At 47.1% G+C, this 142,492-nt stretch overlaps 2 protein-coding genes, 20 non-coding genes and 1 pseudogene across 22 annotated transcripts; 22 read left to right on the forward strand and 1 right to left on the reverse strand.

Annotated features, from left to right (window-relative positions):
• The first annotated feature begins 16,246 nt into the window (after positions 1-16,246).
• Positions 16,247-16,318, forward strand: trnae-cuc (transfer RNA glutamic acid (anticodon CUC)). Its single transcript has one exon. It is a non-coding gene; the product is annotated as a tRNA-Glu (tRNA).
• An 885-nt stretch (positions 16,319-17,203) lies between these two features.
• On the forward strand, positions 17,204-17,275 carry trnae-uuc (transfer RNA glutamic acid (anticodon UUC)). The gene has a single exon. It is a non-coding gene; the product is annotated as a tRNA-Glu (tRNA).
• A 1,794-nt stretch (positions 17,276-19,069) lies between these two features.
• On the forward strand, positions 19,070-19,141 carry trnae-uuc (transfer RNA glutamic acid (anticodon UUC)). Its single transcript has one exon. It is a non-coding gene; the product is annotated as a tRNA-Glu (tRNA).
• Positions 19,142-20,938: 1,797 nt separating this feature from the next.
• trnae-cuc (transfer RNA glutamic acid (anticodon CUC)) lies at positions 20,939-21,010 on the forward strand. Its single transcript has one exon. It is a non-coding gene; the product is annotated as a tRNA-Glu (tRNA).
• An 885-nt stretch (positions 21,011-21,895) lies between these two features.
• Positions 21,896-21,967, forward strand: trnae-uuc (transfer RNA glutamic acid (anticodon UUC)). The gene has a single exon. It is a non-coding gene; the product is annotated as a tRNA-Glu (tRNA).
• Positions 21,968-23,792: 1,825 nt separating this feature from the next.
• On the forward strand, positions 23,793-23,864 carry trnae-uuc (transfer RNA glutamic acid (anticodon UUC)). The gene has a single exon. It is a non-coding gene; the product is annotated as a tRNA-Glu (tRNA).
• An 868-nt stretch (positions 23,865-24,732) lies between these two features.
• trnae-cuc (transfer RNA glutamic acid (anticodon CUC)) lies at positions 24,733-24,804 on the forward strand. Its single transcript has one exon. It is a non-coding gene; the product is annotated as a tRNA-Glu (tRNA).
• Positions 24,805-25,689: 885 nt separating this feature from the next.
• On the forward strand, positions 25,690-25,761 carry trnae-uuc (transfer RNA glutamic acid (anticodon UUC)). Its single transcript has one exon. It is a non-coding gene; the product is annotated as a tRNA-Glu (tRNA).
• An 869-nt stretch (positions 25,762-26,630) lies between these two features.
• On the forward strand, positions 26,631-26,702 carry trnae-cuc (transfer RNA glutamic acid (anticodon CUC)). The gene has a single exon. It is a non-coding gene; the product is annotated as a tRNA-Glu (tRNA).
• An 885-nt stretch (positions 26,703-27,587) lies between these two features.
• Positions 27,588-27,659, forward strand: trnae-uuc (transfer RNA glutamic acid (anticodon UUC)). Its single transcript has one exon. It is a non-coding gene; the product is annotated as a tRNA-Glu (tRNA).
• Positions 27,660-28,524: 865 nt separating this feature from the next.
• trnae-uuc (transfer RNA glutamic acid (anticodon UUC)) lies at positions 28,525-28,596 on the forward strand. Its single transcript has one exon. It is a non-coding gene; the product is annotated as a tRNA-Glu (tRNA).
• An 865-nt stretch (positions 28,597-29,461) lies between these two features.
• Positions 29,462-29,533, forward strand: trnae-cuc (transfer RNA glutamic acid (anticodon CUC)). The gene has a single exon. It is a non-coding gene; the product is annotated as a tRNA-Glu (tRNA).
• Positions 29,534-30,418: 885 nt separating this feature from the next.
• On the forward strand, positions 30,419-30,490 carry trnae-uuc (transfer RNA glutamic acid (anticodon UUC)). Its single transcript has one exon. It is a non-coding gene; the product is annotated as a tRNA-Glu (tRNA).
• An 867-nt stretch (positions 30,491-31,357) lies between these two features.
• trnae-cuc (transfer RNA glutamic acid (anticodon CUC)) lies at positions 31,358-31,429 on the forward strand. Its single transcript has one exon. It is a non-coding gene; the product is annotated as a tRNA-Glu (tRNA).
• Positions 31,430-32,299: 870 nt separating this feature from the next.
• Positions 32,300-32,371, forward strand: trnae-uuc (transfer RNA glutamic acid (anticodon UUC)). The gene has a single exon. It is a non-coding gene; the product is annotated as a tRNA-Glu (tRNA).
• Positions 32,372-33,240: 869 nt separating this feature from the next.
• trnae-cuc (transfer RNA glutamic acid (anticodon CUC)) lies at positions 33,241-33,312 on the forward strand. Its single transcript has one exon. It is a non-coding gene; the product is annotated as a tRNA-Glu (tRNA).
• An 885-nt stretch (positions 33,313-34,197) lies between these two features.
• On the forward strand, positions 34,198-34,269 carry trnae-uuc (transfer RNA glutamic acid (anticodon UUC)). The gene has a single exon. It is a non-coding gene; the product is annotated as a tRNA-Glu (tRNA).
• Positions 34,270-35,138: 869 nt separating this feature from the next.
• Positions 35,139-35,210, forward strand: trnae-cuc (transfer RNA glutamic acid (anticodon CUC)). The gene has a single exon. It is a non-coding gene; the product is annotated as a tRNA-Glu (tRNA).
• Positions 35,211-36,095: 885 nt separating this feature from the next.
• Positions 36,096-36,167, forward strand: trnae-uuc (transfer RNA glutamic acid (anticodon UUC)). The gene has a single exon. It is a non-coding gene; the product is annotated as a tRNA-Glu (tRNA).
• A 1,826-nt stretch (positions 36,168-37,993) lies between these two features.
• On the forward strand, positions 37,994-38,065 carry trnae-uuc (transfer RNA glutamic acid (anticodon UUC)). The gene has a single exon. It is a non-coding gene; the product is annotated as a tRNA-Glu (tRNA).
• Positions 38,066-42,768: 4,703 nt separating this feature from the next.
• On the forward strand, positions 42,769-70,698 carry LOC137331651 (probable G-protein coupled receptor 139). The gene is made up of 3 exons (XM_067995592.1): positions 42,769-42,865; positions 64,453-64,560; positions 69,797-70,698. The coding sequence occupies exons 1-3, from the start codon at positions 42,769-42,771 to the stop codon at positions 70,696-70,698; spliced, it is 1,107 nt and encodes a 368-aa protein (XP_067851693.1).
• A 59,502-nt stretch (positions 70,699-130,200) lies between these two features.
• Positions 130,201-131,185, forward strand: LOC137332860 (histone H2A.J-like). The gene has a single exon (XM_067996836.1). The coding sequence runs from the start codon at positions 130,660-130,662 to the stop codon at positions 131,047-131,049; it is 390 nt and encodes a 129-aa protein (XP_067852937.1). The 5' UTR covers positions 130,201-130,659; the 3' UTR covers positions 131,050-131,185.
• A 6,252-nt stretch (positions 131,186-137,437) lies between these two features.
• Positions 137,438-137,933, reverse strand: LOC137331659 (histone H1-like; annotated as a pseudogene).
• Positions 137,934-142,492: the final 4,559 nt, after the last annotated feature.

Here is a 142,492-nt window from a genome sequence, read left to right on the forward strand (position 1 = left end):
CTCAGTGTGGGCTGCAGTGGGAATCTGGGTAAAATCACAGACAGTGAGGTCCCAGGGTGGGGCTCAGTGTGGGCTGCAGTGGGAATCTGGGTAAAATCACAGACAGTGAGGTCCCAGGGTGGGGCTCAGTGTGGGCTGCAGTGGGAATCTGGGTAAACGCACAGACAGTAAGGTCCCAGGGTGGGGCTCAGTGTGGGCTGCAGTGGGAATCTGGGTAAACGCACAGACAGTAAGGTCCCAGGGTGGGGCTCAGTCTGGGCTGCAGTGGGAATCTGGGTAAACGCACAGACAGTAAGGTCCCAGGGTGGAGCTCAGTCTGGGCTGCAGTGGGACTCTGGGTAAAATCACAGACAGGAAGGTCCCAGGGTGGGGCTCAGTCTGGGCTGCAGTTGGAATCTGGGTAAACGCACAGACAGTGAGGTCCCAGGGTGGGGCTCAGTCTGGGCTGCAGTGGGACTCTGGGTAAACGCACAGACAGTGAGGTCCCAGGGTGGGGCTCAGTCTGGGCTGCAGTGGGAATCTGGGTAAACGCACAGACAGGAAGGTCCCAGGGTGGGGCTCAGTCTGGGCTGCAGTGGGAATCTGGGTAAAATCACAGACAGGAAGGTCCCAGGGTGGGGCTCAGTCTGGGCTGCAGTGGGACTCTGGGTAAAATCACAGACAGGAAGGTCCCAGGGTGGGGCTCAGTCTGGGCTGCAGTGGGAATCTGGGTAAAATCACAGACAGTAAGGTCCCAGGGTGGGGCTCAGTCTGGGCTGCAGTGGGAATCTGGGTAAACGCACAGACAGAAAGGTCCCAGGGTGGGGCTCAGTCTGGGCTGCAGTGGGAATCTGGGTAAAATCACAGACAGGAAGGTCCCAGGGTGGGGCTCAGTCTGGGCTGCAGTGGGAATCTGGGTAAAATCACAGACAGGAAGGTCCCAGGGTGGGGCTCAGTCTGGGCTGCAGTGGGAATCTGGGTAAACGCACAGACAGTAAGGTCCCAGGGTGGGGCTCAGTCTGGGCTGCAGTGGGAATCTGGGTAAACGCACAGACAGTGAGGTCCCAGGGTGGGGCTCAGTCTGGGCTGCAGTGGGAATCTGGGTAAACGCACAGACAGTGAGGTCCCAGGGTGGGGCTCAGTCTGGGCTGCAGTGGGAATCTGGGTAAACGCACAGACAGTAAGGTCCCAGGGTGGGGCTCAGTCTGGGCTGCAGTGGGAATCTGGGTAAACGCACAGACAGTAAGGTCCCAGGGTGGGGCTCAGTCTGGGCTGCAGTGGGAATCTGGGTAAAATCACAGACAGTAAGGTCCCAGGGTGGGGCTCAGTCTGGGCTGCAGTGGGAATCTGGGTAAAATCACAGACAGTGAGGTCCCAGGGTGGGGCTCAGTGTGGGCTGCAGTGGGAATCTGGGTAAACGCACAGACAGTGAGGTCCCAGGGTGGGGCTCAGTGTGGGCTGCAGTGGGAATCTGGGTAAACGCACAGACAGTAAGGTCCCAGGGTGGGGCTCAGTGTGGGCTGCAGTGGGAATCTGGGTAAACGCACAGACAGTAAGGTCCCAGGGTGGGGCTCAGTGTGGGCTGCAGTGGGAATCTGGGTAAAATCACAGACAGTGAGGTCCCAGGGTGGGGCTCAGTGTGGGCTGCAGTGGGAATCTGGGTAAAATCACAGACAGTGAGGTCCCAGGGTGGGGCTCAGTGTGGGCTGCAGTGGGAATCTGGGTAAACGCACAGACAGTAAGGTCCCAGGGTGGGGCTCAGTGTGGGCTGCAGTGGGAATCTGGGTAAACGCACAGACAGTAAGGTCCCAGGGTGGGGCTCAGTCTGGGCTGCAGTGGGAATCTGGGTAAACGCACAGACAGTAAGGTCCCAGGGTGGAGCTCAGTCTGGGCTGCAGTGGGACTCTGGGTAAAATCACAGACAGGAAGGTCCCAGTGTGGGGCTCAGTCTGGGCTGCAGTTGGAATCTGGGTAAACGCACAGACAGTGAGGTCCCAGGGTGGGGCTCAGTCTGGGCTGCAGTGGGACTCTGGGTAAACGCACAGACAGTGAGGTCCCAGGGTGGGGCTCAGTCTGGGCTGCAGTGGGAATCTGGGTAAACGCACAGACAGGAAGGTCCCAGGGTGGGGCTCAGTCTGGGCTGCAGTGGGAATCTGGGTAAAATCACAGACAGGAAGGTCCCAGGGTGGGGCTCAGTCTGGGCTGCAGTGGGACTCTGGGTAAAATCACAGACAGGAAGGTCCCAGGGTGGGGCTCAGTCTGGGCTGCAGTGGGAATCTGGGTAAAATCACAGACAGTAAGGTCCCAGGGTGGGGCTCAGTCTGGGCTGCAGTGGGAATCTGGGTAAACGCACAGACAGAAAGGTCCCAGGGTGGGGCTCAGTCTGGGCTGCAGTGGGAATCTGGGTAAAATCACAGACAGGAAGGTCCCAGGGTGGGGCTCAGTCTGGGCTGCAGTGGGAATCTGGGTAAAATCACAGACAGGAAGGTCCCAGGGTGGGGCTCAGTCTGGGCTGCAGTGGGAATCTGGGTAAACGCACAGACAGTAAGGTCCCAGGGTGGGGCTCAGTCTGGGCTGCAGTGGGAATCTGGGTAAACGCACAGACAGTGAGGTCCCAGGGTGGGGCTCAGTCTGGGCTGCAGTGGGAATCTGGGTAAACGCACAGACAGTGAGGTCCCAGGGTGGGGCTCAGTCTGGGCTGCAGTGGGAATCTGGGTAAACGCACAGACAGTAAGGTCCCAGGGTGGGGCTCAGTCTGGGCTGCAGTGGGAATCTGGGTAAACGCACAGACAGTAAGGTCCCAGGGTGGGGCTCAGTCTGGGCTGCAGTGGGAATCTGGGTAAAATCACAGACAGTAAGGTCCCAGGGTGGGGCTCAGTCTGGGCTGCAGTGGGAATCTGGGTAAAATCAGAGACAGGAAGGTCCCAGGGTGGGGCTCAGTCTGGGCTGCAGTGGGAATCTGGGTAAAATCACAGACAGTAAGCTCCCAGGGTGGGGCTCAGTCTGGGCTGCAGTGGGAATCTGGGTAAAATCACAGACAGGAAGGTCCCAGGGTGGGGCTCAGTCTGGGCTGCAGTGGGAATCTGGGTAAAATCAGAGACAGGAAGGTCCCAGGGTGGGGCTCAGTCTGGGCTGCAGTGGGAATCTGGGTAAACGCACAGACAGTAAGGTCCCAGGGTGGGGCTCAGTCTGGGCTGCAGTGGGAAACTGGGTAAACGCACAGACAGTCAGGTCCCAGGGTGGGGCTCAGTCTGGGCTGCAGTGGGAATCTCGGTAAACGCACAGACAGTGAGGTCCCAGGGTGGGGCTCAGTCTGGGCTGCAGTGGGAATCTCGGTAAACGCACAGACAGTAAGGTCCCAGGGTGGGGCTCAGTCTGGGCTGCAGTGGAAACTGGGTAAACGCACAGACAGTAAGGTCCCAGGGTGGGGCTCAGTCTGGGCTGCAGTGGGACTCTGGGTAAACGCACAGACAGTAAGGTCCCAGGGTGGGGCTCAGTGTGGGTTGCAGTGGGAATCTGGGTAAACGCACAGACAGTAAGGTCCCAGGGTGGGGCTCAGTCTGGGCTGCAGTGGAAACTGGGTAAACGCACAGACAGTAAGCTCCCAGGGTGGGGCTCAGTCTGGGCTGCAGTGGGAATCTCGCTAAACGCACAGACAGTAAGGTCCCAGGGTGGGGCTCAGTCTGGGCTGCAGTGGGAATCTGGGTAAAATCACAGACTGTAAGGTCCCAGGGTGGGGCTCAGTCTGGGCTGCAGTGGGACTCTGGGTAAACGCACAGACAGTAAGGTCCCAGGGTGGGGCTCAGTCTGGGCTGCAGTGGGAATCTGGGTAAACGCACAGACAGTATGGTCCCAGGGTGGGGCTCAGTCTGGGCTGCAGTGGGAATCTGGGTAAAATCACAGACAGTAAGGTCCCAGGGTGGGGCTCAGTCTGGGCTGCAGTGGGAATCTGGGTAAAATCACAGACAGTGAGGTCCCAGGGTGGGGCTCAGTCTGGGCTGCAGTGGGAATCTGGGTAAAATCACAGTCAGTGAGGTCCCAGGGTGGGGCTCAGTCTGGGCTGCAGTGGGAATCTGGGTAAACGCACAGACAGTAAGGTCCCAGGGTGGGGCTCAGTCTGGGCTGCAGTGGGACTCTGGGTAAACGCACAGACAGTGAGGTCCCAGGGTGGGGCTCAGTCTGGGCTGCAGTGGGAATCTGGGTAAACGCACAGACAGTGAGGTCCCAGGGTGGGGCTCAGTCTGGGCTGCAGTGGGAATCTGGGTAAACGCACAGACAGTAAGGTCCCAGGGTGGGGCTCAGTCTGGGCTGCAATGGAAACTGGGTAAATTATCAATACTTTCCTGCCTTCCCAAAATGAGAAAACAATCGTTGCTGAAACAATTTCTTTAGTGCAGATTCCTTTCATTTACACACTGAAGGGTGAATTTTTAAACAGCTGGAACTACACAAGGGGACTGGAGAGAGTGAAATTGAAGAACTTGTAATGATAAATTCACCCACCCGCTCATAAAGTAAAACGTTGTGAAAGTTTATTCAACCAGTGGAAATTATACTGCAGCAAGTGGGCAGGACCCATGTCAGGCCCTCCATTCTGAACTACTCTGGGCCTAAAAAATAAGCAGAAGATGGTCTAAATACACAGCTGGTTCGTCAGCATTTGAGCGGAAAGAAGATAGTTTGATGTTTCTGGTCATGTTGCTTATGATGTAACTTTTTGTGATGAAACTATTTTTCAGGTACTGACGGATCTGCTGTATATTTATATTATTTTCTGTTTTCTTTTAAGTTCACCACCATAAGCAGTTTCTCTCCCCTCTCCACTCTGGGATAACAAAATACCAACATTTCTCACTGTCTTCATCATACGTCAAAAATCAAGAGATGGGACTCAATAATCCATTGTACTGAGCAATGGTCAGATTAGAACAAACACATACAAGGAATATGAACCGATCTACAGACTGACCGATCGAGGGGGCGGGAGACTAGACTATGGTTTAATGCCAAATATCACAAGACAGACATGTCATAATAATCACTATACACGAAGCAATAATATATATATAGTGGGTTGAACAAGTAATCGGAAGAAGAAAAGAAAATACTTGCATTTTCTAACACCTTTCATGTACTTTTGAGCTGAGTAACTGTGGTAATGTAGGCACACCAGGCAACCAATTCTCTCTCATATCCCAACAAATTGCAATGAGATATCAGGCCATTTAATGGACTAGCTTCCAACTATCACGATACGGTAGTGTAGTGATTATATTACTGGACTGATAATCCAGAAACGGTGTTAATAACCCAGCGAACTTGAGTTAAAATGGCAGTTTGAGAATTCGAATTCAGTTGAAAAGAAATTGGATCTTTTAAAAAGTGATATCACAGACCATTAAACTGTCCCAGTTTCATTTAAAAACAGGTTTATCAATGATTTTTGGGAAGGAAACCAGCCGTCTTTACCCGGTCTGACCTATATATGCCTCCAATCCCTCAGCAATGTGTTCGACTGTTAGGTTACCTGCTCTCAGAAGTGCCCGAGTGAGCCATTCAGTTGTCTGAAACAGCGACGTCAACCGTTGAAGAAGGCCCACCAGCAACTTCTCAGGGTAATTGAAGTGAGCAATTAATGTGGCCTTACCAGCGACGCCCACAGCTCAAGAATGAACAAACAAAAACTTAACACTCGGGCGTAGAACTGGTGTTTCTGATGATTGAAATGAAAATCGAACAACTTCTGTGAATCCGCTGATTTCTACCGCCAGTTTCACACCCGAGCAGAAAGTTGGGGGATAAATGTTCATTGGAACATCGGGGGACTCTCCTACTCTTCACGCCTTAGTGCTGTCGGATCTGTTCCGTCCACTGAAACAGATAGAGGGGGCCCTGGTTCAACATCTCATCGGGAAAAGCAACAGTCAATGGAAAAGGAAATCGGACCGAGCACAAAACAGGGCTGCCTAATCGCTATCGCCCGTTTTGCTCCAACGTCCGAGGCGAAATTATTCTGTGATCTGTTCAGGAGACAGGCGAGCTAATGCTGTTAAAATGTCAGATATCTAAATAGTTAATCTTGGGGGAGGGGAATGTGTCAGATTTTTGGGGGAGGGAACTATGTCAAATTTTGTGGGATGGGAATGTGTCATATTTTAGGGGGAGGGGACTGTGTCAGATTTTGGAGGAGGGGACTGTTTCAGATTTTTGGGGGAGGGGAATGTGTCAGATTTTGGAGGAGGGGAATGTGTCTGATTTTTGGAGGAGGAGACTGTGTCTGATTTTTGGGGGAGGGGACTGTGTCTGATTTTTGGGGGAGGGGACTGTGTCTGATTTTTGGAGGAGGGGACTGTGTCTGATTTTTGGAGGAGGGGACTGTGTCTGATTTTGGGGGAGGGGACTGTGTCTGATTTTTGGAGGGAGGGGACTGTGTCTGATTTTTGGGGGAGGGGACTGTGTCAGATTTTTGGAGGAGGGGACTGTGTCTGATTTTTGGAGGAGGGGACTGTGTCTGATTTTTGGAGGGAGGGGACTGTGTCTGATTTTTGGAGGGAGGGGACTGTGTCTGATTTTTGGAGGAGGGGACTGTGTCTGATTTTTGGAGGGAGGGGACTGTGTCTGATTTTTGGGGGGAGGGGACTGTGTCTGATTTTTGGAGGGAGGGGACTGTGTCTGATTTTTGGAGGAGGGGACTGTGTCTGATTTTTGGAGGGAGGGGACTGTGTCTGATTTTTGGGGGGAGGGGACTGTGTCTGATTTTTGGAGGGAGGGGGCTGTGTCTGATTTTTGGAGGAGGGGACTGTGTCTGATTTTTGGAGGGAGGGGACTGTGTCTGATTTTTGGGGGGAGGGGACTGTGTCTGATTTTTGGGGGAGGGGACTGTGTCTGATTTTTGGGGGAGGGGACAGTGTCTGATTGTGGGGGGAGGGGACTGTGTCTGATTTTTGGAGGAGGGGACTGTGTCTGATTTTTGGAGGAGGGGACTGTGTCTGATTTTTGGAGGAGGGGACTGTGTCAGATTTTTGGGGGAGGGGACTGTGTCTGATTTTTGGAGGAGGGGACTGTGTCAGATTTTTGGGGGAGGGGACTGTGTCAGATTTTTGGAGGAGGGGACTGTGTCTGATTTTTGGGGGAGGGGACTGTGTCTGATTTTTGGGGGAGGGGACTGTGTCTGATTTTTGGGGGAGGAGACTGTGTCTGATTTTTGGGGGAGGGGACTGTGTCAGATTTTTGGAGGAGGGGACTGTGTCTGATTTTTGGGGGAGGGGACTGTGTCAGATTTTTGGAGGAGGGGACTGTGTCTGATTTTTGGGGGAGGGGACTGTGTCTGATTTTTGGGGGAGGGGACTGTGTCTGATTTTTGGGGGAGGGGACTGTGTCAGATTGTGGGGGGAGGGGACTGTGTCTGATTTTTGGGGGAGGGGACTGTGTCTGATTTTTGGGGGAGGGGACTGTGTCTGATTTTTGGGGGAGGAGACTGTGTCTGATTTTTGAGGGAGGGGACTGTGTCTGATTTTTGGGGGAGGGGACTGTGTCTGATTTTTGGGGGAGGGGACTGTGTCTGATTTTTGGGGGAGGGGACTGTGTCTGATTTTTGGAGGAGGGGACTGTGTCTGATTTTTGGGGGAGGGGACTGTGTCTGATTTTTGGAGGAGGGGACTGTGTCTGATTTTTGGGGGAGGGGACTGTGTCTGATTTTTGGAGGAGGGGACTGTGTCTGATTTTTGGAGGAGGGGACTGTGTCTGATTTTTGGGGGAGGGGACTGTGTCAGATTGTGGGGGGAGGGGACTGTGTCTGATTTTGGGGGAGGGGACTGTGTCTGATTTTTGGGGGAGGGGACTGTGTCAGATTGTGGGGGGAGGGGACTGTGTCTGATTTTTGGGGGAGGGGACTGTGTCTGATTGTGGGGGGAGGGGACTGTGTCTGATCCTATTCATTCAATTCGGTGGGATCTGATAATATGCGTTTAATTCGCTGGGATCTGATCCCATGCCTTTAATTCGATGTGATTTGATCCCATTCAATTAATTCTCTGGGATATGATCCCATGCCTTTAATTAACTGGAATCTGATCCCATTCATTTAATTTGCTGAGATCTGATTCCAACCATCTAATTGGCTGCGATCTCATCCCATGCTTTTAATTCGCTGGGATCTGATCCCATGTTTTTAACTCACTGGGTTTTGATCCCATTCCATAATTTTCTGCGATCTGATCACATTCCTTTAATTCTCTGGAATCTGATCACATTCCTTCAATTCACTGGGATCTGATCCCATTCCATAATTCTCTGCGATCTGATCACATTGCTTTAATTCTCAGCGATCTGATCACATTCCTTTAATTCATTGGGATCTAATCACATTTCTTTAATTCCATGGGATCCGATCCCATGCCTTTAATCCACTGGATCTGATCCCATTCCTTTAATTCACTGGGATCTGATCCCATGCATTTAATCCATTGGATCTGATCCCATTCCTTTAATTCACTGGGATCTGATCCCATGCATTTAATCCATTGGATCTGATCCCATTCCTTTAATTCACTGGGAGCTGATCCCATGCATTTAATCCATTGGATCTGATCCCATTCCTTTAATTCACTGGGAGCTGATCCCATTCCTTTAATTCACTGGGATCTGATCCCATTCCTTTCGGCCGTCCTGTGCTCAGTGGATTGGAATACAGTTACTGAGCCAGCAGTAACTGGAGGAAACACCAGTTCCAAAACATTGATGGGACGAATGGGCTAGAATGTAAATCTAATTATCACGATGTAAGGGAAAATCACTGATAACGTGACCTCCTCTTCAAGACATTTTATAAGCATCCTGACTTTGCAGGGCACAACACAGGTTTTCCCCTCCCTCACCGGCTCCCGAGCAACGTTAACTTTTAGCACACCACAAAACTCAGTTTGTTGATATAAGAACATAAGAACATCAGAAATAGGAGCAGGAGTAGGCCATATGGCCCCTCGAACCTGCTTCACCATTCAATCAGATCATGGCTCAGCTTCGACCTCAACTCCACTTTCCCGCCCGATTCTCATATCGCTTGATTCCACTGGAGTCCAAAATCTATTCATCTCAGCCGTGAAAATATTCAATAATCTGCACCCAAAGGCAAATCAGGACAAGGAAAAGAAACGGACCAAACACTTCCCACAAGGCCCAAGAGACAAGCTGGCGGGTGGAAAGTGACGAGTTATTTGAAGAATGAAGAGGCGCTTAAAAGAGATCAACTTACAAGGTGGTAGTTTACAAGGGGGCAGTTTACACGAGAGCAGGTTACAAGGGATCAGTTTACAAGGGGGCAGTTTACACGAGAGCAGCTTGCAAGGGATCAGTTTACAAGGGGGCAGTTTACACGAGAGCAGCTTGCAAGGGGGCAGTTTACAAGGGGCTGTTTAAAAGAGAGCAGTTTAAAAGGGATCAGTTTACAGGGATCAGTTTACAATGGATCAGTTTACAAAGGGTCAGTTTACAATGGGGCAGTTTACGAGTGATCAGTTTACAAGGGGGCAATTTACAAGGAGGCAGTTTACAACGGGGCAGTTTAAAAGGGGACAGTTTACAAGGGAACAGTTTACAAGACGCAGTTTACAAGGGATCTGTTTACAAGAGATCAGCTTACAAGGCATCATTTTACAAGGAGGCAGTTTTTAAGGCACCAGTTTATAAGGGAATAGTTTACAAGGGAACAGTTTATAAGGGATCAGTTTACAAGGGAACAGTTTATAAGGGATCAGTTTACAAGGGATCAGTTTACAAGGGAACAATTTAGAAGGGGAAAGTTTACAAGGGATCAGTTGACAAGGGAACGGTTTATAAGGGATCAGTTTACAAGGGAACAGTTTATAAGGGGACAGTTTACAAGGGATCAGTTTACAAGGGAACAATTTATAAGGGAACAATTTATAAGGGGACAGTTTACAAGGGATCAGTTTACAAGGGGGTAATTTACAAGGGAGCAGTTTACAAGGGAGCATTATACAAGGGATCAAGTTACAAGTGGGCAGTTTACAAGGGACCAATTTACAAGGGATCAGTTTACAAGGGACCAGTTTATAAGGGAGCAGTTTACAACGGATCCATTTACAAAGGGGCGGTTTGCAAGGGATCATTTTACAAGGGGACAGTTTACAAGGGAGCAGCTGCCAAGAGGGCAGTTTAAAAGGGAGCAGTTTACAAGGGTTGAGTTTAAAAGGGACGTTATCATAAGTGACCAGGACACTTATGATAAAGTGAGCATTACCCACGAATGCCAACCTGAGCAGTGATACCTGGTAAAGATAGGAGGGTGGCTCCATGTTAGAGGTGTGTTTGGGAAACAAGTACTGTGTCCACCACGGTCAGTACCATACTGCTAATCTACCCTAATCTGATAGACATTCCATCTCAAAAGCCAGGCCATCAATCAAAAGCTAGCAGGATCCTGATCCTGAAGGTTCACCTTACTGTTTGGATCTAGCAGCCGTGAATAACAATCAATTAGATCTGTTTGTGCTGGAAGCCAGAGTGTGTTCCCTTGCAGTGCCCACCCTTCTCGCCCTGAGTACCACTCGGACTGTGTCCAGCAGTGTGTGGAGTACGTCCGAATGAAGAATGAAGATTCCATAAGAAAGGTAGAGTCATAGAACCACAGAAAGTTACGGCATAGAAGGACGTCATTCGGCCCATTGCGTCCGTGCCGGCAGAAAAAGAGCTCTCCAGCTTAATCCCACTTTCCAGCACATGGTCCGTAGCCCTGTAGGTTACGGCATTTCAAGTGTGCATCCAATTACTTTGCCAATGATTTGAGGGTTTCTGCCTCCACCACTCTTTCAGGCAGTGAGTTCCAGACCTCCACCACCCTCTGGGTAAAAAAAAAATTCTCCTCAGCTGCCGTCTAATCCGCAGACCAATTACTTTAAAGCTATGCCCCCTGATCACTGACCCCTCTACTAAGGGAAAAAGGTCCTCCCTATCCACTCTATCTAGTCCCATCATAATTTTACATACCTAAATTAAATCTCCCAATTAGCCTCCTTTGTTCCAAAGAAAACAGCCCCAGCCTATCCAATCTTTTCTCATAGCTAAAATTCTCAAGCCCTGGCAACATCCTCGTAAATCTTCTCTGTAGCCTCTCTAGTGCAATCACATATTTCCTGTAATGTAGTGACGAGAACTGTACGCAGTACTCAAGCTGTGGACTAACCAATGTTTTATACATTTCCAGCATAACCTCCCTGCTCTAATATTCTATGCCACGGCTAATAAAGGGAAGTATTCCGTATGCCTTTTTAACCAGCTTATCGACTTGTCCTGCTACTTTCAGGATCTGTGGACATGCACTCCAAGGTCCCTTTTGTTTCTCAATATCCTACCATTTATTGTGTACTCCCTTACCTTGTTTGACCTCCCCAAATGCATTACCTCACACTTCCCTGGATTGAATTCTATTTGCCACTTTTCTGCCCACCTGACCAGTCCATCGATATCGTCTTGCAGACTATAGCTTTCCTCCTCACTACCAAACTCACAGCCAATTTTTATATCGTCTGCAAACTTCTTGATCAAGCCCCCCACATTCAAGTCCAAATCATTAATATATACCACAAAAAGCAAGGGACCTAGTACTGAGCCTTGTGGTAACCCACTGGAAACAGCCTTCCAATCACGAAAAAAACCATCAACCATTACCCTTTGTTCTTACCACTGAGCCAATTCTGGAGCAACTAGCCCCTTTCCCTTGGATTCCATGGGCTTTTACTTTGTTAACCAGTCTGCCATGTGGGACCTTGTCAAAAGCCTTGCAAAAATCCATGTACACTACATCGTATATGTTACCCTGATCAACCCTCCTTGTTAAGTGCACAAAAAATTGAATCAAATTATTTAGACACAAACTTCCCTTAACAAATCCATGCTGAATGTCCTTGATTAACCTGTGCCTTTCTAAATGACGATTATGCTGTCCCTCAGAATCGATTCCAATTATTTGCCCACCATCGAGGTTACACTCACTGGTTTTTAATTACTCGGTCTTTCTGTTTCTCGCTTTTTAAACAACCGTACAACATTAGCATTCCTGCAATCCTCTGGCCGAGCCAGTGAGGATTGGAAAGTGATAGTCAAAGCCTCAGTTATTTCCTCCCTTGCTTCTCTTAACAGCCTGAAATGCATTCCATCCGGGCCTGGCGGTTTATCTACTTTCATAAATGCTAAACCCCTTAATACTTCCTCTCTCACTATGTTAATCCCATCCATTATTTCACACTCATTCTTAATTTCAATCTCTGCATCATTCCCTGTTATTGTGAAGAAAGATGCAAAGTATTAATTGAGAACCATACCCATATCTTCCATCTCCACACATATGTTAACTTTTCGATCTCTAATAGACCTTATAGGGTCTTCAAAAGACTTGGTGTTCTCCCGTGGACTCCTCAAGTCAGACTGGCAGCATTCAAAACCGGAGTGCCTGAGAAGCACGGTTTGTGAGGCCAGGAAAGGTTTAACGAGAATCACGTTCTGCTGTAATTTTCTACAGCATTCTGGAGATCAGGCAATCCTGAACAACATAATCTAAAAACAAAAGAATGAGAGACTATCCCAGTCTCCACCCTGACTGCCTGAGGTCCTTTAGCAGATTGGTGATTGTCCAGTAATGTGAGCAAGTTGATTGATTTGTTAACTCCCCAACTCCTGATGATATTCTGGACTACCTACGTGTGGATCATCCACTCGTCAGGGTGGATTACAAGTTAGCTGAGTGTGCCGACTGTTTTATTGTCCATCCCGACCAAAATTGGCACCAAGAATATCAACCCATGCTTCAAGCACCAATGGGAAGTAACGTGTCATGTTGACAGAGGTACCGGGTCTGGGCCCCTCCCTGTTTGTAGGCGCTCCGGACTACTGTCAAATTGTGTGTCTGGAGGCGCAGTGACTTACGCCGCATCAAGTCTGAAGGTATATAATGTCTTATTGTAGCATTCAAACCTTGAGCCTGTTGAAATGCCAAGTGAACTCATCCATATCGATTGGCCTAGAAGTCCATTGATCCTGAATGTAGCCTCCCACCCATATCGAAGCTGAACAGCCTGATGGCTGCAGCACCAATACCTGGAGAACACTGTGATCTCAGGACCAGCAGCTCTAGTTCAGATGCTGTGACAAAGGAGGCCTGTGGAAACTTAATTGATGGAGCAAGGCTTAACTGGTGAAATATCCCCAACAGTTCGTCCTTCTGGAGGAAGAAGATGACTATGACTATCACTCACTCGCTCTCAGTGTGGATGGTCGAAGATACTGATCTCAACTGCCAGTTTGCCCATTAGTAGCTGGTTGCTTTGATGGTCAAACCAAACTACATTATGAAAACATGAAGGCTCAAGGAGCTAATGCATTGGATGCTCACTAATTCTGGTCTCCGAGGCCCAAGTGTCCCGAGTGATCCATTTCCACATGGAAGTAGTAGAAATGGCTCATCCATCCACATCTGTGGTGGGCAATCAAAGGCAGGAATCACTGCTTGGAGAGGGAGAGCTGGAGAGGGCCTTGAAGGTTACTTGTTGCGTGCTCCCTGCTTTCCAGGTCCTAATCTGGAAAAACGGGCTAACATGACACAAAGACATTGCAGTCCGGCGAAAGCTTTGAAAAGACTGCTGTCCCTGAAAGGGCCTGTGGATGGGGTGGGCTCAGCTGCAAAGTGAGACAGTGTCTCCTTGCATGCCAATCCGGGAATGCCTGAAAGTTCTGCTGGAGATGCTTGTACCCTGAAGCAGCTCCTCCACTCGCTCGCCACAGAAGCCCTCAGCATCTAAGGGCATCTGCAGTGGTTGTTGCTGCAGTTACTGAAGGAACTCCAAGATGCGCAGCCAAGCTAAGTGGTGATACAAGATCCACTGGACGATAGACCCTGCTCCTTTATTAATGGCAGCCACACAACCTGCTGCTGCAGTGATGCTCTCTGAAAGTGGTCCTCACTCTGTGGCAGGGATTGCTCCCTCAATTCACCTGTGAGGCATTATCCTGCAATAAGTAAAGCTGGCCACTATGGATTTGGTGGTGGAGAACACGAATATGCGTCAAACACTGAAGGAAGCTCCGCCAAACCCACATGTCCCACTATTTGGATTGTGGTGGGTGGAACAGGACTAGTTTCCTGAGCGATGACTTTCCCTCTGATGCTTTCACGACTGAAGTTCAGCAGTTGGATCAGTGAACTGAAAAGTGTGAAGCAGGTTGGCGGAGGCACTATAGACGCTGTCTACATTGGCCACAACTGGAGGGTGCTGATCAAGACCGACCAAACGGCCCTGGAGTTTGGTAGATCGCATCCAGCAAAGGTCGATGGCTGAGACCTTTGCAAGACCCCAATAAAGACTCAATTCTCCAGGTGCAGGGACTTCCAGAACCTCCAGTTTCAGACTCTGCGTCACACATGTGTTGAATACATGAATAAGCCTCAGTGACTGGAGGTTGTGGTCGGACTCAGGCTCCCAACTGGACTTCCGAAGGTGGGAAGCCGCCAAGCAGCTTCTGTGGGCTGAACCGACAGAGAAGGTTCATAACGGGATGCAACCAACAGAGTACCCTTTGTCGTCCAGTACTTCCCCGGAGCGGAGAAACTACGCCATGTTCTCCGCAGCCTTCAACATGTCATCAATGACGACGAACACCTCGCTATGGCCATCCCCACACCTCCAATACTCGCCTTCAAACAGCCACCCAACCTCAAACAGACCATCGTTCGCAGCAAATTACCTAGCTTTCAAGAGAACAGCGTCCACGACACCACACAACCCTGCCACGGTAACCTCTGCAAGACATGCCAGATCATCGACACAGATACCACCATCACACGAGAGGACACCACCCACCAGGTGCATGGTTCATACTCCTGTGACTCGGCCAACGTTGTCTACCTCATACGTTTCAGGAAAGGATGACCCAGAGCATGGTACATTGGCGAGACCATGCAGACGCTGCGACAACGGATGAACGGACACCGCGCAACAATCGCCAAACAGGAGGGTTCCCTCCCAGTCGGGGAACACTTCAGCAGTCATGGACATTCATCCACCGACCTTCGGGCAAGCGTACTCCAAGGCGGCCTTCGAGACACACGACAACGCAAAATCGTCGAGCAGAAATTGATAGCCAAGTTCCGCACCCATGAGGACGGCCTCAACCGGGATCTTGGGTTCATGTCACGCGACACGTTACCCCACCAGCGAACAAATGTTATCTGTTTTTAATATAACGGGTCAGTTGCTGTCTTTTCTATGTTTCTACCTCTCTATCTCTGTTTATTTTATTTTTTTTTTTTTTTGGTGATTTGCATATTCTGAGACCTTGCAGGTAACAACTGTCTGTCTGCACACTGATTGCCTTGGCAACGGGCAGTTGAAAAAACTGTCTGTAATCATCAAGCAATGTTCTGTGAATTATAAATGCGATTTCATTTCGAGGATTTCATTTCGTTCACCTGAGGAAGGAGGAAGCCTCCGAAAGCTTGCGAATTTAAAATAAAATTGTTGGACTATAACTTGGTGTTGTAAAATTGTTTACATTTCTTTAAAATGTGTTGACACTGATCAAAGTTTGTGGGAAGATTTTTTTTGCCATTTCTCCCAAGATTCAGAAAAGACCTGTTGCTTGTCACTTTAATTGTCGCCAACCTTTAAATGTAGCTCACAGTGTCAGAACAGTCACTGTTTTTTTAGACTTTTATGTCTCTTCTGCCACTACATCTCCTTAACAACACCAGCTGATCACAGCACCGCTTTCTTCAAAATGAGGCCCAGTGTAAAATAAAATGCACGGTTTCAAAGCGAAGGGAGGTGTGCAAGATTGGAAGGAGTGTGCGACTGGATATAATGGGCCTGAGGCAGTGAGAACATCTCTTGAGCATAAAGACATTCAGTATCTGAAAGAAGCAGGCTGATGAGCTCTTTCAGTTTATTTATCCTGGCATCTGCAAAACCCATCGTCTCTCAAAGTCCATCATCTTTCATCCATTTTGTGTGCATGCCTACCCGAACTTGGTGCTGTCATTGTCTGAACCAGTGTTTTATGTTGTTCGATGACCGTCACAAACACGATGGGCCGAATGGCCTCCCACTGTGCCGTGAATGTTCTGTGTTCCAATGTGCTAAAAGAAAATGCCATTTTGGGCGAGCAGCTTTTTTTGGATCGAAAGAGACCTGAATTTCAAAGGGACAATTAGGAAAGAAAAGGTTGGACTCCTCTCTCGCATGCATCAGCCGTAGCTTCCCTGGTGGTCTAGTGGTTAGGATTCGGCGCTCTCAGCGCCGCGGCCCGGGTTCGATTCCCGGTCAGGGAAGATTGCTTTCTTGGTGCTCGTCGTTCTGGTGCCAACGAATGTCCCATCACTGAGCCCAATGCTTGCTCCTGATCAACATTAGCTTTTTCGCCAACATAAATGCTAATCGAGCAGCGGGCAGCCGATCATTCTTTAATCTAACAAGCCATTGGAGCGACATACAATGCACTTTCATGCCTTCTGTAAAATGCCTACATTTCTTTAAAATGTGTTGACGCTGATCAAAGTTTGTGGGAAGATTTTTTTTGCCATTTCTCCCAAGATTCGGAAAAGACCTGTTGCTTGTCACTTTAATTGTCGCCAACCTTTAACTGTAGCTCACAGTGTCAGAACAGTAACTGTTCTCATTAGCCATTTATGTCTCTCCTGGCACGACATCTCCTTAACAAGACCAACTAATCACAGCACCTCTTTCTTCAAATTGAATTCCAGTGTAAAAAATGAGCGTTTTCAAAGCTAAGGAAGATGTGCAAGATTGGAAGGAGTGTGCGACTGGAGATAATGGGCCTGAGGCAGTGAGAACATCTCTTGAACATTATCAGTACCTGAAAGGAGGGAGATGAGATCTTTGAGTTTATTTCTCCTGGCATCAGCAAAACCCATCGTCCCTCAATGCCCAACATCTTTCATCCATTTCGAGTGCATGCCGACCCGAACTTGGTGCTGTCATTGTCTGAACAAGTGTTTCATGTTCTTCGATGACCGTCGCAGACACGATGGGCCGAATGGCCTCCTTCTGTGCCCTGAATGTTCTGTGTTTCTATGTACGAAAAGAAAATGCCATTTTGGCCGAGCAGCTTGTTTGGGGAGAAAGGGACGTGAATTGCAGAGACAAATAGGAAAAAGAGGCTTGGACTGATGGCCTGCAAGATCATGCCATGTGCTTCCCTGGTGGTCTAGTGGTTAGGATTCGGCGCTTTCACCGCCGCAGCCCGGGTTCGATTCCCGGTCAGGGAACGTTATTTGCAAAGTGCTGTTTGTTCTGATGCCAGTGATTGCTCCTGATCGCTATCAGTTTTACACTGCTGTGGTTGCAACAAGGGGCTGCCCATCATTCCTTTATCTCACAACCCATTAGAGTGACACACAATGTACTTTCTTGCCTTCTGTAAAATGCCAGTATTTATTTTTAAAGAGTCGTGACGCTGATCAAAGTTTGTGGGAAGGTTTTTGTTGCCATTTCTAACAGATTTGGAAAAGATCTGCTGCCTGACACTCTAATTGTCGCCAACCTTTAACTATAGCTCACAGTGTCAGCACAGTCACTGTTTTTTTAGACTTTTATGTCTCTTCTGCCACTACATCTCCTTAACAACACCAGCTGATCACAGCACCGCTTTCTTCAAAATGAGGCCCAGTGTAAAAAAAAATGCACGGTTTCAAAGCGAAGGGAGGTGTGCAAGATTGGAAGGAGTGTGCGACTGGATATAATGGGCCTGAGGCAGTGAGAACATCTCTTGAGCATAAAGACATTCAGTATCTGAAAGAAGCAGGCTGATGAGCTCTTTCAGTTTATTTATCCTGGCATCTGCAAAACCCATCGTCTCTCAAAGTCCATCATCTTTCATCCATTTTGTGTGCATGCCTACCCGAACTTGGTGCTGTCATTGTCTGAACCAGTGTTTCATGTTCTTCGATGACCGTCGCAAACACGATGGGCCGAATGGCCTCCTTCTGTGCCCTGAATGTTCTGTGTTTCTATGTACGAAAAGAAAATGCCATTTTGGCCGAGCAGCTTGTTTGGGGAGAAAGGGACGTGAAATGCAGAGAGAAATAGAAAAAAGAGGCTTGGACTGATGGCCTGCAAGATCGTGCCATGTGCTTCCCTGGTGGTCTGGTGGTTAGGATTCGGCGCTTTCACTGCCGCGGCACCGGTTCGATTCCCGGTCAGGGAACGTTATTTGCAAAGTGCTGTTCGTTCTGATGCCAGTGATTGCTCCTGATCGCTATCAGTTTTACACTGCTGTGGTTGCAACAAGGGGCTGCCCATCATTCCTTTATCTCACAACCCATTAGAGTGACACACAATGTACTTTCTTGCCTTCTGTAAAATGCCAGTATTTATTTTTAAAGAGTCGTGACGCTGATCAAAGTTTGTGGGAAGGTTTTTGTTGCCATTTCTCCCAAGATTCGGAAAAGACCTGTTGCTTGTCACTTTAATTGTCGCCAACCTTTAACTGTAGCTCACAGTGTCAGAACAGTAACTGTTCTCATTAGCCATTTATGTCTCTCCTGGCACGACATCTCCTTAACAACACCAACTAATCACAGCACCTCTTTCTTCAAATTGAATTCCAGTGTAAAAAATGAGCGTTTTCAAAGCTAAGGAAGATGTGCAAGATTGGAAGGAGTGTGCGACTGGAGATAATGGGCCTGAGGCAGTGAGAACATCTCTTGAACATTATCAGTACCTGAAAGGAGGGAGATGAGATCTTTGAGTTTATTTCTCCTGGCATCAGCAAAACCCATCGTCCCTCAATGCCCAACATCTTTCATCCATTTCGAGTGCATGCCGACCCGAACTTGGTGCTGTCATTGTCTGAACAAGTGTTTCATGTTCTTCGATGACCGTCGCAGACACGATGGGCCGAATGGCCTCCTTCTGTGCCCTGAATGTTCTGTGTTTCGATGTACGAAAAGAAAATGCCACTTTGGCCGAGCAGCTTGTTTGGGGAGAAAGGGACGTGAAATGCAGAGACAAATAGGAAAAAGAGGCTTGGACTGATGGCCTGCAAGATCGTGCCATGTGCTTCCCTGGTGGTCTAGTGGTTAGGATTCTGCGCTTTCACCGCTGCGGCCCGGGTTCGATCCCCGGTCAGGGAACGTTATTTGCAAAGTGCTGTTCGTTCTGATGCCAGTGATTGCTATCAGTTTTACACTGCTGTGGTTGCAACAAGGGGCTGCCCATCATTCCTTTATCTCACAACCCATTAGAGTGACACACAATGTACTTTCTTGCCTTCTGTAAAATGCCAGTATTTATTTTTAAAGAGTCGTGACGCTGATCAAAGTTTGTGGGAAGGTTTTTGTTGCCATTTCTAACAGATTTGGAAAAGATCTGCTGCCTGACACTCTAATTGTCGCCAACCTTTAACTATAGCTCACAGTGTCAGCACAGTCACTGTTTTTTTAGACTTTTATGTCTCTTCTGCCACTACATCTCCTTAACAACACCAGCTGATCACAGCACCGCTTTCTTCAAAATGAGGCCCAGTGTAAAAAAAAATGCACGGTTTCAAAGCGAAGGGAGGTGTGCAAGATTGGAAGGAGTGTGCGACTGGATATAATGGGCCTGAGGCAGTGAGAACATCTCTTGAGCATAAAGACATTCAGTATCTGAAAGAAGCAGGCTGATGAGCTCTTTCAGTTTATTTATCCTGGCATCTGCAAAACCCATCGTCTCTCAAAGTCCATCATCTTTCATCCATTTTGTGTGCATGCCTACCCGAACTTGGTGCTGTCATTGTCTGAACCAGTGTTTCATGTTCTTCGATGACCGTCGCAAACACGATGGGCCGAATGGCCTCCTTCTGTGCCCTGAATGTTCTGTGTTTCTATGTACGAAAAGAAAATGCCATTTTGGCCGAGCAGCTTGTTTGGGGAGAAAGGGACGTGAAATGCAGAGAGAAATAGAAAAAAGAGGCTTGGACTGATGGCCTGCAAGATCGTGCCATGTGCTTCCCTGGTGGTCTGGTGGTTAGGATTCGGCGCTTTCACTGCCGCGGCACCGGTTCGATTCCCGGTCAGGGAACGTTATTTGCAAAGTGCTGTTCGTTCTGATGCCAGTGATTGCTCCTGATCGCTATCAGTTTTACACTGCTGTGGTTGCAACAAGGGGCTGCCCATCATTCCTTTATCTCACAACCCATTAGAGTGACACACAATGTACTTTCTTGCCTTCTGTCAAATGCCAGTATTTATTTTTAAAGAGTCGTGATGCTGATCAAAGTTTGTGGGAAGGTTTTTGTTGCCATTTCCAGCAGATTTGGAAAAGATCTGCTGCCTGACACTCTAATTGTCGCCAACCTTTAACTATAGCTCACAGTGTCAGCACAGTCACTGTTTTTTTAGAATTTTATGTCTCTTCTGCCACTACATCTCCTTAACAACACCAGCTGATCACAGCACCGCTTTCTTCAAAATGAGGCCCAGTGTAAAAAAAAATGCACGGTTTCAAAGCGAAGGGAGGTGTGCAAGATTGGAAGGAGTGTGCGATTGGATATAATGGGCCTGAGGCAGTGAGAACATCTCTTGAGCATAAAGACATTCAGTATCTGAAAGAAGCAGGCTGATGAGCTCTTTCAGTTTATTTATCCTGGCATCTGCAAAACCCATCGTCTCTCAAAGTCCATCATCTTTCATCCATTTTGTGTGCATGCCTACCCGAACTTGGTGCTGTCATTGTCTGAACCAGTGTTTTATGTTGTTCGATGACCGTCACAAACACGATGGGCCGAATGGCCTCCCACTGTGCCGTGAATGTTCTATGTTCCAATGTGCTAAAAGAAAATGCCATTTTGGGCGAGCAGCTTTTTTTTGAATCGAAAGAGACCTGAATTTCAAAGGGACAATTAAGAAAGAAAAGGTTGGACTCCTCTCTCGCATGTGTCAGCCGTATCTTCCCTGGTGGTCTAGTGGTTAGGATTCGGCGCTCTCACCGCCGCGGCCCGGGTTCGATTCCCGGTCAGGGAAGATTGCTTTCTTGGTGCTCGTCGTTCTGGTGCCAACGAATGTCCCATCACTGAGCCCAATGCTTGCTCCTGATCAACATTCGCTTTTTCGCCAACATAAATGCTCATCGAGCAGCGGGCAGCCGATCATTCTTTAATCTAACAAGCCATTAGAGCGACATACAATGCACTTTCATGCCTTCTGTAAAATGCCTACATTTCTTTAAAATGTGTTGACGCTGATCAAAGTTTGTGGGAAGATTTTTGTTGCCATTTCTCCCAAGATTCGGAAAAGACCTGTTGCTTGTCACTTTAATTGTCGCCAACCTTTAACTGTAGCTCACAGTGTCAGAACAGTAACTGTTCTCATTAGCCATTTATGTCTCTCCTGGCACGACATCTCCTTAACAACACCAACTAATCACAGCACCTCTTTCTTCAAATTGAATTCCAGTGTAAAAAATGAGCGTTTTCAAAGCTAAGGAAGATGTGCAAGATTGGAAGGAGTGTGCGACTGGAGATAATGGGCCTGAGGCAGTGAGAACATCTCTTGAACATTATCAGTACCTGAAAGGAGGGAGATGAGATCTTTGAGTTTATTTCTCCTGGCATCAGCAAAACCCATCGTCCCTCAATGCCCAACATCTTTCATCCATTTCGAGTGCATGCCGACCCGAACTTGGTGCTGTCATTGTCTGAACAAGTGTTTCATGTTCTTCGATGACCGTCGCAGACACGATGGGCCGAATGGCCTCCTTCTGTGCCCTGAATGTTCTGTGTTTCTATGTACGAAAAGAAAATGCCATTTTGGCCGAGCAGCTTGTTTGGGGAGAAAGGGACGTGAAATGCAGAGACAAATAGGAAAAAGAGGCTTGGACTGATGGCCTGCAAGATCGTGCCATGTGCTTCCCTGGTGGTCTAGTGGTTAGGATTCGGCGCTTTCACCGCCGCGGCCCGGGTTCGATCCCCGGTCAGGGAACGTTATTTGCAAAGTGCTGTTCGTTCTGATGCCAGTGATTGCTCCTGATCGCTATCAGTTTTACACTGCTGTGGTTGCAACAAGGGGCTGCCCATCATTCCTTTATCTCACAACCCATTAGAGTGACACACAATGTACTTTCTTGCCTTCTGTAAAATGCCAGTATTTATTTTTAAAGAGTCGTGACGCTGATCAAAGTTTGTGGGAAGGTTTTTGTTGCCATTTCTAACAGATTTGGAAAAGATCTGCTGCCTGACACTCTAATTGTCGCCAACCTTTAACTATAGCTCACAGTGTCAGAACAGTCAGTGTTTTTTAGACTTTTATGTCTCTTCTGCCACTACATCTCCTTAACAACACCAGCTGATCACAGCACCGCTTTCTTCAAAATGAGGCCCAGTGTAAAAAAAAATGCACGGTTTCAAAGCGAAGGGAGGTGTGCAAGATTGGAAGGAGTGTGCGACTGGATATAATGGGCCTGAGGCAGTGAGAACATCTCTTGAGCATAAAGATATTCAGTATCTGAAAGAAGCAGGCTGATGAGCTCTTTCAGTTTATTTATCCTGGCATCTGCAAAACCCATCGTCTCTCAAAGTCCATCATCTTTCATCCATTTTGTGTGCATGCCTACCCGAACTTGGTGCTGTCATTGTCTGAACCAGTGTTTTATGTTGTTCGATGACCGTCACAAACACGATGGGCCGAATGGCCTCCCACTGTGCCGTGAATGTTCTATGTTCCAATGTGCTAAAAGAAAATGCCATTTTGGGCGAGCAGCTTTTTTTTGGATCGAAAGAGACCTGAATTTCAAAGGGACAATTAGGAAAGAAAAGGTTGGACTCCTCTCTCGCATGCATCAGCCGTAGCTTCCCTGGTGGTCTAGTGGTTAGGATTCGGCGCTCTCACCGCCGCGGCCCGACTTTGATTCCAGGTCAGGGAAGATTGCTTTCTTGGTGCTCGTCGTTCTGGTGCCAACGAATGTCCCATCACTGAGCCCAATCCTTGCTCCTGATCAACATTAGCTTTTTCGCCAACATAAATGCTAATCGAGCAGCGGGCAGCCGATCATTCTTTAATCTGACAAGCCATTAGAGCGACATACAATGCACTTTCATGCCTTCTGTAAAATGCCTACATTTCTTTAAAATGTGTTGACGCTGATCAAAGTTTGTGGGCAGATTTTTTTTGCCATTTCTCCCAAGATTCGGAAAAGACCTGTTGCTTGTCACTTTAATTGTCGCCAACCTTTAACTGTAGCTCACAGTGTCAGAACAGTAACTGTTCTCATTAGCCATTTATGTCTCTCCTGGCACGACATCTCCTTAACAACACCAACTAATCACAGCACCTCTTTCTTCAAATTGAATTCCAGTGTAAAAAATGAGCGTTTTCAAAGCTAAGGAAGATGTGCAAGATTGGAAGGAGTGTGCGACTGGAGATAATGGGCCTGAGGCAGTGAGAACATCTCTTGAACATTATCAGTATCTGAAAGGAGGGAGATGAGATCTTTGAGTTTATTTCTCCTGGCTTCAGCAAAACCCATCGTCCCTCAATGCCCAACATCTTTCATCCATTTCGAGTGCATGCCGACCCGAACTTGGTGCTGTCATTGTCTGAACAAGTGTTTCATGTTCTTCGATGACCGTCGCAGACACGATGGGCCGAATGGCCTCCTTCTGTGCCCTGAATGTTCTGTGTTTCTATGTACGAAAAGAAAATGCCATTTTGGCCGAGCAGCTTGTTTGGGGAGAAAGGGACGTGAAATGCAGAGACAAATAGGAAAAAGAGGCTTGGACTGATGGCCTGCAAGATCGTGCCATGTGCTTCCCTGGTGGTCCAGTGGTTAGGATTCGGCGCTTTCGCTGCCGCTGCCCGGGTTCGATTCCCGGGCAGGGAACGTTATTTGCAAAGTGCTGTTCGTTCTGATGCCAGTGATTGCTCCTGATCGCTATCAGTTTTGCACTGCTGTGGTTGCAACAAGGGGCTGCCCATCATTCCTTTATCTCACAACCCATTAGAGTGACACACAATGTACTTTCTTGCCTTCTGTAAAATGCCAGTATTTATTTTTAAAGAGTCGTGACGCTGATCAAAGTTTGTGGGAAGGTTTTTGTTGCCATTTCCAGCAGATTTGGAAAAGATCTGCTGCCTGACACTCTAATTGTCGCCAACCTTTAACTATAGCTCACAGTGTCAGAACAGTCACTGTTTTTTAGACTTTTATGCCTCTTCTGCCACTACATCTCCTTAACAACACCAGCTGATCACAGCACCGCTTTCTTCAAAATGAGGCCCAGTGTAAAAAAAAATGCACGGTTTCAAAGCGAAGGGAGGTGTGCAAGATTGGAAGGAGTGTGCGACTGGATATAATGGGCCTGAGGCAGTGAGAACATCTCTTGAGCATAAAGACATTCAGTATCTGAAAGAAGCAGGCTGATGAGCTCTTTCAGTTTATTTATCCTGGCATCTGCAAAACCCATCGTCTCTCAAAGTCCATCATCTTTCATCCATTTTGTGTGCATGCCTCCCCGAACTTGGTGCTGTCATTGTCTGAACCAGTGTTTTATGTTGTTCGATGACCGTCACAAACACGATGGGCCGAATGGCCTCCCACTGTGCCGTGAATGTTCTATGTTCCAATGTGCTAAAAGAAAATGCCATTTTGGGCGAGCAGCTTTTTTTTGGATCGAAAGAGACCTGAATTTCAAAGGGACAATTAGGAAAGAAAAGGTTGGACTCCTCTCTCGCATGCATCAGCCGTAGCTTCCCTGGTGGTCTAGTGGTTAGGATTCGGCGCTCTCATCGCCGCGGCCTGGGTTCGATTCCCGGTCAGGGAAGATTGCTTTCTTGGTGCTCGTCGTTCTGGTGCCAACGAATGTCCCATCACTGAGCCCAATGCTTGCTCCTGATCAACATGAGCTTTTTCGCCAACATAAATGCTAATCGAGCAGCGGGCAGCCGATCATTCTTTAATCTAACAAGCCATTAGAGCGACATACAATGCACTTTCATGCCTTCTGTAAAATGCCTACATTTCTTTAAAATGTGTTGACGCTGATCAAAGTTTGTGGGAAGATTTTTGTTGCCATTTCTCCCAAGATTCGGAAAAGACCTGTTGCTTGTCACTTTAATTGTCGCCAACCTTTAACTGTAGCTCACAGTGTCAGAACAGTAACTGTTCTCATTAGCCATTTATGTCTCTCCTGGCACGACATCTCCTTAACAAGACCAACTAATCACAGCACCTCTTTCTTCAAATTGAATTCCAGTGTAAAAAATGAGCGTTTTCAAAGCTAAGGAAGATGTGCAAGATTGGAAGGAGTGTGCGACTGGAGATAATGGGCCTGAGGCAGTGAGAACATCTCTTGAACATTATCAGTACCTGAAAGGAGGGAGATGAGATCTTTGAGTTTATTTCTCCTGGCATCAGCAAAACCCATCGTCCCTCAATGCCCAACATCTTTCATCCATTTCGAGTGCATGCCGACCCGAACTTGGTGCTGTCATTGTCTGAACAAGTGTTTCATGTTCTTCGATGACCGTCGCAGACACGATGGGCCGAATGGCCTCCTTCTGTGCCCTGAATGTTCTGTGTTTCTATGTACGAAAGGAAAATGCCATTTTGGCCGAGCAGCTTGTTTGGGGAGAAAGGGACGTGAAATGCAGAGACAAATAGGAAAAAGAGGCTTGGACTGATGGCCTGCAAGATTGTGCCATGTGCTTCCCTGGTGGTCTAGTGGTTAGGATTTGGCGCTTTCACCGCCGCGGCCTGGGCTCGATTCCCGGTCAGGGAACGTTATTTGCAAAGTGCTGTTTGTTCTGATGCCAGTGATTGCTCCTGATCGCTATCAGTTTTACACTGCTGTGGTTGCAACAAGGGGCTGCCCATCATTCCTTTATCTCACAACCCATTGGAGTGACACACAATGTACTTTCTTGCCTTCTGTAAAATGCCAGTATTTATTTTTAAAGAGTCGTGATGCTGATCAAAGTTTGTGGGAAGGTTTTTGTTGCCATTTCCAGCAGATTTGGAAAAGATCTGCTGCCTGACACTCTAATTGTCGCCAACCTTTAACTATAGCTCACAGTGTCAGCACAGTCACTGTTTTTTTAGACTTTTATGTCTCTTCTGCCACTACATCTCCTTAACAACACCAGCTGATCACAGCACCGCTTTCTTCAAAATGAGGCCCAGTGTAAAAAAAAATGCACGGTTTCAAAGCGAAGGGAGGTGTGCAAGATTGGAAGGAGTGTGCGACTGGATATAATGGGCCTGAGGCAGTGAGAACATCTCTTGAGCATAAAGACATTCAGTATCTGAAAGAAGCAGGCTGATGAGCTCTTTCAGTTTATTTATCCTGGCATCTGCAAAACCCATCGTCTCTCAAAGTCCATCATCTTTCATCCATTTTGTGTGCATGCCTACCCGAACTTGGTGCTGTCATTGTCTGAACCAGTGTTTTATGTTGTTCGATGACCGTCACAAACACGATGGGCCGAATGGCCTCCCACTGTGCCGTGAATGTTCTCTGTTCCAATGTGCTAAAAGAAAATGCCATTTTGGGCGAGCAGCTTTTTTTTGGATCGAAAGAGACCTGAATTTCAAAGGGACAATTAGGAAAGAAAAGGTTGGACTCCTCTCTCGCATGCATCAGCCGTAGCTTCCCTGGTGGTCTAGTGGTTAGGATTCGGCGCTCTCACCGCCGCGGCCCGGGTTCGATTCCCGGTCAGGGAAGATTGCTTTCTTGGTGCTCGTCGTTCTGGTGCCAACGAATGTCCCATCACTGAGCCCAATGCTTGCTCCTGATCAACATTAGCTTTTTCGCCAACATAAATGCTAATCGAGCAGCGGGCAGCCGATCATTCTTTAATCTGACAAGCCATTAGAGCGACATACAATGCACTTTCATGCCTTCTGTAAAATGCCTACATTTCTTTAAAATGTGTTGACGCTGATCAAAGTTTGTGGGAAGATTTTTGTTGCCATTTCTCCCAAGATTCGGAAAAGACCTGTTGCTTGTCACTTTAATTGTCGCCAACCTTTAACTGTAGCTCACAGTGTCAGAACAGTAACTGTTCTCATTAGCCATTTATGTCTCTCCTGGCACGACATCTCCTTAACAACACCAACTAATCACAGCACCTCTTTCTTCAAATTGAATTCCAGTGTAAAAAATGAGCGTTTTCAAAGCTAAGGAAGATGTGCAAGATTGGAAGGAGTGTGCGACTGGAGATAATGGGCCTGAGGCAGTGAGAACATCTCTTGAACATTATCAGTACCTGAAAGGAGGGAGATGAGATCTTTGAGTTTATTTCTCCTGGCATCAGCAAAACCCATCGTCCCTCAATGCCCAACATCTTTCATCCATTTCGAGTGCATGCCGACCCGAACTTGGTGCTGTCATTGTCTGAACAAGTGTTTCATGTTCTTCGATGACCGTCGCAGACACGATGGGCCGAATGGCCTCCTTCTGTGCCCTGAATGTTCTGTGTTTCTATGTACGAAAAGAAAATGCCATTTTGGCCGAGCAGCTTGTTTGGGGAGAAAGGGACGTGAAATGCAGAGACAAATAGGAAAAAGAGGCTTGGACTGATGGCCTGCAAGATAGTGCCATGTGCTTCCCTGGTGGTCTAGTGGTTAGGATTCGGCGCTTTCACCGCTGTGGCCCGGGTTCGATTCCCGGTCAGGGAACGTTATTTGCAAAGTGCTGTTCGTTCTGATGCCAGTGATTGCTCCTGATCGCTATCAGTTTTACACTGCTGTGGTTGCAACAAGGGGCTGCCCATCATTCCTTTGTCTCACAACCCATTAGAGTGACACACAATGTACTTTCTTGCCTTCTGTAAAATGCCAGTATTTATTTTTAAAGAGTCGTGATGCTGATCAAAGTTTGTGGGAAGGTTTTTGTTGCCATTTCCAGCAGATTTGGAAAAGATCTGCTGCCTGACACTCTAATTGTCGCCAACCTTTAACTATAGCTCACAGTGTCAGCACAGTCACTGTTTTTTTAGACTTTTATGTCTCTTCTGCCACTACATCTCCTTAACAACACCAGCTGATCACAGCACCGCTTCTTCAAAATGAGGCCCAGTGTAAAAAAAAATGCACGGTTTCAAAGCGAAGGGAGGTGTGCAAGATTGGAAGGAGTGTGCGACTGGATATAATGGGCCTGAGGCAGTGAGAACATCTCTTGAGCATAAAGACATTCAGTATCTGAAAGAAGCAGGCTGATGAGCTCTTTCAGTTTATTTATCCTGGCATCTGCAAAACCCATCGTCCCTCAATGCCCAACTTCTTTCATCCATTTCGAGTGCATGCCGACCCGAACTTGGTGCTGTCATTGTCTGAACAAGTGTTTCATGTTCTTCGATGACCGTCGCAGACACGATGGGCCGAATGGCCTCCTTCTGTGCCCTGAATGTTCTGTGTTTCTATGTACGAAAAGAAAATGCCATTTTGGCCGAGCAGCTTGTTTGGGGAGAAAGGGACGTGAAATGCAGAGACAAATAGGAAAAAGAGGCTTGGACTGATGGCCTGCAAGATCATGCCATGTGCTTCCCTGGTGGTCTAGTGGTTAGGATTCGGCGCTTTCACCGCCGTGGCCCGGGTTCGATTCCCGGTCAGGGAACGTTATTTGCAAAGTGCTGTTCGTTCTGATGCTAGTGATTGCTCCTGATCGCTATCAGTTTTACACTGCTGTGGTTGCAACAAGGGGCTGCCCATCATTCCTTTATCTCACAACCCATTGGAGTGACACACAATGTCCTTTCTTGCCTTCTGTAAAATGCCAGTATTTATTTTTAAAGAGTCGTGACGCTGATCAAAGTTTGTGGGAAGGTTTTTGTTGCCATTTCTAACAGATTTGGAAAAGATCTGCTGCCTGACACTCTAATTGTCGCCAACCTTTAACTATAGCTCACAGTGTCAGAACAGTCACTGTTTTTTAGACTTTTATGTCTCTTCTGCCACTACATCTCCTTAACAACACCAGCTGATCACAGCACCGCTTTCTTCAAAATGAGGCCCAGTGTAAAAAAAAATGCACGGTTTCAAAGCGAAGGGAGGTGTGCAAGATTGGAATGAGTGTGCGACTGGATATAATGGGCCTGAGGCAGTGAGAACATCTCTTGAGCATAAAGACATTCAGTATCTGAAAGAAGCAGGCTGATGAGCTCTTTCAGTTTATTTATCCTGGCATCTGCAAAACCCATCGTCCCTCAATGCCCAACTTCTTTCATCCATTTCGAGTGCATGCCGACCCGAACTTGGTGCTGTCATTGTCTGAACAAGTGTTTCATGTTCTTCGATGACCGTCGCAGACACGATGGGCCGAATGGCCTCCTTCTGTGCCCTGAATGTTCTGTGTTTCTATGTACGAAAAGAAAATGCCATTTTGGCCGAGCAGCTTGTTTGGGGAGAAAGGGACGTGAAATGCAGAGACAAATAGGAAAAAGAGGCTTGGACTGATGGCCTGCAAGATCGTGCCATGTGCTTCCCTGGTGGTCTAGTGGTTAGGATTCGGCGCTCTCACCGCCGCGGCCCGGGTTCGATTCCCGGTCAGGGAAGATTGCTTTCTTGGTGCTCGTCGTTCTGGTGCCAACGAATGTCCCATCACTGAGCCCAATGCTTGCTCCTGATCAACTTTAGCTTTTTCGCCAACATAAATGCTAATCGAGCAGCGGGCAGCCGATCATTCTTTAATCTAACAAGCCATTAGAGCGACATACAATGCACTTTCATGCCTTCTGTAAAATGCCTACATTTCTTTAAAATGTGTTGACGCTGATCAAAGTTTGTGGGAAGATTTTTGTTGCCATTTCTCCCAAGATTCGGAAAAGACCTGTTGCTTGTCACTTTAATTGTCGCCAACCTTTAACTGTAGCTCACAGTGTCAGAACAGTAACTGTTCTCATTAGCCATTTATGTCTCTCCTGGCACGACATCTCCTTAACAACACCAACTAATCACAGCACCTCTTTCTTCAAATTGAATTCCAGTGTAAAAAATGAGCGTTTTCAAAGCTAAGGAAGATGTGCAAGATTGGAAGGAGTGTGCGACTGGAGATAATGGGCCTGAGGCAGTGAGAACATCTCCTGAACATTATCAGTACCTGAAAGGAGGGAGATGAGATCTTTGAGTTTATTTCTCCTGGCATCAGCAAAACCCAACGTCCCTCAATGCCCAACATCTTTCATCCATTTCGAGTGCATGCCGACCCGAACTTGGTGCTGTCATTGTCTGAACAAGTGTTTCATGTTCTTCGATGACCGTCGCAGACACGATGGGCCGAATGGCCTCCTTCTGTGCCCTGAATGTTCTGTGTTTCTATGTACGAAAAGAAAATGCCATTTTGGCCGAGCAGCTTGTTTGGGGAGAAAGGGACGTGAAATGCAGAGACAAATAGGAAAAAGAGGCTTGGACTGATGGCCTGCAAGATCGTGCCATGCGCTTCCCTGGTGGTCTAGTGGTTAGGATTCGGCGCTTTCACCGCCGCGGCCCGGGTTCGATTCCCGGTCAGGGAACGTTATTTGCAAAGTGCTGTTCGTTCTGATGCCAGTGATTGCTCCTGATCGCTATCAGTTTTACACTGCTGTGGTTGCAACAAGGGGCTGCCCATCATTCCTTTATCTCACAACCCATTGGAGTGACACACAATGTACTTTCTTGCCTTCTGTAAAATGCCAGTATTTATTTTTAAAGAGTCGTGACGCTGATCAAAGTTTGTGGGAAGGTTTTTGTTGCCATTTCTAACAGATTTGGAAAAGATCTGCTGCCTGACACTCTAATTGTCACCAACCTTTAACTATAGCTCACAGTGTCAGAACAGTCACTGTTTTTTAGACTTTTATGTCTCTTCTGCCACTACATCTCCTTAACAACACCAGCTGATCACAGCACCGCTTTCTTCAAAATGAGGCCCAGTGTAAAAAAAAATGCACGGTTTCAAAGCGAAGGGAGGTGTGCAAGATTGGAATGAGTGTGCGACTGGATATAATGGGCCTGAGGCAGTGAGAACATCTCTTGAGCATAAAGACATTCAGTATCTGAAAGAAGCAGGCTGATGAGCTCTTTCAGTTTATTTATCCTGGCATCTGCAAAACCCATCGTCTCTCAAAGTCCATCATCTTTCATCCATTTTGTGTGCATGCCTACCCGAACTTGGTGCTGTCATTGTCTGAACCAGTGTTTTATGTTGTTCGATGACCGTCACAAACACGATGGGCCGAATGGCCTCCCACTGTGCCGTGAATGTTCTATGTTCCAATGTGCTAAAAGAAAATGCCATTTTGGGCGAGCAGCTTTTTTTGGATGGAAAGAGACCTGAATTTCAAAGGGACAATTAGGAAAGAAAAGGTTGGACTCCTCTCTCGCATGCATCAGCCGTAGCTTCCCTGGTGGTCTAGTGGTTAGGATTCGGCGCTCTCACCGCCGCGGCCCGGGTTCGATTCCCGGTCAGGGAAGATTGCTTTCTTGGTGCTCGTTGTTCTGGTGCCAACGAATGTCCCATCACTGAGCCCAATGCTTGCTCCTGATCAACATTAGCTTTTTCGCCAACATAAATGCTAATCGAGCATTCTTTAATCTAACAAGCCATTAGAGCGACATACAATGCACTTTCATGCCTTCTGTAAAATGCCTACATTTCTTTAAAATGTGTTGACGCTGATCAAAGTTTGTGGGAAGATTTTTGTTGCCATTTCTCCCAAGATTCGGAAAAGACCTGTTGCTTGTCACTTTAATTGTCGCCAACCTTTAACTGTAGCTCACAGTGTCAGAACAGTAACTGTTCTCATTAGCCATTTATGTCTCTCCTGGCACGACATCTCCTTAACAAGACCAACTAATCACAGCACCTCTTTCTTCAAATTGAATTCCAGTGTAAAAAATGAGCGTTTTCAAAGCTAAGGAAGATGTGCAAGATTGGAAGGAGTGTGCGACTGGAGATAATGGGCCTGAGGCAGTGAGAACATCTCTTGAACATTATCAGTACCTGAAAGGAGGGAGATGAGATCTTTGAGTTTATTTCTCCTGGCATCAGCAAAACCCATCGTCCCTCAATGCCCAACAACTTTCAGCCATTTCGAGTGCATGCCGACCCGAACTTGGTGCTGTCATTGTCTGAAAAAGTGTTTCATGTTCTTCGATGACCGTCGCAGACACGATGGGCCGAATGGCCTCCTTCTGTGCCCTGAATGTTCTGTGTTTCTATGTACGAAAAGAAAATGCCATTTTGGCCGAGCAGCTTGTTTGGGGAGAAAGGGACGTGAAATGCAGAGACAAATAGGAAAAAGAGGCTTGGACTGATGGCCTGCAAGATCGTGCCATGTGCTTCCCTGGTGGTCTAGTGGTTAGGATTCGGCGCTTTCACCGCCGCAGCCCGGGTTCGATTCCCGGTCAGGGAACGTTATTTGCAAAGTGCTGTTCGTTCTGATGCCAGTGATTGCTCCTGATCGCTATCAGTTTTGCACTGCTGTGGTTGCAACAAGGGGCTGCCCATCATTCCTTTATCTCACAACCCATTAGAGTGACACACAATGTACTTTCTTGCCTTCTGTAAAATGCCAGTATTTATTTTTAAAGAGTCGTGACGCTGATCAAAGTTTGTGGGAAGGTTTTTGTTGCCATTTCTAACAGATTTGGAAAAGATCCGCTGCCTGACACTCTAATTGTCGCCAACCTTTAACTATAGCTCACAGTGTCAGAACAGTCACTGTTTTTTTAGACTTTCATGTCTCTTCTGCCACTACATCTCCTTAACAACACCAGCTGATCACAGCACCGTTTTCTTCAAAATGAGGCCCAGTGTAAAAAAAAATGCACGGTTTCAAAGCGAAGGGAGGTGTGCAAGATTGGAAGGAGTGTGCGACTGGATATAATGGGCCTGAGGCAGTGAGAACATCTCTTGAGCATAAAGACATTCAGTATCTGAAAGAAGCAGGCTGATGAGCTCTTTCAGTTTATTTATCCTGGCATCTGCAAAACCCATCGTCTCTCAAAGTCCATCATCTTTCATCCATTTTGTGTGCATGCCTACCCGAACTTGGTGCTGTCATTGTCTGAACCAGTGTTTTATGTTGTTCAATGACCGTCACAAACACGATGGGCCGAATGGCCTCCCACTGTGCCGTGAATGTTCTATGTTCCAATGTGCTAAAAGAAAATGCCATTTTGGGCGAGCAGCTTTTTTTTGGATCGAAAGAGACCTGAATTTCAAAGGGACAATTAGGAAAGAAAAGGTTGGACTCCTCTCTCGCATGCATCAGCCGTAGCTTCCCTGGTGGTCTAGTGGTTAGGATTCGGCGCTCTCACCGCCACGGCCCGGGTTTGATTCCCGGTCAGGGAAGATTGCTTTCTTGGTGCTCGTCGTTCTGGTGCCAACGAATGTCCCATCCCTGAGCCCAATGCTTGCTCCTGATCAACATTTGCTTTTTCGCCAACATAAATGCTAATCGAGCAGCGGGCAGCCGATCATTCTTTAATCTAACAAGCCATTAGAGCGACATACAATGCACTTTCATGCCTTCTGTAAAATGCCTACATTTCTTTAAAATGTGTTGACGCTGATCAAAGTTTGTGGGAAGATTTTTGTTGCCATTTCTCCCAAGATTCGGAAAAGACCTGTTGCTTGTCACTTTAATTGTCGCCAACCTTTAACTGTAGCTCACAATGTCAGAACAGTAACTGTTCTCATTAGCCATTTATGTCTCTCCTGGCACGACATCTCCTTAACAACACCAACTAATCACAGCACCTCTTTCTTCAAATTGAATTCCAGTGTAAAAAATGAGCGTTTTCAAAGCTAAGGAAGATGTGCAAGATTGGAAGGAGTGTGCGACTGGAGATAATGGGCCTGAGGCAGTGAGAACATCTCTTGAACATTATCAGTACCTGAAAGGAGTGAGATGAGATCTTTGAGTTTATTTCTCCTGGCATCAGCAAAACCCATCGTCCCTCAATGCCCAACATCTTTCATCCATTTCGAGTGCATGCCGACCCGAACTTGGTGCTGTCATTGTCTGAACAAGTGTTTCATGTTCTTCGATGACCGTCGCAGACACGATGGGCCGAATGGCCTCCTTCTGTGCCCTGAATGTTCTGTGTTTCTATGCACGAAAAGAAAATGCCATTTTGGCCGAGCAGCTTGTTTGGGGAGAAAGGGACGTGAAATGCAGAGACAAATAGGAAAAAGAGGCTTGGACTGATGGCCTGCAAGATCGTGCCACGTGTTTCCCTGGTGGTCTAGTGGTTAGGATTCGGTGCTTTCACCGCCGCGGCCCGGGTTCGATTCCCGGTCAGGGAACGTTATTTGCAAAGTGCTGTTCGTTCTGATGCCAGTGATTGCTCCTGATCGCTATCAGTTTTACACTGCTGTGGTTGCAACAAGGGGCTGCCCATCATTCCTTTATCTCACAACCCATTAGAGTGACACACAATGTACTTTCTTGCCTTCTGTAAAATGCCAGTATTTATTTTTAAAGAGTCGTGACGCTGATCAAAGTTTGTGGGAAGGTTTTTGTTGCCATTTCTAACAGATTTGGAAAAGATCTGCTGCCTGACACTCTAATTGTCGCCAACCTTTAACTATAGCTCACAGTGTCAGCACAGTCACTGTTTTTTTAGACTTTTATGTCTCTTCTGCCACTACATCTCCTTAACAACACCAGCTGATCACAGCACCGCTTTCTTCAAAATGAGGCCCAGTGTAAAAAAAAATGCACGGTTTCAAAGCGAAGGGAGGTGTGCAAGATTGGAAGGAGTGTGCGACTGGATATAATGGGCCTGAGGCAGTGAGAACATCTCTTGAGCATAAAGACATTCAGTATCTGAAAGAAGCAGGCTGATGAGCTCTTTCAGTTTATTTATCCTGGCATCTGCAAAACCCATCGTCTCTCAAAGTTCATCATCTTTCATCCATTTTGTGTGCATGCCTACCCGAACTTGGTGCTGTCATTGTCTGAACCAGTGTTTTATGTTGTTCGATGACCGTCACAAACACGATGGGCCGAATGGCCTCCCACTGTGCCGTGAATGTTCAATGTTCCAATGTGCTAAAAGAAAATGCCATTTTGGGCGAGCAGCTTTTTTTTGGATCGAAAGAGACCTGAATTTCAAAGGGACAATTAGGAAAGAAAAGGTTGGACTCCTCTCTCGCATGCATCAGCCGTAGCTTCCCTGGTGGTCTAGTGGTTAGGATTCGGCGCTCTCACTGCCGCGGCCCGGGTTCGATTCCCGGTCAGGGAACATTGCTTTCTTGGTGCTCGTCGTTCTGGTGCCAACGAATGTCCCATCACTGAGCCCAATGCTTGCTCCTGATCAACATTAGCTTTTTCGCCAACATAAATGCTAATCGAGCAGCGGGCAGCCGATCATTCTTTAATCTAACAAGCCATTAGAGCGACATACAATGCACTTTCATGCCTTCTGTAAAATGCCTACATTTCTTTAAAATGTGTTAACGCTGATCAAAGTTTGTGGGAAAATTTTTTTTGCCATTTCTCCCAAGATTCGGTAAAGACCTGTTGCTTGTCACTTTAATTGTCGCCAACCTTTAACTGTAGCTCACAGTGTCAGAACAGTAACTGTTCTCATTAGCCATTTATGTCTCTCCTGGCACGACATCTCCTTAACAACACCAACTAATCACAGCACCTCTTTCTTCAAATTGAATTCCAGTGTAAAAAATGAGCGTTTTCAAAGCTAAGGAAGGAGTGCAAGATTGGTAGGAGTGTGCGACTGGAGATAATGGGCCTGAGGCAGTGAGAACATCTCTTGAACATTATCAGTACCTGAAAGGAGGGAGATGAGATCTTTGAGTTTATTTCTCCTGGCATCAGCAAAACCCATCGTCCCTCAATGCCCAACATCTTTCATCCATTTCGAGTGCATGCCGACCCGAACTTGGTGCTGTCATTGTCTGAATAAGTGTTTCATGTTCTTCGATGACCGTCGCAGACACGATGGGCCGAATGGCCTCCTTCTGTGCCCTGAATGTTCTGTGTTTCCATGTACGAAAAGAAAATGCCATTTTGGCCGAGCAGCTTGTTTGGGGAGAAAGGGACGTGAAATGCAGAGACAAATAGGAAAAAGAGGCTTGGACTGATGGCCTGCAAGATCGTGCCATGTGCTTCCCTGGTGGTCGAGTGGTTAGGATTCGGCGCTTTCACCGCCGCGGCCCGGGTTTGATTCCCGGTCAGGGAACGTTATTTGCAAAGTGCTGTTTGTTCTGATGCCAGTGATTGCTCCTGATCGCTATCAGTTTTACACTGCTGTGGTTGCAACAAGGGGCTGCCCATCATTCCTTTATCTCACAACCCATAAGAGTGACACACAATGTACTTTCTTGCCTTCTGTAAAATGCCAGTACTTATTTTTAAAGAGTCGTGACGCTGATCAAAGTTTGTGGGAAGGTTTTTGTTGCCATTTCTAACAGATTTGGAAAAGATCTGCTGCCTGACACTCTAATTGTCGCCAACCTTTAACTATAGCTCACAGTGTCAGCACAGTCACTGTTTTTTTAGACTTTTATGTCTCTTCTGCCACTACATCTCCTTAACAACACCAGCTGATCACAGCACCGCTTTCTTCAAAATGAGGCCCAGTGTAAAAAAAAATGCACGGTTTCAAAGCGAAGGGAGGTGTGCAAGATTGGAAGGAGTGTGCGACTAGATATAATGGGCCTGAGGCAGTGAGAACATCTCTTGAGCATAAAGACATTCAGTATCTGAAAGAAGCAGGCTGATGAGCTCTTTCAGTTTATTTATCCTGGCATCTGCAAAACCCATCGTCTCTCAAAGTCCATCATCTTTCATCCATTTTGTGTGCATGCCTACCCGAACTTGGTGCTGTCATTGTCTGAACCAGTGTTTTATGTTGTTCGATGACCGTCACAAACACGATGGGCCGAATGGCCTCCCACTGTGCCGTGAATGTTCTATGTTCCAATGTGCTAAAAGAAAATGCCATTTTGGGCGAGCAGCTTTTTTTTGGATCAAAAGAGACCTGAATTTCAAAGGGACAATTAGGAAAGAAAAGGTTGGACTCCTCTCTCGCATGCATCAGCCATAGCTTCCCTGGTGGTCTAGTGGTTAGGATTCGGCGCTCTCACCGCCGCGGCTCGATTTCGATTCTCGGTCAGGGAAGATTGCTTTCTTGGTGCTCGTCGTTCTGGTGCCAACGAATGTCCCATCACTGAGCCCAATGCTTGCTCCTGATCAACATTCGCTTTTTCGCCAACATAAATGCTAATCGAGCAGCGGGCAGCCGATCATTCTTTAATCTAACAAGCCATTAGAGGGACATACAATGCACTTTCATGCCTTCTGTAAAATGCCTACATTTCTTTAAAATGTGTTAACGCTGATCAAAGTTTGTGGGAAGATTTTTGTTGCCATTTCTCCCAAGATTCGGAAAAGACCTGTTGCTTGTCACTTTAATTGTCGCCAACCTTTAACTGTAGCTCACAGTGTCAGAACAGTAACTGTTCTCATTAGCCATTTATGTCTCTCCTGGCACGACATCTCCTTAACAACACCAACTAATCACAGCACCTCTTTCTTCAAATTGAATTCCAGTGTAAAAAATGAGCGTTTTCAAAGCTAAGGAAGATGTGCAAGATTGGAAGGAGTGTGCGACTGGAGATAATGGGCCTGTGGCAGTGAGAACATCTCTTGAACATTATCAGTACCTGAAAGGAGGGAGATGAGATCTTTGAGTTTATTTCTCCTGGCATCAGCAAAACCCATCGTCCCTCAATGCCCAACATCTTTCATCCATTTCGAGTGCATGCCGACCCGAACTTGGTGCTGTCATTGTCTGAACAAGTGTTTCATGTTCTTCGATGACCGTCGCAGACACGATGGGCCGAATGGCCTCCTTCTGTGCCCTGAATGTTCTGTGTTTCTATGTACGAAAAGAAAATGCCATTTTGGCCGAGCAGCTTGTTTGGGGAGAAAGGGACGTGAAATGCAGAGACAAATAGGAAAAAGAGGCTTGGACTGATGGCTTGCAAGATCGTGCCATGTGCTTCCCTGGTGGTCTAGTGGTTAGGATTCGGCGCTTTCACTGCCGCGGCCCGGGTTTGATTCCCGGTCAGGGAACGTTATTTGCAAAGTGCTGTTTGTTCTGATGCCAGTGATTGCTCCTGATCGCTATCAGTTTTACACTGCTGTGGTTGCAACAAGGGGCTGCCCATCATTCCTTTATCTCACAACCCATTAGAGTGACACACAATTTACTTTCTTGCCTTCTGTAAAATGCCAGTATTTATTTTTAAAGAGTCGTGACGCTGATCAAAGTTTGTGGGAAGGTTTTTGTTGCCATTTCTAACAGATTTGGAAAAGATCTGCTGCCTGACACTCTAATTGTCGCCAACCTTTAACTATAGCTCACAGTGTCAGCACAGTCACTGTTTTTTTAGACTTTTATGTCTCTTCTGCCACTACATCTCCTTAACAACACCAGCTGATCACAGCACCGCTTTCTTCAAAATGAGGCCCAGTGTAAAAAAAAATGCACGGTTTCAAAGCGAAGGGAGGTGTGCAAAATTGGAAGGAGTGTGCGACTGGAGATAATGGGCCAGAGGCAGTGAGAACATCTCTTGAGCATAAAGACATTCAGTATCTGAAAGAAGCAGGCTGATGAGCTCTTTCAGTTTATTTATCCTGGCATCTGCAAAACCCATCGTCTCTCAAAGTCCGTCATCTTTCAACCATTTTGTGTGCATGCCTACCCGAACTTGGTGCTGTCATTGTCTGGACCAGTGTTTTATGTTGTTCGATGACCGTCACAAACACGATGGGCCGAATGGCCTCCCACTGTGCCGTGAATGTTCTATGTTCCAATGTGCTAAAATAAAATGCCATTTTGGGCGAGCAGCTTTTTTTTGGATCGAAAGAGACCTGAATTTCAAAGGGACAATTAGGAAAGCAAAGTTTGGACTCCTCTCTCGCATGCATCAGCCGTAGCTTCCCTGGTGGTCTCGTGGTTAGGATTCGGCGCTCTCACAGCCGCGGCCAGGGTTCGATTCCCTGTCAGGGAAGATTGCTTTCTTGGTGCTCGTCGTTCTGGTGCCAACGAATGTCCCATCACTGAGCCCAATGCTTGCTCCTGATGAACATTAGCTTTTTCGCCAACATAAATGCTAATCGAGCAGCGGGCAGCCGATCATTCTTTAATCTAACAAGCCATTAGAGCGACATACAATGCACTTTCATGCCTTCTGTAAAATGCCTACATTTCTTTAAAATGTGTTGACGCTGATCAAAGTTTGTGGGAAGATTTTTGTTGCCATTTCTCCCAAGATTCGGAAAAGACCTGTTGCTTGTCACTTTAATTGTCGCCAACCTTTAACTGTAGCTCACAGTGTCAGAACAGTAACTGTTCTCATTAGCCATTTATGTCTCTCCTGGCACGACATCTCCTTAACAACACCAACTAATCACAGCACCTCTTTCTTCAAATTGAATTCCAGTGTAAAAAATGAGCGTTTTCAAAGCTAAGGAAGATGTGCAAGATTGGAAGGAGTGTGCGACTGGAGATAATGGGCCTGAGGCAGTGAGAACATCTCTTGAACATTATCAGTACCTGAAAGGAGGGAGATGAGATCTTTGAGTTTATTTCTCCTGGCATCATCAAAACCCATCGTCCCTCAATGCCCAACATCTTTCATCCATTTCGAGTGCATGCCGACCCGAACTTGGTGCTGTCATTGTCTGAACAAGTGTTTCATGTTCTTCGATGACCGTCGCAGACACGATGGGCCGAATGGCCTCCTTCTGTGCCCTGAATGTTCTATGTTTCTATGTACTAAAAGAAAATGCCATTTTGGCCGAGCAGCTTGTTTGGGGAGAAAGGGACGTGAATTGCAGAATCAAATAGGAAAAAGAGGCTTCGACTGATGGCCTGCAAGATCGTGCCATGTGCTTCCCTGGTGGTCTCGTGGTTAGGATTCGGCGCTTTCACCGCCGCGGTCCGGGTTTGATTCCTGGTCAGGGAGCGTTACTCGCTAAGTGCTCTTTGTTCTGATGCCAGTGATTGCTCCTGATCGCTATCAGTTTTACACTGCTGTGGTTGCAACAAGGGGCTGCCCATCATTCCTTTATCTCACAACCCATTAGAGTGACACACAATGTACTTTCTTGCCTTTTGTAAAATGCCAGTGTTTATTTTTAAAGAGTCGTGACGCTGATCAAAGTTTGTGGGAAGGTTTTTGTTGCCATTTCTAACAGATTTGGAAAAGATCTGCTGCCTGACACTCTAATTGTCGCCAACCTTTAACTATAGCTCACAGTGTCAGAACAGTCTCTGTTATATAAGACTTTTATGTCTCTTCTGTCACTACATCTCCTTAACAACACCAGCTGATCACAGCACCGCTTTCTTCAAAATGAGGCCCAGTGTAAAAAAAAATGCACGGTTTCAAAGCGAAGGGAGGTGTGCAAGATTGGAAGGAGTGTGCGACTGGATATAATGGGCCTGAGGCAGTGAGAACATCTCTTGAGCATAAAGACATTCAGTATCTGAAAGAAGCAGGCTGATGAGCTCTTTCAGTTTATTTATCCTGGCATCTGCAAAACCCATCGTCTCTCAAAGTCCATCATCTTTCATCTATTTTGGGTTTCGTTGTATTCGGAACTTTGAGCATGTTTAGCAGACATGAAATCTTTATAAGAGAAGAATGGAATGTTGCTCTTCTTCATTTGGCAAAGTTTTTTTTTTAAGTTAACTTGAAAGCTGTGAACGGCTGTATGGCACAGGTTGGTGATGCCTGTGTCCGTCTTCTTCCTGCTAAGAAGTTGACGGCTTCCACAAAAAATTGTGTATCTTTTTTTTTTGGTTTCTAGTATGTGCTTGACTCTGCTTGAACCTTGTCAACAATCAGAAGAAGGAGAAAATGTTGAAGTGAACGATGAAAACGTTGTTACTCTTACAGATGAGCGCTAATAAAGAATCCCTGGTAGTGAATCGAGCCACGATCCAATGCGATTGAGAGAAATGGCATCGTGGTTATACTTTCTTGTCTGTGGTATGTTATTGCTCATGGTTGGTTTACAATGGTACTGAATAAAACTCTCACCTATGAAACGTTTGCCTTTGTCCAACCGAGCCTTGTTATCCATCGGGCTGAATGGGTGGAAGAAGTAAATGATCACTGTCGTATCTCTGGGACTGCTTTTACCGATGTGACCCGAGATGAGTCTTTGTGTTGGTATAATTGCTCGGTGAAATGCTTTGAGAATCAATGAATCAGTTTTGGACGGCAGAGTTAAGGTCCTTACAACAATGGAATGCGGGGACAATATTATATTTCTGTTATGTTTGCGCCAGGGTGCTTACGGTGTAAATTAAATAACAACTTTGTACGTGTATTAAGAAAGAGGATTGCGCGTCGCAGCTGCAGCCTTTTATGTGATGCAGTGACGAATGTATGGGACACTATGATTGTTTACAATAAAAAGTCCGTTATCAGATTGTTCACAAAAGGGGCTCGGCCTCCGTGTGGAGTGATATCAATGGTCTGGGGTAATGATGGAACCATCCTCAGTCACTTTCTCACTGCGTGGTGGCATGGTAATGAAACCTCTTACACGTAAAACTTTTCAACCAACAATAGAATATTGCCATGAACATCTGTGTAAATACTTCACATACGTACACAGGCAATATTGGGAGGTTGCACGTAACACTTCCACTCTCCTGACATTTTTGTGTGGGAGAGCAGGCAATATGATATCGTTTCCTATAAGGGTGAACCATTTATCCTATCCTAATGTGATTTGTCGCAGAAGTATAATAAATGTTCACGGTCCTTGTCCAGTGTCCAAATTAGAGTAAAACATGACCGTCTAGATACCCAAGCGGCCTGAGTAACACTGGGAGCGGCGTCCCTTAATGCTGAGTAATGAGGTCCTCGTGAACTAATTACAAGCGTTGTAAGATATACAAGCAGTGGCCCACTCCATGAAAGGTGAGCTCGGGGCTGAATCAGCCATGGCTCAGGAGCTTGTAAATATGGTAATTACTGAATCATAAGATTTATGGGATAAAATTAAGAGCAATTACTTCGGATCCTTTAAAGATATCTTGGGCTGTGGTCTGTCTCGATATTCAAGCTGTCATGGATGGCTAGAAAATGTCACTACAACAGACCATAGGCACTTAATTACCCTACTGGGCTGGAGTCAACTTTCTAGTCATCTTAGCCAGTTTGCTAATGGTAACCTGCGCTCCTGGGCCCTACTGTCCGGACTGTGTACTGAAATGGTTTGCCAATAGTTCTGGTGAATCCCACAGGATGTTAATGCTATACTCTTATGTTGACGTGAGACTAATTATAGGGGGGCTCCGATACGTTTGTAAAGACCGAGAAGACTGGGGATCCACCTTTGATACCGCAACAGGCAGCTATCTGCACTATCATGTAACAAGTTGCCTGGATAATAAGTTTGGATGGATAAGCTTTCCACCCACTCAGCCGATTAGAGAGAACGTAACTCGGGTGATTGTAACCCATGTGTGGAAACTTGTGAGCCTATGTTATTTTGTGCTAGACGTGGACTGTTATGTTTTAGAACTAAATGTAATATTGTGACTATTGATATGATCGATTGTCAGACTATATATATGTATTGTATTGTGTACACGGTACTCGATCGATATCAATGTATGACGGTTCCTTGTTGAATGCTCCACAATGGTATATTGTAAGACTGTGGGACAGTTTAACTATTCGATTAGTAATATGGAGGTGGGACTAAATATCAAGAAAAGTAGACAATTAATAGGTAATGAGCATGTGAAGATGGAACTGAACAAGTTGAAATATAGTGATTGGAGGTTAGATTTGGGAACTGAAGACGATATGGATCAGATAAAGGTGATCCAAACGAGAACAGAGCGTGAGTTTAAGCACTCATGGTGGGAGTCGTTACTAGGGTGGGAGCCGTTAAGAGGGTGGGAGCCTTTACTGGGTCGCATTGTTACTAGGCTGGGAGTCTTTGCTAGGGTGGGAGCTGTTACTAGGGTGGGAGATATTACAAGGGTGGGAGTCGTTTCTAAGTGGGAGCAGTAACTAGCGTGGTCACCATCAGCCACTGGAAATTTCGAATATTGCATTGCACCCCATAGTTTGCATTGTGACCTCTCAGATTCTGTTACTGATCATCATGTTAACACTTTGCAGTTGGGCGAAGAAGATAATGTCATTGACCCAACTGTCAGAAGATCAACTGAAGCCTGTAATGTACACACAGTCCACCTCACCATACACAGTCCATCTCATCATACACAGTCCACCTCACTATAGGAGAAACTACGCCATGTTCTCCGCAGCCTTCAACATGTCATCAATGAGGACAAACACCTCGCTGTGGCCATCCCCACACCTCCACTACTCGCCTTTAAACAGCCACCCAACCTCAAACAGACCATCGTTCGCAGCAAATTACCTAGCTTTCAAGAGAACAGCGTCCACGACGCCACACAACCCTGCCACGGTAACCTCTGCAAGACATGCCAGATCATCGACACAGATACCACCATCACACGAGAGGACACCACCCACCAGGTGCATGGTTCATACTCCTGTGACTCGGCAAACGTTGTCTACCTCATACGTTGCAGGAAAGGATGCCCCAGAGCATGGTACATTGGCGAGACCATGCAGACGCTGTGACAACGGATGAACGGACACCGCGCAACAATCGCCAAACAGGAGGGTTCCCTCCCAGTCGGGGAACACTTCAGCAGTCATGGACATTCATCCACCGACCTTCGGGTAAGCGTACTCCAAGGCGGCCTTCGAGACACACGACAACGCAAAATCGTCGAGCAGAAATTGATAGCCAAGTTCCGCACCCATGAGGACGGCCTCAACCGGGATCTTGGGTTCATGTCACGCTACACGTTACCCCACCAGCGAACAAATGTTATCTGTTTTTAATATAATGGGTCATTTGCTGGCTCTCTCTGCCTTCCGGATGTTTCTGCCTCTCTCTGTTTTTTTTCCCTGTTTGTTTTTTTGTTGAATGTGTATTCGGGGGTTCTGCAGGTGACACCTCTCTGTCTGAACACGGTGATTGCCTTGGCAACGGGCAGTTGCAGGGGCAGTCTGTAAACACCAAGTATTGTTCTATATGTATAAATGCGTAGGCTTCAAGGAGCTCCTGAAACATTTACCTGAGGAAGGAGGAAGTCTCCGAAAGCTTGTGAATTTAAAATAAAATTGCTGGACTATAACTTGGTGTTGTAAAATTGTTTACAATTGTCAACCCCAGTCCATCACCGGCATCTCCACATCATCACTATATGATGCATAAGAAGAAATAAAAAGTGGTGAATATGTTGGAAATGTTGGAGAGTTAATGGTTAATAATCGAAATAACCTGTATAACTACAAATGGTTATGAAAGCAACAGGCTTTATAAGATAAACAGGAAACTAGAAGGGAATTGGGAGAAGAGGCGATGGACTTCTTCAAGTGTCTGATAACAATCTACAAAGGGGTGTTGCAAAGAGATAGTGTTTGGGATTGCATCGACCATGAGTGATTATTGTACAACTTAGTGATTAGTGTAATAAACATAGGTAGAGGGATCAATTAACCATGGTATAGAGTGGTGGTTTAGGTAAATAAGCTGTCAATAAACTGTTCTTGAAAGGTTCCGAGGACAGTTTGTCAGGAAGTCTTGTTTATGGAATGTACTCAACTAAGACTGTTTATTTAATAAGTTGTTCTTGAAAGAATCCAAGAACAGATCAGTCATGAAGTCTTATCTGTGAGGTATACCTTTGAAGTCAGAAAACTGAAGTGTATAAGAAGGGTGGATAGTTCCAGAGTTAGTTGGGAGAGCTCGAAAGAGAGAGGGATCCGGAGCTATTCCTGTATACGGTATAAATTGACCACCTGCACTGTAAAGGATTACAGTCTGTTCTGTATATTCCACCATCAAGTGTCTTGTACTTACTCGAAGCATGTGGTGGTGAAACTTCGGAGGAAGAAGGTCAACAGCCCGCAAGGATCTATCCTTGACACCCTCCGATTTCTCCGCTACATGCAGCATCAGATACACACATGTACTCTAACCATACCCAGCTCTACCTCACCTACCTACCTCTCTCGATCCTTCCACTGCCTTCGATTTGTCACGCTGCTTGTCCGAAATTCAGTAATGAATTTTCCTCCAATTAAATATTGGGAAGACCGAAACCATTGTCTTTGGCCCCACCACAAACTCCATTCCATAGCCACCGACTCGATCCACCTGCTGAGCCACTGTCTCAAGCTGAACCAAACTTTTCACAATGTCGGAGTCCTATTTGACTCTGTGCTGAGCTTTTGACCACATAGTCTCTCCTCACCAAGTCGGTCTATTTCCACCTCTGTAACATCGCCCGTCTACACCCTGCCCATCTCCCGTTGAAACCCTCATCGATGCTTTTGTTACCTCTAGACTTGACTATTCCAATGCTCTCCTGGCCGACCTCCGGTATCCCACCCTCCATAAACTTGAGCTCATCCAAAACCCTGCTGTCCATATCCAAACTCACACCAAGGCCCGTTCACCCTTCACCCCTATGCTTGTTGACATACATTAGCTCCCGTTCCGACAACGGCTCGATTTAAAATTAACATTCTTTCGTTCAAATCCCCCTCTATCTCTGTAACCTCCTCCAGCCCGATAACCCTCTCTGCATACCTTCAATTACTGCCTTTTGCGCATCCCCGATTTTAATCGCTCCACCAATCGCGGCAGTTCCTTCAAATACCTAGGCCCGAAGCTCTGGAATTCACTCTCTAAATCTCTCAGCCTCTCTACCTCTCACTCATCCGTTAAGACGCCCCTTAAAACGTAACTTTTTTTGACCAAGTTTTAGGTCACCTGCCCTAATATCTCATTTTGTGGATCGGTACCAAATTTTATCTGATAACGCTCCTGTGAAGCACCTTGGGGTGTTTTCTTTAGTTAAAGGCGCTATGTATGCAAGTTGTTGTTAATTGTAAGGTCTCCCACCATTTAAAGAAGTAAGGATATGGTAGTGAGCTTGATAACTGCAAAGCATCTATTGCTGCACCGTGTCCATCACCAACCCAGATGAACCCTTTCGAGAGGATGTATAAAGTGCGGCTAAGGATATATCACGGGGTGAAGCACCAAGCACCAGCGAGCAGGAGTAGCTGGAAATAGTTCTATATTTCTCCCCTGGGGAGGCCGAGAAACAACTGTCCTTGGCTGAGGGTCCCAGTCTTCAAGAGAATTAAGACTTGGTCGCACAGACCTAATGTGCAGGCCGTGGAGACATTCATCTCCCACATTCTGGAGATGGCCGATTAGTTGGAGAAGTTCAAGAGCCGCATTTGTAAGACAACGCATGAGGTATGTGAGGCCAGGCAGATCACTCTGGACAATGTGACAGTCCAGGTGATTCCAGCAGCAGCAAGGAATCTGGTGGAGATTCTCAGGGCGTTCGTTACTTCTGAATGGCAGCTATTACGGCTTCCATAGATTAATTGTGTGATGCCTTTAACAACATCATATCTCAGGGCTTTCACAACTTCATTGTTACAATTTGGTCTGTCTCACGCTGACCTTCAGCGCAACCGAGCCCATTCCCAGTACCAATGACATGCAAGAAATGGTTGCTGATTTCAGTGTTTCTGATGACGTGGTTAATGAGGTTGTTTCATTCCAGTTTGTGGTTATGGACTGAACCCAGTAGGCATGGCAAGTACAAGTGAGATGAGAGCAGAAGCAGGCCCTGCGAGCACATCAACATTCTATCTCGTAGAAGCTGCGGCAGAGAAGCAGGCCATTCGGCCCAACAGGTCCAGCCAGTTTTTACGCTCCTCCCTCCCTACTTCACCTCACCGTATCAGAATATCCTCCTATTCCTTTCTCCCTCGTGTGCTTATCTAACTTCCTCTTGAATGCATCTATGCTAGTCGCCTCAACTACTCCTTGTGGGAGCACATTGCACATTCTAACCACTCTCTCGATAAAGAAGTTTCTCCTGAATTCCTTAGAAAACATAAACATAGAAAATAGGAGCAGGAGTAGGACATTCGTCCCTTCGAGCCTGCTCCGCCATTCAATATGATCATGGCTGATCCTTTATCTCATGTCCAAGTCTCATTGCTGTTCCGGTATTGAACCTGACACAGAATGGCTGACGGGAAGATAGTTTGCGTTAGATTGATAACAGTCATAAATTAAAATGTTATATTCCTTATACTCAAGTTGACCAGGCTTAAACAATGTTTTGGTGCAGGAATTAAGTGTTCGACTATCCGAGATGTGGAAAGATATGGGCTGCTTGACAGGTGTTCAATGATTTCAGTCTGGAGTCAATCGGCTGAGTGCCCCGGATCAGGTCGGAGGCTGGTGGCTGCACCCTGTGGATTATCAGGGATGAAATGTAACTTCGGCGGGGCGGAATTATAGGCCGCAGTGCATCGGCCGCTCGTTTTGCACCCCATGACTTCAATGGAAAGGAGAATTGAGTGGGATGTATAATGGGCGGCCCATCCATTACCGTCTGTGTTGTGCCCTGGTCGAAGTTGAATTTTACCCTCCTTGTTTCTGAGTTGCTTTCACCAGGGTTTTCTGTCTTTGCACGTTTAGAATCTGCTTCTTTAGAAACTAAAGGTCTGACACAACTGGTGGAGTGGCGGGATGGGGAAATCTCGGGCCCACAGACGGGTTGCGTCTGACTCCAGTCGGTTTAAATTAGTGGGTAGAAAATAAAGCGCTGCGGCCTTGTGTTTGATAGCTCGGCTCTCCCCGAGAGTGGCGCTCATCGCTGGGAGCGCCCATTCGTGGAATCAGCCCTGACATCAACAGCACTTGCAGAATGAAATCTTTCCATCACAAACTGTTCTCTGGCAGACTGTACACACAATCGCAGAGTATCCCATCGCACACTACTTCCCCAGATGACTTACAAAATTCAATGCTCTCTGAAAAAAAACTGGGGCTGAAATTGGTCTCCGGCAGTAGTGCAAAATGAGCGAAAGCGCAAAATGAGCGACAGTGTAAAATGAGCGATAGAGCACCAGCAGCCCGTTTTATTGTTGGTCCGATTTTCCAAACAATTGATTTCAATGTTAAAGGAAATCGGGCGGATTGTAGAAGGGGCTGCTGATTCGTTACCGAACGTTTTACACTGCGGCCGGAAATCAATTTATGCCCTATGGTTCACAAAGCTTTCCATAGCTCATATCTGGGTCTGTTGTCGACTCATTGGGGTAGATTGGGACTTTGTGCGGTCGTGTAAAACGGGTGACAGGGAATCCGCAGCAGGTTTTACATCTGAATGAAATAAAAATTGGAGAGATGTAAAAGGGACTGTCAATTCATTCTCACCCCTTTTACACGATCACAATGTGTCACAATCTAGCCCATTGATGGTGATCGAGTGCTATGATTAATCACCAACTTCATTATCTTTGTATCGGACTAGCTGGACCTTGCTCATCTTTTGTCCAGCGATTATTATGTGTTTAATTCCCCCCTTCCGGGGTGATATTTACGGTTAATTCTCTATTTTTCGCAAGTCCCCTACACATTTTTATTCCACATCTGCTCCCTGAGGTGATTTTTATATTTAGGTCCTTGTTTCTTCCCAATATTTGCCCCTATCTTCATGTTTTCCCTCTCTCCCTGCTATCATGATTTTGCTGCTAAATCTGTATTCCTACTTCCGGATCCTATCTCTGTGTTTTTCCTTGTGTCTCTGCCAGAAGTCATTTTTAGATTGAAATCTTTGCTGATTCTTGGCATCAGATCCTTCCACTAATTTATTCGCTCTCTTCTTCCTGAGGTGATTTCCATGTTTAATCTCTGTTCATTCCTAATTTCATTCCCTCTCTGCAGGTTATTCCCAGTCTCTCTCCTGACGTGCCTGTGATCAGTTTAAGGCCCTCTTCGCAGCTTATTCCCAGTCTCACTGCTGAAGTGTTCGTGAACAGTTACAGGCCATTCTCTGTTTGTAATTTCAATTTTTTCCTTCCTTTGGTGATTTATGTCTTTAATTTTATGTCGTTCCCAAATTTCAGACCGTTTCTCCATGTTTACACTCTCTCCTTCCTGAGCAGATTTAGTTTATATTTAAATCTCTATATCCATGTGTATAATATAGTAAAAAAAAGAATAAGAATACAAAAGTCAGTATTAATGTATTATGAGAATGTATTATTTTAATAGAGGCTACACTTGTTTTAGATTAGGTCGTTAGGATTCTGCCGGGGTAGGCAAAGTAAGGATGAAGGTGTCAGTTTAACGAAATTTAATGAAGAATCAAAGGCTTTGTGTAAAAATCATAGCTGGTTTGGAGACAACATATCTTATGTTTCAACCGTTACTATTCTATTAAAGTGTGGTGATTATAACCGTGCAAAATTGTTTCATCTTCGTCATGAACAAAACACACATTCCAGTCAAAACTTGTTATGGTGAGAGCCACGGAGAGGGTTCATTTGCTGTTCCTGTTGAATCACTGTTGCACTATAATTAAAGATACAAACTGAGTGAGAATGGCACTATCTGGTGTTTAAGACAAAGACAGTGGTGCAGTGAGTGAATTAAACACTAAAACGTGAACTTCTGCAAATAAAATCGATTAACATTTGGTTATTTCGACATAATGCTTACAGAGATGGAGAGACCAGACATTCGGAGGGAAGGTCAAATTAGCCATTTTGTGTAGAGAATGCAATTCCAGCTTCTAGTAAATAAATCAAAGTAAAATTGAACTCAACGTTAAAGTAGTTCGGATCTAGGTTTGCGTTCTCCATTATTGATATTTCAATTTAATCTGATGCAATAACAGTATTTGTAACAGTAGCATTGCAGAAGAGAGCTGCGGGACCCTGTCCAGTTTAGTAACACTGCAGAAGGGGTAAGAGTACATTGTGATTTATTATAGAATCCAACAGGTCTCTGGGAAAGTTACACATGGTACAGATGTTGGAGCAAAAAGGTGCAAAGTGATTTTACATTTTAATTTGGGGCAATGTCTTTTTATCTCCACAAGATTTAATTTTATGGAGTCTTTTTTCTAAAGAAACTTCAGGCACAAACCAGGGTTTTATAAAAAAAAAACAATCATTTATTATTAATACACTAGAAAATTGACATTAGATTTTAAACAAAATATTGGGTTGGTGCCCGATTTAGAATTGCTTTAACAACAGCAAAACAACACATTCTGAATTCTCAAAATGCATAACAGTTTGGAAATCAAATGTTTATCTTAGACTAACCCCATAAGGAAAGTCATATCCTTATAGTTGGCTCAAGATTGCCGGAAAGATTCCAGGTATTTTGATGGATACCGTTGTAGGGTCGCATGGCTTTCTCTTGCAACCAGTTCATCTGATTCACAGGCAGTCTCTAAACCTGCATGGAGGCATCAAACTGGGAGGCAGGGAGCAGCCTTGAAGATTGAAGTGTGGTGGCGCTGCCAGGAAGCGAAGGGCGAGATTGGAGCAGTCCTGGTGGATCTGTGTCTCTTCCCACTCAACTTCTGCCAGCTTTCAAAGACCTTTTTAACACAGAACCACACCTCTGGGGCGGTGGCTTTTCCACAACAGGTTGCTACAAATACAACCCACGATTGATTGACACTTCACTTGTTTTGTCTTAGCGGCCACAAGGTAACCACATTAAGCAGGCAGGTGTTCAAACGACCTCTAGCCCTTCTGGAATCGTTCTTGATGCTCTGGCGATCCATCCTCTGTTGTGTGATCTTTTACAATGTGTCCTTAACACTCCTTTTAACAGTCCTTTCACTTTTTAAGAATCCTTTTTGTTCAGACATACTGGAGCCGATTTAATATCAGGCTTTCGTTTATCAGGTGAATTTTTACTACAAAAATGCTCTGGGGAAACTCCTGCAATAAGTAATGGTCAGGGTCAGTTGAACAAGACTGGGTGACTTTATTTTGCAGCCTCGAGGCATCACCTTTAGAACTCTCAACATTATATAAACAAGAGCATTACCCCGGAACAAACATGAACTGTCTGGCCTGCTTCATCTGCTGCTGTTCTGCTCGTCAGCACTCTCACACACTCCAGGCTGATTACACAGTTTGTTTGGTTATTGCATGCTTTCTGTGTTCTATTCTCATTCCTGTTTCTACCCTTCTGTCAATATATATGGTTGTCCATCTTTTATTGTGTTTGTTCTCTGTGTAATATCGTTGATCCTTTTTTTTATTTTCTGTTTGTTTTTCTATCTTGTTATTTCTACTTCTATTTAATTTCCATCTCTCTGCCGCTGTTTATGTCTCAACCTTTTCTATCTGTTACTCTTGGCTTTTTTTCTACTCATCTCCCTCTCTCTGTTTCTATGTCGCTGCCTGTCTTCTCTCTCTGCCTTCTCTGCAGGCAGAGAGAACGGAGCACGGGATCAGAGATAAAAGGAGGAGCGAGAGAGGAGAGAGAAAGCGGAAGGCGGGATCAGCGATAAGAGGAGCGAGAGAGGAGAGGGAGATGAGCGCGTGTTCAGCGATAAAAGGAGGAGCGAGAGAGGAGAGAGAGAGCGGAACGCGGGATCAGCGATAAAAGGAGGAGCGAGAGAGCGGAGCGCCGGATCATGGATAATACAAGAGAAGGGACGGAGAGCGGAGCACCGGCGGGAAGAGAGGTAAAAAAAAAACACCTGAAGTGAATTCAGCACAAGGGAAGGAGCTGATTGGTGAGTAGCTGGTGAGTATTTTTTTCTGGTGAGTTTTTTTTAAAGTTTTTTCGTTTTTTTAAGTTTAGTTAATAATATAATAAATCGAGTCATACAGGGCACCTCAGACCAGTTGAATGCACGGCCTGTGCCATGTGGGAACTCCAGGACACTTTCCCTCTCCTGGAGTGCAGGAAGTGTCATCAACTGCAGGAGCTTGAGCTCCGGTTTTCGGAGCTTGAGCAGCGGCTGGTGTCACTGCAGTGCAGCCGCAAGGCTGAAAGTTTCATGGATAGCACGTTTCAGAAGGTGGTTACCCCACAGTTTAAGAGAGTGCAGGCAGAGAGGGACTAGGTGACCGCCTGACAGAGAAGGAGGACGAGGCAGGTAGAGCAGATCTCCACTGAGGGCATCTCACTCTCTAGCCAGTATTCAAATGTAAATACTGGTGGGGGAGAGGGTTCCTCTGGGGAGTGCAGCCAGATCCAAGTCCACAGCACCATGGGTGGCTCAGCTGTAAGGGGAGGATGAGCATGGTCAGGAGAGCGATAGTGATAGGGGATTCTATAGTTAGTGGGACAGATAGGCGTTTCTGCGGCTGCAGACATGATTCCGGGATGGTATATTGCCTCCCTTGTGCCAGGGTCAAAGATGTTATCGAGCAGATGCAGTACATTCTGAAGGGGGAGGGTGAACAGCCAGAGGTCATGGCCCATATTGGTACCAATGACATAGATAGAAAGGGGGATGAGGTCCTGTAGACAGATTTTAAGGAGTTAGGAAAGAGATTAATAAGCAGGACCTCAAAGGAAGTAATCTCTTGATTACTCCCAGTGCCATGCACTATCGGTTGTAGAAATAGGAGGATAAAGCAGATGAACGCGTGGCTGGAGAGATGGGGAAGGAGGGGGGGCTTTAGATTCCTGGGGCATTGGGTTCACTTCAGGGGGAGGTGAGACCTGTACAAGTCGGACAGGTTGCACCTCAACAGGGCCGGGACCAATATCCTTGTGGTGTGGTTTGCTCGTGATGTTGGGGAGGGTTCAAATGTGCTTGGCAGGGGGATGGGAACCTGAGCATAGATTCAGAAGGGCGAGAAGCAGAGCTGGAAATGGAAGGCAGAAAATTAGTTTTAAAGGCAGAGGAAACAAAGGTTAGATACTAGACAACAAAAGTATTTGGCCATGCTTAATGGTATATACCTCAATGCAAGGATTATAGTGAATATAAGGCAGATGAGCTAAAGGCACAGATAGATACGTGGAAGTACGATATCTTAGCTAGTGCAGAAGCATGGCTTAAACAGGGGCAGGAATAGCAGCTCAACCTTCCTGGTTACAGAGTTTTCAGACGAGATGGAGAGGGAGATAAAGAAATAGGGGGAGTTGCAATATTGGTGACAAAAAAACAATTATGGCTGTGAGGAGGAATTATATGTTAAAAGGATCATCAAATTAGGCCACATGGGTTGAGCTGGAGAACAAAAAAGGGGCAGCCACACTGCTGGAAGTGTACTATAGACCACCAAACATTCAGAGGGAGATAGCAGAGCAAATATGTAAGCAAATTTCTGAGAAGTGCTAAAACAATAGAGCAATAATAGTAGGGGATGTCAACTACCCTAATATTAACTGGGATCGAATCGGTGCAAAAGGTATAGAGAGCACAGAATTCTTAAAGTGCATTCAGGAAAACTTTTTTAGCCAGTACGAAGCAAGCCCAACAAGTAGGGGCAGTTCTGGACTTAGTTTTGGGGAATGAAGCTGGGCACGTGGAAGGAGTATCAGTGGGAGAGCATTTTGCTGGTAGTGATCATAATTCAGTTAGATTTAGTATAGTTATGGAAAAGGACAGAAATAGAACAGGATTACTGTTCTAAATTTGGGGAAAGGCCAATTTTACTAAGCTGAGAAGTGATTTAGCAAAAGTGGACAGAAACAGCTACTTGAAGGTAAATCAGTGTCAGAGCAGTGGGAGGCATTCAAGAGGGAGATTCAAGGGGTTGAGAGGAAACATGTTCCCACAAAGAAAAAGGGCGGGACTGCCAAATCTAAAGCCCCGTGAATGACAAGAAGCATACAGGATAAGATAAGTCAAAAAGTGAATCTTATGTCAGACAGCGAGATCTCAATACTGCAGAAAGCCAAGACAAGTATAGAACGTGCAGGGGTGATATTAAAAAGGAAATTAGGAAAGCAAAGTTGGGGGGGGCATTAAGAAATCCTGCAACTAAAATTAAGGAATACCCAAAAATGTTTGAAAATACATAAAGAGTAAAAAGATAACTAAAGAAAGTACAGTTAACCTATGTGTGGAGTCTGAAGATGTGTGTATGTTATTTAATGAATACATTGCGTCTTTCTTCAGAAAAGAGAGGGACGATGCAGAGAATGTAGTTAAGGAGGAGGATTATGAAATATTGAATGAGGTAAAGATGTTTAGCATCTATGAAAGTCGATAAATCGCCAGACACAGAGGAAATATATCCCCAGCTGCTAAGAGAAGCAAGGGAGAAAATAACAGAGGCTCTAAAATCATATTCCAATCTCCCATGGACACAGGCATGGTGCCGGAGGATTGGAGGACTGCTAACATCGTACCGTTGTTTAAAAAGGGAGAAAGTGATAGACCGAGTAATTATATTCCAGTCAGTCTAACCTCGATGGTGGGCAAATTATTGGAATCGATTCTGAAGGACAGCATAAATCGTCATTTAAAAAGGAACGAGTTAATCAAGGATAGTCAGCATGGATTTGTTAAGAGAAGGTCATGTCTGACTAATTTGATTGATTTGTTTGAGCAGGTAATAAGAAGGGGCCATGAGGGTAACACATTTGAGGTAGTGTACATGGATTTACCAAGGCTTTTGACAAGGTCCCACATGGCAGACTGGTCAAAAAAGTAAAAGCCTGTGGGATGAAAGGGAAAGCGGCTAATTGGATCCAAAATTGTCCCAGTGGCAGGAAGCAAAGTGTAATGGTTGACAAGTGTTTTTGTGACTGGAAGGCTGTTCCCTGTGATACAAGGTCCCTTGCTTTTTGTGGTATATTTTAATGATTTGGACTTGAATGAGAAGTTTGAGAAGGCTTGATCAAGAAGTTTGCAGATGATACAAAAATTGGCTGTGTAGTTGATAGTGAAGAGTAAAGCTGCAGACTGCAGGAAGATATCAATGGACCGGACAGGTGGGCAGAGAAAATGGAATTCAATCCAAGGAAGTGTGAGTTAATGCATTTGGAGAGGGCAAATAAGACAAAGCAGTACACAGTAAATGGGAGGATAATTCGAGGTGTAGAGGATCAAAAGCGACCTTGGAGTGCACGTCCACAGATCCATGAAGGTAGCAGGACTGGTAGATAAAGTGGTTAAAAAGGCATAAGGGATACCTTCCTTACTAGCCGAGGCATACAATATAAGAGCAGGGAGGTTATGACAGAACTGTATAAAATACTGGTTAGGCCACAGCTTGAGTACTGCGTACACTTCTGGTCACCACATTACAGGAAAAACGTGATTGCACTAGAGAGGGTACAGAGGAGATTTACGAGGATGCTGCCAGGGCTAGAGAATTTTAGTTATGAGAAAAAATTGGATAGGATGGGGTTGTTTTCTTTGGAACAAAGGAGGTTGAGGGGTGATGTTAAGGTATGTAAAATTATAACAGGACTAGATAAAGTGAAGAGAGATGACCTATTTCGCTTAGCAGAGGTGCCAGTGAACATGGGGCATAGATTTAAAGTGATTGTAAGGGGATTAGAGGGGAGCTGAGGAGAATTTTTTTCACCCAGAGGGTGGTGGGGGTCTGGAAATCACTGCCTGAAAGGGTGGCAGAGGCAGAAACCCTCACGTCATTAAAAAAGTACTTGGGTGTGCGCTCGAAGTTCTGTAGCCTACAGGGCTATGGACCAAGTGCTGGAAAGTGGGATTAAACTGGACTGCTGTTTTTCGGCCGGCACGGACACGACAGGCCGAATGGCCTCCTTCTCTGCGGTAACTTTCTATGATTCTGCCTTTTTTACATCTGCCTCCCTGTGCCCCTCTCTCTCTCTCTCTCTTTCTCCCTCCTGATTTCATCCGTCTTTTTGTCTTTCCACCTCTGTCTGCAATCTGTTTCACTCCGTATGTGGGAAAGTTTACTGAAACACATTACAACCAATGTCAATCAGAGTCCGGGTATGTTTACTGACGCACATTACAACCTGTATCACTCAGTATCCAGGTATGCTTACGGACACACATGACACCGTGTATCACTCAGTATACCGCTTTGTTTACTGACACACATTACAATCTGAGTCACTCAGTACCTGTGTATGCATACTGACACACATTACAATCTGTGTCACTCAGTATCCGGGTATGTTTACTGACACACATTACAACCTGTGTCACTCAGTATCCGGGTATGTTTACTGACACACATTACAACCTGTGTCACTCAGTATGTGGGTACACTCAGTATGTGGGTATTTTCCACAACATTCACCTGAGGAAGGAGGAAGCCTCCGAAAGCTTGTGAATTTCAAATAAAATTGTTGGACTATAACTTGTTGTTGTAAAATTGTTGACAATATGTGGGGATATTGAGAGAAACACATTACAATCTGTGTCACTCAGTATCCAGGTATGTTTACTGACACACATTACAATCTGAGTCACTCAGTATCCGGGTATGTTTACTGATGCACATTAGAATCTGAGTCACTCAGTACCTGTGTATGCATACTGACACACATTACAATCTGTGTCACTCAGTATCCGGGTATGTTTACTGACACACATTACAATCTGTGTCACTCAGTATCCGGGTATGTTTACTGACACACATTACAATCTGAGTAACTCAGTATCTGTGTATGCATACTGACACACATTACAATCTGTGTCACTCAGTATCCGGGTATGTTTACTGACGCACATTACAACCTGTGTCACTCAGTATCCGGGTATGTTTACTGACACTCATTACAACCTGTGTCACTCAGTATCCGGGTATGTTTACTGAAACACATTACAATCTGTGTCACTCAGTATCCGGGTATGTTTACTGACACTCATGACAACCTGTGTCACTCAGTATCCGGGTATGTTTACTGAAACACATTACAATCTGTGTCACTCAGTGTCCGGGTATGTTTACTGAAACACATTACAACCTGTGTCACTCAGTATCCGGGTATGTTTACTGAAACACATTACAACCTGTGTCACTCAGTATGTGGGTATGTTTACTGAAACACTTGATACAATCTGTGTCACTCAGTATCCGGGTATGTTTACTGAAACACATTACAATCTGTGTTACTCAGTATCCGGGTATGTTTACTGACACACATTACAATCTGCGTCACTCAGTATGTGGGGATGTTTACTGACACACATTACAATCTGTGTCACTCAGAATCTGGGTATGTTTTCTGAAACACATTACAATCTGTGTTACTCAGTATCCGGGTATGTTTACTGACACACATTACAATCTGTGTCACTCAGTATGTGGGGATGTTTACTGACACACATTACAATCTGTGTTACTCAGTATGTGGGGATGTTCAGAGAAACACATTACTATCTCTGTCAATCAGAATCTGGGTTTGTTTAGTGAAACACATTACAATCTGTTTCACTCAGTATCTGGGTATGTTTACTGACACTCATTACAACCTGTGTCACTCAGTATCCGGGTATGTTTACTGAAACACATTACAATCTGTGTCACTCAGTATCCGGGTATGTTTACTGAAACACATTACAATCTGTGTTACTCAGTATCCGGGTATGTTTACTGACACACATTACAATCTGCGTCACTCAGTATGTGGGGATGTTTACTGACACACATTACAATCTGTGTCACTCAGAATCTGGGTATGTTTTCTGAAACACATTACAATCTGTGTTACTCAGTATCCGGGTATGTTTACTGACACACATTACAATCTGTGTCACTCAGTATGTGGGGATGTTTACTGACACACATTACAATCTGTGTTACTCAGTATGTGGGGATGTTCAGAGAAACACATTACTATCTCTGTCAATCAGAATCTGGGTTTGTTTAGTGAAACACATTACAATCTGTTTCACTCAGTATCTGGGTATGTTTACTGACACACATTACAATCTGCGTGACTCAGTATCTGGGTATGTTTACTGACACACATGACAACCTGTGTCACTCAGTATCTGGGTATGTTTACTGACACACATTACAATCTGTGTCACTCAGTATCCGAGAAATCACAGCCTTGGATATGGGGTGAAATACACTGAAGTGTTTATAAAAAGTCACGGAACACAATTTGTGCGTAGAATTCTTCTTTGTTTTCTCGGCAGTGATGGGTTGTGAAGGAAGAGACGGGCCCGAGCTCCCTCTGATGGGTTGTGAAGGGAGAGACGGGCCCGAGCTCCCTCTGATGGGCTGTGAAGGGAGAGACGGGCCCGAGCTCCCTCTGATGGGCTGTGAAGGGAGAGACGGGCCCGAGCTCCCTCTGATGGGCTGTGAAGGGAGAGACGGGCCCGAGCTCCCTCTGATGGGCTGTGAAGGGAGAGACGGGCCCGACCTCCCTCTGATGGGTTATGAAGGGGGAGACGGGCCCGAGCTCCCTCTGATGGGTTGTGAAGGGAGAGGTGGGCCCGAGCTCCCTCTGATGGGTTGTGAAGGGAGAGACGGGCCCGAGCTCCCTCTGATGGGTTGTGAAGGGGGAGACGGGCCCGAGCTCCCTCTGATGGGTTGTGAAGGGAGAGACGGGCCCGAGCTCCCTCTGATGGGTTGTGAAGGGAGAGACGGGCCCGAGCTCCCTCTGATGGGTTGTGAAGGGAGAGACGGGCCCGAGCTCCCTCTGATGGGTTGTGAAGGGAGAGACGGGCCCGAGCTCCCTCTGATGGGTTGTGAAGGGAGAGACGGGCCCGAGCTCCCTCTGATGTGTTGTGAAGGGGGAGACGGGCCCGAGCTCCCTCTGATGGGTTGTGAAGGGAGAGACGGGCCCGAGCTCCCTCTGATGGGTTGTGAAGGGAGAGACGGGCCCGAGCTCCCTCTGATGGGTTGTGAAGGGAGAGACGGGCCCGAGCTCCCTCTGATGGGTTGTGAAGGGAGAGACGGGCCCGAGCTCCCTCTGATGGGTTGTGAAGGGAGAGACGGCCCGAGCTCCCTCTGATGGGTTGTGAAGGGGGAGACGGGCCCGAGCTCCCTCTGATGGGTTGTGAAGGGAGAGACGGGCCCGAGCTCCCTCTGATGGGTTGTGAAGGGGGAGACGGGCCCGAGCTCCCTCTGATGGGTTGTGAAGGGGGAGACGGCCCGAGCTCCCTCTGATGGGTTGTGAACGGAGAGACGGGCCCGAGCTCCCTCTGATGGGTTGTGAAGGGAGAGACGGGCCCGAGCTCCCTCTGATGGGTTGTGAAGGGAGAGGTGGGCCCGAGCTCCCTCTGATGGGCTGTGAAGGGAGAGATGGGCCCGAGCTCCCTCTGATGGGTTGTGAAGGGAGAGACGGCCCGAGCTCCCTCTGATGTGTTGTGAAGGGAGAGACGGGCCCGAGCTCCCTCTGATGGGTTGTGAAGGGAGAGACGGCCCGAGCTCCCTCTGATGGGTTGTGAAGGGAGAGACGGGCCCGAGCTCCCTCTGATGTGTTGTGAAGGGAGAGACGGGCCCGAGCTCCCTCTGATGGGTTGTGAAGGGAGAGACGGGCCCGAGCTCCCTCTGCTGGGTTGTGAAGGGAGAGACGGGCCCGAGCTCCCTCTGATGGGTTGTGAAGGGAGAGACGGGCCCGAGCTCCCTCTGATGGGTTGTGAAGGGAGAGACGGGCCCGAGCTCCCTCTGATGGGTTGTGAAGGGAGAGACGGGCCCGAGCTCCCTCTGATGGGTTGTGAAGGGGGAGACGGGCCCGAGCTCCCTCTGATGGGTTGTGAAGGGGGAGACGGCCCGAGCTCCCTCTGATGGGTTGTGAACGGAGAGACGGGCCCGAGCTCCCTCTGATGGGTTGTGAAGGGAGAGGTGGGCCCGAGCTCCCTCTGATGGGTTGTGAAGGGGGAGACGGGCCCGAGCTCCCTCTGATGGGTTGTGAAGGGAGAGATGGGCCCGAGCTCCCTCTGATGGGTTGTGAAGGGAGAGACGGGCCCGAGCTCCCTCTGATGGGCTGTGAAGGGAGAGACGGGCCCGAGCTCCCTCTGATGGGTTGTGAAGGGAGAGACGGGCCCGAGCTCCCTCTGATGGGTTGTGAAGGGGGAGGTGGGCCCGAGCTCCCTCTGATGGGTTGTGAAGGGAGAGACGGGCCCGAGCTCCCTCTGATGGGCTGTGAAGGGAGAGATGGGCCCGAGCTCCCTCTGATGGGTTGTGAAGGGAGAGACGGGCCCGAGCTCCCTCTGATGGGCTGTGAAGGGAGAGACGGGCCCGAGCTCCCTCTGATGGGTTGTGAAGGGAGAGACGGGCCCGAGCTCCCTCTGATGGGTTGTGAAGGGAGAGGTGGGCCTGAGCTCCCTCTGATGGGTTGTGAAGGGAGAGGTGGGCCTGAGCTCCCTCTGATGGGTTGTGAAGGGAGAGACGGGCCCGAGCTCCCTCTGATGGGTTGTGAAGGGAGAGACGGGCCCGACCTCCCTCTGATGGGTTGTGAACGGAGAGACGGGCCCGAGCTCCCTCTGATGGGCTGTGAAGGGAGAGACGGGCCCGAGCTCCCTCTGATGGGTTGTGAAGGGAGAGACGGGCCCGAGCTCCCTCTGATGGGCTGTGAAGGGAGAGACGGGCCCGAGCTCCCTCTGATGGGTTGTGAAGGGAGAAACGGGCCCGAGCTCCCTCTGATGGGTTGTGAAGGGAGAGACGGGCCCGAGCTCCCTCTGATGGGTTGTGAAGGGAGAAACGGGCCCGAGCTCCCTCTGATGGGTTGTGAAGGGAGAGGTGGGCCCGAGCTCCCTCTGATGGGTTGTGAAGGGAGAGACGGGCCCGAGCTCCCTCTGATGGGTTGTGAAGGGGGAGACGGGCCCGAGCTCCCTCTGATGGGTTGTGAAGGGAGAGACGGGCCCGAGCTCTCTCTGATGGGTTGTGAAGGGAGAGACGGCCCGAGCTCCCTCTGATGGGTTGTGAAGGGAGAGACGGGCCCGAGCTCACTCTGATGGGTTGTGAAGGGGGAGACGGGCCCGAGCTCACTCTGATGGGTTGTGAAGGGGGAGACGGGCCCGAGCTCCCACTGATGGGTTGTGAAGGGAGAGGTGGGCCCGAGCTCCCTCTGATGGGTTGTGAAGGGAGAGACGGGCCCGAGCTCCCTCTGATGGGTTGTGAAGGGAGAGACGGGCCCGAGCTCCCTCTGATGGGTTGTGAAGGGGGAGACGGGCCCGAGCTCCCTCTGATGTGTTGTGAAGGGAGAGACGGGCCCGAGCTCCCTCTGATGGGTTGTGAAGGGAGAGACGGGCCCGAGCTCCCTCTGATGGGTTGTGAAGGGGGAGACGGGCCCGAGCTCACTCTGATCCGCACTGACCCCGAGCAGCGGGTGAAATAAAGTCGAGTTCAACCTGTCGCAGCGAGCGGTTGGAGAGCGATCAAGGTCCAGAGTCAAGGAGGACATTTATGATACTGTCTTTGAATCACATTTGCATCAAATACTCCTTGAACTCCCTGCCTGGGGAATTCATCACCTGTGAAAACAGTCTAAAAATTAAAATATAAACCACCCAACTTGGGGTTCGAACCCATGAACCTGAGAATAAGTTTACTTAGCATAAGGCTGGAGACTGACTGCGTCTTTCCAGTTCAGAGTGGGGCGCATTCCCACCCTGGGAAAGATCAAATCATAGAATCATAGAAAGGGTAACAATACAGAAAAAGTCCGTTCGGCCCATCGAGTCCGTGCTGGTTCTCTGCAAGTGCAATCCAGCTCGTCCCACTCCCCCGTCCTATCCCCGTAGCCCTGTATTTATTTGTTCCCTTCAAGTACTTATCCAGTTCCCTTTTGAAGGCCATGATTGAATCTGCCTCCACCACCCCCTCGGGCAGTGCATTCGTGATCCTAAACACTCGCTGTGTAAAAAAGTTTTTCCTCATGTCATCTTTGATTCCTTTGCCAATCTCCTTAAAGCTATGTCCCCTGGTTCTTGACACGTCCGTCAATGGGAACAGTTTCTCTCTATCTACTATGTCTAGACCCTTCATGATTTTCAATACCTCTATCAAATTGCCTCGCAACCGTTTCTGTTCTAAGGAGAGCAACCACAGCTTCTCCAATCTATCCACGTAACTAAAGTCCCTCATCCCTAGAATCATTTTAGTAAACCTGTTCTGCACCCTCTCCACGGCTTCAGATCTTTCCTAAAGTGTGGTGCCCAAAACTGGACACAAGACTCCAGTTGTGGACAAACCAGTGTTTTTTTAAAGTTTCATCATAACCTCCTTACTTTTGTACTCTGTGCCTCTATTTATAAAGCCCAGGGTCCCGTATGCTTTCTCAACCTACTCTGCCACCTTCAATGATTTGTGCACATATACCCCCAGATCTCTCTGTTCCTGTACGCCTTTTAGAATTGTGCCCTCTAGTTTATATTGCCTTTCCTCATTCTTCATACTGAAATGTATCACCTTGCATTTTTCTGCATTAAATTTCATCTGCCATGTGTCTGCCCATCCCACCAGCCTGTCTATATCCTCTTGAAGTCTATCACCATCATCCTCACTGTTCACTACAATTCCAATTTTTGTTTCTTCCACAAATTTGGAAATTGTGCCCTGTACGCCCAAGTCCAAGTCATTAATATATATCAAGGAATGCAGTGGTCCCAGCACCGACCCCTGGGGAACACCACTGTACACCTCCCTCCACGGAAAAACAGTCGTTCACCATTACTCTCCGTTTTTTGCAACTTAGCCAATTCTGTATCCATGCTGCTCATGCCCCTTTTATTCCATGGAGTTAATCTTGACGACAAGCCTATTATGCGGCACTTGATGAAACGTCTTTTGAAAGCCCATATACACCACATCAACTGCATTACCCGCATCGACCCTCTCTGTTATTTCATCAAAAAACTCTACCAATTTGATTAAACATGTTTTGCTTTTTACAAATCCATGTTGGCTTTCCTTAATCAGTCCAAGTGACTGCTAATTCTCTCCCAGATTATCATTTCTAAAAATTTCCCCATCACCAAGGTTAAACTGACTGGCTGAAAGTTGCTGGAATTATCCTTACACCTTCTTTTGAACAATGGTGTAACATTTGCGATTCTCCAGTCCTTTGGCATCACGCCCGTATGTATGGATGTTTTCAAGATTATGGCCAGTACCACTGCAATTTCCACCCTTACTTCCCTCAGCAACCTAGAATGCATCCCATCCAGACAGGGTGAGTTATCGACTTTAAGTACTGCTAGCCTTTCTAGTACCTCTTTATCAATTTTTAGCCCATCCAATATCTCAACTACATCTTCCTTTACTGAGACTCTGGCAGCATCTTCTTCCTTGGTAAAGACAGATGCAAAGTACTCATTTAGCACTTCTGCCATGCCCTCTGCCTCCATGAGTAGATCTCCTTTTTCATGGCAATTCGATCCCGACCCTCTTCTTCCTACCCGTTTGTTGTCTACATGCCGATAGTAGACTTTTGGATTCCCTTTTATGTTGGCCGCCATTCTATTCTCATACTCTCTCTTTGCCCCACTTATTTAGTTTTTCACTTCCCCTCTGATTTTTTTAATATTCAGCCTGGATCTCACTTGTACTATCAACCTGACATCTGTCATATGCCCTTTTTTTCTGCTTCATCGTGCTCTCTATTTCCTTTTCCAGGGAGCTCTGGCTTTAGTTGCCCGACCTTTCCCTCTCATGGGAATGTACCTAGACTGTACCCGAACCACCTCCTACTTAAAGGCTGCCCACTGTTAAATTACAGTTTTGCCTGCCAATCTTTGATTCCAATTTACCCGGGCCAGATCTGTTCTCATCCCACCGAAATTAACTCTCCTCCAGGTGAGTATTTTTACTTTAGAGTGGTCCGTTTCCTTTTCCATAGCTATTCTAAACCTTATGATACCATGATTGCTGCTCCCTAAATGCTCCCCCACTGACACTTGCTCCACTTGGCCCACCTCATGCCCATGAACCAAGTCCAGCAATGCCTCCTAGCTATTCTAAACCTTATGATACTATGCTCACTGATCCCGAAATGTTCCCCTTGGCCTGTTTCATTGCCAGATAACAGAGCACAGGCCGAGGATCGAGCCTGGGCCTTTCCTGCTCTGTGTGAGGCTCAATATGTAAATGAACCTGCTCTCTCCTCACATCAGTGTTGTCAGACTGCGTGTCTCATAGTTTCTGTTCTTCCAAATATTCATTAAAATAATATACTGATCTTTGGGCTTTCTATCCTTGTAATATTTGGTAAGTATATGTTATGTTATAAAAACTGTTTGGTTTAAAGTTGTTAACTGAATCTGTTTGATCAGTGAATGTAATTAATATCAGTCTCCATGGGCCCTAATTGTGTCACTGGAGTGTTTCTCTCTGCTATTAATAAGCGACTTCTTTCAACGTGTTATCCCATAGTGTCAGTGGGAGCATCACCTCCGGCACTAACAGGGATCAGCGACTCCACAGAGAGGGAAAGAATAGATCAGAATCTGACAGCAGTAGATTGTAATGTTAAACAATTTATCAGAATGGGAGAATAATAGATTATAATGTTAAACAATGGAACAGAATCTGAGAACAATAGATTGTAATGTTATACACGGGATCAGAATCTGTGAACAATAGATTGTAATGTTATACACGGGATCAGAATCTGAGAACAGTAGATTGGAATAGCCCATTATGGACTTTTATGGACTTTTCAAGTTGTGTATCTACTTTATGATTCACTGGCATTCGAGGAGCGGGCACTTTATGTGATTCTTGGTCTACAAGTAATTTACTATCCTCCCCTCGCTGCTGTTGGTGTCTCTGGTAAGTCTCGATATCCAGCTATTAATCCTATAACCAATGATTCACTTATGACTGTTCTTGTAGTACCCTGTCCCACACTCGCTGCAGTTCGATTTGATGACAAGTCTCCATATCCAGCTGTTAATTATATAAACCATGTCTTACTGTATTGCTCTTCTAGTCATTTACTGACCAACACTCGCTGCTGTCGATGTCACTGGTAAGTCTCGATATCCAGCTGTTAATTCTATGAACCATGTTTCACTGCATTACTGTTCTTTTTTCCCCTGTCCCATACTCACTGCCATTGTTGTTCCAGGTAATTCACTTTATCCAGTTATTAATTCTATAAACCAGGTTTCACTGTATCACTGTTATTTTTGTCCCCTGCCCTGCATTTGCTGCTGTACGATTTGATGGTAAATTTTTATATCCAGCTCAAAAATTAAAGGGGGCACTCGGGAAGGGAGATATATTGATGGGTGGAACAGGGATGGGAGATATATTTAAGGGGATTTTCTGGGTGTGAGATTTAATTCACAATGGATCCCTGAGAGTGAGGCTGTATTTCAGGGATTCTGAATGTATGCATGTTTCACAGGGTCCTTGGGGTGTGTCAGTATTTGAATGGGGTCCAGACATGGCACTAATATACAAGGGATCCAGTAATGGTACTAATATACAAGGGGTCCAGAGACAGTGATAATATACAGCAGATTCAGAGATGGTACTAATATACAGGGGATACTGAAACGGTGCGAATGTTCAGGGGATCCAGAGGCGGTGTTAATATACAGGGGGTGCAGAGATGGTGCTAATATTTACAAAGGGAAGCTATGAACAATTGCAGGGGATCGAGAGACAGTACTAATATTTATAGAGAGATCCAGAGACGCTACTAATAACTACAAAGGATCCAGAGATGGTGCTAACATACATGGGATCCAGAGACGGTGCTAATATTTACAGGGGATCCAGAAACGGTGCTAATAATAACAGAGGATAAAGAGATGGAAATAATACATACTGGGTATCCAGAGACAGTACTAATATTTACTGGGTATCCAGAGACGGTACTAATATTGACAGGGGATACAGAGACAGTGCAAATATTTACAGCGGATGCAGAGACATTATTAATATGTACAGGGGATGTAGAGAAGATACAAATATTTTCAGGGGATCCAGAGATTGTTCCAATATTGACAGGCCATCCAGTGAGGGTACGAATATTTACAAGGGATCTGGAGATTGTACTGATAGTTACAGGTGATGTAGAGACGTTACAAATAAATATCGCGAATGTAGAGATGGTACAAATATTTACACGGGATCCAGCGATGGAATTAATATTTACAGGAGATGTAGAAAATTCATTGGTATTTACAGGGGATCCAGGGATTGTACTAATATTTACAAGTAATTAAGAAACTGTCCTATTATTCACAGGGGAACCAAAGATGGTATTAATATTCCAAGGGGGAATCCAGAGATGGTTGTAATATTTGGAGAGGGATCTAGCAATGATACTAATGTATACTGGGGTTGCAGAGACGGTAGTTACATTTACAGGGCATCTAGAATTGGTACTAACATTTCCAGGACATACAGGTACGGTACTAATATTTACAGGTGGTCCAGAGACGGTACTAATATTTTCAGTGAATCCAGAGGCGGTACTAATTTATACAGCTGATCCGGAGATGGTAATAATATTTGCAGGGAATCCCGATGCGGTACTAATATATAAAGGGGATCCAGAGATGGTAATAATGTTTACAGGGAATCCAGAAATGATGCGAATAATTATAGGGAATCCAGAAATGGTAGCAATATTAGAGGGGAAACGGAGGTTGTACGATTATATACAGGGGATTCATAGACCGTGCTCATACTTACAGGGAATCCAGAGGCGATGCTAAAATTTATAGGTGAACCACAGCTGGCACTAATATTTACAGGGGATCTGGAGATGGTACTAATATTTACAGGGGATCTGGAGATGGTACTAATATTTACAGGGGATCAAGAGACGCTCGTACTATTACAGGGGATCCAGAGGCGGTACTAATATTTACAGGAGAGCCAGAGACGGTACTAATATTTAAAGGTATTCCAGGGACGGTACTAATATTTACAGGGGATGTAGATATGGTAATAATATTTACAGGCAATTTAGAGAATGTACTAATACTTACAGGGGATCCCGATTCGGTACTAATATTTACAGGGGAGGTATAGACATAATTAATATTTACAGGTGATGTAGGGAAGCTACTAATAATTCCATGGGATCCAGGAATGGTACTAATATTACAGAGGATCCAGAGATGGTATTAATATTTAAAGGGGATTCAGGGTCGTTATAACAGTTATAGTGGATCTAGAGACGGTACAAATAAATAAAGGGGATGTAGAGAAGGCACAAATATTTACACGGGATCCAGCGATTGAACTAATAATTACAGGAGATGTTGAGCATGTATTGGTATTTACAGGGAATCCAGGGAGGGTACTAATATTTACTGTGTATGTAAGACAGTGCTAATATATACAGGGGATCCAGAGAAGGTAGTAATGTTTACCATGGATCCATAGATGGTATTAATATTTACAGGGGATCCAGAAATGATACTAATATTAACATGTGCTCCATAGACAGTACTAATATTTATAGGTGATCCGGAGACGGTACTAATATTTACAATGGACCCAGAGACTGTACAAATATTTAAATGGGACCCAGCAACGCAATTAATATTCACAGTGGGACCTGGAGACGGTGATAATATTTACAGGAGACCGAGAAAGGTGGAAACATTTACAGGGGGTCCAGAGATGGTAATAATATATACAGGGAAACCAGAAATTGTATTAATATTTACAGAGGATTCCAGAGAGGGTACTAATGTTAACAGACGATCCAGAGAGGGTACTAACATTTGAAATTGATATAGGGACGGTTATAATATTTACAAGGGATCCGGATATGGTATTAATATTTACAGGGGATTCAGAGACGGTACTAATATTCACAGTTTGTTCCGCAGATGGTTATGTTATTTAGAGAGGGATCCAGGGATGGTTCGGATATTTACAGGCGACCCAAAGACGGTACTAATATTTATAGGGGGATCCAGAAACGGTACTAACATTTAGAGGGGGATCCAGAGACGGTACTAATTTTTAGAGGGAGATCCAGAGGCGGTACTAATATTTGCAGGGGGATCCAGAGGCGGTACTAATATTTACAGGGAATGCAGATATGGTACTAACATGAAACAAAAATGTTACTAATATTCACAGTAGGATCCGGAGATGGTGATAATATTTAAAGGGGACCCAGAGACGGTGCTATACTTATAGAGGACCAAAAGTCGATACTGAAGTTTACAGGGAGTCCAGAGATGGTGCTAATATAACAGATGTGGTACTAATATTTACAGTGGGTCCACAAACAGTGCTGATATATACAGGGGATCCAGAGACGGTGCTAATACTTACACGGGATCCAGAGATGGTACTAATATTCATAGAGGGAGCCAGACACGTTAATAATATTTACAGGGTTTCAAGGGACAGTACTTAATTATAATCTGGAGCCAGAGACGGTAGTAATATTTACAGGGGATCCAGTGTTGGTACGAATATTTACAGGTAATACAGAGACGGTATTAATAGTTACAGGTGGACCAGACATGGCACTAATATTTACAATGGAAATTGGGATGGTAGTAACATGTACAGGGGGTTCCAGGGATGGTACTAATATTCACAGGGGATCGAGAGACGGTACTAATATTTACAGATGATCCAGGGATGGTACGTTCATAATAGATCCAGGGACAGTACAAAAATTTACACGGGTTCCAGAGACGATACTAATATTGACAGGGATCCAGAGACAGTATTTATATTTACTGTGGGCCCACGGATGGTACTAATATTTACAGGAGATCCAGAGATGGCACTAATACTTACACGGGATACGGAAATGGTACTAATATTCATTGCAGGATCCATATGCAGTAATAATACTTACAGCAGATTCAGGCACTGTATTAATATATACTGAGGATCCAATATTTAAAGCGGTTCTAGAGTTGGTACTAATATTTACAGGGGATGCAGAGATAGTACTAATATTTACAGGGGATGCAGAGATAGTACTAATATTTACAGGGGATGCAGAGATAGTACTAATATTTACAGGGGATGCAGAGATAGTACTAATATTTACAGGGGACGCAGAGATAGTACTAATATTTACAGAGGGATACAGAGATGGTAACAATTTTTACAGCTATTCCAGAAACAGTACTAATATTTACAGGCTATCCAGAGACAGTACTAATATTTACAGGGAATACAGAGGAGATACTAATATTCACAGAGGATCAAGAAATGGTACCAATAATCACAGGGGGATCCATTGGCGGGAACAATATTTACAGAGGGATCCAGTGATGGCCCTAATATTTACAATGCATCCAGAGACAGTACTACTATTTAAAGGGGGTCCAGAAATAGTAATAATATTTTCAGGAGATTCAGAGACGTCACTGATATTTATATGGGATGTAGACACGTTATTAATAATTACAGGGGATGTAGAGAAGGTACTAATATTTAGAGGGGATCCAGGTGAGGTTTAAATATTTACAGTGGAGCTGGAGATGGTACTAATATTTACATGGGATCAAGAGACAGTACTGATATTTACAGGGGATCTAGAGAGAGTACTAATATTACAACGGATCCAAAGACCTTACTAATATTTACATGGGATACAGAGACGGTGCTAATATTCGCAGGGTGAACCAGAGACTGTGATAATATTTACAGAGGAATCCAGAGACGGTACTAATATTTATAGGTTATCCAGGGGCTTTACCAATATTTGCAGATGATCCAGAGACTGTACTAATATTATAGGCAATCCAGAGATGGTAATAATATTTACAGGGGATCCAGAGTTGGTACTAATATTCACAGTGGGATCCAGAGATGGTACTAATATTCACAGGGGATCCAGAGATGGTAATAATGTTTACAGGGGATCCAGAGATGGTATTAATATTCACAGTGGGATCCAGACACAGTATTAATATTTACAGAGGATCCAGAGGCGGAATTAATATGTACAGAATATCCAGAGACGGTATTGATACTTATAGGGGCTCCAGAGACTGTGCTAATATTTACACAGTGTCCCTGCCTGATGTATAATTCCCCTGTTTCTTTCCCTTTCTTACAGTTAACTTACTGGCGATTGTGACCCTGTCTCGGGGAAAGTGTGGTCTCTCCAAATGTGTCACTCGCTACCTGGTGGCGATGGCAGCGGGGGATTTAATGGTCATTATCTTCGATCTGATACTCAGACAGATTCCCATTGCCTTTGGAGGGCAGTTTCGTTTCCTGTACTCCATCCCTGTGTGTAATATCCACGCCGTCCTGCTTTTTGCAGCCACAGACTGTTCTGTCTGGTTCACCGTCACTTTCACCTTTGATCGATTTGTGGCCATTTGTTGTGAGAAGCTGAAAACTAAATATTGCACCGAGAGAACGGCGGCTGTGGTTCTGGGAACAGTGATTTTGCTGAGCTGTTTGAAGAACATTTCCTGGTACTTTATGTTCACGGGTTGGTATCAACTTCACAATACGCCCTGGTTTTGTTTGGTAACAATCAGTGTTGTGGAATCACGTGTGTGGGGAGTGATCGAACTCCTGCATTATATCCTCACCCCGGGGGTCCCATTTGTTCTGATTCTGCTGCTCAATGCTTTCACCGTCAGATGCATTTTAGTGGCCAGCAGAGCCCGCAGGAGACTCCGGGGTCACAGCAGTGGGGAGAGTCCCAGAGACCCAGAGATGGAGAGCAGAAGGAAATCCATCATTTTACTGTTTCTTATCTCGGGGAATTTCATACTGTTATGGGCATTGTTATTAGTGCATTCTATATGGAACCGGATGTTTTATTTGGGGTTTGAGTCTGTATTTCTATCTCAGTTGATACTAGAACTGGGATACATGCTCCAGCTCCTGAGTTGCTGCACAAACACTTTTATTTATGCCGTGACCCAAACGAAATTCAGAGAGCAGTTGAAGAATGTGGTGAAATATCCCTTCATTGCAAGTGTTCAAATCATTAAATCATGAGAGGATCTGAAGACTTTCTCAGAGCAGAGTCAGTTTTGTATCATACGGTGTCTGATTCTCTCTCCACCAGACACTGTGTATTCTGCAATCACTGAAACCTTTATAACTTGAGGCTATTTATCAACTCAGAGCGTGTCCCAAAGTTCATGGGGGAAAAATTGGATAGGGGCCGTTTTCGGGCGTTGGTAGCGTGATGTGCTATTACCCCCGCCCGATGACTCCTGCACAGGCAGGACACAAGTTTCAGCCCACCAGAGGACTGACCTGCAATCAGGATTCCATTCCAGGCCTTGCAGGTGGAATCAATGCAATTCGCACTTTCCACCACCAGGGGAGCTCAATCCCTTAAAGGGAGGATGTTTTTTAGAAATTTCTTAAAGGTAGCTGGTACCTGTTATTTGCTAAAAATAACAGTCTACTGTCTGCACGGAGTCTGAACAGAGATCAGACATCGCACACGTAAAACACAGATGCAGGTCCCATCCCTAAGTTTACACACAGATGAGTTATGTTGTGGTAAAGTCCAAACTCTCTCCCCCACACACCCCTGCGGAGAGCAGTGAGTGGTAAAGTCCACACTCTCCCCACACACACCCCTGGGGAGAGCAGTGAGTGGTAAAGTCCACACTCTCCCCACACACACCCCTGGGGAGAACAGTGAGTGGTAAAGTCCACACTCTCCCCACACACACCCCTGGGGAGAGCAGTGAGTGGTAAAGTCCACACTCTCTCCCCCACACACCCCTGGGGAGAGCAGTGAGTGGTAAAGTCCACACTCTCCCCCCACACACCCCTGGGGAGAGCAGTGAGTGGTAAAGTCCACACTCTCTCCCCCCACACACCCCCCTGGGGAGAGCAGTGAGTGGTAAAGTCCACACTCTCCCCCCACACACCCCCCTGGGGAGAGCAGTGAGTGGTAAAGTCCATACTCTTTCCCCACACACCCCTGGGGAGAGCAGTGAGTAGGAAAGTCCACACTCTCCCCCCACACACCCCCTTGGGGAGAGCAGTGAGTGGTAAAGTCCACACTCTTTCCCCACACACCCCTGGGGAGAGCAGTGAGTGGTAAAGTCCACACTCTCCCCACACACCCCCCTGGGGAGAGCAGTGAGTGGTAAAGTCCACACTCTCCCCACACACACCCCCCTGGAGTGAAATACATTGATGTTATCGAAAGCTGACCGACCAGGGGAGACCTCACAGTGTTGGAGACGGAAAGTATTGGTTGAACTCGTGCTTTATGAGATCAAGCACAAAGCTGGCCTGATTTGAATGATTCACTTGTGTTTATTAAATAATTATCATGTGCCTGTTGCAGGCAGTAACTGTTCAGGGTCAGCCAATGGGGGAATAGTCTTGTTTCAGCAATAACCCATTGAAATTGCATTCCAGCCTCCATATGAATGATAATCCGTTTTGCGTTAGCTGTTCAATATAACTCTTCGCATTGATACTGCAAAAATAATAATGAAATGTCCATACATCATTATACTAGACTCTCGTAGAAATTATGCAAATATTATGCAAACCATTTTAAAATTAACATATGATTAGAAATTAGCTTATGAAATCGATGTGAAATCTCCAGCAAAAAGCGAACCTGCAAACAAATTCTCTTTAATTCAAACATTAATGGGCCGGATTTTGCTGTGAGCAGCGAGCGAATGGCACCAGGTGTAGGTTAGACTTGCCCATAGACCCTCTCTGGGGTTTTACACAGCAAGTTACTGGGAATGGAACAACAAACGATGTGACCCCCCTCAGCAGGGCATCTGGAACCTGTGTGTACAGGGCGAGCAACTGTATATCTCCGTAATCAATCAGATTGAAGAATTGGTAATGAGAGCACAGAGACTGAACCAGGAAGTGTCAGAATGGTGAATTCAATGTCAAATCAGGTCCAGTAAGAGAAATAAAGAGAGGGAAGAAAAGATCGGATTAAGAGACAGAAAGAAAAGAGACAGAAAGAAAACGTTAAAAAATGTTAATTATTTCTTTTATCTCCAACATGAATTAAAAGCTGAGGGAATGAGAGTGCTCACTTCGAACAGTCAGTTTTCAGTGCCTGAGAGGTTTTTTTTAGCAGTAATTAAGACTTAACATATTCTTAAAAGGGGACAAGCCCGAACTTTTTTTGTGACGAGTTTGGTCCGTATCTATGACATCAGGACAGTAACTTCACACCGTTCAATGTATTTCAATGGGGAGCCAATCGGTGAGGTGCCCTCGTCACACAGCTTACGGAGGGGGCAACACATCACAGACAGCAACTTCTGGATTTCCCCATTTAACTGAGCCTGTGGGCTCGCCGGGAGTTACTGTTCAATTTACACATGAATAACGGTGAGCACTGTTCGTCTCATCCTGACTTAGAATCAGAGAATCGTAGAAAGGTTACAGACGGAAGGAGGCCATTCGGCCCATCAAATCCGCGCCGTCTCTCTGCGTGAACAATCCAGCGAGTCCCACTCCCCCGCCCTATCCCCGTAGCACTGCATTTTTTTTTTCCTTTCAAGTACTTATCCAGTTCCCTTTTGAAGACCATGATTGAATTTGCCTCCACCACCCCCTCGGGCAGTGCATTCCAGATCCAAACTACTCGCTGTGTCAAAATTTTTTTCCTCATGTCACCTTTGGTTTATTGCCAATCACCTTAACTCTCTGTCCCCTGGTCTTTGAACCTTCAGCCAATGGGAACAGTTTCTCTCTGTCTACTCTGTCTCGACCCTTCATGATTTTGAATACCTCTATCAAATCTCCTTACAACCGTCTCTATTCAAAAGGAGAACAACCCCAGCTCCTCCAGTCTATCCACGTAACTAAAGGCCCCCATGCCTGGAATCATTCTGGTAAATCTCTTCTGCACCCTCTCTAAGGCCTTCACATCTTTCCTAAAGTGCAGTGCCCGGAACTGGACACAATAATCCAGTTGTGGCCGAACCAGTGTTTTATAGAGGGTCATCATGACTTTCTTGCTTTTGTACTCTATGCCTCTATTTATAAAACCCAGGATCCCATATGCTTTTTTAATCACTTTCTCGTCCTGCCCTGCCACCTTCAACATAAGAACATAAAAACAGAAGTAGGCCATTCAGCCGCTCGTGCCTGCTCCGCCATTTGATAAGATCATGGCTGATCTATTTTTTTATTCGTTCACGGGATGTGGGCGTGGCTGGCGAGGCCAGCATTTATTGCCCATCTCTAATTGCCCTTGAGAAGGTGGTGGTGAGTCGCCTTCTTGAACCGCTGCAGTCCGTGTGGTGAAGGTTCTCCCACAGTGCTGTTAGGTAGGGAGTTCCAGGATTTTCACCCAGCGACAATGAAGGAACGGTGATATATTTCCAAGTCGGGATGGTGTGTGACTTGGAGGGCAACGTGCAGGTGGTGTTGTTCCCATGTGCCTGCTGCTCTTGTCCTTCTAGGTGGTAGAGGTCGTGGGTTTGGGAGGTGCTGTCGAAGAAGCCTTGTCGAGTTGCTGCAGTGCATCCTGTGGATGGTACACACTGCAGCCACAGTGCGCCGGTGGTGAAGGGAGTGAATGTTTAGGGTGGTGGATGGGGTGCCAATCAAGCGGGCTGCTTTATCTTGGATGGTGTCGAGCTTCATAAGTGTTGTTGGAGCTGCACTCATCCCAGCAAGTGAAGAATATTCCATCACACTCCTGACTTGTGCCTTGGAGATGGTGGAAAGGCTTTGGGGAGTCAGGAGGTGAGTCACTCGCCGCAGAATACCCAGCCTCTGACCTGCTCTCGTAGCCACAGTATTTATATGGCTGGTCCAGTTAAGTTTCTGGTCAGTGGTGACCCCCAGGATGTTGACGGTGGGGGATTCGGCGATGATAATGCCGTTGAATGTCAAGGGGAGGTGGTTAGACTCTCTCTTGTTGGAGATGGTCATTGCCTGGCACTTATCTGGCGCGAATGTTACTTGCCACTTATGAGCCCAAGCCTGGATGTTGTCCAGGTCTTGCTGCATGTGGGCTCGGACTGCTTCATTATTTGAGGGGTTGCGAATGGAACTGAACATTGTGCAGTCATCAACGAACATCCCCATTTCTGACCTTATGATGGGAGGAAGGTCATTGATGAAGCAGCTGAAGATGGTTGGGCCTAGGACACTGCCCTGAGGAACTCCTGCAGCAATGTCCTGGGGCTGAGATGATTGGCCTCCAACAACCACTAATATCTTCCTTTGTGCTAGGTATGACTCCAGCCACTGGAGAGTTTTCCTCCTGGTTCCCATTGACTTCAATTTTACGGGGGCTCCTTGGTGCCACACTCGGTCAAATGCTGCCTTGATGTCAAGGGCAGTCACTCTCACCTCACCTCTGGAATTCAGCTCTTTTGTCCATGTTTGGACCAAGGCTGTAATGAGGTCTGGAGCCGAGTGGTCCTGGCGGAACCCAAACTGAGCATCGGTGAGCAGGTTATTGGTGAGTAAGTGCCGCTTGATAGCACTGTCGACGACACCTTCCATCACTTTGCTGATGATTGAGAGTGGACTGATGGGGCAGTAATTGGCTGGATTGGATTTGTCCTGCTTTTTGTGGACAGGACATACCTGGGCAATTTTCCACATTGTCGTGTGGATGCCAGTGTTGTAGCTGTACTGGAACAGCTTGGCTAGAGGCGCAGCTAGTTCTGGAGCGCAAGTCTTCAGCACGACAGCTGGATGTTGTCGGGGCCCATAGCCTTTGCTGTATCCAGTGCACTCAGCCGTTTCTTGATATCACGTGGAGTGAATCGAATTGTCCGAAGACTGGCTTCTGTGATGGTGGGGATATCGGGAGGAGGCCGAGGTGGATCATCCACTCGGCACTTCTGGCTGAAGATGTAGCAAAAGCTTCAGCCTTGTCTTTTGCACTCACGTGCTGGACTCCGCCATCATTGAGGATGGGGATGTTAGATCTGTGATCTTACTCCATATGCCTGCCTTTGTCCCATATCCCTTAATACCTTTGGTTGCCAAAAAGCTATCTATATCAGATTTAAATTTAGCAATTGAGCTAGTATCAATTGCCATTTGCAGAAGAGAGTTCCAAACTTCTACCAACCTTTGTGTGTAGAAATGTTTTCTAATCTCGCTCCTGAAAGGTCTGGCTCTAATTTTTAGACTGTGCCCCCTACTCCTAGAATCCCCAACCAAAGGAAATAGTTTCTCTCTATCCACCCTATCCGTTCCCCTTAATATCTTATAAACTTCAATCAGATCACCCCTTAATCTTCGAGATTCCAGAGAATACAACCCCAATTTGTGTAATCTCTCCTCGTAACTTAAACCTTGAGGTCTGGGTATCATTCTGGTAAACCTACGCTGCTCTTCCTCCAAGGCCAATATGTCCTTCCGAAGGTGCGGTGCCCAGAACTGCTCACAGTATTCCAGGTGCGGTCTAACAATTTGTGCACATATACCCCCAGATCTCTCTGTGCCCCTTTTGCAGTTGTGCCCTCCACTTTATATTGCCCATATATTTACACCACAAAATCCGGTCCATTGCTTCAGCTCGGAGAACAAGTTCCGGCATTACAACACTTTTTCCAAGGGACACATGTACAATTCTTGGGCAGTTGTGACCAGGGTCACTGCCAAAACCAGCTTACCGCTCGTTCTCTCTCGTTCTTCGAAAGTAGAATCTGTTTCAGCATCTGGAACCTCTGCTCCATCACCAAGGCTGAAATATCATTGTCAAGCTGGGAATATAGAAAAAAAAGGGTAAATTCCCCAAAGAGTAAATGTCGAACCTCCTGTGTGACGGCCTTAGTGCTGGATCTTAAATAAACTGATGGGGAAGGAAATTATGAGGAGAGGTTGCATAAACTTTGTTCGTATTCCCTTGAGTTTCGAAGGTTGACGGGTGATCTAATCTGATGATTGCAGGATTTGATAGGGTAGATAGAGAGAAACTATTTCCTCTGGTGGGGGGAGTCCAGAACAAGGGGGCATAATCTTAAAATGAGAGCCAGGCCGTTCAGGGGTGATGTCAGGAAGCACTTCTTTACACAAATGGGAATGGAAATCAGGAACTCTTTCTCCCAAAAAGGCTGTGGATGCTGGGGATAATTTGGAAATTTCAAGATCAATAGAGTTTTGTGGGGTAAGGATATCAACAGATATGGAGCAAAGGCGGGTAAATGGAGTTAAGATACTGATCAGCCACAATCTAGTTGAATGGAGGAACAGGCTTAAGGGGCTGAATGGCCTACTCCTGCTTAACGTAAGAACGTAAGAAATAGAAGCAGGGGTAGGCCTTATGGCCCCTCAAGCTCGCTCCGCCATTCAATAAGATCATGGCTGATCCTCATCCTCAACTCCACTTTCCTGGCCGATTCCCATATCCCTTGATTTCTCCAGAGTCCAAAAATCTATTGATCTCAGCCTTGAATATATTCAATGACTCAGCATCCACAGCCCTCCTGGGGTAGAGAATTCCAAAGGTTGACAACCCTCTCAATGAAGAAATTCCTCCTCGTCTCAGTCTTAAATGGCCAACCCCTTATCCTGAGACTATGCCCTCTAGTTCTAGACTCTCCAGCCAGGGGAAACATCCTCTCAACATCTACCCTGTCAAGCCCCCTCAGAATCTTATATGTTTCAAAGTGATCAACTCTCATTCTTCTAAACTCCAGCGAGTATAAGCCCATTCTATACAACTTCTCCTCGCAGGACATCGTTCTCATCCCAGGAATCAATCGAGTGAACTTTCGTTGCACCGCCTCCAAGGCACATATAGCCTTCCTTAGATAAGGAGACTAAAACTATACACAGCAACCCTGGCAAGGTCTCACCAAAGCCCTGTACAATTGTATTAAGATTTTCTTACTCTTGTACTCCAACATGGCACGTGGGAACAACACCACCTGCACGTTCCCCTCCAAGTCACACAGCATCCCGACTTGGAAATATATCGCCGTTCCTTCATCGTCACTGGGTCAAAATCCTGGAACTCCCTTCCTAACAGCACTGTGGGAGACCCTTCACCACACGGACTGCAGTGGTTCAAAAAGGCGGCTCACCACCACCTTCTCAAGGGCAATTATGGATGGGCAATAAATGCTGGCCTTGCCAGCTATGCCCACATCCAATGAACGAATAAAAAAAAACCTTGCAATAAAGGCCAACATAACGTTTGACTTCCTAATTGCTTACTATACCTGCCTGCTAACTTTCTGGGCCCGATTTTAGCACCCACTATCGGGTGCGTTCTCGGCGGGGGGGCCCCGAAAATCGCGAAATCCCGGAGCGGGACCGGATCCCGGCTCGATCCCGCCCACTTCCGGGTTCCGCGCTGATGTGCGGGGGTGCGTGCGCAGCCCCCGCTGGTGGGAATCCCGCAGGCAATTAAAGCCAGCGGGATGCCACTTGACAATATTTACTTTGCTTGTTCAGGTCATTAACTGACCTGATTAAGGGACTGTGTGTGATTTTGGATAAACATGGGGCTGTTTCACACACTGGGGGAAACACTCCCAATTGATTTGGATGTGTTGCAGCTGTCAGCCTGTGGCAGCTGCAAAGGTCCATTTGACAGGTGGTGGGGGGAGACCCTCACCCATTGCAGGAGGCCGCTCTGTCACTTGGGACAAAGTTTGGCCTCCACCACCCTCCTCCTGATGGTCAAAGTCACCAACCTGCACACTTACCCCGGGGTCCGGAGACATGTACCTACCTTGCGGACCCCCTCAGATGTACATCTTGCGGATGGGGGCCGCCGTAGCTGCAGTCATGACCTCCTCGGAGGGCGAACAGCATCACCAGCCTCACCAGCTTCGCCATCCACGCTGTCCACCTCTGACACGTCCACCTGTACAGCAGGAGGGAGGGCTACCGCAGAGAGAGATGCATCACAGAGGGCACTACCCTCGCCACAGGGTCCACAGACCGAGGCTCAGTCTCCTGGACCTCTCTGAGCAGCTGTGCACACAGAGGCTCAGAGTCAGTCGACATGTAGCCGTGGACATCTGCAGCCTCTTTCATGCCGAGCTGCTCCTGGCTGGCCCGAGCACGATCTTCTTATCTGTTGCTGTCACAGTCACCACTGCCCTCCCGAACTTCTCCTCCGCATCCTTCCAGGGTGCCACCGGGGACATCCCCGATGTCTCTCAGTCGTCTGCGCAGAAGAGCCCTGCAAATACACCTACACCCACTCTGCAGTGACACACTGGGTGGCATCAGTGGTGGGTCCTCATGGGGATACCCAGGAGCGGGCATTATTGCACAAACCGGACAGGATTCGCGAAGATATGGCAGTAGTGGTGCCAATATAATGTGTGATGTGAGTTGTTCTGAAATTCAATATAAGTAACAACCATGACAAACCCTCAAACACCCTTGTACATCCCCTTCATGCTCACGACACGTTTGCCTTACCCTGCCTACTGCACATATGTGATGCATGCCCTGTGGCTGCAGCACAGGTGGTGGCAGGTTGAGTGAGGCTGGCCGTGAGGGAGATGCACGAGAGGGTGAGTATGGGATGGAGCCATGAGATTGTATGAGGATTGGGTTGAGTGGTAGTGGCGGGATGAGTACTGGCGAGGTGAGTAAGTGCAGGTAAGATGAGGATGAGGTTTGAGTGGGTATGAGGAATGATGTGACAGAGTAGTGTTGGCAGTGCCGAAGGAGATGTGGGGTGGGGACAGTGATGTGGCATATGGAGTGTAGGGGAACGACTACGTGTACTCACTTTGGTTGACCTACTGCGGTCATTGGAGCGCCTCCTGCACTGTATGCAGGTGGGCGATATGTTGGTGGCGCAGGTGACCCCCTCTTCCACCTCGAGCCATGCCTTCCTGGTGGCGGAGGCAGGCCGCTTCCTCCCGCCCGCCGGGTGGAAGATCTCTGTCCTCCCCCTCCTCCTCACCCCATGTATTGATATCTGGAGTGAGGCATCATTAGACTGGGAGCAGCCTTCCCCCTGGCCTGCTCCATGCTGTAATTTTTTCTGTTTGTTGCAGCAACTGTCAGCGCCTCCAGCTGACAGATCTTACTGAGCATGCGCAGCCCGCCCGACGCGCAGATCAGCAGCGGGGAACCCAGAGGAGCAGTTAAGTGAATCCAATTAGTGGTTTGCCTGCTACGATCGCGCGGGCAACCCACTAATTTCACTGGGCGCGTTTTCAACGCGCCCGACAGACCACCCGCCGAGAACCCGCACCCCTGGTAAAATCGGGCCCTTTTTGTTTCGTGTACAAGGACACCCAAATCCCACTGAACACCAACATTTCTTAGTCTCTCACCTTTTAAAAAATATCCTGTTTTTCTATTCTTCCTACCAAAGTGAAGAATCTTACTTTTCCCCACATTATACTCCATCTGCCACCTTCTTGCCCACTTGCTTACCCTGTCTATATCCCTTTATAGACTTTTTGGGTTCGATTTTAAACATAAATTGTGGGTGTGTTGATGGCGGGGGGTCTGCAAAAATTGCAGAAATGCAGAGCAGGTTCAGAAGCCGACTCCAACCCGCCGACTTCCGAGTTCCCCACAGACGCACCTGTCTGCACTCGGGCGTCCCGAATCTGGAAGTCCCGCTGGTAATTAAAGCCGGTTGTATGATTGTTAAACAACCAAATGTGCCTCACTGAGGTACTTATGGCACTTTACTTGTGATATATTAGGTAGTTAGTGCTATTTTTAAACTTACCTGGGCGGTTTTCCCAGGGCTTCTGATTCATGCCTGGTGAAACCAGTGCCGGATAAGGCAAAAAGAAACAAAATAAATTAAAGAACGAACCACTGCACAAAGTTAAAGCACAAAATCGACCTAACTTCTCACCTTGCTCCGATGTCCGAAGTCTCCCTCTCTGATCTCCCCATCTTTCCCCCACTTCCCCCTGATCTCCCCTGCTTTACCCCCCCCATGTACACCCGATCTCAACCCCCGATATTCCACTCTCCTCCCCATCTTCCGCTCTCCCCCATCTTCCCCTCCCCCGATCTTCCCCTCTCTCTCCCCCGATCTTCCCCTCTCTCTCCCCCGATCTTCCCCTCTCTCTCCCCCGATCTTCCCCTCTCTCTCCCCCGATCTTCCCCTCTCTCTCCCCCGATCTTCCCCTCTCTCTCCCCCGATCTTCCCCTCTCTCTCCCCCGATCTTCCCCTCTCCCCACCCCCAATCTTCCCCTCTCCCCCGATCTTCCCCTCTCTCCCCCACCCCCAATCTTCCACTCTCCACGCCCCCCCGATCTTCCCCTCTCTCCCCCACCGATCTTCCATTCTCCACGCCCCCCCGATCTTCCCCTCTCTCCCCCACCCCCCATCTTCCATTCCACCGCCGGCTGATGTCTCGCTCTCTCTCTTTCTCTCACACTCCCCACCCCCACCCCCCGGCGCGTTGCAGCTCCTGTCGGCAGCCAGCCTGTCAATCAGGGGCTGCCCAGCGCAAAACCTGGAAAGAACATTAATCACCACCAATTACATTGCAATCACATCGGAAACGGTAAGTTTTGTTTATTCGGGTTTGCCACGCGGACCTCACCACCGCCCCCCCAACTGCCAACCTGTCACCATCTCAAAATTGAGCCCTTTATGTCCTCCTTCCAGCTTACTTTGACAGTTCTGAATTAAAGGGCCACCCACGCTACAATCAATGCAATCAACAAACAATCAGAAACTTCCCCATCCGCCCAGCTGGAACGAAAAGTGCAGAGACTTATAATGATGGCAAAACAACAAACAATTAAATTTTTTAAATGTGGGATGCCTGATTATTCCTATTTTCATGTTGCTGATCACAGAGCGCTCATGGCCTGCACTGATCACGGAGCGCTCATGGCCTGCGCTGATCACGGAGCGCTCATGGCCTGTGCTGATTACGGAGCGCACTACTGGAGAAGATTTCAAAATGGAGCAAGTGGACGTGGTGGGCCACGCAGTGAGTACACAGAAAGCTGACACACCAGGGGAGGCCTCACTGTGTTGGGCATGGACTAAATTGCACTGAAGCGTTTACAAAGCAGAAACCTGACAGACCAGGGGAGTGAAATACATGTGGGTTTGTAAACACAGACTGGACTCTTCACACAGTCCGATGTTAGGAGAACCGTTCACATATCAGTGACTCCCTGGCCTCACAAGCTGCCAGGTGAGCCACTGTACTGCCCGTGGGTTGCTCCTGCTCCTTCTCCTCCTCCTCAATGTGGGTGGCAGATGCGGATGCGGCCTCCTCAAGTGGCACCCCTCTCTGTTGTGCCATGTTGTGCAGGACGCAACACACGACTATAATGCATCCCGCTCTGTCTGGTGCGTATTGAAGCGCTCCCCCAGAATGATCAAGGCACCTAAATCGCATCTTGAGCAGCCCTATAACATGCTCAATTGTAGACCTGGTAGCGATGTGGCTGTCGTTATATCGACACTGTTGCTCGGTGATGGGGTTCCTCAGAGGTGTCGTGAGCCACATGTGTAGGAGGTATCCCTTGTCCCCGAGGAGCCAGCCCTTGTGGGTGTTCGGTGCGTGGAAGAGGGGCAGGATGTTGGACTCCTGGAGGATGAAGGAATCTTCACAACTGCTAGGGAATCTGGTGCACAAATGAAGGAATCTTTTGCGGTGGTCATAAACGAGCTGAGTGTTGATGGAGTGACAGCTCTTCCTGTTGATGAACAGTCCTGGCTCGTGTGGAGGTGCTCGTATTGCTATATGGGTGCAATCGATTACACCCTGCAACCATGGGAAGCCAGCCACAGAGTGAAATCCCACTGCCCTCTCCGTCTGGTTGAGGTCGTCCATGGGGAAGTTGACGTATTGCGAGGCCCTGTGAAACAAGCCATCGGTGACCTGCCTTATGCACTCGTGTGCAGACGACTGAGAGACCCCGGCGATGTGCCTGGTGGCACCCTGGAATGATCGGGAAGTGAAGAAGTTGAGGGCAATGATGACTTTGACAGCAACAGGAAAGGAGATGCTGCTTGCCAGCGAGGAGCAGCTCGGCATGAAGGAGGCTGCAGATGTCTGCGACTACCTGGTGATTGACTCAGCCTCTTCCTGCACTGCTCCTCAGAGAGGTCCAGGAAGCTGAGCCTCGGTCTGTAGACCCTGTGTCGAGGGTAGTGCCTCCTGCGATGTCGCTCTCTCTGTTGTTGCCCTCCCTGCTCTTGTGCAGGTGCCTGTGGTGCAGTACTGTGCTGTGGAGCTCCACGTGGCGGAGGTGGATGTCGTGCCTGGCGAGGTTGGTGATGTTGCTCGGCCTCGGATGAAGTGATGAATGCAGCCATGGCGCCCCCCATCCTGATGGTGTGAGTTTGAGGGGGTCCGCAAAGTCGGTAAATATGTTTGCACAGCAGAGTTTTGGGTGAAAAGTAAGAATTTTGAGTGAAAACACAAAGGTCTTGCAGCCAAATCTTTGTCTGAAGTGACAGAGTGCCCTGCTGCAATAAATGAGGTTTTCCCCACACCTGTCAAATAATCTTTTGCATCTCCCACTGGCTGCTGGCTGAAACACGTCTGCTCCAACAGGGAGTGTTTCCCACAGCACGGGAAACACGCTGAGGATCCTTTTAAATTGCACCCCTGCTAAAATGCCTGGTCAATCAAGTAGTTCAACTACCTCAACTATCAGAGAAACTTTGCAAATTATCATTCCGCCGGCTTTAATTGCCTGTGGGACTCCCGCAATCGGGAGCTGCGCGTGGACCTGGACACGTCACTGGGGAACCCGGGAGTCAGCAGGTTGGAGCTGGGCTCTGAACCCGCTCGGGACTTTTGCGATTTTCGGAGCCCCCCCACATTCCCAAAGCACCCGGCTCCGTCATCCGAAAATCTGCCCTATAGACAGAGAGACCGAGAGACAGACAGAGTGAGAGAGAGACAGAGAGTGTTACAGACTGAGAGTGAGAGAGCTAGAGAGAGAGAGACAGACAGAGAGTGAGAGAGAGACAGTGAGAGAGAGACAGAGAGAGAGAGAGACAGAGACAGAGAGAGAGACAGAGACAGAGAGTGTGATAGACAGAGAGTGAGAGAGAGCTAGAGAGAGAAAGTGACAGACAGAAAATGAGAGAGAGACAGAGAGAGAAAGTGACAGAGCATGAGAGAGAGACAGTGAGAGAGAGAGAGAGAGACAGACAGAGAGACAGAGAGCGAGAGAGACGGATAGAGAGTGAGAGAGAGACAGAGAGCGAGAGAGAGAGACAGGTGAGAGAGCGACAGAGAGTGTGACAGACAGAGAGTGAGAGAGAGATAGAGAGAGAGAGACAGACAGAGAGTGAGAGAGAGGCAGAGACAGAGTGACAGACAAAGTGAGAGAGAAAGATAGAGATAGTGATAGATAGAGAGTGAGAGAGAGACAGACAGAGGGAAAGAGACAGAGAGAGAGTGACAGCGTGAGAGTGACAGCGTGAGAGAGAATGATAGAGAGTGGGTGAGAGAGAGACAGAGAGAGAGTGATAGAGAGTGACAGACACAGAGAGAGAGTGACAGATAGACAGTGAGAGAGAGAGACAGACAGACAGACAGAGGGTGCGTGACAAAGATAGTGAGTGTCAGAGTGAGTGACAGATGAAGAGTGAAAGAGAGACAGAGATAGAGAGAGAGTGTGACAGATAGTGAGAGGGAGTGACAGAGAGAGAGTGAGAGAGACGAGAAAGAGAGAGTGACATACAATGATTGAGAGAAAGAGATAGAGAGAAAGAGACAGAAACATAGAAACGTAATATAGAAACATAGAAAATGGGAGCAGGAGTAGGCCATTTGGCCATTCAATATGATCATCACTGATCCTCTATCAATACCATAATCCCGCTCTCTCCCCTTAACCCTTGATCCCTTCTGTCTAGAAATCTATTTATCTCCTTCTTAAATATATTCAGTGACTTGGCCTCCACAGCCTTCTGTGGTAGAGAATTCCATATGTTCACCACCCTCTGAGTGAAGAAATTTCTCCTCATCTCAGTTCTAAATGTCCTACCCCGGATGCTGAGACTGTGACACCTCGTTCTGGACAACAATGAACACATCAACATTTCCCAATCTATCACCATTTAAATAATACTCTGCCTTTCTGTTTTTCCTTCCGAAGTGGATAACTTCACATTTATCCACATTATGCTGCATCTGCCATGTATTTGCCCACTCACTCAACTTGTCTAAATCGCATTGAAGCCTCTTTGCATCCTCCTCACAATGTTGTCAGCAAACTTGGAAATATTACTTTTCGTTCCCTCTTCCAAATCATTGATATATATTGTGAATAGCTGGGCCCAAGCACTGATCCCTGGGATACCTCACTAGTCACCGAAAAAGAGCCATTTATTCCTACTCTCTGTTTCCTGCCTCTTATCCAATTTTCAATCCATCATTTATAATAGACTCCAGCATTTTCCCTACTCCTGATGTTAGGCTAACCGGTCTGTAGTTCACTATTTTCTCTCTCCCTCCTTTTTTAAGTAGTGGGATTACATTTGCCACCCTCCAATCTGCAGGAACCGTTCCATAATCTATAGAATTTTGGAAGATGACAACCAATGCATCCATTATTTCCATGGCTACCTCTTTTAGTACTCTGGGATGCAGATTATCAGGCCCTCGGAATTTATCGGCTTTCAGTCCCATTAATTTCTCCAGCACTATTTTTATACTAATGTTAATTTCCTTTAATTCCTCCTTCTCACTGGACCCCTGCTTCCTGAGCATTTCTGGGAAGTTACTTGTGTCCTCTTCTGTGAAGACAGAACTAAAGTATTTGTTTAATTGCTCTGCCATTTCCCTGTTCCCCAATATAAATTCTCCTGTTTCTGACTGTAAGGGACCTACATTTGTCTTCACTAATCCTTTTTCTTTTTACATACTTGTAGAAACTTTCATAGTCTGCTTTTATGTTCCTTGGAAGTTTACTCTCATAATCTATTTTTCCCGTCTTAATCAATCTCTTCGTCCTTTTTTGCTGAATTCTGAACTGTTCCCAATCCTCAGGCTTGCTATCACTTCTGGCAAATGTATATGACTCCTCTTTGGATCTAATACTATCCTAAATTTCTTTTGTTAGCCATGGTTGGGTTGCTTTTCCTTTTGTGTTTTTGTGCCAGAAAGGAATGTATAATTGTTGCAATTCATGCATTTGTTCCTTAAATGTTAGCCATTGCCTATCCACCATCATGACTTTTAATGAAGCTTCCTAATCTATCAGAGCCAACTCACTCCTCATACCTTCATAGTTTCCTTTGTTTAGATTTAGGACTCTAGTTTCGGATTGGACGACTTCACTTTCCATCTTAATGAAGAATTCTATCATGTTATGGTCACTCTTCCCTGAAGGACCCCACACAACAAGATTATTAATTAACCCCTTCTCATTGCACAATAACCAATTTAGGATAGCCTGTTCCCTGGTTGGCTCCTCAATGTACTGGTCTAAAAAAACCATCTCGTACACACTCCAGGAATTCATCCTCCACAGTATTATTGCTAATTTGGTTTGGCCAGTAGATTGAAGTCACCCATGATTACTGTAGTACCCTTGTTACATGCATCTCTAATTTCCTGTTTGATGCCATCCCCTATATTACCACTACTGTTTGGAGCTCTATAGACAACTCCCACCAGTGTTTTCTGCCCCTTGGTGCTTCTTAACTCCACCCAGACTGATTCTACATCTTGATTTTCTGAGCCAATATCCTTTCTCACTATTGCTCTGATTTCATCCTTTACTAACAACGTGACCCCACCTCCTTCTCCTTTTTGCCTGTCCTTCCTAAATATTGAATACCCTTGGATATTCAGCTCCCAGCCTTGGTCACCCTGCAGCCATGTCTCTGTAATCATAATTATATCGTATCCATTTACATCTATTTACACTGTTAATTCATCTACCTTATTACGAATGCTTCGTGCATTTGGATACGGTGCCTTTAGATTTGTGTTTAAAACATTTTTAGACATCTTAACATCTTTTTGTACTATGGCCCTATTTTCTTATTATCATTTTTTCTTACCCGGACCCTATTTGTTAGTGCACTCTTTTGTTATAGAGTCATAGAGTCATAGAGTTATACAGCACGGATAGAGGCCCTTCGGCCCATCGTGTCCGCACCGGCCATCAAGCCCTGTCTAATCTAATCCCATATTCCAGCATTTGGTCCATAGCCTTGTATGCTATGGCATTTCAAGTGCTCATCCAAATGCTTCTTGAATGTTGTGAGGGTTCCTGCCTCCACAACCCTTTCAGGCAGTGAGTTCCAGACTCCAACCACCCTCTGGGTGAAAAAGTTCTTTCTCAAATCCCCTCTAAACCTCCCGCCTTTTACCTTGAATCTATGCCCCCTTGTTATAGAACCCTCAACGAAGGGAAAAAGCTCCTTAGTATCCATCCTATCTGTGCCCCTCATAATTTTGTACACCTCAATCATGTCCCCCCTCAGCCTCCTCTGCTCCAAGGAAAACAAACCCAATCTTCCCAGTCTCTCTTCATAGCTGAAGCGCTCCAGCCCTGGTAACATCCTGGTAAATCTCCTCTGCACCCTCTCCAAAGCGATCACATCCTTCCTGTAGTGTGGCGACCAGAACTGCACACAGTACTCCAGCTGTGGCCTAACCAGTGTTCTATACAGCTCCATCATAACCTCCTTGCTCTTATATTCTATGCCTCGGCTAATAAAGGCAAGTATCCCATATGCCTTCTTTACCACCTTATCTACCTGTTCCGCCGCCTTCAGGGATCTGTGAACTTGCACACCAAGATCCCTCTGACCCTCTGTCTTGCCTAGGGTCCTCCCATTCATTGTGTATTTCCTTGCCTTGTTAGTCCCTCCAAAGTGCATCACCTCGCACTTTTCCGGGTTAAATTCCATTTGCCACTGTTCCGCCCATCTGACCAACCCATCTATATCGTCCTGCAGACTGAGGCTATCCTCCTCACTATTTACCACCCTACCAATTTTTGTATCATCAGCGAACTTACTGATCATACCTTTTACATTCATATCCAAGTCGTTAATGTAGACCACAAACAGCAAGGGACCCAGCACCGATCCCTGTGGTACCCCACTGGCCACAGGCTTCCAGTTGTTTGTACGCTCTGTCCCTTCCTGACTGAATCTGGTTACCCTTACCCCAATCACTTTCCTGCACTGCTTCCCTGTCTTTTATTTTAGCATTCTAGATTTCTCTCCCCCGCCTCCTCCCTTATTTAGTTAAACCTCTATCTACCTCCCTAATTATTTGATTTGCTTGAAATCTGGTCCCAGCATGGTTCAGGTGTCGTCCAGCCCAACGGAACAGCTCTCTCTTTCCCCAGTACTGGTGTCAGTGTCCCACGAATCGAAACCCACTTCTCCCACACCAATCTTTGAGCGACGCATTCATCTCTCTGATCCTATTGACCCTCTGCCAATTTGCTCGTGGATCAGCTAATAATCCAGAGATTATTACCTTTGTGGTTCTGCTTTTTAATTTAGTCCCTAGCTGCTCAAACTCTCTCAGAAACTTTTTCTTAGTCCTACCTATGTCGTTGGTACCTACGTGGACCACACCACAAGAACTGGATCCCCTCCCACTGCAAGTTCTTCTCCAGCCCGGAGGAGATGTCCTTAACTCTGGCATCGGGTAGGCATTATAGCCTTCGGGACTCATGCTTCTGGCTGCAGAGAGAGACAGAGAGAGAATGGTAGACTGAGACTGAGAAAGAGACAACGTGAGAGAGAGAGATATAGAGAGAGACAGAGAGAGTGACAGACAGAGAGTGAGTGAGAGAGAGAGAGAGAGAGTGATGGAGAGAAAGACAGAAAGGGAGAGTAACAGAAAGAGCGAGTGTGAGAGAGACACAGAGAGAGAGAGAGAAAGATGCTGAGAAAGAGAGACAGATTGTGAGAGAGTCAGAGAGTGAGAGACAGAGGGAGTGGCAGAGAGGGTGAGAGAGAGATACAGAGTGTGTTTTTTTCATTCGTTCATGGGATGTGGGCGTCGCTGGCGTGTGACTGACAGAGTGTGAGAGAAAGACAGAGCGAGAGAGTGACAGACAGATAGTGAGTGATAGAGAGAGAGAGACAGAGAGGAAGAGAGAGAGAGTGAGATAGAGTCAGACAGAGAGAGTGACAGATCGTGAGAGAGAGTGACAGATAGAGAGAGAGTGACAGGCAGAAAGTGAGAAAGAGACAGAGAGAGAGACAGTGAGAGAGTGAGTGACAGAGAGAGAGTGACAGATAGAGAGAGTGACAGACAGAAAGTGAGAGAGAGAGACAGAGAGAGAGAGTGACAGACAGAAAGTGAGAGAAAGGCTGAGAGAGGGAAACAGAGAATGAGATAGAGACAGAGGGAGAGAGAGAGTGGCAGGCAGAGAGTGAGGGAGAAAGATATAGCGAGTGTAAGAGAAAGACATATGAGAGTGAGAGAGACAGAGAAAAAGAGACAGCGAGAGTGACAGAGAGAGTGAGAGAGAGAAAGGCAGAGAGTGACAGACAGAGAGTGAGAGGGAAAGAGATACCGAATGTAAGGGAGACAGAGAGTGAGAGAGAGACGGAGAGAGAGAGAGCAGAGTGAGTGAGATAGAGAGAGAGAGAGAGAGAGACAGAGAAAATGTGAGAGAGTGAGAGTGAGATAGACAGAGAGTGACGGACAGAGTGTGAGAGACGGAGAGAGAGTGAGAGAGACAGGGAAAGGCACAGACAGAGAGAGAGTGAGGGAAAGACAGAGAGACAGAGAGAGAGAGCGCGACACAGAGAGGGAGGAAGGCACAGACAGAGAGACAGAGAGAGTGTGAGGGAGAGAGAGAGGGAGAGAGAAATAGAGACTGAGAGAGAAAAAGAGAGTGACAGACAGAGTGTGAGAGAGAATGATGGACAGAGGGTGAGAGAGAGACAGAGCGAGAGAGAGCGACAGAGAGGGTGAGAGATAGACAGAGAGAGAGTGACAGAGAGATTGACAGAGAGAGAATGACAGAGCGAGAGAGAAAGACAGAGAGAGTGACAGATAGAGAGATTGAGAGATCACAGTGAGAGAGTGACAGACAGAGAGTGAGATAGAGAGATTGAGAGAAAGAGAGTGAAAGAGAGACAGAGTGAGAGACAGACAGACAGACAGAGAGAGACAGAGAGAGAGTGGGACAGACAGCGAGGGAGGCACAGAGAGTTAGTGGGGCACAGGGGGATAGAGAGAGAGACAGGGACAGGGACAGAAAAAGCAGACAGAGAAACAAAGAGAGAGAGGCAGAGAAACCAGACAGAGAGAGAGTGACAGGGAGAAAGAGAGAGACAGAAAAAGGCAGAGAGAGAGAGACAGACAGACAGACACAGAGAGACAGAGATAGGCAGAGACAGAGAGAATGGTACAGAGAGAGAGACACCGAGAGAGAGAGCGACTAAGAGAGAGACAGAGAGAGTGACACATAGAGAGAGAGAGTGACAGGCAGAAAGTGAGAGAGAGACAGAACGAGAGAGTGACAGACAGAAAGTGAGAGAGAGGCAGAGAGTGAGATAAAGACAGAGAGAGAGAGAGAGAGTGACAGAAATACAGAGAAGGGCACAGACAGAGAGACAGAGAGAATGAGGGAGACAGAGAGAGAGAAAGGCAGAGTGTCAGAGAGAGTGACAGACAGAGAGTGAGAGGGAAATAAATACCGAATGTAAGAGCGACAGAGACAGAGAGAGAGACAGAGCGAGAAAGTGTGTGAGAGAGACAGAGAGAGAGAGAAAGGCAAAGTGAGATAGACAGAGAGTGACCGACCGAGTGTGAGAGACAGAGAGAGAGTGAGAGAGACAGAGAGACAGAGAGAATGAGAGAGACAGAGAGAGAGAAAGGCACAGACAGAGAGACAGAGAGAGTGAGGGGGAGAGAGAGAGTGAGAGAGACAGTGAGAGATTGAGACAAAGAGAGAGGCAGAGAGAGAGAGACAGAGCAAGAAATAGCTACCAGTTGTAAGAGAAAGACAGAGAGAGTGAGAGAGACAGAGAGAGTGAGAGAGACAGTGTAGGGTTCTCAAAATTCCCACATTTTTCATATCATCAACAAGGATATGACTTTTTAGACTTTTATGGCAGAGGACCCAACTGCTGGGTTAAAAATGGATCCCTGCAGACATGCCTGGGCTTGTTGGGACAGTGTGGATTGTTCCTGAAAACCAGACAATGAGAGTAGCCCTTTAAAACAATCAACCCAGAGAAAGACTTCAGCTTACACAAAACTAAAGCCCATCAAAACCTTGCATAAATCAATCAATGCAATTATGCAAACCCATCAATACAATGGCTTTCAGTTCAAGCCTAGTTATGGGGACAGGAAACCAACAATCACCGGAAGAAGCCCACCATAATCAGACAAAGAACTAACCTTGTTTTGGAAATCAGATAAGAAATTCGAAAAAACAGTATAACTGGGGACCAGTTACGAAGCAGGAAGATTGGTTTTGGAGCAGGTTCTAAGCAGTTCAGTTTTAAACAGCAGTTTTGGAACAGCACAAGACAACTGCAGCCCTACATGAACATCGTCCACCCACAACTGCGCCTTACCGTACCAACAGACTCTATCCAACTGAAGAACCTTCGCAGATTCCACAGACCAGGGCCACATGGGGACGGCAGGGCCCAGAGGACACAAAGAGCGGACCCCAAAACTGCAACCGGCTTACCTGGCTGGATTTCGAACTGTCAAGGAACCCTGGTTTGGTGAGCATGATTCCTGACCTCTCCTAGTTCAATTTAGTTAGGTTTTAGGGGTGGGACAAGGGTAAGGGGATTAGTAGGGTGATTTTCCCTCGTTATGCCGTGTGTTCCCCATTCTTAACTAAGTGTACTTTGTATCTCAGTATTATCCTAATGTTATAAGTTCATTTGTGACTTCAATAAACCCAGTTTCTTTTCTTGTACCAAAACCAGTTGTCTGCTGCATTTTTTGTCACAACCCCCAAATAAGTCCAAGGTCTAGAACCCAGGGAGTGGGAGCGATTCGGACTACTCAGTAGTCAGAGGTGAAGCTGACACACACCACCACCCCCTACAACAGAGAGAGAGAGACAGCGAGACTGACATACAGAGAGTGAGGGGGAGAAAGGCAGAGAGTGACAGTGTGACAGACAGATAGTGAGAGGTAATGAGATACCGAATGTAAGAAAGAGAGTGAGAGGGAGAGAGAGAGAGACAGAGACATAGTGAGAGACAGAGAGTGAGAGAAAGACAGAGAGAGAGGCAGAGAGAGAGACAGAGTGAGAGACAGAGTGTGAGAGCGACATAGAGAGAGAGAAAGGCACAGAGAGACAGAGATAGAGTGAGATAGACAGAGAGTAACCGACAGAGAGCGTGAGACAGAGGGAGAGTCAGAGAGACAGAGAAAGGTACAGACAGAGAGAGTGGGAGAGACAGAGAGAGAGCTAAAGGCACAGACAGAGATACAGAGAGAGAGTGAAAGAGACGGAGCGAGAGGGGGGAGAAAAGCACAGACAGAGAGAGAGAGAGTGCAAGATACAGAGAGAGAGAGAGAGAGAGAGAGAGACAAAGAGAGAGAGAAAAGCACAGACAGAGAGACAGAGAGTGAGTGAGAGAGTGAGAGAGACAGAGAAATCGATAGAGAGAGACACACAGAGGGAAAGCAAGGGAGAGGCTGAGAGACAATCACAGGCACATGGGAACAACACCACCTGCACGTTCCCCTCCAAGTCACACACCATCCCGACTTGGAAATATATCGCCGTTCCTTCATCGTTGCTGGGTCAAAATCCTGGAACTCCCTTCCTAACAGCACTGTGGGAGAACCTTCACCACACGGACTGCAGCGGTTCAAGAAGGAGGCTCACCACCACCTTCTCAAGGGCAATTAAGGATGGGCAATAAATGCCGGCCTGGCCAATGATGCCCACATGCCATAAACGAATTTAAAAAAACATAGAGAATGAGATAGATAGATAGATAGAAAGACTGAGAGTGAGAGAGAGAGAAAGAGAGAGAGAGAAAGAGAGAAAGACATACAAAGAAAGACAGAGATAGAGACAGAGAGAGACAGAGAGAGAGAGAAATCGAGAGAGTGTGAGAGACAGAGAGAGCGAGAGAGACAGAGAGAGAGGCAGAGAGAGAGACAGGGAGAGACAGAGAGAGAGTCACAGAAAGAGAGTGAGCGAGACCGAGAGACAGACAGAGACAGAGAGGGGGAGAGACACAGAGAGTGTGCGACAGGCAGACAGAGATGATGACAGATAGAGGGAGAGAGTGACAGAGAGAGAGATAGAGTGACAGATAGAGAGAGATTGACAGACAGAAAGTGAGAGAGAGACAGAGGGAGAGAGAGAGACAGAGAGTGAGATAAAGACAGAGAGAGAGAGTGACAGACAGAGAGTGAGAGAGAAAGAGATACCGAGTGTAAGAGAAAGACAGAGAGTGAGGTAGAGACAGAGAGAGAGAAACAGTGAGAGTGACAAACAGGGAGTGAGAGAGAAAGGCAGAGAGTGACAGAGAGAGTGGCAGACAGAGAGTGAGAGGGAAAGAGATACCGAATGCAAGAGAGACAGAGAATGAGAGAGCGAGAGACAGAGAGAGTGTGAGAGAGACAGAGACAGAGAGAGAAAGGCACAGACAGAGACAGAGAGTGAGAGAGAGATTGAGATAGTCAGAAAGTGACCGACAGAGAGTGAGAGACAGAGAAAGAGAGCGACGAAGAGAGAGACAGACAGAGAGATAGAGAGAGGTGACAGACAGAGAGTGAGATACCGACAGAGAGAGAGAGAGAGTGACAGAAAGACAGAGAAGGGCACAGACAACGAGACAGAGAGAATGAGAGAGACAGAGAGACAAAAAGTCAGAGAGTGAGAGAGAGAGTGACAGACAGAGAGTGAGAGGGAAATAGATACCGAATGTAAGAGAGTGAGAGAGAGAGAGAATGACAGAGACAGAGCGAGAGACAGAAAGAGTGTGAGAGAGACAGAGAGAGAGAGAAAGGCACAGACAGACAGAGAAAGAGTGAGAGAGAGAGTGAGATAGACAGAGATTGACCGACAGAATGTGAGAAAGAGAGAGAGAGTGAGAGAGACAGAGAGAGAGAGAGAAAGGCACAGACAGAGAGACAGAGCGAGTGAGGGGGAGAGAGAGAGACAGAGAGAGACAGAGAGAGGGAGAGACAGCGAGAGTGACACACAGAGAGTGAGAGGGAAAGAGGTACCGAATGCGAGAGGGAAAGAGAGAGACAGAGAAAGACAGAGAGAGAGAGACAGAGCGAGAGAGAGTGTGAGAGAGACAATAGAGAGAGAGAAAGGCACAGACAGAGATACAGAGAGAGAGAGGGGAGAGAGAGAGTGAGTCAGACAAAGAGAGAGAGAGAGAGAGACAGAGAGAATGAGGGAGACAGAGAGAGAAAGGCAGAGTGTCAGAGAGAGTGACACACAGAGAGTGGGAGAGAAATAAATACCGAATGTAAGAGAGACAGAGAGAGAGACAGAGCGAGAGAGTGTGTGAGAGAGACAGAGAGAGAGAGAAAGGCAAAGTGAGATAGACAGAGAGTGACTGACCGAGTGTGAGAGACAGAGAGAGAGTGAGAGAGACAGAGAGACAGAGAGAATGAGAGAGACAGAGAGAGAGAAAGGCACAGACAGAGTGACAGGGAGAGTGAGGGGAGAGATAGAGTGAGAGAGACAGTGAGAGATTGAGACAGAGAGAGAGGCAGAGAGAGAGAGACAGAGCAAGAAATAGCTACCAGTTGTAAGAGAAAGACAGAGAGAGTGAGAGAGACAGAGAGAGTGAGAGAGAGAGAGAGAGTGAGAGAGACAGAGAGAGTGAGAGAGACAGAGAGGGAGAGACAGCGAGACTGACATACAGAGAGTGAGGGGGAGAAAGGCAGAGAGTGACTGAGTGACATACAGATAGTGAGAGGTAATGAGATACCGAATGTAAGAGAGAAAGAGAGTGAGAGGGAGAGGGGGAGACAGAGACAGAGACATAGTGAGAGAGGCAGAGCGAGAGACAGAGTGTGAGAGAGACATAGAGAGAGAGAAAGGCACAGACAGAGAGACAGAGATAGAGTGAGATAGACAGAGAGTAACCGACAGAGAGTGTGAGACAGAGGGAGAGTCAGAGAGACAGGGAAAGGTACAGACAGAGAGTGAGAGAGACAGAGAGAGAGCTAAAGGCACAGACAGAGATACAGAGAGTGAGTGTGAGAGAGGAAGAGTGAGAGAGCCACAGAGAGAGAGAGAGGGAAAAAAAAGCACAGACAGAGAGACAGAGAGAGAGTGAGAGAGACAGAGAGATCGATAGAGAGAGGGACACAGAGGGAAGTCAAGGGAGAGGCTGAGAGACAATCACAGGCACATGGGAACAACACCACCTGCACGTTCCCCTCCAAGTCACACACCATCCCGACTTGGAAATATATCGCCGTTCCTTCATCGTCACTGGGTCAAAATCCTGGAACTCCCTTCCTAACAGCACTGTGGGAGAACCTTCACCACACGGACTGCAGCGGTTCAAGAAGGCAGCTCACCACCACCTTCTCAAGGGCAATTAAGGATGGGCAATAAATGCCAGCCTGGCCAATGATGCCCACATGCCATGAACGAATAAAAAAAACCATGGAGAATGAGATAGATAGATAGATAGAAAGACCGAGAGTGAGAGAGAGAGAAAGAGAGAGAGAGAAAGAGAGAAAGACATACAAAGAAAGACAGAGATAGAGACAGAGAGAGACAGAGAGAGAGAGAGTGTGAGAGACAGAGAGAGCGAAAGAGACAGAGAGAGAGGCAGAGAGAGAGACAGGGAGAGACAGAGAGGGAGTCACAGAATGAGAGTGAGCGAGACCGAGAGACAGACAGACAGGGACAGAGAGGGGGAGAGACACAGAGAGTGTGCGACAGGCAGACAGAGATGATGACAGATGGAGGGAGAGAGTGACAGAGAGAGAGATAGAGAGAGATTGACAGTCAGAAAGTGAGAGAGAGACAGAGGGAGAGACAGAGAGACAGAGAGTGAGATAAAGACAGAGAGAGAGAGTGACAGAGAGTGAGAGAGAAAGAGATACCGCGTGTAAGAGAAAGACAGAGAGTGAGGTAGAGACAGAGAGAGAGAAACAGTGAGAGTGACAAACAGGGAGTGAGAGAGAAAGGCAGAGAGTGACAGAGAGAGTGGCAGACAGAGAGTGAGAGGGAAAGAGATACCGAATGCAAGAGAGACAGAGAATGAGAGAGCGAGAGACAGAGAGAGTGTGAGAGAGACAGAGACAGAGAGAGAAAGGCACAGACAGAGACAGAGAGTGAGAGAGAGATTGAGATAGTCAGAGAGTGACCGACAGAGAGTGAGAGACAGAGAGAGAGAGCGACTAAGAGAGAGACAGACAGAGAGATGGAGAGAGGTGACAGACAGAGAGTGAGATACAGACAGAGAGAGAGAGAGAGAGAGTGACAGAAAGACAGAGAAGGGCACAGACAAAGAGACAGAGAGAATGAGAGAGACAGAGAGAGAAAAAGTCAGAGAGTGAGAGAGTGACAGATAGAGAGTGAGAGGGAAATAGATACCAAATGTAAGAGAGTGAGAGAGAGAGAGCGAATGACAGAGAGACAGAGCGAGGGACAGAAAGAGTGTGAGAGAGACAGAGAGAGAGAGAAAGGCACAGACAGACAGAGAAAGAGAGAGAGAGAGAGTGAGATAGACAGAGATTGACCGACAGAATGTGAGAAACAGAGAGAGAGTGAGAGAGAGAGAGAGAGAGAGAGAGAAAGGCAAAGACAGAGAGACAGAGCGAGTGAGGGGGAGTGAGAGAGAGAGAAACAGAGAGAGGGAGAGACAGCGAGAGTGACAGACAGAGAGTGAGAGGGAAAGAGATACCGAATGTGAGAGGGAAAGAGAGAGACAGAGAGAGAGAGCGAGAGAGAATGTGAGAGAGACAATAGAGAGAGAGAAAGGCACATACAGAGATACAGAGAGAGAGAGGGGAGAGAAAGTGAGTCAGACAAAGAGAGAGAGAGACAGGGAGAGAGTGAGAGAGGCAGAGAGAGAGAGCGGGAAAGGCACAGATAGAGAGACAGAGAGTGAGTGAGAGAGTGAGAGAGACAGAGTAAGAGAGCGATAGAGAGAGGGAGAGGCAGGGAGAGTGTACGAGAGGCACTCAGAGATTGTGACAGATAGAGGGAGAGAATGACAGAGAGAGAGATCGAGTGACCGACAGAAAGTGAGAGAGAGACAGAGGGAAAGAGAGTGACCGACAGAAAGTGAGAGAGAGAGAGAGACACAGAGAGTGACAGACCAAATGTGAGATGGAGTAAGAGAGAGAGCGAGAGGCAGAGAGTAAGATAAAGACAGAGAGAGGGAGAGTGACAGACAGAGGGTGAGAAAGAAAGAGATACCGAGTGTAAGAGAAAGACAGAGAGAGTGAGGTAGAGACCGAAAGGGAGAGACAGTGAGATTGACAAAAGGGGAGTGAGAGAGAAATGCAGAGAGTGACAGAGAGAGTGGCAGACAGAAAGTGAGAGGGAAAGAGATACAGAATGTAAGAGGGACAGAGATTGAGAGAGAGACAGAGCGAGAGACAGAGAGAGTGTATGTGAGAGAGAGAGAAAGGCACAATCAGAGACAAAGAGAGAGTGAGGGAGAGATTGAGATATTCAGAGAGTTACCGACAGAGAGTGAGAGACAGAGAGAAAGAGTGAGAGACAGAGAATGGCACAGGCAGAGAGACAGAGAGAGAGTGAGGGAGAGAGAGGGTGAGTGAGAAAGAGAGAGATAGAGACAGAGAGAAAGACAGAGAGAGTGATAGACAGGGAGTGAAAGAGAGACAGAGAGAGAGTGAAAGAGAGATAGACAGACAGAGAGTGAGAGAAAGACAGAGAGAAAGAGAGACAGAGTGTGACAGATAGAGAGAGAGACAGTGAACAAGACAGAGAGAGAGTGACAGACAGAGAGAGAGAGAGCGACGGACAGAGGGTGAGAGAGAGACAGAGCGAGAGAGAGATGCACAGAGGGTGAGAGATAGACAGAGAGAGAGAGACAGAGAGAGAGCGTGACAGAGAGAGAGTGAGAGAGAGACAGAATGAGAGAGATTGACAGAGAGTGACAGACAAAGAGTGAGAGAGAGGGACAGAGAGAGAGGGAGACAGAGAGGGGGGGTCAGAGAGTGAGTGGGGAGCAGGGAGAGAGAGGGGGGGACAGAGAAAGTGAGTCAGAGAAAGAGACAGGGCCAGGGACAGAAAGAAACAGGCAGAGAAACCAGAGAGAGAGAGAGACAGAGACAGAGACAGGGAGAAAGGGAGAGACAGAAAGAAGCAGAGACAGACAGAGAGACAGAGATAGGCAGAGACAGAGAGAGACACTGAGAGAGAGAGAGAGTGGCAGACAGAGAGTGAGAAAGAGAGAGAGCGAGAGAGAGAGACAGAGAAAGAGACAGACAGATACAGAAAGAAACAGACAGAGAAAAATAGAGAGCGAGAGGCAGAGAAAACCACAGAGAGAGAAGCAGACAGAGGGTGAGAGACAGAGAGAGTGAGAGAGAGAGCGACAGAGAGAGAGTGAGAGAGATGGAGAGAGAGTGACAGACAGTGAGATAAAAAGAGATACTGAATGTAAGAGAGACAGAGAGAGACAGCAACAGTGACAGACAGACAGTGAGAGAGAGAAACGCAGAGGGTGACAGAGAGAGTGACAGACAAAGAGTGAGATGGAAAGAGATACCGAATGTAAGAGAGACAGAGAGTGAGAGAGAGAGACAGAGAGAGGGACAGAAAGGGACTGAGCAAGACAGAGAGAGAGAGACAGACAGAGAGAGGGAGAGGCAGAGTGGGAGAGACAGAAAGAGTGATAGAGTGCGAGAGAGACAGAGAGAGAGAGACAGAGAGAGTGAGAGAAAGGCAGAGAGCGAGAGGGAAAGACAAAGGGAGGGAAAGACAGAGAGAGACAGAGAGAGGGAGAGTGACAGAGACACACGTCGACAGAGAAAGAGACATAGACTTGCAGAGAGAGAGACAGAGACACACAGAGACAGAGAGAGACAGGGAGTGAGAAAGACAGAGAGACGGAGAGAGAGTGACAGAGAGAAAGAAAGAGGCAGAGAGAGAGACAGACACATAGAGACAGAGATCGGCAGAGACAGAGAGAAAAATAGAGAGAGAGAGACAGAGACAACAAACGAGAGAGAGAGCGGCTAAGAGAGAGAGGAAGACAGAGAGAGAGGGACATGAGAGAGGGACAGTGACAGAGAGAGAGAGAGACAGGGAGAGTGGGACAGAGAGAGAGATACAGACAAAGAGACAATGAGAGACAGGAAGAGAGAGGGAGACAGAAAGAGAGAGAGAGAGACAGACAGAAAGTGAGAGAGACCAATAGATGGACAGAGGCTAAGAGAGAGAGAATGGAACAGAGAAAGAGGGAGAGAGAGTGAGAGAGAGAAAGAGGCAGAATAACAGAAAGAGGGTGAGAGGGAGACAGAGAGAGCTAGAGTGAGAGAAAGAGAGTGACAGACCGAGACAGTGAGTGACAGAGAATGAGAGACAGAGAGAGAGAGCGAGATGGAGAGAGAGACAGAGAGAGTGACTGGTAGAGTGTAAGAAAGAGAGAGAGAGCGACAGAGTGTGACAGATAGAGGGTGAGATAGAGAGAGAGCCAGAGAAAGTGACAGTACAGTCAGAGTGAGAGAGAGGCAGAGAGAGTGACAGAGAGGGAGAGAGAGATACAGAGAGTGAGAGAGAGAGAGAAAGAGTGTCAGATAGAGAGAGAGAGTGACAGACAGAAAGTGAGAGAGAGAGACAGAGAGAGAGAGTGAGTGACAGAGACACACAAAGACGGAGAAAGAGACAGAGACATGCAGAGACAGAGAGAGAGACAGACAGGGAGAGAAAGGGAGAGAGAAAGACAGAGAGACAGAGAGAGAGTGACAGAGAGAAAGAGAGATACAGAAAGAGGCAGATAGAGAGAGAGAGCGAGAGATACATGGAGACAGTGATAGGCAGAGACAGAGAGAAAAACAGAGAGAGAGACAGAGAAGCCAAGAGAGAGAGAGCAGCTAAGAGAGAGAGAGGGAGACAGAGAAAGCGACAGTGAGAGACAGAAAGAGGGAGAGAGACAGACAGAAAGAGAGAGAGACGGAAAGAGAGAGAGGGACCAAGAGATGGACAGAGACCGAGAGAGAGAGAGAGAGAGAGACAGAGAATGGAACACAGAGAGGGAGAAAGAGGGAGAGAGAGAGAGTGACAAAGAGTGCGAGAGAGAGAGAGCAGAGAGAGAGTGGCAGAGAGAGGGACAGAGAAAGAGAGACAGAGAGAGAGTGAGTGACAAAGAGAGAGTGACAGAGACACACAGATACGGAGAAAGAGAGAGACAGACACACAGAGACAGAGAGAGAGACAGGGAGAGAGAAAGACAGAGAAATATACATATAGAGAGACAGAAAAAGAGAGCGACAGAAAGAGGAAGAGAGAGGGAGACAGTCAGATACAGAGAGATAGCGATAGGCAGAGACAGAGAGAAAAATACAGAGTCAGAGACATCGAGGGAGAGAGTGACAAAGAGAGAGAGAAGGAGAAAGAGGGAGACAGACAGATATAGAGTGACAGAGAGAGGGACAGAGAGAGAGAGAGACGAGACAGTGAGAGACAGAGAGAGAGATAGACAGTGTGATAGACAGAGAGTGAGATAGAGAGAGAGAGAGACAGAGAGAGTGACAGAGAGAGACTGAGTGACGGAGAGAGAGAGTGACAGACAGAGAGTGAGTGACAGGGAGAGAGAGAGAGTGAGAGAGAGTGACAGATAGAGAGTGAGAGAGATAGTGATAGAGAGAGAGACAGACAGGGTGTGACAGAGAGTGAGATAGAGAGAGAGACAGAGAGATTGACAGACAGAGTGTGAGAGAGAGACAGAGAGAGAGTGACAGTCAAAGAGTGACAGAGACTGAGAGAGACAGACAGAGAGAGAGTGACAGAGAGAGAGAGACAGAGACAGTGATTGACAGAGAGTGAGAGACAGAGAGAGAGAGACAGAGAGAGTGAGAGGCAGAGAGATTGACAGATGGAGAGGGATTGAGAGAGAGAGAGTTAGAGACAGGGTGTGTGGCAGACAGAGAGTGAGAGACAGAGAGAGAGGGGCAGATAGAGAGTGAGAGAGATAAAGAGAGACAGACAGACAAGGTGTGACAGAGAGTGAGATAGAGAAAGAGACAGAGAGATTGACAGAGTGTGAGAGAGACAGAGAGAGAGTGACAGACAGAGAGTGATAGAGACAGAGTGAGAGAGAGTGACAGACAGAAAGTGAGAGAGAGAGACAGAGAGACAGAGAGAGAGAAAGAGAGAGACAGAGGGGAGAGAGTGACAGACAGATAGTGAGAGAGAGACAGAGAGAGAGACAGACAGGTAGTCCGACTGGTCCGACTGTTTTTTTCAACTTTATTTCCCTACAGTCTGGATCCTGGCCGGAAATTCCCTCCCCTGGGCTGCAGTTCATTTCTCAACCCGTTCTGGATCTTAGAGAGATCCCCAACTTCACCATCGTTTCCCCGCCCTGCAATCGATTCCCTCAACATTCAGCCCCTCGAGACCTTTATATAGGAATAGGAGGAGGCCATTCAGCCCCTCGAGACTGTTACATAGGAACAGGAGGAGGCCATTCAGCCCCTCGAGACTATTACATAGAAAAAGGAGGAGGCCATTCAGCCCAATGAACCTGTTACACAGGAAAGGGAGGAGGACATTCATCCCTGGAGACTGTTACATTGGAACAGGAGGAGGCCATTCAGCCCCTCGAGCCTGTTGCACAGGAACAGGAGGGGGCCATTCAGTTCATCGGCCTGTTACACAGGAACAGGAGGGGGCCATTCAGTCCCTCGAGCCTATTACAGAGAAACAAGGGGAGGCCAATCAGCCCCTCAAGTCTTTTACATAGCAACAGGTGAAGTCCATTCAGTCCCTCGAGCCTAATACATATCAACAAGAGGAGGCCAATCAGTTCCTCGAGCCTGATACAAGGAACAGGAGGAAACCATTCAGCCCCTCGATCCTGTTACTCAAGAACAGGAGGAGGCAAATCAGCGCATCGAACCTGTTACACTTAATCAGGAAGAAGTCATTCACCCCCTTGATACTGCAAAACAGGAAGAGAAGGAGGCCATACAGCCCCTCGAGCCAATTTTTTATTCGTTCATGGGATGTGGGCGTCGCTGGCAAGGCCAGAATTTATTGCCCATCCTTCATTACCCTTGAGAAGGTGGTGGTGAGCCGCCTTCTTGAACCGCTGCAGTCCATGCGGTGAAGGTTCTCCCACAGTGCTGTAAGATAGGGAGTTCCAGGATTTTGACCCAGCGACGATGAAGGAACGGCGATATATTTCCAAGTCGGGATGGTGTGTGACTCGGAGGGGAACGTGCAGGTGGTGTTGTTCCCATGTGCCTGCTGCCCTTGTCCTTCTAGGTGGTAGAGGTCGTGGGTTTGGGAGGTGCTGTCAAAGAAGCCTTGGCGAGTTGCTGCAGTGCATCCTGTGGATGGTATACACTGCAGCCACAGTGCGCCGGTGGTGAAGGGAGTGAATGTTTAGGGTGGTGGATGGGGTGCCAATCAAGCGGGCTGCTTTGTCCCGGATGGTGTCGAGCTTCTTGAGTGTTGTTGGAGCTGCACTCATCCAGGCAAGTGGAGAGTATTCCATCACACTCCTGACTTGTGCCTTGTAGATGGTAGAAAGGCTTTGGGGAGTCAGGAGGTGAGTCACTCGCCACAGAATACCCAGCCTCTGAACTGCTCTTGTAGCCGCATTATTTATTTGGCTGGTCCAGTTAAGTTTCTGATCAATGGTGACCCCCAGGATGTTGATGGTGGGGGATTCGGCGATGGTAATGCCGTTGAATGTCAAGGGGAGTTGGTTAGACTCTGTCTTGTTGGAGATGGTCATTGCCTGGCACTTGTCTGGGGCGAATGTTACTTGCCACTTATCAGCCCAAGCCTGGATGTTGTCCAGGTCTTGCTGCATGCGGGCACAGACTGCTTCATTATCTGAGGGGTTGCGAATGGAACTGAACACTGTGCAATCATCAGCGAAAAACCCCATTCTGACTTTATGATGGAGGGAAGGTCATTGATGAAGCAGCTGAAGGTGGTTGGGCCTAGGACACTGCCCTGAGGAACTCCTGCAGCAATGTCCTGGGGCTGAGGTGACTGGCCTCCAACAACCACTACCATCTTCCTTTGTGCTAGGTATGACTCCAGCCACTGGAGAGTTTTCCCCCTGATTTGCATTGACTTCAATTTTACCAGGGCTCCTTGGTGCCACACTCGGTCAAATGCTGCCTTGATGTCAAGGGCAGTCACTCTCACCTCACCTCTTGAATTCAGCTCTTTTGTCCATGTTTGGACCAAGGCTGTAATGAGTTCTGGAGCCGAGTGGTCCTGGCGGAACCCAAACTGAGCATCGGTGAGCAGATTACTGTTGAGTAAGTGCCGCTTGATAGCACTGTCGACGAAACCTTCTATCACTTTGATGATTGAGAGTAGACTGATGGTCAGTAATTGGCCGGATTGGATTTGTCCTGCTTTTTGTGGACAGGACATACCTGGGCAATTTTCCACATTGTCGGGTAAATGCCAGTGTTGTAGCTGTGCTGGAACAGCTTGGATAGAGGCGCGGCTAGTTCTGGAGCACAAATTTTCAGCACTCCAGCTGGGATGTTGTCAGGGCCCATAGCCTTTGCTGTATCCAGTGCACTCAGCCGTTTCTTGATATCACGTGGAGTGAATTGAATTGGCTGAAGACTGGCTTCTGTGATGGTGGGGATATGGGGAGGAGGCTGAGATGGATCATCCACTCGGGGCACTTCTGGTTGAAGATGGTTGTAAATGCTACAGCCTTGTCTTTTGCACTCACGTGCTGGACTCCGCCATCATTGAGGATGTGGATGCTCATGGAGCCTCCTCCTCCCGTTAGTTGTTTAATTGTCCGCCACATTCACGACTGGATGTGGCAGGACTGCAGAGCTTTGATCTGATCCGTTGGTTGTGGAATCGCTTAACTCTGTCTAAAGCATGTTGTTTCCGCTGTTTAGCATGCATGTAGTCCTGTGTTGTAGCTTCACCAGGTTGGCACCTCATTTTTAGGTACACCTGGTGCTGATCCTGGCATGCTCTTCAATAGTCCTCTTTGAACCAGGGTTGATCCCCTGGCTTGTTGGTAATGGTAGAGTGAGGAATATGCCGGGCCATGAGGTTATAGATTGTGCTGGAATACAATTCTGCTGCTGCTGATGGCCTACAGCGCCTCATGGATTCTCAGCTTTGAGCTGATAGATCTGTTCTGAATCTATCCCATTTAACACGTTGGATTGTGTCCTCGGTGTGAGGATGGGACCTCGTCTCCACAAGTACTGTGGTCACTCCTACCAATACTGTCATGGACAGATGCATTTGCGACAGGTAGATTGGTAAGGACGAGGTCAAGTAGGTTTTTCCTTCGTGTTAGTTCGCTCACCGCCTGCCGCAGGCCCAGTCTGGTAGCTATGACCTTCAGGACGCTGCCAGCTCGGTCAGTCGTGGTGCTACAGAACCACTCTTGGTGATGGACATTGAAGTCCTCCACCCACTGTGCATTCTGTGCCTTTGCAACCCTCAGTGCTTCTCAACATGGAGGAGGACTGATTTCATCATCGAAGGGAGGGTGGTAATCCGCAGAAGGTTTCCTTGCCCATATTTGACCTGATGCCATGAGATTTCATGGTGTCTGGAGTCAATGTTGTGGACTCCCAGGCCCAGTCCCTCCTGACCATATACCATTATGCCGCCACCTCTGGTGGGTCTGTCCTGCCAGTGGGACAGGACATAACCAGGAATGGTGATGGAAGAGCTTGGGGCATTGGCTGAAAGTTATGATTCTGAGAATATGGCTGTGTCGGGCTGTTGCTTGACTCGTCTGTGGGACAGCTCTCCCAATTTTGGGTGACTTCCCCAGATGTCAGTGAGGAGGACTTTGTTGGGTTGACTAGGCTTGGTTTGCCTTAGTTGTGTCTGGTGCCTTGTGCTCTGTCTGGTTTTATTCTTATTGTGACTTTCTGTGGTGAGATTGTATAACTGAGTGGCTTGTTAGGCCATTTCAGAGAGTGATTAAGAATTGATATTGCTGTGGGTCTGGAGTCACAAATAGGCCAGACCAGGTAAGGACGGCAGGTTTCTTCCCCTAAAGGGCATTAGTGAACCACATGGGTTTTAATGACAATCCAGTAGTTTTGTGGCCACCATTACTGATATTCATAGAATCATAGAATCATAGAAGTTACAACATGGAAACAGGCCCTTCGGCCCAACATGTCCATGTCGCCCAGTTTATACCACTAAGCTAGTCCCAATTGCCTGCACTTGGCCCATATCCCTCGATACCCATCTTCCCCATGTAACTGTCCAAATGCTTTTTAAAAGACAAAATTGTACCCGCCTCTACTACTGCCTCTGGCAGCTCGTTCCAGACACTCACCACCCTTTGAGTGAAAAAATTGCCCCTCTGGATCCTTTTGTATCTCTCCCCTCTCACCTTAAATCTGTGCCCCCTCGTTATAGACTCCCCTACCTTTGGGAAAAGATTTTGACTATCGACCTTATCTATGCCCCTCATTATTTTATAGACTTCTATAAGATCACCCCTTAACCTCCTACTCTCCAGGGAATAAAATCCCAGTCTGTCTAACCTCTCCCTGTAAGTCAAACCATCAAGTCCCGGTAGCATCCTAGTAAATCTTTTCTGCACTCTTTCTAGTTTAATAATATCCTTTCTATAATAGGGTGACCAGAACTGTACACAGTACTCCAAGTGTGGCCTCACCAATGCCCTGTACAACTTCAACAAGACATCCCAACTCCTGCATTCAATGTTCTGACCAATGAAACCAAGCATGCTGAATGCCTTCTTCACCACCCTATCCACCTGTGACTCCACTTTCAAGGAGCTATGAATCTATACTCCTAGATCTCTTTGTTCTATAACTCTCCCCAACGCCCTACCATTAACGGAGTAGGTCCTGGCCCGATTCGATCTACCAAAATGCATCACCTCACATTTATCTAAATTAAACTCCATCTGCCATTCATCGGCCCACTGGCCCAATTTATCAAGATCCCGTTGCAATCCTAGATAACCTTCTTCACTGTCCACAATGCCACCAATCTTGGTGTCATCTGCAAACTTACTAACCATGCCTCCTAAATTCTCATCCAAATCATTAATATAAATAACAAATAACAGCGGACCCAGCACCGATCCCTGAGGCACACCGCTGGACACAGGCATCCAGTTTGAAAAACAACCCTCGACAACCACCCTCTGTCTTCTGTCGTCAAGCCAATTTTGTATCCAATTGGCTACCTCACCTTGGATCCCATGAGATTTAACCTTATGTAACAACCTACCATGCGGTACCTTGTCAAATGCTTTGCTGAAGTCCATGTAGACCACGTCTACTGCACAGCCCTCATCTATCTTCTTGGTTACCCCTTCAAAAAACTCAATCAAATTCGTGAGACATGATTTTCCTCTCACAAAACCATGCTGACTGTTCCTAATTAGTCCCTGCCTCTCCAAATGCCTGTAGATTCTGTCCCTCAGAATACCCTCTAACAACTTACCCACTACAGATGTCAGGCTCACTGGTCTGTAGTTCCCAGGCTTTTCCCTGCCGCCCTTCTTAAACAAAGGCACAACATTTGCTACCCTCCAATCTTCAGGCACCTCACCTGTAGCGGTGGATGATTCAAATATCTCTGCTAGGGGACCCGCAATTTCCTCCCTAACCTCCCATAACGTCCTGGGATACATTTCATCAGGTCCCGGAGATTTATCTACCTTGATGCGCGTTAAGACTTCCAGCACCTCCCTCTCTGTAATATGTACACTCCTCAAGACATCACTATTTATTTCCCCAAGTTCCCTAACATCCATGCCTTTCTCAACCGTAAATACCGATGTGAAATATTCATTCAGGATCTCACCCATCTCTTGTGGTTCCGCACATAGATGACCTTGTTGATCCTTAAGAGGCCCTACTCTCTCCCTAGTTACCCTTTTGCCCTTTATGTATTTGTAGAAGCTCTTTGGATTCACCTTTGCCTGATCTGCCAAAGCAATCTCATATCCCCTTTTTGCCCTCCTGATTTCTCTCTTAACTCTACTCCGGCAATCTCTATACTCTTCAAGGGATCCACTTGATCCCAGCTGCCTATGCATGTCATATGCCTCCTTCTTATTTTTGACTAGTGCCTCAATCTCCCGAGTCATCCAAGGTTCCCTACTTCTACCAGCCTTGCCCTTCACTTTATAAGGAATGTGCTTACACTGAACCCTGGTTAACACACTTTTGAAAGCCTCCCACTTACCAGACGTCCCTTTGCCTGCCAACAGACTCTCCCAATCAAAATCTGGAATAAAAAAGATATTAGCTTCTTTTTTATTCCAGATTTTTTATTTAAATTCCCCAGCTGCCGTGGTGGGATTTGAACTCAAGACTCCGCGATTATTAGTCTGCGATTACTAATCTAGTAACATAACCACTATGCTAATATACCTGTGTTCCTCTTAAAAAGGAACAGCTGGTGGCATTTTAGCCCTCAACCCTGTTACACAGGAAGAGGAGCAGGCACTTCATCCCTTCTTACCTTTTACACAGGAACAGGAGGAGGCCATTCAGCCCCTCGACCCTGTTACACAGGAACAGGAGGAGGCCATTCAGCCCCTCGACCCTGTTACACAGGAACAGGAGGAGGCCATTCAGCCCCTCGACCCTGTTACACAGGAACAGGAGGAGGCCATTCAGCCCCTCGACCCTATTACACAGGAACAGGAGGAGGCCATTCAGCCCCTCGAGCTTGATACAAAGGAACTGAAGGAGGCCATTCAGCCCCTCGAGCTTGATACAAAGGAACTGAAGGAGGCCATTCAGCCCCTCGAGACTGTTACACAAGAACAGGAGGAGGCCATTCAGACCCTCGATCCTGTTAGACAGGCATAGGAGGAGGCTATTCAACCCCTCGGGCAATTTACATAGGAACAGGACAAGGCCATTTAGCCCCTTGACCAAGTTATATATGTACAGGGCAAGGCCATTCAGACGCACATGCCTTTTATACAGGAACAGGCGGAGGCCAGTCGGTCCCACAAGCCTGTTATGCTTCAGAAGCAGACTTCAGGAGGAATGGACAGACTGGTGAAATGGGCAGACACCTGGCAGATGGAATTTAATACGGATCAATGTGAAGTGATGCACTTTGGGAGGAACAACATGGAGGGACAATATAATCTAAATGGCACAATTTTGAGGGAGGGGGAAGAGCAGAGGGACTTGGGGGGACATATTCACAAATCTCTGAAGGTGGCAGGGCAGGTTGATAAGGTCGTTGAGAAAGCGAATGGGATAATTGGCTTTGTAAATAGGGGCATTGAATACAAAAACAAGGAAGTCATGCTTAAACTGTGCAAAACACTGGTTCGGCCTCAGCTGGAGTATTGGCCCCGATATTAGCAGGGAGGCAGGATAGCAGGGAGGGGGTGCGACTGGGCAGTGAAATCGGTCCGTTCCCCACACAATCGCGGGTAAATTGAAGCCACTTAACGTGTCTTCCGGGTTTCCCTTCGTCAACCTGCGCAGCGGGCGGACTGCGCACCCGCATCACAGGCTGTCAGCTGGAGGAGTCCCATTTAAAGGGACAGTCCTCCAATGCTACTCCTGCAACAAACAACCAAAAGTGCAGCATGGAGCAGACCAGGGGAAAGGCTGCTTCCAGATTTAATGATGCCTCACTCCAGGTCCTACTAGATGGGGTGACGAGGAGGAGGCAGATTTTATTTCCAGCGAACGGGAGGAAGTGGCTTGTCTCTGCCACCAAGAAGGCTTGGCTCGAGGTGGCAGAGGAGGTCACCAGCAGCAGCAACGTCTCCCACACCTGGATCCAGTGCAGGAAGCGCTTCAATGACCTAACTAGGTCAACAAAAGTGAGTACACTTACTCATTCTCCTACACTCCATCTTCCACATCACCGCCCCCACCCCCCAACTCATTCTGCACTGCCAACACTACTCTGTCACATCACTCCGCACACCCACTCAAAGCTCATCCTCAACCTACCTGCACTTCCTCACCTCCCCATTACTCATCCCACCACTACCACTCAACCCAATCCTCATACAATGTCATAGCTCTGTCTCACACTCACCCTCTGATGCATCTCTTTCACGGTCAGCCTCACACAAACCAATGCATTCATCGGTTGGCCACGTCACCAACCCTCACTCACGCCTCTCTACTTTCTCCCCTTATAGGAGAAGAGAGCCCAGAATGCACGGGAGAAGGCGAGGACCGGAGGGGGGCCGCAACAAATCGTCATCCTCATGGACGTGGAGCAGGAGGCTCTTGAATTAAGCCGCACCCTCGAGTGTCTGTCCGTCGGGGACGCCGAGACTGCCACCTAACAAACGACTGGTGACAGAACTTTAACATTCAGCACTCACAATAGTAAATGATGTTAACATGTCTTGCCATCTTCAGCACCTCAACATCTGTCATCATGCTTAATATTTCCTTCTGTTCTCTTACAGGGCCTTCAGCGACTGTCGTGACAGCGAAAGGCGATTCCTCAGAGTACTTGCTGGCCTCTGAGAGTGCACCATCACATCTGAGTGAGCCGTCCACCAGCACAGATACAAACACCTCGGAGGGTCTCCGTCCTCATTAGTTGGGGTCCCACATGGTGAGTTACCACACACGTGAGCACGAGCAAGCACTGGTGGCAGGGGCAGCTGTGGAGAGTCCCGTCGGTGGGAGCACTCTTCTCCAGGCTCTGCTCACCTGGACACAGATGCTAAACCTTGGGGGCCATCCTTTAAAAGGAGAATGATCGAGGGGCAGCAGCACATTTGTGAGGTGCTGGAACAGGTGCCATGCGCACTCTCCACAATCACGCAGAGGATGGAGGAGTCCAACTCCTGCATGAGTGGAATGGTGGCACAGGTACAGGAGGGAATCTCTGAGATGCTGTCCCAGCGACGTGAGGGCATCTCTGTGGTAGTGTCGCTCGTAAGTGCGGGAATGTCTGCAATGGAGGGAAGGCTAGCCTCCATTGAGCTTCAAGCACAGCTCACCAATAAGTCTATTGAGGTCTTGATAATGGTCCTTCGGACTCAAGGTGAACAACTTTCTGCCGCCTTAAACAGGCAGGCAGATACACTAGCACTGGCCTTACAAGGCTTCACACATGTCCTCCAAACTGTTGTCCAGCAGAGTGGTCGAAGTGATGTGGGCCTCTGACCTGCATCCTTTCCTCAGGGTTTCGCTCCAGGGTCAACCCTTGCTTCCACTCCTGTTCTCCACAACCTCACTCTCCTATGGGTTCTCTCTTCAATGCTACTTTTGAGGGTGGTTACAGGGGCTTTTGCTAACACAGGTGTTTGACCCGATTGAGATCTTGCCAAAAGGCGTGGTGGCCAATTGTGTGTCGAGTATCTTTCAGAAAAAGGAAGAAGAGTCTGCCTACTCCGTATCTCTTTCTATGATGGAGTAGCCCCCTCCGCCCCCCCCGCCCTGCTCAGTGATTGACCAATTGCCAGTTACCACCATTCCCGCGGGACTGGCCCCCCATCCTATCCTGTTGTGTTTCTCTCAAGGACACCTTTAGCAACTTCTAGGTCTATTATTTTATACTCCTGTCTGGGTCCCTGGCTGTTAACTCTAACATTGTCTCTTATGGACAGTTAGGTTCTTATCTCCTGGGCATGACTGCGTAACTTGGTAATGTAGCTATGGTTGTGACTTGTGCGCTGTGCTGGCAATTTCATATTTTTATTACTTTTATTCAAGGATTTTTAAGGGTTTTTGCAAAGCCTGACTGGTACTAAATTATGTTATTAATTACTATACACTTGCTTAATTAGTACCAAAGAGAGAAGTATGTTCATACAAGGATAGCAAAAGGTGCATATCACAAATACATGTAGTACAATGAGTCACTGTACAACTGTGATTACAGCAATACATTGGGTAATAATCATCAGAAAGGTGAATTATCCAAACTAGATGTTCGATGCAGATTCAAAAGGTGACGGTATAATCATACATTGCCCGTCTTGAGGGGGAGGAGTCCTCTTCAATCCCTCATTTGTTTCCCTCATTAACTGAGCCGCTTCCAAGTGACTGGTGCAACGTTTAATCTTTATCAACATGTGTTTGACCATACGAGTTATACATAATGATCAGTTACATCGTAGGGTCACAACAAAGTGTCCTGTCTGCAGGTACATCCTGACAAATCTGGAGCCAACCAGGTATAGTTATTAATGAACGTGATGTAGATGGGTGGGTGCTCCTGTCTCACCAGCGCCTGACCTTATATCACTCCTGTGTTTTCGATGCGAAAAACAGGCCTGGTGGGATTTCTCTGTTTAATGAGCCTCAGCTCCCAGAATGTCTCAATGAGTTGGTGTAAAACTGTGGCTACAAGAGCAGGTCAGAGGCTGGGTATTCTGTGGCGAGTGACTCACCTCCTGACTCCCCAAAGCCTTTACATCATCTACAAGGCACAAGTCAGGAATGTGATGGAATACTCTCCACTTGCCTGGATGAGTGCAGCTCCAACAACACTCAAGAAGCTCGACACCATCCAGGCCAAAGCAGGCAGCTTGATTGGCACCCCATCCATCACACTAAACATTCACTCCCTTCACCACCGACGCACCATTGCTGCAGTGAGTACCACCTACAGGATGCACTGCAGCAACTCGCCAAGGCTTCTACAACAGTACCTCCCAGACCCGCGACCTCTACCACTTAGAAGGACAATGGCAGCAGGCACATGGGAACAACACTACCTCCATGATCCCCTCCAAGTCACACACCATCCCGACTTGGAAATATATCGCCGTTCCTTCATCGCACTCGGTCAAAATCCTGGAACTCCCTTCCTAATAGCACTGTGGGAGAACCTTCACCACACGGACTGCAGCGGTTCAAGAAGGCAGCTCACCACCACCTTCTCAAGGGCAATTAAGGATGGGCAATAAATGTCGGCCTCGCCAGCGATGCCCACATCCCGTGAACAAATCTTAGAAATGCGTTAATAAAGCTTTCGATGTTCGGACTTGCACCAAGTGGGTAACTCGATAATAGTTAGATTCAGAAGGACGGGGATGGTCTCCCAATGCAAATCATTAGAAAGGACTGCATCAATCGGGTCAACAACGAGTCCATTCACGGGTCCCGGTCGTAACATGGAGCATCCTATCCTTGCCAGTCTCTCTAATTGGATGAAATTGGGCTTGGGGGCGAGAGGGTTAGGACTGAAGAACTAACTTCACAACGTGTATTCTCCCAGTTGGGTTACAGCATATGGGGCACTTCCAGTGTACACAGTTACCTGTGGGAATACGAGGTGTACATCAGTGATATCCATTCTCTGAATCCGTGCTATACTCATAGCATATGGTCCGTAGAACCCACACCATCCTCCCACTGAGCAAGTGGCATCGTACGATCCCGGTCTCCCTGCCACTAGTAGGCAGGCGTAATATCCCTCGTTATACTTTCAGAAACATGGCCAATACATCGTCTTGTCCCCTAAAACTAACCTGCTCCCTTCTTGTTCCCTGCCGGGTGATCGTTGTATGGTCATTTATGTATTCTCAACCTTTTCTCCAAAAACTAACACCCGGTGGAGACTTATGCTATTACCAATCCCACTGCACCCACACTGTATGCATACCTCAGTGCCTTCCTTAATCAGGTGTGTCTTAATGATCGTCTGCATTATGTTACATTCCCTGACACACCTCCCTTCATGGTCGTGCAAGCTAGAAATGGAATAGGAGTCAGTCTGGTTCCCTTGGCTTACTCCATCTCCCTCCACCCTTGGTTTACAGTCCTGTTGCCTCAATTCTCCTGAGTTTCCTAGTGTAGATGATTATCCCCACGCTCCAATCAGGAGGCACCACCATAACCACCTCAAGATGCGTTTGTATTGGCTCCTTGTCACTTATTCTACCTATAAGACACAAGCATATTATTTGTGGTTACAAATTGTGATTATATATACATTGATTATAGTACAAACTAAATTGTCTCTTATCAGATTGAGTACTATTCGGCTGTTGGGGCATCACATATGCCTTTCTGGTCTTATCTTCCAGTCATAAACTATCCCACCCTCCGTGGTGACTCGGTGTCAAACAACTCGAGGTGGCCTTTACCTCGGCTGCGCATTTATACGCCCAGAGAAGTCTGTTTTTCCTCACACTGAGACAGGACCTCATCACCGCTCAGTACCACCCTCTTGCTAAATACCTAGACGCCAAGGGAGTTGGGATAATTGACATGGTTTAGATTTAAATCATATTCTTACATATCTGACCTTTTGAATAAAAGAAATATTCCCTCCCTGATTTTAACTAATTAACGTGGTACCACTTGCTGTTCTTTTTATTTCCCTTCCGAGTCTACTGTATGAGGTATACAGTTGGACTAATGCGGTACACTGTGGGAAATGGCCTCTTCCATTTTGGTTTCAATCTGTGCTCTTTCTACCCGTAGTTCAGAACCATTACCACATCTCCCACCTGATACTCAGAAAGCCGGACCTTTTTGTCAAAGTGCTTTTTAACCTCATTCTTGCTTTTCCCACTCTTTTTAGCCACAAATTAGTTGGTATGTGGAGACAGCAGGAATATGGTATTGAGATAGAGGATCAGCCATGATCATATTGAATGGCGAATCAGGCTCGAAGGGCCGAATGGTCTATGTTTCTATGTTTTGTTCACATAGTCGAGCAGTTGGTCCAACCACTGGCGGCCCACTGTTCCCAGTTGCAATGGGTGCCAGTAGGTGTGCTGGAGTGGCCATCAATCTTCCCGTCATAGCCTGGCATGGTGGTATACTGGTGGTAAGCACCAGTAGGTACCCTGGGGCATGCATCAATCTCCCGTCATAGCCTGGCATGGTGGTATACTGGTGGTGAGCACCAGTAGGTACCCTGGGGCATGCATCAATCTCCCGTCATAGCCTGGCATGGTGGTATACTGGTGGTGAGCACCAGTAGGTACCCTGGGGCATGCATCAATCTCCCATCATAGCCTGGCAGGGTGGTATACCCGTGGTGAGCACCAGTAGGTACCCTGGGGCATGCATCAATCTCCCGTCATAGCCTGTTAGGGGCGATACTCATGGTGTTACTGGGAGATGATCTGATTGCCATTAAGCCCATGGGCAATATGTTCATCCATTGAGTGGGGTGATCGGCAGAAAACTTTTTTAAGCCTTGTCTTTAGCGTTCGATTACCCCTTTCTGTGGTTCCCGATGACTGTGGGTGGTGTAATTTGGGTTGTTTGTGTTCTATCTTCATAAGTTTCTGTAGTTCGATAAAAATTCTACCTGTGAAATATGACCCTTGATCACTGTCTACCTGTATCGGCACTGCCCGCCTGCAGATCACCTCACTCATTAACAGTCGGGCTGCTGTAAGAGAGGTGGTAGTTGCACACGGGAAGGCCTCTATCCATTTGGTAAACTTATCCACAATCACCGGGCAGTGCCGGTCGCCTGCCGGAGTCTTTTGTAATGGACCTATGAAATCTGTCTGGAGATGGGTCCAGGGGCCTTCTGGCGGAGGACCACTCGGGAGGAAAGCACGGCCGATGTGTAGGGCTGGGTTGTGTAGCAGACAGACCAGACATCTGGCCACCCGACGGGTGATGTCAGCTTTCATTCCCGGCCACCACACTGTTTTACTAATCTTTTGCACTGTATTTTCTGCGAGCAGTGGCCACCTACATGAGCATGGCACATGTCAAAAAATTCCGCTCTCAACACAGGGGGAACACACCCGATGGGAAAAGTGTGTGCCTTGGGCTGATACATGAGCACTGGGTTGTCCGGAAAACTGGACATCCTGTTTTCAATGAGCACCGTCAGATGGACCCATTCAGTAGGCTGGGGTAAAGGTTTGGATTGTCTGTAGAGCATGTCGGACATCTGTCGGGCATGCAGGTCCATATTGACTGGATTGTGGCTGATGATAGTCGACCCCGATCATTGAAGAAAGGTTCCAGGAGAACCACGTTAACGGCTGCCTCTTTGGCCGCATTGTCAGCCCGGGAATTACCAACCGAATGCGGGTCAGTTCATTACTTTACTGTTGGAACACGAAAGACTTGTTCAGACAATGATCGCACCAAATGCGGGTAGGCAGACACGTGAAATGGTCAGTGAGGGGAAACACTCCACAAGCTGCTCGTGTAACTGTTTCCATTTCCAAAAAGCACGCACCTGATCAATGCCGCTTCTGGGAAAGATGCAACACTTCGCAGGACTGTTATGTCTCATTTGAAGCAACTGGCACACACAAGTTTCTGCCATCAAGTGCCCTCTCCTTCTGCTTCTGTCACTTCTTATCCTCCAGCTTCCTCTATTCCTCCAGTTGCCCGTGAATGAGATGTTTGATGCAAATGCAGCGACTTAATGAAACCTCGCCTTACCTGGAAAGCAGGGCAAGACAATGGATTTTGCAGATAGCAGGATAAATAGATATAACGATCTCATCTCCCTGCTTCTTTCAGATACTGAATATATTAATGCTCAAGAGGTGCTTTCACTGCCCCCAGCCAAATAGCTCCAGTTGCACTCTCCTTCCAATCTTGCACATGTCGCTTAGCTTTGATATCGTTTATTTTTTCTCACAAGGTTCAATTTGAAGAAAGCAGTGCTATGATAAGCTAGCAAGAATATAGAATCATAGAGTCATAGAATGGTCACAGCACAGAAGGAAGCCATTCGGCACATCGAGCCAGTGCTGGCTCTTTATTTACTTTATTTTAACCTTCATGATTTTAAACATTTCTATCAAATCTCCTCTTAACTTTCTCTGTTCTAAGGAGAACAATCCCAGCTTCTGGAGTCTATCAATGTAACTGAAGATCCTCATCCCTGGAACAATTCGAGTAAATATTTTCTGCACCCTCTCCAAGGACTTCACATCCTTCCTAAAGGGTGATGCCCAGAATTGAACACTATACTCCCGAAGCAGTGTTTTATAAAGGTTCAACATAACTTCCTTGCTTTAGTATTCCATGCCTCTATTTATAAAGCCAAGGATCCCAAAAGCTTTTTAACCGCTTTCTCAACCTGTCCTGCCATCTTCAACGATTTGTGCACATATACCCCCAGGTCTCCCTGTTCCCGCACCCCGTTTAAAATTGTACCATTTAGTTTATATTCCCTCTCCTTGTTCTTCCTGCCAAAATGTATCACTTCACACTCCTCTGCATTAAATTTCATCTGCCACGTGTCCGCCCATTCCACCAGCCTGTCTATATCCTCTTGAAGTCTATCACTATCCTCCTTACTGTTCCCTACACTTCCAAGTTTTCCACATTTGCAAATTTTGAAATTGTGCCCTGCACATCCAAGACGAAATCATTAATATATATCACAAAAAGCAATGGTCCTAGTACAGATCCTCGGGGAATATCACTAACACCTTCCTCCAGTCTGAAAAACAGTTCACCACTACTGTCTGTTTCCTGTCACTTAGCCAATTTTGTAACCATGCTGCCACTGCCCCTTTTATTCCATGGGCTTGAATTTTGCTGACAAGCCTATCATGTGGCATTTTATCAAACGCCTTTTGAAAGTCCATCTACATCACATCAACCGCATTGCCCTCATCAACCCTATATGTTATCTCATCAAAAATCTCAATCAAGTTAGTCAAATAATGATTTGCCTTTAACAAATCCACGCTGGCTTTCCTATATTAATCCACACTTGTCCAAGTGACTATTAATGTTGTCCCTGATTATTGTTTCGAAAAGCTTCCCCATCACCAACGTTAAACTCACTGGCCTGTAGTTGCTGCTTTTATCCTTAAACATTTTTTTCAAAAATGGTGCAAAATTTGCAATTCTCTAGTCCTCTGGCACCACCCCCATATCGAAGGAGGATTGGAAGATTATAGCCAGTACCTCTGAAATTTCCACCCTTACTTCCCTCAACAATCTAGGATGCATCCCATCTGAACCGGATGACCTACTTTTAGCATAGCCAGCCTTTCTAGTAATTCCTCTCTATCAATTTTTACCCCATCCAGTGTCTCAACTACCTCTTCACCTAGTGTGACTTTGGCAGCATCTTCTTCATTGGTTAAGACAGATGCAAAATATTCATTTATTACCTCAATCATGCCCACTGCCTCCATGTGTAGATCTCCTTTTTGGTTCATATTCACCCCCACCCCTCTTCTTACTACCAGTTTACTATTATATGGCTTTAGAAGACTTTTGGATGTCCTTTTATGTTAGCCACCAATCTATTCTCATATTCTTTCTTTGCCCCTCTTATTTCCTTTTTCACTTCTCCTCTGTACTTTCTATATTCAGCCAGGTTCTCACTTGTATTATCAACCTGACATCTGTCATACGTCCCATTTTTCTGCTTCATCTCGCTCTTTATCTCCTTCGTCATCCAGGGAGCACCGGCTTTAGTTGCCCTACCTTTCACCCTCGTGGGAATGTATGAAGACTGTACCTGAACCGTCAACTATTTAAAGGCTGTCCATTGTTCAATTACAGTTTTGCCTGCCAATCTTTGATTCCAATTTACTTGGGCCAGATCCATTCTCAGCCCACTGAAATTGGCCCTCCTCCAATTAAGTATTTTTTACTCTGGATTGCTCCTTGTCCTTTTCCATACCTAATCTAAACCTTATCATACTATGATCACTGTTTACTAAATATTCCCCCATTGACACTTACTCCACTTGACCCACTTCATTCTCCAGAATAGCAGAACTGGAAGCCACAGTAATCATGAATGATGCTGAGAAGGGTGCGAGCCTGCAGAAAAATCGCTGCGTGCTGAGTTTCTACCTGTTCACCACACTGAGAAGGTTGGGTCTGGCCACGCTGGCTGCGTAGACACAGGACATCCCGTCCAGCTGGACCGTTCCCCACCACCTGTCCCAGGTGGAGAAATTCCTGAGGAGGAACCCCTTCGGCCACAAGGCACAAGGTTGGCACGGAACGTTCCGGAGTCCGAGACAGTTATCAACTGCAGCTGGAAGACCATCAACTCGGTGAAGGAAGCCCTTTGGTCTGCCCTAAACCTGCTGGTCTTCCACCTGAAGGATCCGTCCACGACCGAGTGTTGCCAACTGGCACACTCCAAGATCCAGGAGTAGGTGCTGCGTGACGCACTGAAGTGAGGTGCGGCCTACGCAAAGGCTCTATTGGGAAAGGCCACCGTGTAAGGCCATCCCATCTTGTATTGTACAGAATGTCGAACACATATACTGTGTTTTGAATTGTAATAATCGGATCGTATTGTGTACAATCTGTACCGTATTGTTTTGAATTGTAATTGTGATATTTACGTTGAACTATTTGTGTCCTTTAATTGTGTGAAATAAAGTATATTTTGAAATTTATAAAAGGGAAAGTGAGTGCTGTTGTCGTGTTGTTGCTCAAAGCCACTCCCTGCTGGTGAGCAGAGGCAAATGCTCGAGCAAAACAACCGTAGTCGGGCAGACACAGAAAGCTTTAAGGTTTGAGAAAGGAAACGTTTCTAAAACCTTAAAGCCAACATGTTAAGCTGCAAGCTGCCTGTAAAGTTAAGAGAGAGGCCTTGAGCTAATTGTTGTTTACTCCAAAAGCAGGCTTGTTACTTGGAGCCTGAATTGGGCCAGTGCCCTAAAAAATGACTTTGCTTTCTACTACACTCCTCCATTCTACCAACTGAGCTATCGAAGGGAAGTGGTAAAGGGGCTCCTCTTTGGTGATTGTTCACCGTGCACCTTTTGACACTCCCAGACTCATGGAGACGCATGGGCATGATTGAGACTGACTTGGTACCTGTTCAAACCGCAGCGCAGGGATCAGAAGCTTGTAGGTTCCACTCCTACCTGGCTGAATGATTTTTGTAAGCTGCACGTTACTTTATGACTTTCGCTACCTTGCAAACTGTCCTACTTGTGAGTGCTGCCTGACTACTTAGCTGGCAGGTGCCTTCTTAGCGTAGAAGGCAGCACGTCAGCATTATAGTTTGAAGGGTCTCAGTTCAATCCTTGGATTTTTTTTCATCTCTCACCCCATCTTTCCAATATACCAAAATCAAGAACTTTAGCTTACTGCAGTACACCAAAAGATTGTCTGTCCCTTGACGTCTCTGTACTATAGCACATAGTGAAGCATGTGGGTTATGGGATGCCTGACAACTGATGCCAATTTAGTCTATGACCAATTGCTCCACAGCACAAGGTGAGTGGAGAAAGGAGTGCATCGATCAGCCTACCTGCAAATGAGCGCTCCACAATTTGAGCTAATTCCCCGGTTGCTGTTTATAAATTGCCCTTCACAGTCGCCGCTTCACACTCGCCTCCAAGCAGCTCCATGACCAGCAGAGAAATCTTGCCTTGTGTCGGGCCCTCCCAGAATACATTCAAAACTTTGCTCCAATCGGCGGTATCGAGCAGCAGCAAGCGAGCAACAGCAGAACAGGAAGCCACAATAATCATGAATGTAGCTGAGAAGAGCCTGAGCCTGCAGGAGGCAGACAATGTCAAAGGAAAGCTCACTACATGCTGAGTTTCTACCTGTCCACAACACTGAGAAAGTTGGGTCTGGCTATGCTGACTGAGCAGTCGCAGGACATCCCATCCATCAGGTGGTGAAATTCCTGAAGAAGAACCATTTTGAGACTAGTAGGCCGTCGGTTCTGGGAGTTCTATTCCGAGGACTGGATGGCCTTTGTCAGCTCATCCAAGATCAGTGGCTGATCCGTGCTCTCCCGCTCGCTGTCCTCTAAGACCCCCATGATAGACGACAGGAAGAACTGGGAGGCCGTGCTGTCTGTGGGCTTTACGTCATACAAGCTGGCATAAAAGGACTTGCTGATCCTCAGTATGTCGGCCCATGAAGACGTTACCGAGCCGTCTCCATCCTTCAGGCTGCTGATCACAGAGGACTCTCTGTGCAGCTTCTGGAAGAAGAAGCGCGAACACTTCTCGCCCTGCTCCATGGAGCGGACTCTGGACCGGAAGATGACATTTGAGGCCTCAGAGGTGAAGAGTGAGGCTTGCTGACCCTTCACCTCTCTGAGTTCCACCCCGACATCGACTGCCAGCGAGTGCAGCTGGAGCAGATCAGGCATACTTTTCTGGACACTTCCCTCTGTCTCTCTCGCCTTCTGAACACCTTTGAGGAGGAAGAACCTCTGATGTTGGCCTTGATCGCTTCCCACCTGCGCACTATGGAGTTGAAGAGGGGTTTCATGGTTCTCCAAACTGTGTAATCCCTCTTTAGTTCCTCGATGTTCAACAGTCTCACGTTCAGCTTCCAGATCTCCCTGCCCACCCACTGGTCCTCCTGTGGTTGACAGTCGGCCCATAGGAGGCAGTGGTCAGAGAAGAACACCAGCTGGACGTCGGTGTTGGGGACACAAAAAGGAAGTCTATCCTGGAACGAACGGATCTGCCTGGCCTGGACCAGGTGTATCTCTGCAGCGCTCCATCTGCAGGGTTGCTGAAGACGTCGCAAAGCTTTGCGTCTTTCACCTATCAGGAGTTTGGAAGGGGGGGGCCAGTATTCCACCAACCCTGCTGGATCGTCCAGCTGCGTCGATGATGCAGTTGAAGTCTCTGGCGAGAACGATCGGTCTGGAGGTCGCCAGCAGTATTGGCCGATGCTGGAAGACCTCCATCCGCTCACTCCTGAGGGGCGGGGCGTACACATTGATCAGTCGGAGCGGGGCATTCTTGTACAGAACATCTACTACGAGTATGCAGCATCCCACCACCTCTGTAACCATGGTGATGGTGAATTGACCCCATCGCAGCCGAATCCCCAGGCCCAAGGAACGATAATCGTTGCTCCCGACCAGATCAACTGCCCCTGGGTCCACATGCATGACCACTGCTGGTAGTTGCTGAAGTGTGGGATCCTGCATTCATGCAAGAAGAGCAGGTCCCTCTTGACTCTGGACAATTAGTCCAGGGATGCAGCATATTGCATAGTCGATTTCATGCTAGACACATTTATGGATTCAATTTTTAAATCCATTTTAAAATACAAAGGAAACAAAACATTCAGGCCTTACTATTGCATCAGTCCAGGGTCTACGATACCGTCCATTTGGGATTCTGGGTTCAGATTCTGCATTTGTGTGGTGTGCAGGAACTTCTGGATGGTCCTTCAGCTGAGGAACGAGTCCTGCCCTCCATTGGGGAGGGTCCTCACTCGGGGATCGACGGCGGGGTCTCAAGTGGTGGTGTGTCAGTAAGATCCTCCAGCAGGTCTGGCTCCGGGGTTCACTCTCGTGCTGCTGCCGTTTGCTCGGAGTTGGGGGACCTCGTTCTCTACGTTGCTACATCCAGTTGCCCAGAGTTGGGGGACCTCGTTCTCTACGTTGCAGTTGTCAGCATCCCGGAGTTGAGTTGCGCTGGTTGTATTGCTGCTCCTGGTTAACTGGAGCTGGGTGTTGCTGCTCCCAGGTTCCTGGAGTTGGAGTGCGTCAGTGGTGTTGCTGGTCAATGTCGCATTTTGCCTCTTCCTTTGATGAAGGGGGTTTCCCCCCCCTCCCTTTCCTTGGTCGTCATTCGAGGAGTGGTCACTGTTGTCTGTTGGGGTCTCTAAGCTCCTCTTGCCGCTGGCCGTACCTTTGGCGTTTGTGCCTCTGGTCCTGTGGGACTTTCTCTTTTTCGTTGCTTGTGTTATCCATCCTTCATCCGTCCCTGCTTCGCCTTCCATTTGATCTGTGTTCTCAGGGGTTTTAGTGGAGCTGGGGCTCGGGGTTTGGTTGGTTCCTCGACTCTCCCTTCCTGTTCTTTGTCCTTCTCCTGGTTGTTGGCCCTTTCACTTGGGACCGCGGCGGGTGTAAGGGTTCTGGCGTCCTTTGGGGCAGCTACGACTGCTGCTCTCTTCTCCTGCATCAGCTCGCCTCTCACTGCCCGTGCATAGCTTAGTCTGCGGTTTGGGCAGGTCTTATAAAGGTGACCAGCCTCTCCGCACAGATTGCAACACTTGGCCTCCTGATAGTCTAGTGTCTGGTGGACCTCCTTCCTGCAGATCACTGCCTTGCAGGAGGCCACTTCGTGCCTGGATTTGCCACAGAATTGGCAAACTCTAGGCTACCACAAGTACACCATGTACCCTCGACTCGTCCCAGTTGCGAAGCTTAATGGTGGATGATGTTTCCAATGGCGTCCGCCCTCAGCTTCGCCTCTTGCTGGTGCAGATCCCGTGCACATCCGCTCCGCTCCATCGATGTATCGCTTGGGGAACATCAGCACATCCACGATGGGCACATGCGGGAGTGCGAAGAGTGGTTCCGATTTGAGGAGCGACAACAACATTTCTCCTTGATGGCCTGGAAAACCTTCAGGCCTCCTTCGACATTCTTGAAGGTCACGTCTAAATAGCCGCTCTTCGGGAATTCCTGCAGGCAGAAGATGTCCGCTGGCATGAATCCAAAGGTTCCCAACAGAATCTGCCTCACAAACACGTCCTGTTGCCAAGTAGTGGGTCCTTCACCATTCTTTGCGGACAGCCTGACCATGTTGCACACCCAGTGCCCCGGTGTTCTGGAACCTCCGGTCGCCATGTACACTGCGAAAAGGAACCATCTTCACTTAAATGGAAAATATGTTAGACCAGTTCGCGGCCGGCATTGAGATCCACCTCTCCCTCAGTAAAGCTACAAACAGGTTATAACTGGTTCTAACTCAGCAAGAGAGGCAGGATCTGTGAAGAAAGAAACAGAGTTAATGTTTCAGGTCAATGACCTTGCGACAGAACTGGAAGAAGTTAAAAGAGTTAAAATGTTTAAGAAAGTACAGAGCCCGGGAAAGGGGGGAGGGAGAGGAGGAAGGAAAGAACAAAAGGGAAGGTCTGTGATAGGGTAGATGGCAGGAGTGATTCAATGACAAAAGGGATGAAGGTGCAAGGTGACGCGGAGTTTCTCCGCCAGTGTTACCGTCTCACAGAGACTCTCGCCCACAATCTGTGAAAAGAAAATGATCATGAACTGGGTCTGGAGCCGAAAACAACCCCCGTTACTGTGAGGCCCGCATATCCCATTCTCTCTGTTTTATTTCAGACAATATCCCACCTTCATGTTCAGCACTGGAACATAAGAACATAAGAACATAAGAAATAGGAGCAGGAGTAGGCCAATTGGCCCCTCGAGCCTGCTCCGCCATTCAATAAGATCATGGCTGATCTGATCCTAACCTCAAATCTAAAGAACACAAGAAGTAGGAGCAGGACCCGGCCACTCAGCCCCTGGGCCCTCTCCGCCACCCACAGGGCCTTGACCAATCCAAACTCAGCTTCATGTGCAATTTCCTGCCCGCTCCCCATAACCCCTAATTCCCTTCACTTCTAGGAAACTGTCTATTTCTGTTTTAAATTTATTTAATGATGTAGCTTCCACAGCTTCCTGGGGCAGCAAACTCCACAGACCTACTACCCTCTGAGTGAAGAAGTTTCTCCTCATCTCAGTTTTGAAAGAGCAGCCCCTTATTCTAAGATTATGCCCCCAAGTTCTAGTTGCACCCATCCTTGGGAACATCCTTACCGCATCCACCCGATCAAGCCCCTTCACAATCTTATATATTTCAATAAGATCACCTCTCATTCTTCTGAACTCCAATGAGTAGAGTCCCAATCTACTCAACCTCTCCTCATATGTCCACCCCTTCATCCCTGGGATTAGCTGAGTGAACCTTCTTTGTACTGCCTCGAGAGCAAGTATGTCTTTTCTTAAGTATGGACACCAAAACTGTATGCAGTATTCCAGGTGCAGTCTCACCAATACCTTATATAGCTGCAGCAATACCTCCCTGTTTTTATATTCTATCCTCCCAGCAATAAAAGCCAACATTCCGTTGGCCTTCTTGATCACCTGCTGCACCTGCATACTAACTTTTTGATCTTCTTGCACGAGGACCCCCAGATCCCTTTGTACTGCAGTACTTTCCAGTTTCTCGCCATTAAGATAAATAACTTGCTCTCTGATTTTTCCTGCCAAAGTGCATAACCTCATATTTTCCAATATTGTATTGCATCTGCCAAATCTCCGCCCACTCACCCAGCCTGTCTATATCCCCCTGTAGGTTTTTTATGTCCTCCTCACTTACTACTTTCCCTCCCATTTTTGTATCATCTGCAAACTTTGATATGTTACACTCGGTCCCCTCCTCCAAATCATTAATATAGATTGTAAAGAGTTGGGGACCCAGCACCGACCCCTGTGGAACACCACTGGCTACTGGTTGCCAGTCCGAGAATGAACCATTTATCCCAACTCTCTGCTTCCTGTTAGATAACCAATCCTCCACCCATGCCAGAATATTACCCCCAATCCAGTGATTCTTTATGTTGAGAGAGAGAGACAGTATCAGTGTTACACTTCCGATCAATGTGACCATATCACGCTCAGTTACAGCATCTCACCTTCATGTCCAGCACTAGAGAGAAACACACACACTGTCAGTCTTGGACTTCCTATCAATGTGACCATATCACGCTCAATAGCACTACCCCACCTTCATACACAGCACCAGAGACAGAGGAAGACAGACACGATGAAATAGAGAGATAAAAACAGAAAATGCTGGAGAAGCTCAGCAAGTCAGACAGCATCTGTGGAGAAAGAAACAGTTAACGTTTCAGGTCGAAGAACTTTCGTCAGAACTGGAAGATGTTAGAGAGAGAGATAGAGGGAGCGGAGAGACACAATAACAGACAGACGTGCACAGTATCAGTTCCAGTCTGACCTGTAAAGTTCCGTTTAATGCAGAATGATCCCATTGATATTGTACCAGAGACAGACACACTATTAATCTCACACGCAGGTACAGAGCAGAGAATGACAAAAACAATCGGCCACCTTTAACCCTCTCTTGCCTGTTGTAATATCTGCAGTTTTGCAGCTCAGGACCGTTCGGTATTATTCTCAGTGATCGAGAGTTTCACTCCGGTTAAATTAATCTGGGACCGTTGTGTCTGATATTAATCCTGCACGGTCGCTACAAACACACCGACTCCCACTTTCCTCCCACGTTTCTCCAGGATTGGTTTGAGAAATCCTCCCTCCAGTTTCGGACTCACACGTTACTTTATCAGTAAAGGGGCCAAGAATGAACAGAACCCATTGGCTCATTTCACAGCCGCCCACTTTATCCATGAAAGACTCTTTACCATTAAAAGATACCGAGAGAAACAGCAGGGATGGAAACATCTAGTTTAATAGTTAGAGATTGTAAAGTCAGTCTGGATTCCAGCGTTAGGCACTGGTGGAATCCCATCTGTTTTCCATTCCGGGACCTGTCCCTGCTCTGTCTGTGACCCCATTCCCTCTGACCTTTCCCCCAGTCTCAGTTCCTTTGCTCAGAATCTGAAAAATTCCAACTGGGGAAAGTTTCCATCGATTTTAATCTGAATTAAAGCAGATATCTGCGCATGCGTGATTGAACCCCTCCCAGCGCTGGGTGTTAGTGAGCAGAAGTGCGCATGCGCGCTCCCCTCCCCCAGCTCTGCCCCTGGGCTCAATTCCCTCAGTGAGCGGAAGAAATGGTTTAAAACAGCCGGGAATGGAGAGATCACGGCCCCCGGGGGAAGGGAGCAAAGAGCAGCCTCGTTACAGCAGCTCATCGCTCCGGGACCGTGTCCGCAGATGGGCTCAGAGATCGCCATTGAGTCCGGGGGAAGGGCAGGGGGAGTCCGGGGGCTGTTTGTAAGAGGCGGAGTGGATCAGGAACTGGTCCCGGAACATGGAGTGAGAGGGGGAAGGGAGAGGCCACTCTGTGGTTTGTGTGTGTACAGGGTGTGTCCAGGGGAAGGGAGACAGAATGGGAAGAACCTGCTATTAAAATCATTGCTGCTTTCTCTCCCCAGGGCCAGTAGTGAATGTTCCTGGATTACTTCCAGTCTCACCCTGTTTGTTGTTATTGGTCAGTGAGCTGTGGAAACAGAGCCGGACATTAAGGATGTGGGGAGTTATACAAAGAGCATCTATTGCAGGCATCAGGTGAGAAGTGTGAAGGACACATTTTAAACAGCGGCTGTTTGGTTTCGGTTGAACGGTTCGTCCCATGGGAGAGGGGATTAGAAACCTGACCTGTACAAAGGTCCCTCCCCATCCGGTAGTCCCATTCATTGATCAGTGCAGGGGTTAGAAACATAGAAAATAGGAGCAGGGGTTGGCCATTCGGCCCTCCAAGCCTGTTCCGCCATTCAATATGATCACGGCAGATCCACTATCTCAATACCATATTCCCGCTTTCTCCCCATACCCGTTGATGCCTTCTGTGTCTAAAAATCTATCTACCCCCTTAAATATATTCAGTGACTTGGCCTCCACAGCCTTCTGTGGTAGAGAATTCCACAGTTTCACCAACCTCTGAGTGAAGACATTTCTCCTCGTCTCAGTCCTAAATGTCCTACCCTGTATCTTGAGACTGTGACCCCTCATTCTGGACTCCTTAGCCAGGGGAAGCATCCTCCCTACATCCAGTCTGTCTAGCCCCATCAGAATTTTATACGTATCAATGAGACCCCCCTCATTCTGCTAAACTCGAGTGAATACAAGCCGAGTCGACCCAATCTCTCCTCATACGACAGTCCTGCCATCCAAGGAATCAGTCTGGTGAACCTTGGCTGCATTCCCTCGATGGCAAGTATATCCTTTCTGAGGCAAGGAGACCAAAACTGCACACAATACTCCAGGTATGGTCTCACCAAGGCCCTGTATAACTGCAGTGAGACATCCTTGCTCCTGTACTCAAATCCTCTTGCAATGAAGGCCAACATACCAGTTGCCATCCGAATAGCTTACTGCACCTGCAAGTTTGCTTTCAGTGACTGGTGTACAATGACAACCAGGTCCCTTTGTACATCAACATTTCCCAATTTATCACCATTTAAATAATACTCTGCCTTTCTCTTTTTCCTTCCGAAGTGGAGAACTTCACATTTATCCACATTATACTGCATCTGCCATGTATTTGCCCACTCACCCAAATTGTCTAAATCGCCTTGAAGCCTTTTTGCATCCTCCTCACAACTCACAATTCCAACTAGTTTTGTGTTATCAGCAAATTTGGAAATATTACATTTAGTTCCCTCATACAGATCATTGATATGTATTGTGAATAGCTGGGGCCCAAGCACTGATCCCTGTGGTACCCCATTAGTCACTGCCTGCCACCCCGAAAAATACCCATTTATTCCTACTCTCTGTTTTTTGTCTGTATCCAATTTTCAATCCATGCCAGTATATTACCACCAATCCCCCATGCTTTAATATTGCACACTAACCTCTTGTGCGACTTTATCAAATGCCTTTTGAAAATCCAAATACACCACATCCACTGGTTCCCCCTTATCTATTCTACCAGTTACATCCTCAAAAAAATTCCTGTAAATTTGTCAAACATGATTTCCCTTTCATAAATCCATGTTGACTTTGTCTAATCCCGTTGATATTTTCCAAGTGTCCTGTTATCACATCCTTGATAATAGACTAGCATTTTCCTTACTACTGATATTAGGCTAACCGGTCTGTCGTTCCCTGTTTGCTCTCTCCCTCCTTTTTTAAATACTGGGATTACATTTGCCACCCTCCAATCTGCAGGAACTGTTCCATAATCTATAGAATTTTGGAAGATGATAACCAATGCATCCACTATTTCCATGGCGACCTCTTTTAGTACTCTGGGATGCAGATTATCAGTCCCTGGGGATTTATTGGCTTTCAGTCCCATTACTTTCTCCAGCACTATTTTTTTACAAATACTGATTTCCTTTAATTCCCCCTTGGTTCCCTAGCATTTCTGGGAAGTTATTTGTGTCCTCTTCTGTGAATACAGAACCAAAGTATTTGTTTAATTGCTCTGCCATTTCCCTGTTCCCCAATATAAATTCTCCCATTTCTGACTGTAAGGGACCTACATTTATCTTCACAAATCTTTTTCTTTTTCCATACTTGTTGAAGCTTTTACAGTCCACTTTTATGTTCCTTGCAAATTTACTCTCACAATCTATTTTTCCCCTCTTTATCAATCTCTTGGTCCTTTTTTGCTGAATGTTGGGTTGTGTCAGGATGTTCGTTGTTATTGGACAGTGAAGAGTGAAAACAGCTGGACAGTAAGGATGTGGGGAGTTAGTCAAAGAGCATCTATTGCAGGCACCAGGTGAGTACAGTGAAGGACACATTTTAAACAGCGGCTGTTTGGTTTCGGTTGAATGGTTCGTCCCATGGGAGAGGGGATTAGAAACCTGACCTGTACAAAGGTCCCTGCCACATGGGGTAGTCCCGTTCATGGATCAGTGCAGGGATTGGGTTGTGTCTGGATGTCACTAAATTGTTGTAAAACAGCCCAACACACCTGGTGTGCAGAAGCTGAGTGCTGCAGCACTGCAATGGAGTCAGACAGTGATGTTGGTTGTATCGCTGGTTTTCATTTGTGGATAATCAAAATGATTATTAACAGAGATATTAAACTGATCACTTTTGTATTTTCTACCTCACCTATTCTTGAGTTACAAGAGATACTTTTTCTTCTGACAAGGCAAATCCTTGACGGGCCAAGAATGAATGTAAAGTTTCCTGCACCCGAGGCACAAGGAACAGTGCAGCCAGCTCCTTCTCACATACAGTAGGTACATTATTACTAACAGAGCACAGAGACACAGGCAGGTCATCAGTTCCACATTCTCAGACAGCAGATGTATTCAGTCACAAACTGGTCCCAAGCTCCAGAGACACATTTTCAATCCAACAGTCAAACAGAGCAGGTGAGGCAGACACTGTTTCCATTTCACCCTAACTCAGTACCGCTGACAGGTGGATACAAAAATCCCAGTCCAAAATCACACTATCAGATTGAAAGACACTGTGTCAATCCCACAATAGTGCAAGTTTAGCTACCAATTAAATACCAGATAGAAATCACACATGGTAACCGATTGAAAGGTACAGAATTATTTCCCAATAATGTAGCCCGAGATTCAAATTGAATACTAGCCCAGAACTCCCACACACGTGAGTTTAATACATGCAGTATCCATCCGAATAGTGTACCATGAGATACAAATTACCTACAAGTCCAAAACCCATCTACAATATCAGATCGAGAAAAGCTGAAAGATAGTGTAATCAGAGAAACAAATTAGATACCAGTTCAGAAAACACTCATTGTATGAGATTTAAAGATAGAATATTAATTCTATTAGTGCAGACTGAGGCACACATTATATACCAGTCCAAAAATCTGTTACAGTATTAGACTGAAGGATACAGTATCAATTTCATTAGTGTATACTGAGCTGCACAATATTTACCAATTCAAAATTTCACCATATCAGTTTGAAAGATACTTTATAATTCAAAATTGTATTCACGGCGATACAGATTTAAGAGTAGTCCAAAAAGTGCACACATTATCTGATTAAAACCTACATCAAATCCTAAAGTGTATTCATATTTAACAATTAAATAATGAGAAAATCTATGTAAACATTTAAGTTATTAATGCTACAGTTTTGAACACCATAATGTAAACTGAGAGAAAAAGTACATAGAGATTCAGAATGAATCCCACACTCCCACACAGTACCAGAGACTGACAGATACAGAATGAATCCCACACTCCCACACAGTACCAGAGACTGACTGTCACCGAATGAATCCCACACTCGTGTATGGTACCAGAGATGACAGATACCGAGTTAATTCCACACTCAAGCAAAATACCAGGAATGGAAAGATACAGAATGAATCCCACACTCACAATGTCAGAGTCTGCATATATAGTTAATCCCAAACTCTCATAAAGTACCAAAGAATGACAGGTAAAGTATAAATCCCACACTGACACTGGACCAGCGACTGTATATACAGAATAAATCCCACACTGACACTGAACCAGAGGCTGTATATACAGAATAAATGCCGAAATCTCATACAGTATAAGAGACTGTGTGTATAGAATTAAACTCACACTCATATACAGTGCCAGAGACTGACATTCACAATGAATCCCACACTCATACAGTACCAGAGACTGACAGATACAGAATGAATCCCACACTCACACACAGTACCAGAGACTGACAGATACAGAATGAATCCCACACTCACACACAGTACCAGAGACTGACAGATACAGAATGAATCCCACACTCACACACAGTACCAGAGACTGACAGATACAGAATGAATCCCTCACTCACAGACTGCAGAAGATTCCTACAATCACCGGGGTATAAACTTTGGGTCGCTGTACAATTTATTCCCAATAAATTAAGCACAGGACCCGCCCCTTCCCCCGAATGTTCCCCTTCAGAGCCGTTTAAAGGGCGGTGAATCAGACTTCAGGCATTTCTTTCTCTCCTTTTCACGTTTATTTAATTACTTTGGGAAATATCAGTTTATGAACCGCAAGCCTTTGTAATGTAGCAACCCTGAAAGGGACTTCACACCGAGAGCAAAATAGTCTAAAGGCTCTGTCACTGTTGGACTTCGAACACCAGGAGTCTCGGCTCCGGTTTAAATCCTGGAGCAGCTCCTGTGAACAGATTCCAGCTCAATCTTTGTAAAAGTAACAATCCGCAATCTGTGGTTTGTTCCTTTTACAAAGATTGAGCTGGAATCTGTCCCGTTACAAAATGCTGTGAATTGGGTTTTATTCCCGCCCGTTTGAAAGTGAACGGAGAATGATGCGGAACTGCAGAGACTCGAACTTGTGACGGGAAATGTGGAATAACCGAATATAAGGAGAGAGATTTTTAAATCTTTGCCTTAAGGCGACATTATTTACTAAATCCGCTTCTGGTGTCACTAATATATTGGCGGGATTTTCAAATTTCAAAAACCGTTTCAGGTCTGATAATTGGGGCCGGGATTTCTGTCCTTTCCTCATTCCCGACTATTGATTGGTGAATAAAACCACTCTCTGATTGGTTTAACGAACAGCCCAATGAGATTAAGAACAGATGGACCAATCACAATTGCCCCACTGTAATCCTCCAGAAGGTATAAGAAGGGCGAGTGCGGGAGGATTTCTTCATTCTTTGTGAAAGTGTTTGTGAGATTGTGGAAATGTCTGGAAGAGGAAAATCCGGCGGTAAAGTTCGGGCCAAGGCCAAGACTCGCTCATCCCGGGCCGGACTGCAGTTCCCTGTGGGCCGTGTTCACAGGCTCCTGCGAAGGGGGAATTATGCTGAACGTGTGGGTGCCGGAGCCCCGGTCTATCTGGCCGCTGTGCTCGAGTATCTGACGGCTGAAATCCTCGAGCTGGCCGGCAATGCGGCCCGGGACAACAAGAAGTCCCGCATCATCCCCCGACACCTGCAGCTGGCCGTCCGCAACGACGAGGAGCTCAACAAGCTGCTGGGAGGGGTGACCATCGCTCAGGGCGGGGTGCTGCCTAATATCCAGGCCGTGCTGCTGCCGAAGAAAACCAGCACTGAGCGCTCCAAGAGCAAGTAAATCGACAAAGGTTTAATCTGATAATCCAAAGGCTCTTTTCAGAGCCACCCACTGTATCTATGAAAGGGCTGGTTACTGTCTGTAGAGTCACAGTTTAGTTTAATAATAAAACGATCTGCTTCAGATCTGGACATTTCACGCTTCTTGTCTCGATTTCATGCTTCTCTGACGCTGAACACTTGATTCCGATTCCACAACTAACTGCCTCGTGTTAGTTAGAAACTAACAATATCTTGGTAAATGCAAATAATCCATATTGGCCTGTTGCAGTACTCGCTTCCGGACCCTAGATGTCGCCAACCTTCAATAGGTTTAAATTTTCAGATTTTATCGGAAATTAGACCAAAATAATCATAATTTTCATTAAACTGGGCGGAGGGTTTACTGAAATACCCGGGACGTTTGATCATCGGCAACAAGAGGCATTCTTTTGTTACCCGGCCATTATTATTTACAGTCTAATCTTCCGACAACACTTACACGGCCTGTCTTGTTTCCCAGATTTCTACGCCAGAAGGTGATTAATGTGTTGATTATTGTGTCAGCGATTGCTGAATCAGTGAATGACATTTGTCTGTTATGGATGTGAGTGAGGGATTTATTCTGTCCCTGTCAGTCACAAGCAGTGCTGTCAATGTGACACTAATGTTTTACACTGCTTCTGATTCCAGCGCTGAGTGACAGAGCAAGACACACTTTGCCTTTGGATCTATTAATGCGAGTGGAATCGAAATCAAATCTTTCTGTATCTGTTTGCCGGTACTTTGTCCGAATTCGGCACTGTATGTGATGATGGGACTCAGTCTGCGCTGTATGAGTGGCATTCACCTCCCGCCAATCGTGGGTGTGATGAGTGGAAATTAAACAGCCTCCGTTTCAAATACCTTATGTTGGTTTGTCTGGAATTGGCACCTTTGATAGTCTGTGTCTGGGGTTAGTGTAAAATTAACATTGCTACTATATCTCCCCTAATCTTCAGATCAGGTTTACTCCCACTCCCCTCTCTCTGGTATTAGGACGAGCTACGAGATGGGCAGTTTATAAATATTAGCCCTGTCCCGGCTCACATCTGCTCGCTCCCCTTTATGAACTTTCCATTCAAATAAATTTCTTTCAACTTCACTGTATCACCATTTCAACCCCGGCGATCACAGCTCTTTCTTTTGCCGATTTGGTGGCTCTGAAAAGAGCCTTTGTTGCACTTGGTGCTGAAGCCGGGTCGGGTTTAGGCGCGCTCCCCTCGGATGCGGCGGGCCAGCTGGATATCTTTGGGCATGATGGTGACCCGCTTGGCGTGGATGGCGCACAGGTTGGTGTCCTCAAACAGCCCCACCAGGTAAGCCTCGCTGGCCTCCTGCAGGGCCATAATGGCCGAGCTCTGGAAGCGCAGGTCGGTCTTGAAATCCTGAGCGATCTCTCGCACCAGGCGCTGGAAGGGCAGTTTGCGGATCAGCAGCTCGGTGGATTTCTGGTAGCGGCGGATCTCCCTCAGGGCCACAGTGCCGGGTCTGTAGCGATGAGGCTTCTTCACTCCGCCCGTGGCTGGAGCGCTCTTCCGGGCCGCTTTGGTAGCCAGCTGTTTGCGAGGAGCTTTCCCGCCGGTCGATTTGCGCGCTGTCTGCTTGGTCCTGGCCATTTTCCGAACAAATTCCAAAATAAGCTGGGATTCAGAGACTGTTATAATACAGAGCCGGCTTCTGGGGCCGCTTTTTAAAGGTTCAGTGGAGGACCGCCCCAGGCCTGTGATTGGCTGCAGTCCCACCCCCCAATCAGGGAGGGATAGCCCTGGGCCTGTGATTGGCTGTAGTCCCACCCCCCAATCAGGGAGGGATAGCCCCAGGCCTGTGATTGGCTGCAGTCCCACCCCCCAATCAGGGAGGGATAGCCCTGGGCCTGTGATTGGCAGGTTTGAACAGCGCTCAAACAGTCAGAACGAAACGGCGGGAAGTACTGGGCACCAATTGGCTGAGCTGAAATTAATCAATTTCAAAGAGCCCGCCAATTTCAGAGCATCAAATAACAGTTTCAAGAAAACCACATTTCTCTCCAGGAAATTAATAATCCCTCTCTTTATAATCTCCATTATTTCCGACCCGTCAACTGAAATCTCAGGCTGTTTCACATTCCGGTTCATTCTCTGATCTGTCTGTAAAAGGGCGGGAATCAAGCCCCGGTCATTGCTTTCCGTAACGGGACAAAGTCCAGCTTCAATTTCAAAAATCCCGCCAGTTCCAGCCCGGTGAACCGCTCCTCAAACAGAAACTTCACATCGAACTGATAATTGAATGTGGGCGGGAAATAAACACCGACCAGAGAGGACAGATCGGGAGAGGGAGTGAGGAGGGATTTTATCCTGAGGGGAGAATGTAATGTCTGGGGATAGACTGTATCACCGCCTGTTCATTTACACCGTGAAACGGGGAATTCCGCTCCTTCTCTCGAGATAGCCGAGAGCCCCGGCCTTGGTTTCTGATCTCTCGGTGATGAGTTTTGGCGAAATCTCCTCATATTAATGAAATCAGCTGAAACTAATACCGACACCAATATATTCCAGCTCCCAGGTCAGTGCGCTCTCTGTGAGGCGGCGGGTGGCTCTGAGAAGTGCCTTTGTTTTGTGATTCGTAGAAAGGGTCGAGATGTTTCAGCCGCCGAATCCATAGAGAGTGCGGCCCTGCCGTTTCAGAGTGTACACCACATCCATGGCAGTGACCGTCTTGCGCTTGGCGTGTTCAGTGTAGGTAGGAACATAGGACCAGGAGTAGGCCATTCAGCCCCTCGTGCCTGCTCGGCCATTTGATAAGATCATGGCTGATCTGTGATCTAACTCCATATACCTGCCTTTGGCGCATATCCCTTAATACCTTTGATTGCCAGAAAGCTATCTATCTCAGATTAAATTGAGCTAGTATCAATTGCCGTTTGCGGAAGAGAGTTCCAAAATTCGACCATCCTTTGTGTGTAGAAATGTTTTCTAATCTCGCTCCTGAAAGGTCTGGCTCTAATTTTTAGATTGTGCCCCCTACTCCTAGAATCCCAAACCAGCGGAAATAGTTTCTCTCTATCCACCCTATCCGTTCCCCTTAATATCTTATAAACTTCGATCAGATCACCCCTGAACCTTCGAAACTCCAGAGAATACAACCCGAATTTGTGTAATCTCTCCTCGTAACTAAACCCTTAAAGTCCGGGTATCATTCTAGTAAACCTAAGTTGCACTCCCTCCAAGGCCAATATGTCCTTCCGAAGGTGCGGTGCCCAGAACTGCTCACAGTACTCCAGGTGCGGTCTAACCAGGATTTTGTATAACTGCAGCATAACTTCTGCCCCCTTGTACTCTAGTCCTCTAGATATAAAGGCCAGCATTCCATTAGCCTTCTTGATTATTTTCTGCACCTGTTCATGACACTTCAATGATCTATGTACCTGAACCCCTAAGTCCCTTTGGACATCCACTGATTTTAACTTTTTACCATTTAGAAAGTACCCTGTTCTATCCTTTTTTGATCCAAAGTGGATGACGTCACATTTGTCAACATTGAATTCCATTTGCCACAGTTTTGCCCATTCACCTAATCTATCAATATCGCTTTGTAATTTTACTGATCACATTCACCAGGAAAACCTTCAGCACCCCACGGGCTTCCTCAGAACCGAGATCCACTTGACAACGCCATGGTGAGCCAGGCGGCAGATGGCTGGTTTGGTGATACCCTAGATTTTTTTTTAATTCGTTCATGGGATGTGGGCGTCGCTGGCAAGGCCAGAATTTATTGCTATCCCTAATTGCCCTTGAGAAGGTGATGGTGAGCCACCTTCTTGAACCGCTTCACTCTGTGTGGTGACGGTTCTCCCACAGTGTTGTTAGGAAGGGAGTTCAAGGATTTTGACCCAGCGACGATGAAGTACCGGTGATATATTTCCAAGTCAGGATGGTGTGTGACTTGGAGGGGAACGTGCAGGTGGTGTTGTTCCAATGTACCTGCTGCCCTTGTCCTTCTAGGTGGTAGAGGTCGTGGGTTTGGGAGATGCTGTTGAAGAAGTCTTGGTGAGTTGCTGCAGTGCATCCTGTGGATGGTCCACACTGCATCCACTGTGCGACGGTGGTGAAGGGAGTGAATGTTTAGGGTGAAGGTGTGGTGCCAATCAAGCGGGCTGCTTTGTCCTGGATGGTGTCGAACTTCTTGAGTGTTGTTGGAGCTGCACTCATCCAAGCAAGTGGAGAGTATTCCATCACACTCCTGACTTGTGCCTTGTAAATGGTGGAAAGGCTTTGGGGAGTCAGGGGGTGAGTCACTCACTGCAGAATACCCAGTCTCTGATCTGCGCTTGTAGCCACAGTATTTTTGTGGCTGGCCCAGTTAAGTTTCTGGTCAATGGTGACCCCCAGGATGTTGATGGTGGGGGATTCGGTGATGGTAATGCCATTGAATGTCAAGGGTAGGTGGTTAGACTCTCTCTTATTGGAGGTGGTCATTGCCTGGCACTTGTCTGGTGCAAATGTTACTTGCCACATATCAGCCCAAGACTATATTTTGAGCACGTCTTCCTGCATGCGGGCTTGGACTGCTTCATTATTTGAGGGGTTATGAATAGAACTGAACACTGTACAATCATCAGTGAACTTCCCCGTTTTGGACCTTATGATGGAGGGAAGGTCATTGATGAAGCAGCTGAAGATGGTTGGGCCTAGGACACTGCTGTGAGGAACTCCTGCAGCAATGTCCTGGGGCTGAGATGATTGGCCTCCAACAACCACTACCATCTTCCTTTGTGCTAGGTCTGACTCCAGCCACTGGAGGGTTTTCCCCCTGATTCCCATTGACTTCAATTTTACTAGGGCTCCTTGGTGCCGCACTCAGTCAAATGCTGCCTTGATGTCAAGGGCAGTCACTCTGACCTCACCTCTGGAATTCAGCTCTTTTGTCCATGTTTGGACCAAGGCTGTAATGAGGTCTGGAGCCGAGTGGTCCTGGCGGAACCCAAACTGAGCATCGGTGAGCAGGTTATTGGTGAGTAAGTGCCACTTAATAACACTGTCGACGACACTTTCCATCACTTTGCTGATGATTGAGCGTGGACTGATGGGGTGGTTTAGATTGACAGACAGAGCAGGGAGAGGGGGGAGGAGACAGAATCAGGGCGACAGACAGAGCAGGGATGGGGGCATTCGAGCTTTCACCTCCAACTCCAGCTTTCACCATTTAACCGGGAAATAATTATTTACGTTTAGTTAAAAAGACCAGTTACAATTCAGAGCCAATAATATTCCTGCCTAAATGCAGTCACTTCTACAACATAGGAACTAGATTAGGCCGTATAGCCACTCTGGACTGTTCCACCATTCAATTAAGTCATGGGTGATCTGCGCCTCAGCTCCATTCACCCGCCTCTGATCCATATCCCTTGGTATCCGTACCCATCAAAAATCTACCCATCTCAGTCTTGAAAGCTCCAACTGAGCCCTCGCCTCATCAGCCTTTTAGGGGAGAGAGAGTTCCAGATTTCCGCTACCTGTTGTGTGAAAAAGTGCTTCCTGATTTCACCCCTGAATGGACAAGCTCTAATTTTAAGGATATGCCCCCTTGTTCTGGATTTGCCCACCACAGTAAATAGTTTATCTGTATCTAACCTATAGAATACCTGAAGCAGGGAGAGCAGCTAAGATTTTAGCTCCGCCTCCAGCTCCTCTAACTCAAAGAAACCATCTCTCTCATAGGAACATAGGAACAGGAGTAGGCCATTCAGCCCCTCGAGCCTGCTCCGCCATTTGATAGATCATGGCTGATCTGTGATCTAACTCCATATACCTGCCTTTGGCCCATATCCCTTAATACCTTTGGTTGCCGAAAAGCTATCCATCTCAGATCCTACTCCAATCTCAGACCCTTATTCCATCTCCCCACACATCCCCTCCCGGAAGGGGTCAGCAGTTTACAAACATCTTATTCCAGCTGATTTGCAGAATCTCATGTGCTGGGGTTTGAGATCGGATGCGGACTTTCTCCACCAGTGTTACCGCCTCACACTGACTCTGCCAGGCATTCTCTTTATTATATTACAGAGAAAGCGCGGATGTAGCAAATGTTTATTATAACTGATTTCTATTGAGAATGAGCCCGGCCGTGGGACAAGTATTTTATTGCGGTCTCAGCTCTTTTTCGAGAGATGTGGTGGCTCTGAGAAGAGCCTTTTGTTTCAGATGTTAACATTTGCCCTTTTTATTTAATTCTTTTGGGGGCTTTTGGCTGCTTTCTTGGACTTCGGTGTTTTCGGCTGGCGATTTCCCTTCGCTTTCCTCACGCCCGAGACCGATTTCATTTGTACAACTTTAGCCCTCTTGGGGCTCTTGATCTTCTTCGCGGAGTCTTTTTCTGAATTTTTGCCGCTTTCATCGCTTTTCTGGGTTCGGCGGCCCCTTCACTTTCTTGGCGGGAGATTTCTTGACTATCGGTTTCTTGGGAGATTTCCTCGCGGTCGGTTTCTTGACCGCAGCTGGTTTCTTGGCTGTTAGTTTCTGGGCCGTCGATTTCTTCACCGTCTTGGCCATTTTTCTCTGGGTTTCCTTCTTAGCGATTTTGAAGGAGCCCGAGGCGCCCGTGCCCTTGATCTGCAGCAGGGAGCCTTTTTCCAAATGTCTCTTGATCGTAAAAATGATCGGGGACCGGAGCTTCTCCACATCCAGGCCGCTGGCAGACAGAACCTTTTTATCGCGGCCAACGACATCCCCTTGCGTTCCTTGCAATCCGCCACAATCTTGAGGATCTGTTCGCCCAACCTGGGACCGACTGTCTTGAGTCGGGGAACCGTCTTCTTCTTCTTGGGAGCATTGGTTTGAGCGGCGGCGTGGCAGGAGGTGCGGTTTCGGCGGCTGCGGTATCCGTCATGTTCAGGACTCTGTAGAAAATCTCTCTGACAGTCTGAGCTGGGTCAGAAATGAAACAAGAGGCGGCGGCACAGAGCAACTTAAAGGCACAGAGCGGACGGGGCGGAGACAACCTGCTGTCAGCTCTCGGCTCCTGCAGCCTCTCTGTGTTTCTCTCTCCTCTTAAACTCCCGATTCCAATTAAAATCAGGCACTCCAGATTCCCAGACTAGCCCCTTCCTATCTCCAACATCGGAATGTTTGCTGTCGAAAAAGTTTTCCCCGAGTTAAAGGCACCAGTTTCGATTTAAACCCGTTTCATTGCTGCACCGATCGCTGACATGATCTCTGCTTTTCTGCTTTTCTTGCTTTTCTGCTGAAATCTTGAATTGGAATACAACTTTACGTTAATATTCACTTTACGTTAATATTCACTTCGGGGCTCGGCAGGACAGCAGGGCGATCGTTTGACGGGGATTTTTTTAAATTTACACAAAGGGGACTCGGAAATGTGGTTGATTCTTAATTTCCCTCTGAAATGGCCTAGCAAGCCACTCAGTTGTAAAATCTCGCTACGAAAAGTCATAATAAGAATAAAACCGGATGGACCACCCGGCATCGGACCACTAGGCACCGGACACGACAACGGCAAAACACCAAGCCCGGTCGACCCTGCAAGGTCCTCCTTACTAACATCTGGGGACTTGTGCCAAAATTGGGAGAGCTGTCCCATAGACTAGTCAAGCAACAGCCTGACATAGCCATACTCACAGAATCATACCTTTCAGCCAACGTCCCAGACTCTTCCATCACCATCCCTCGGTATGTCCTGTCCCACCGGCAGGACAGACCCACCAGAGGTGGCAGTACAGTGATATGCAGTCAGGAGGGAGTGGCCCTGGGAGTCTTTAACATTAACACTGGACCCCATGAAATCTCATGGCATCAGGTCAAACATGGGCAAGGAAACCTCCTGCTGATTACCACCTACCGTCCTCCCTCAGGTGATGAATCAGTTCTCCTCCATGTTGAGCACCACTTGGAGGAAGCACTGAGGGTAGCAAGGGCACAAAATGTACTCTGGGTGGGGGACTTCAACGTCCATCACCAAGAGTGGCTCGGTAGCACCACGACTGACCGAGCTGGCCGAGTCCTGAAGGATATAGCTGCTAGACTGGGCCTGCGGCAGGTGGTGAGCGAACCAACACGAGGGAAAAACTTACTTGACCTCGTCCTCACCAATCTACCTGTCGCAAATGCATCTGTCCATGACAGTATTGGTAGGAGTGACCACCGCACAGTCCTCATGGAGATGAAGTCCCGTCTTCGCACTGAGGACACCATCCAACGTGTTGTGTGGCACTATCACCGTGCTAAATGGGATAGATTCAGATCAGAACTAGCAGCTCAAAACTGGGCATCCATGAGGCGCTGTGGGCCATCAGCAGCAGCAGAATTGTATTCCAGCACAATCTGTAGCCGCATGGCCCGGCATATTCCTCACTCTACCATTACCAACAAGCCAGGGGATCAACCCTGGTTCAGTGAGGAGTGCAGAAGAGCATGCCAGGAGCAGCACCAGGCGTACCTAAAAATGAGGTGCCAACCTGGTGAAGCGACAACTCAGGACTACATGCATGCTAAACAGCGGAAGCAACATGCTATAGACAGAGCTAAGCGATTCCACAACCAACGGATCAGATCAAAGCTCTGCAGTCCTGCCACATCCAGTCGTGAATGGTGGTGGACAATTAAACAACTAACGGGAGGAGGAGGCTCTGCAAACATCCCCATCCTCAATGATGGCGGAGTCCAGCACGTGAGTGCAAACGACAAGGCTGAAGCGTTTGCAACCATCTTCAGCCAGAAGTGCCGAGTGGATGATCCATCTCGGCCTCCTCCCGATATCCCCACCATTACAGAAGCCAGTCCTTGGCCAATTCGATTCACTCCACGTGATATCAAGAAACGGCTGAGTGCACTGGATACAGCAAAGGCTATGGGCCCCGACAACATCCCAGCTGTCATGCTGAAGACCTGATCTCCAGAACTAGCTGCGCCTTTAGCCAAGCTGTTCCAGTACAGCTACAACACTGGCATCTACCCAACAATGTGGAAAATAGCCCAGGTATGTCCTGTCCACAAAAAGCAGGACAAATCCAATCCGGCCAATTACCGCCCCATCAGTCTACTCTCAATCATCAGCAAAGTGATGGAAGGTGTCGTCGACAGTGCTATCAAGCAGCACTTACTCACCAATAACCTGCTCACCGATGCTCAGTTTGGGTTCTGCCAGGACCACTCGGCTCCAGACCTCATTACAGCCTTGATCCAAACATGGACAAAAGAGCTGAATTCCAGAGGTGAGGTGAGAGTAACTGCCCTTGACATCAAGGCAGCATTTGACCGAGTGTGGCACCAAGGAGCCCTGGTAAAATTGAAGTCAATGGGAATCAGGGGGAAAACTCTCCAGCGGCTGGAGTCATACCTAGCACAAAGGAAGATGGTAGTGGTTGTTGGAGACCAATCATCTCAGCCCCAGGACATTGCTGCAGGAGTTCCTCAGGGCAGTGTCCTAGGCCCAACCATCTTCAGCTGCTTCATCAATGACCTTCCCTCCATCATAAGGTCAGAAATGGGGATGTTCGCTGATGACTGCACAGTGTTCAGTTCCATTCGCAACCCCTCAAATAATGAAGCAGTCCGAGCCCACATGCAGCAAGACCTGGACAACATCCAGGCTTGGGCTCATAAGTGGCAAGTAACATTCGCGCCAGATAAGTGCCAGGCAATGACCATCTCCAACAAGAGAGAGTCTAACCACCTCCCCTTGACATTCAACGGCATTACCATCGCCGAATCCCCCACCATCAACATCCTGGGGGTCACCATTGACCAGAAACTTAACTGGACCAGCCATATAAATACTGTGGCTATGAGAGCAGGTCAGAGGCTGGGTATTCTGCGCCGAGTGACTCACCTCCTGACTCCCCAAAGCCTTTCCACCATCTACAAGGCACAAGTCAGGAGTGTGATGGAATGCTCTCCACTTGCTTGGATGAGTGCAGCTCCAACAACACTCAAGAAGCTCGACACCATCCAAGATAAAGCAGCCCGCTTGATTGGCACCCCATCCACCACCCTAAACATTCACTCCCTTCACCACCGGCGCACTGTGGCTGCAGTGTGTACCATCCACAGGATGCACTGCAGCAACTCGCCAAGGCTTCTTCGACAGCACCTCCCAAACCCGCGACCTCTACCATCTAGAAGGACAAGAGCAGCAGGCACATGGGTACAGCACAACCTGCACGTTCCCCTCCAAGTCACACACCATCCCGACTTGGATATATATCGCCGTTCCTTCATTGTCGCTGGGTCAAAATCCTGGAACTCCCTTCCTAACAGCACTGTGGGAGAACCGTCACCACACGGACTGCAGCAGTTCAAGAAGGCGGCTCATCACCACCTTCTCGAGGGCAATTAGGGATGGGCAACAAATGCTGGCCTCGCCAGCGACGCCCACATCCCGTGAACGAATAAAAAAAAATCTCGCAATGAGACCGGACACACAAACACAGTGACATTAATCTAACCCGCCCGCCCCTTTAACACACTCTCTCTGACACAATATTCATAACTGCACATTCATAGGACAAACTGTTCGCCAGATTGACAATTCCCGGGACAGGCTTTCCTCCCCGCTCGGCCTGTGCTGCGGATTCTCAGAGGTTAGTTGTAGTTTCCCAGCTCAGTAAATGTTAAACACTCTGAGGCCGGCGCTCCTCACAGTGTCTGGTCCCCAGATTCAGGGCAGGAGCCAATCACAGCTGTGGCTGTGATAATTCATATCTGGTTTTAAATTTTATTTTTCATAGATAGAAATTTGTGCAACTAATGTGAAGTTAGACAGAATTATCCAGCGCAATGAACAGTGGGACATGAGATTTGTTCACAGTACAATATCAGTCCTATACTTTGTATCAGAATATCTGAGCACAACTGTGGCAGATGGATTTCAAAGCAGGTTCATAAGAACATAATAAGAACATAAGAAATAGGAGCAGGAGTAGGCCAATCGGCCCCTCGAGCCTGCTCCGCCATTCAATAAGATCATGACTGATCTGATCCTAACCTCAAATCTAAATTCATGTCCAATCTCCTGCCCGCTCTCCATAACCCCTAATACCCTTTACTTCTTGGAAACGGTCTATTTCTGTTTTAAATTTATTTAATGATGTAGCTAAGTTCGTGTAAGGTCTTCCATTTTGAACCAAAAAAGGATCGATCTGAGTATTTTTTAAACGATGCAAAGCTAGCAACAGTGGAGGTCCAAATAGATTTAAGGTTCCATATACACCTATCACTAGAAAAGAGAATGCTGAAGGGTGACCTGATAGAGGTCTTCAAGATAATGAAAGGATTTGATAGGGTAGAAGTAGTGAAAATGTTTCCGCTTGTGGGGGAGACCAAAACTAGAGGCCATCAATGTAAAATAGTCGCTAATAAATTCAACATGAAATTCAGCAGAAACGTCTTTGCCCAAAGATTGGTTAGAATGTACAACACACTACCACAAGG

This window comes from Heptranchias perlo, chromosome 2 (assembly GCF_035084215.1).
Source record: "Heptranchias perlo isolate sHepPer1 chromosome 2, sHepPer1.hap1, whole genome shotgun sequence".
Classification (NCBI taxonomy): Eukaryota; Metazoa; Chordata; class Chondrichthyes; order Hexanchiformes; family Hexanchidae; genus Heptranchias; species Heptranchias perlo.

Excerpts from the sequence above, each read along its gene's own strand:
- LOC137331651 (XM_067995592.1), top strand. The coding sequence starts at position 42,769 with ATGGAACTGAACAAGTTGAAATATAGTGATTGGAGGTTAGATTTGGGA. Across the intron at positions 42,866-64,452 it reads GATCCAAACGAGAACAGAGC|TTGTGTATCTACTTTATGAT; the intron begins GTGAGTTTAAGC and ends GGACTTTTCAAG. Across the intron at positions 64,561-69,796 it reads CGCTGCTGTTGGTGTCTCTG|TTAACTTACTGGCGATTGTG; the intron begins GTAAGTCTCGAT and ends CCTTTCTTACAG.
- LOC137332860 (XM_067996836.1), top strand. The coding sequence starts at position 130,660 with ATGTCTGGAAGAGGAAAATCCGGCGGTAAAGTTCGGGCCAAGGCCAAG.